This window comes from Plectropomus leopardus, chromosome 19 (assembly GCF_026936395.1).
Source record: "Plectropomus leopardus strain MGB_pleo_1.0 chromosome 19, ASM2693639v1, whole genome shotgun sequence".
Classification (NCBI taxonomy): Eukaryota; Metazoa; Chordata; class Actinopteri; order Perciformes; family Serranidae; genus Plectropomus; species Plectropomus leopardus.
The window spans coordinates 27,855,867-27,962,646 of record NC_142194.1 but is presented as its reverse complement, the minus strand read 5'-3'; the positions used below and the strand labels follow the sequence as shown (position 1 = coordinate 27,962,646).

General features: G+C 38.5%; 2 protein-coding genes across 9 annotated transcripts; both read left to right on the top strand.

Annotated features, from left to right (window-relative positions):
• Nucleotides 1-234: 234 nt before the first annotated feature.
• Nucleotides 235-88,409, top strand: LOC121958979 (rho GTPase-activating protein 23-like). 8 transcript variants are annotated; one of them, XM_042508164.2, is made up of 24 exons: nt 235-723; nt 60,606-60,797; nt 63,955-63,985; nt 65,200-65,292; nt 66,169-66,247; nt 66,339-66,399; nt 67,415-68,864; nt 70,731-70,895; nt 72,401-72,509; nt 73,423-73,462; nt 73,587-73,724; nt 74,853-75,161; nt 75,247-75,308; nt 76,125-76,231; nt 76,916-77,028; nt 78,171-78,323; nt 79,266-79,344; nt 79,469-79,542; nt 80,086-80,175; nt 80,277-80,402; nt 80,511-80,555; nt 80,710-80,803; nt 83,292-83,323; nt 83,430-88,409. In XM_042508164.2, the coding sequence occupies exons 1-24, from the start codon at nt 715-717 to the stop codon at nt 84,438-84,440; spliced, it is 4,662 nt and encodes a 1,553-aa protein (XP_042364098.2). In that variant the 5' UTR covers nt 235-714; the 3' UTR covers nt 84,441-88,409. The 8 variants fall into 8 exon arrangements, with proteins under 8 accessions (XP_042364098.2, XP_087926013.1, XP_087926011.1 ...); XM_088069887.1 differs by lacking the exon at nt 235-723 and adding an exon at nt 30,123-30,414; XM_088069885.1 differs by lacking the exon at nt 235-723 and adding an exon at nt 52,363-53,516 and having other exon boundaries at nt 66,339-66,393.
• Nucleotides 88,410-89,328: 919 nt separating this feature from the next.
• Nucleotides 89,329-104,570, top strand: acbd4 (acyl-CoA binding domain containing 4). The gene is made up of 11 exons (XM_042508509.2): nt 89,329-89,570; nt 89,845-89,976; nt 93,346-93,466; nt 95,468-95,552; nt 95,931-96,051; nt 98,171-98,335; nt 99,514-99,611; nt 99,798-99,999; nt 100,134-100,345; nt 101,919-101,978; nt 103,475-104,570. Exons 2-11 carry the CDS (start codon nt 89,886-89,888, stop codon nt 103,601-103,603), a joined length of 1,284 nt encoding a protein of 427 aa, XP_042364443.2. The 5' UTR covers nt 89,329-89,570; nt 89,845-89,885; the 3' UTR covers nt 103,604-104,570.
• The last annotated feature ends 2,210 nt before the right edge of the window (nt 104,571-106,780 follow it).

The following is a 106,780-nucleotide window of genomic DNA, read 5'->3' as shown; positions in this document are numbered from 1 at the left end:
AAGTGTGTGAAGCTCAGAGTAAAGCACTATGAAGGAATGAGTGCGACAGCTGCTGGGGGAATCCTACTACACCAGCAGGTCACATGGTACACACACACACACACACACACACTCTATCCCTCTGATCCCTCAACCCCTCCCCTCCCCTCTGTCTCTCACTAATGCTGTGTACAGTACAGGGAGGGAAAACGCAGGAGGGTTTTAGAGGAAGGAGGAGGAGGGGGAGCAGCTGAGGGAGAGAAGGAGCGGAGCGAACCAGAGGAGGAGGAAAAGGAGAGGCAGTGTGCGGTGTGAGCCCAGATTACAACCAAACCACACACTGGAAGAAGACAGGAGCGTGGAGGAAAGAAATACAAGGATATAAGCTCCTCTGACATCTTCTCTCCTTCTGTGTCGGGTGAAGAGAAAAACAGTCACACAGGTTGTGGTCAGGAGGAGAGAGAAGAAGGGGCAGAACAAGAGAGAGGAGGAGTGCTGTGTTTCCAAGAGCGAGCCTTTCAGAGGACGGTGCTGTCACACAAGAGGAGGAGGAGGAGGGGATGCGTGTGAGCGACCAGCGACACAAGTGATACAACACCAAGGTGTGTTTGTGTGACGGGAACTCCCCCCCTACACACACAGCCCTTCATCATCAACGTCGTCTGCAGAGAACCAAGCTGAGGTTTCACAAGCCATGCTGAGGACCAGGAGCGAGCCCAAGTCCTGCTGAACACCATGGCCCAGGTGAGAAGACGCTGACACACACACACACACACGCACGCACACACACACACACACACACACAATCACACACACTTTGTCCAAAGCATGTGGGTGCATGTGTATTTGAATGCACAAGCAAACTTCACTAAGACAAGCGTGTTTGAAATGCATCGGAAGAGTTCGCCTTGAGTTTTTTCAACCTGAACAACCTCAATGTCCTTTCTTCTTTCTTTGTCTCTCTCTTTCTGTCTCTCACACTATTGAGAAGCACAGAGGTATTATGCTTAAAATAAGTCTTTTTAGTCCCTTTACTTTGAAATTCCAAGCGTCTCTGCAGCTCTTATGCAGAGCAGCTCAAAGTGAATTGTTATTGTTATGTGAGTTCTGTTTTGGACTGGATTTATAATCTGCACCATCATGATAATTCATCTATGAAGTGCTTGAATGTATATCTTGAATATATATAATTGTCATTTAGCACTCTGACAATCCATGGTGAAAGAGCTGCAGTTACTGCAGACTTTTTTTAAAAAAAAATTTTTTTAAAAAAGAAAGACAATGATCGCCTTCCGCAGCTATTGTGGGACATATTTGTGGAAACGTGTCTAAAGCTCGAGCTCCTGGCTGGGTGTTTTCCATGGCATCGGCTGAGTGACATATTGTTGCTGGGAGATGTGCTGTCAACATCTGTAGTTAACTGCTAACTGGAGAATGTCATACTCTACTAACAACAACCACTGATACACATTTCAAATCAGCATCAGCTATTAACCATTAGTTCCCTTACAACATTTAGCATTTAGACTATTTAAATATGGGGTCTAACATTAGCCTAGCCTGCCAGTGGTAGCACTCAATACATTTCTATGCACAGTTAAGTGCTATATGGTTATAGCTCCATTAGGACATTTAATTGGACTACTGTCCTTGTCCCAGTATGCAAGCACTAGGCAAGAATTCATTTATTTACAGATGTATGTCAGACTCCTCCACGGTAGATGGAGATATGCCTCCTTTAAGCTAGCTGCTGTTGGACCTTCTTCTGGTTGATCACATAACGAACAAGTTAACAAGAGGCAAACAGGTTGCATGTCGATTGGTGAAAATAAGGATAACTTTTTGCAGCTGTAATACTCTTTGTGTTACTTGGTACCTTCATCTTTGTTTTCTTCCCTTGTTACTCTTGTTTTGTTTTTCCTGGTTTTCTTTTTACGAGTTTATGCTGTTCAACTTTTGGGTCAAAGCCCAGTGCGGAGACCAAGGAGTATGTGCAGAACATCTAGGCCAGCTCAGGTCCAACACCTATCAATTAAAGAGTAAATTGACTTCCAACAGAGTTATCTTGGTGTGTTGGTCCGACTTCAAGAACGTCGACTTAGTATGATTTCAGTCAGACTAGCATGTTCCTATGTATTTTTAAATTTCAGTTGGAATGAGAAAATAATTCGACTTACTGATTTACTGATGTATATTATGTCGTAGAACAAAACATGAAGATGTCTTCAGCGTGTGTTAACCACATAGCTTATTTTATTCTCTAACCAAAAATCCATTAAAAAATCCCATTGACTTTGAGACGAGGCAACCAGGAGTGCTGAAATGCTAACTCCTTCCTGGGTTTTAGGACTCTTTCCTGCTCTCTCTACTCCCACTAGAACCTTACTTTTCGGTTTAGGGCCAGCTAACTGAGTCTAGTGTAAGTCAGCTTTCTTTTATAGGTTCACCTTTAATAATAAAAAATGTCCAGATTCTCAAAACTCACCCCTGTCCTGTGGCCTCAGCACTCTGTAAATTATCATTTTGACATATCCACATAGAACTGAATTGGTTATCACTGTTAGATATGTGTTAGCTTATTTACAACATTCAACACTAAAGGGCTACCAAGTTACCCTGCTAATATTAGTACTGATTCACACCAGAAGTTTCTTTTATAGCCAGTGTTTGCTGTTTTTTTCATGGGTGCAGTTGTGTTAATGGCAAATGACCCCATTGTCAAAACTCAGCATCAGTGTTTCTGTGTTGCGTTCATATGCTTCTCACAAGTGATTTAACCCTTTGAAATCTGAGCAAATATGTTAGATTTCTTTCAAAAACATGGGGAAAAAAGGCAATGACCAACTTGGCAAATTTGACCCATAAATTGCAAGACATTAGTAAAGGATGCTGAAGAAAATTACTAGAAAATCAGTTTTAAGTCAAGTCAATTCAAGTCAAGTCCAGTCAAGTCAATTTTATTTATAAAGCCCATTATCACAAATCACAATTTGCATCAGAGGGCTTTACAGTATGCAGCATCCCTCTGTCCTTAGACCCTCCCATCGGCCAAGGAAATGCTCCCCCAAAAAACCCTAAACAAAAGGAAAGAAAGAGGGGAGAATGATCAAAACATTATCATAAAATAGGGAAATATTCAGAAAATACATCTGTATCATTGTAATTATATATTTAGAATTATGTTTCAGAAGAAATAAATACATTTTTAGATATTTTTTTGCACTTTTTTGAGTATTTTTTCATTTTATTTGTTTTTTGGCTTATTTTCAGGTAGTTTTCTTGTAACTTTTTACTAATTTCTTACTATGTTTTGGGCCATGTCTAATTAGGTTGTTCATTGCCTTTTCCCCATGTTTTTGAAAGAAATCAAACCAGTTTGCTCAGGTGTCAAAGGGTTAAAAATGGCATGGTCGCCATGAACAAATAAAGGGGCCCACACCTAATTTATGCCACAGCGCCACCTAAGGTCACTTAATCTGGCCCTGCTTTGAAATAAAGTTTTCCTTTTTAGGAACTAAAACTTGCTGAGAAAATTGCTTGGCAGCTTTTTGAGATTTTGTTTTTGAGTTTAACTTGTTTTGAATGGAGCACTGACTCCTGCTCCCCATTAATAGATTTTATTACGCACTATAGTTTTGATTTGTGATCTCCTTTGTTGAGAGGATCTCCTTTCAGCGACAACATGTGGCACAATCATTTGACTTGGGCCAGTGAGGGAACTCTATGGTGTTTCTGTCGGTGAAATGGGACACTTTTTGCTGTATGTGTAGCCTGTGTGTGGAGTTTGACCCAAAGATTTTTTTTTTTTTTTTAGAAATCTTTCAGTATTGTAGTGTATTTTGGAGGCTTTTAGTAGAGGGACTGCAGTGTGCCAAGTGCAACAAAACCCAGTGAAATGAAGAGGGGAGTATTTCGGGCTTGTCCCTATGAGGGAGAGGGCATCTCTGAGAGAAAGGACGGCTGTGTATTTTTAGCCAAGTGATGCAGTTTATTCTGTCTGTGTTATGCGCATGTCTATGTGAAGACTGTGAGACAGAGTGTGTGGTCTTTTCAGAGTGGCTGACAGAGACAGACAGTCAGAGAAACAAGGCACGGCAGGTCTGGGAGCTCTTTATGTAGTGTAGATAGGGGATAGTGTATAATAACATAGAGCAGGCATTGAGAGAGTTGGGGTGGAACAAGTCATTCTGCCTGGCAGGATAATGGAGAAACTATGTAGTCAGCATGAGTGTGAAAGGTGCATTGTGTTTTTGGAGGTTATGTATTTCTGTGTGTGGAAACGTCAGGATATCCTGTTCTTGCTCTTGTGGACAGACAAACACATTAACTGGAACAAATAGGAGACAAGTTCAAACTGATGAACTTTCCAACAAGATCTAAAAAATATGCATCATTATATTGAATGCCACTTATAGAGCACAATAATATGCTTTTATTGCAATATTATTCATGTAATGCACTTTTGGCTGATTAAATATTTACAGCTGGTTAATAATGGGGAGACTTAAACTTGAATTAAACTTTAATGACATGTATTGATCTGATTCCATCTAAATATACATGACAATATGTAATTACTATCAATAATAGGAGCAGAGGCTGTATTAGGAGTACTTAAACATTTTGGAAAGTGCAGTAATTAGTTCTGAGTTCTGGAGTACTTTTGTATTTCAGTCAGGAAAGACACAAGTTAACCCTTTGAAACCTGGAGCGAGATCCCTTTTCTTGTGCTGCGCTCATACACAATATCCTCCAGATGACAACATCAGCTGGTATATTATATCACTTAAGAAACCTTGATATGATACGTATAAAACGTGCAAATGTCACATATTTGTGGTTTGCAGAAAGTTACAATGCCAACATTTTCTCACAGCGACTGAGCTGCAAATAGTGGTTTGTTGATATATTAATATTTTAAATGTCACATACAGCACTTTTTAACATGGACATGACCTTAAAACCTCCCCAGAATCTATTAATCCATCATTAAGATTGCAATTATCCTTTCACAGCGCGGCATTGATTGTTCTGTTAAAACTGAAAATCTAACAGCATTAACCCTTTAACAAATGCATCCACATCAGTTTTCTTGTGCTGCATTCAGACACCTTTCATTTACGCCGTAAACCCTCTGAAACCTGAGAAAACTGGTTTTATTTCTTTAAAAAACATGGAAAAAACTCATAAAGAGAAAATTTGCAAGAAATGAAAATGCAAAAAAAAAGGAAGAAAATAGTACTCGAAAATGATCTGAAAATTAGTTGGAAGGATAGATATTGCCAAAAATGTGGGAAACAATTCCAGAAAACCAGATGTGCATTCTTAAGGTCATTGTCTTTATATTTATTTATTGCTTATTTTCAGGTAACTTTTTTTTTTTTTTTTTTTTTTACATTTTTAATGCTTTCTTGCTATTTTTTTTGAACATTTCTTGTTGCTTGCTGCCCTCTTCCCATTTTTTTATTTAAAGAAATAAAAAGTTGCTCTGGTTTCAAAGGTTTAATCACTGCTCCAAACATTAATCCAAATTCAATTTTAGGCAATCAGTCTTCACTAACTCAGATGTGTTGAGCTGTAGTGTGAACTGAGGCCCAGCTGAAATTCAGCTCGCGTGCTTCAAAAACCTCTAGAAACAGGTTTAAAAATACACATCCTGTATTGTATGTGAAAGAGCGGAAAGGGCTTTGTGAGGTTTGGTCAACATATATGAGCTTTAGTGTGTGACTCACTGAAGTGACTCAGACTGAACTGACATGTCCTCGGCACTGGGTCCAGTTCAGCAGCGCTGCTGTCTGAAGCCTCGGGGCCTCTCCTGGGACTTTGCTTTTATATCCTCTCTCTATTACACTGCAACGGCCACTTGTGCTCTAATGGCCAGTGTGTGTCCTTACATGTGAATCTCACTCAGTACATTGCCCTCACAGACTCAGCCAGCTGAGGGATGGGCACAACAACACAGGGAACAAAAGTGATAAGAGGGAAGCTGGACAGAGGGAAGTTCTGTGATCTCTGTAAAAAGAATATGTGTATCCAAAGGGGGAGCCCTCTGTAAAAATGCATTTATGCCATCATATAAGTGAATACTCCTTTCACTGCTGTGTGAATTTGGCATCACTCTGAATCTAATACACATGTTACAAGCGCAAAATAGAGGAAAATAGACTTGAAGCCTAAAAAGATAAAGTGGAAAATGAGTAATAATGCAGCGTATGTAGACAGCTTTATTGACTGTAACATAATTACATCAGGCAGTAAAGCTGATTCACAAAAGGAGGGTACGACTTTTGCAGCTGCTAAACCAGCACAGATCAGACAAAAAGAAAAAAAAAGTGAGTAATTCTCAAAGCACCCACAAAAGCTAAAATGAACCCTTTACCGCACAGCCAAGCACATAACATCTCCTGCTCCTGTACTGTTTGCACCACTTATTTAAATTTGGGTTGGATATACATGCATTTGTGCATGTAATTTCTATATTTAGTTCTAATTGGTAACTATGATTAAGACAATTCTGCATGATGTGGAAGCGGAAAGAGAAAGTCTGAAAGTTTACAGTTACCACAAGGACAATGTAAGCAAGTAAAGTTTATTCATACAGTGCCTTTCTTGATCAGAACACACAACGTCTTTCAGGATGAAAGAAAATGATTTCTGAAAATGAAAATGATTTCTGAAAAAAGATTTCTGTTTTCCTAAGAACCGTTTTCTTTTGGTGGAAAGAGTTTCCACAGTTACTTTTGTTGTTCCTCCATCCACCATTTCAGCTACTGGGGACAGAAGTTCAAAAATCTTACGCTGATTCCTTTTTGGTAACTGGGGATAGCTGCGGATAGCTAGCAGAGAAAACAAAAGCGCTATCATCTCCCTGTTGCACAGTGGCTGACACACATTCATTGTGCAGTAAATGGAGCCTTCATTAGAGTGTTATTGTTGCGTTTATCACAAAGTGTTTTTTTCCAGTTCTATTAAAGCCTGTCTGTCCCAGCAGCCAATCCCTCTCTCCACATGCTAAAGGGAAATTCAAGTGTATTTGGCTGTTGTGACTCTATGCATTATGCTGGCTTTGCAGTCACCGCCCCGTTGCACAGATTCTATTGTAGGAACTAGGACTCACACTTGACGGTATATCGAAGCCTCCTAAAGTTTTCCAAATAAATGATTTTTACATAAATCATTTCAAACACTCGCCTCTTATGGTGCACTCACGTGAAGTCGGACAGTTGTTCCAAGTTGGGAAGTTGTTAATCTGACTTTGTTTTGTTCATGAGCTTTGAGATAGTGGAAACAACATGGACGCTACAAAGAAGATGGGTTGCATTTTAATGCTAAGAGCATTTAAACAAGAGGTTGGAAGCTGTTTTCAGTTTGTTTATATATTTCATATATTTTAATATGTAATATTTTTATATATAATCTAGGTCCCTCTACATGGACAGCAGTTAACATTTATAACATATTACACTTTACATGTGATCAAAAATTGATTTTTAATATGTGAATTAATAAAAAAAAAAGTTTCTTACCACTGACCAAACATTGACTTTTGCCAGCAGTGTTTATGCATTTATGACATCAAGTTTACAACTGTTGTTATAAAATAACATCATTATCAATGTTAGTATCCTCAGCTGGCATGCTTTAGAGTTTCTTCTTCTTTTACTCTTATGATAAAACAATTGCATTTTTTCACTCTTGCGTGCTAAAACATAGTGTGACACAAGTAAAACAGAGGAGTCATGAAGTCAGTGAGCTGTCTGCAATATCTAAATAAACTCTGCTGGCCTAGCTAACATTAGCAGCCAAACTACCCGTCCAGTCAAACCCAGTTAGAAGCTAAAACCTAAGTGTGTTACAGCAGTTGTGTGTTTTATTGCTTTGAAAATAACTTTTCTTTCATCATTTTGAGGTTAGCTTTCAAAGAGAGGAAAATTAAAATAAATCTTTGTAGCAGTGGCTGCTGAGGCTCAGGGATCGTTTTCATTTCCCTACCATATTTCTCACTCATTAAATCAGCAGCACACATTTTACTCTATTGTTTGGAGAAGTGTGTCTAAATGCATGAATTCACTGGCAAACAATGAAGAGCAGCTGCTAAGAAACAGACAGAGAGTGTGTGTAGGTGTGTGCGTTTGTGTTTGTGTGTGTGTGTGTGTGTTTGTGCACACGTGTGTGTGCAACAGCCTATAATGTCTTTTGCTATAAGTGATCATTGCAGGGGAGTGTGAATATAACTGCGTGTGTGACCAGAGGAATCACACACACACACACACACACACACACACACACACACACACACACACACACACACACACACACACACACACACACACAGACACACCACAGAAACAGTCTATGTTTGGCCAGTGCTAATGAGAGCCAACTACATTCTACCAGTCAGAGCTTCTATAAAAAGTGTCATATAGTGTTTTTATCAAGAGCCTGACCCTGCCATGCCTATATGTAAAGTCTCTTTTTCTCTCTTTTTCTCGCTTTCCTCCACTGTCCTTTGCTTTTATTTTTGCATGCCCACATTTTTGGATTAAGGCTGCTGATAGTTATGCTGAAATGAAATATCTTGAAACTAAATTTTTCTATAGGAGAACTTTAAGCTCCTGTCTTATGGGTAGCCTACAAGAATATCATATTATTTCCATCACATTAGTAAATCTACTGAAAGAACACTGAAATACTGCTGTTTTGTTTTTCCAAAAGTATTTTAAGTTACTCTAAACCAGTGATACTCATCTTATGACCCGCTGGGCAAAACTGCCCCCAACTGGGTGCTGGGTGCCCCCAACCATTTTCTGATTCAAACTAAATTAATAAAAATAATAAAGTGATTCTCACAGGGAATTGTTTTTGTACTTTTAGTATACCTAAAGTGCCAGAGTATAAAAAAGATTATTTATCAAAAGGGGCCAGTGGAGGACAGGAAAGAGAGGACAGAAGTGAAACCAGGCACTTCTAATTAGAAAGAATGGACTGCAGTCAAGCAGCAATGACATTCAAAGCAGCTGAGCCGAGATGCGCACGCTAGTTTTAAAAATACAAGTCAACAGTGGTCAGTGCTTTAACTTGTGCCTTGCAGGAAATTTTAGACGCAAATGTCTGCATGTGTGTTTCTCTGAGGGAGGGCTGATGTTGTTTTACAGTGTCTCAGTAAAGTTCCAATGGGTGGATCCCAATGACAATTTTTCTGCTTGAATAAAGATACAAGTTTGATGCAGATTGAAGCTCGGTGAAAAATTACCAGAGGTAAGAGGTAGGCTATGTTGAAAGGTTAATATCAATACAGACATCTTATGTTACTATTTATTAGAATATTGCAACTAAACCGTATAGCCTAACTTATACCTCATTCCTACCGCAATTAGAGGGTTTTTAAAGTTTTTTAAACACGGGTAAACTCGCTAAATGGCTTTATTCCCACTGCCAATGAACTTAGCACCTGAGAGCAAGTCGGGCTTCTGCGTTGTCTTGTTTGTGTGTCTATGTGACGTCACGACAGTCAGGAGAAAAGGTAAACAGCAGACAGCGGCAGGAACAGAGGTTTCTTCTCGTTATTTATCTCTTACTTATTCAGTCTTTATTTCAAACTTGGTGCAGATGTATTTGGATGCGTTATTGCATCTCGCTGGTTAAAGAGCTGAAATTACCGTGTTCACCCAGGTGTTGCGTTCCTATACATGCCAATCGGAAGCGATAAAAAACCTGTCTACTGCAGGGTCTATTGTACGTCTTCCCATTGCATTAAAAAGCCAAATGTTAGCAGGTGTTAGCAGGCGCGGTGGGAACGAGGCTTTAAAGTTACTATCAATACTGTTCACTTACAGTAATTTGATAGTTATCAGCACACTGTTTTACTACAGTGGAACTCAGAGGCAGCTCTCCATTCAGAAAATGTGTTAAACTTACTGTTATAATTATGTGTCCTATTCTTCAGTGTGTGCTGTCACACAGCTACACAGAGACTACATACACGGCAGCTGAATTTTTCTCAGATGGGAGCCGAACTATGTGATCAAACAGACCTGTCTGACGTGCAAACATATGAGGCGCAGGCAGTAATGGGAATTTGTCATGATAATTTGTCAGTCTCCCCTCCTGCCCTTCTATCTTTTGTCTCCTCCTCCTCCCCCTTTCACTCGCGCCTCCTCCTCTCCTCCTCCCCTCTCCTCTGCTGAGTGCTGATAACAGTGCTGGGATGTCGATTACACGCCCGGATGTAAGAATAGCCCCCAATGCTTTTGTGTCTCACTTCATCATGATGAAATGAGTGTTTGTGCCACTGTGGTTTCAACTCAATCACATTTAAAAACAAGTATCAATTGACTAGAAAGCAGCATATTATTGTGTGATTACTGTATATTGTGAAAGTGTTGAGTATCTTTCAAAACCAAAACCTGCTATAATGCATGTTGTTTGGCTGTAAATACGCCATTTGCTGGCTTTTTTCTAAAAAAAAAAACAAAAAAATGGTTGTTAGTTGACTGTACACACTATATACACACGTTTTTTACACACTTTTAATTCTTCATCTTTTGATCATAGATTCATCACTTATACCTACAATAAGTCTAAAATACACTGCAGAAACTAAATTGTTACATTCAGACTGTTAAGTGCAAAAAATGCTCTATTGAAACCCATTAAACTGACATTTCTGATTCCACAGTCATCAGAGCATAAAAACATGCCTTGCCTTGTTTCTGGGTGTCATTCTGGGCTTTTCCTTTAATTTGTAATTTTAACTATTTTGTAAATGATGTCATGTTTACCACATTTGGCATACGGAGAAAACACATGCTATTTCCACTAGGTGCACTGTCACAATCAATGTTGCTGTTAGTTGACATATCACAAGCTGTCATCATAAATAAAATAACAAACAAACAAACTTTGCATGAAGTTTATTGAAAATAATTCATTTTTTGTGGGTTTTTTTTCAAAATCAGTGGAAACATGGCAAAAAGCCTTAAAAGGGTTAGAATTCTGAAGGTTATTGAATATTTAATATTTATGATCAGGACTTATGCTGATTAAAAAATTAACTTAAAAAAATAGTAGAAAATCATATTAATGTATGATGTTTTTCATAGCCTGATTTTGAAAAGTGCATTTTGTGTGCAGAGCGGTATGAGTGTGAGTATTTGACACCGCACAAAAAATGATAATGTATAAAAATCAATATTGCTGCTCATCATTGACAGATCCCAGGCTGTGATGATAAAATTATAATAATCTACTTTGCATGTAGTATGTTGAAAATATATTATTATTATTATTATTTTTTTTATTTTATCTAAAACTATAATGGCATCATGACAAAAACCTGGCATTTAAAGCGCTCAAAATCTAAAAGAAAATAATGAATGTTTAACATTTATTATATTTATGTTGTTTGGAAGATCAACTCAATGACAGAAGAAAATAATATTTATGCATCATATTTTTTAAAGCTTGATTTTGATAAAGCTCATTTTATGTGCAGAGTGATACAAGTGTGTGTAATATTAAAGTGGGCCCTAAGGGTTAATGTTGCCCTAATTCTTGTGACTTTCAGAATAATTTCACAAAGGTTTAAGAGATGACAGCATACCAGTCAGTGGTCAGTGGCCTCCTAGTTATGTCAGGACTTAAACAGGAAAAATAATGTGTGGAAACAAATTGCATTTACTATCATGGTTCATGATTCAAGTGATACAACCATAGAAGCACAGGGATATTATAGCATTGGACAAAAACAACCAAATTTCATATAATTAGCTACACAGTATATTTGTATATTTGTGCATTTATCATAAATCACCCTTGCTTTTTTATAGTCAAAAACATGTATTAAACTTTATTTAGAATATAAAATACAAACATTCAGTCATACTGGTTCAAAACCTTAAAATAAAGGGAGGCATGAGGCAATGGCAGAAAGTAAAATAAATAAAAATAAAAATACTTAAATACTTAAATAAATAAGTGGGTGACAAACTTCTTTAACCCTTTGAAACCTGACCAAATTGGCTGAATTTATTTCATTAGAAGGTGGCAAAGGGCAGCTTTCTGATAAATGACAAAAGATTAACACAAAATTAGTTAAACAAAGCTGAAAATTAAAAACAAAACAAAACAAAACAAAAACAAATAAAGGAAGTGACCTGAAAAGTGTGTAAAGATTAAAATAATTTTCTGTAACATTGGCTATTATGGTAATAATTCATATAGGTGGAGTTGTAACAACTTTCCTTAGCCTTATTTTTTCTTTTATTCCTTGACATTTTCCTGAGCGCCGCCCCCTCCCTTGAAAAATCTACTAATTTCTTGCAACTTGTGGAACAATTATTACCAATTCCCTTTTTCCCCACACAAACTAAACATCTATTTCAATGAAAATGAACTTAAATGAGGAGTTCTAGTTAGAGCATTTGGCTTTATTAATATAGAATGTCCCCAATAAAATAAAGAGGTTAACAATGTACCATCATTACTTATCTTTATATTCAAAGTAAGTTATGACATTCCTCCCTTGGATAATGATGCTATGTGTTGTCACCCCTGCTGATGCTGCTTTTACTCCAGGTCTGACATCATCTTTGTGCTGCTGCCCCACAGGGCTCATGTGTGACATCATCAGGGTGCTGCAGTCTTCACGGCTCACACCTGCAGCGGGGTTGATTGTCCCATCTGTGCTGTCAAACACACACTCACAAACACACGCACACACAGAGCTACACGGGGATGGGCTCTGTGTGTGTAATAATGTTTGTGTATTTGCGTAAGTCAGAGTTTGTCAGTGTGTGTGTGTGTGTGCATGTGTGTGTATGTGTTTGTGTGTGTGTGTTTGCCTGTTTTGCTGCTCCGCTGTAGTTCATTCAGCTGTATCAGAGCTTTAAATAGAATGATGAAAGCCTTCGTTCTGTGCTGTGTGTGTGTGTGTGTGTGTGTGTGTGTGTGTGTGTGTGTTTACTCCTGACCTGATAATAGGTTTCCTCCAGAGTGCATCTCCCCGAGGGTCCTCAGAGGAGAACATATGACGTGTGTGTGTTTGTGTGTGTGTGTGTGTGTGTGTGTGTGTGTGTGTGTGTGTGTGTGTGTGTGTGTGTGTGTGTGTGTGTGTGAATGAATGCATCTTGTAACAGATTAGAAGAGGCCATTCTGATCTCTCTCACGTTGGTTGGGATTTTTTTTTCTACGTGTAAATGAAGCAGTTCTTGAAGCCGACACACCTGCTCATCCACAGAGCTTTTCTCTCAGTTTATCATCCTTTGATTGCTAACTAGTTTCTCTGTAGCAACTGAAATAAAATAGAAGGCAAAAATATGAGAAAACACCAGAAGGAAATAAACCAGCTGTTTTGAACTTGGTATAAGTTGAATCTATCAGGATATCTCTGCTGTATTATCTGGATCTACGTAAAAGTGACCTTTTCAATTTTTTTTTTCAATTGTGAATAACAAAATGGCCATTCAGCATACAGATGTTGTGGATTATTGTTTTAATTAGTGTGTTACTTTTATCATAGCAGATGGCTCGGTGTAGGTCTCATCTGTTCTGTGCATGTGTTTCCAGTTGACTGACACTAGTCATTTAGTGCAGTTAACAATGAAACCAGTAACACATGCTCCTCATTCAGTCTCCACTTCCATTTGTGCTTGTTTAGTGTCATTGCTGGCTTTCAAAATGATCATTAAAGGTAGAGAGAGGTAGAGATTAGGTAGAGATTCCAATTTCCAGAGGATCTGATCAGTTTTGGGTCAGTTCAGTTGCAAATATCTGCCTCTAACTCATGCTTTATATGTTTTAACTAACTGCAAACTTGCAGGTTGGAGTTCAACCTTTTTCAGCTTTGAACATTTTGCAGGGTCAGCCAATGAAAACATTTAGTACATTTCCATGCACAGTTAAATGGAGCTACGGTCATGCCCCCTTTCGGCTGGTTGCTACTTGACCTTCTTCCTGTTGACCTTTGACGTCACATACCAAATAAGCGGCAAACAGGTTGCATGTTGCACGGTGACAACATGAATAACTTTTCAGCGTGCATGTATGTATTATTTTAAAGTTTTAGTCAGACCAACACAATAAATCGACTTTTTCTAACATTATGTAAATGTGCTGACTGATGCACTGTGTATGGAAACAAAGAAGTCATCATTGTAGTGGTGTGCAGCCACCATATTCAAGGTCCAGTATGTAGATTTTTAGGGATCTAATGGCAGAGATGGAATATAATATTCATTATGTTCATTAGTTTATAATCAGCTGTGTTTTTGTTAGGTTAGAATGAGCCCTGTATACAGATATATAAAAAGTGGATACGATACGATTCGAAACAATACACTATACAATACGATACACTTTATTTTCCCCGTGAAGTGTATTAGAGCCCACCATAGTGCAACACATTGTTACTTCCAGCTTGGTTTGTCCAGGGGGCTTTACCTTTCATTTACACCTCTGCTATCAGCGTGCCAATTTCTGCTCACCACATGCACATTTTGATCTCAAAAATACATTTTCAGGTCCACAGAAAACTTTTATGACCAATCTACTCACGTTTAGATGACAAAGCTACTTGGTTAGGTTCAGAAGAAAAAGGTTTGGGATAAAATAAATATGTTTGCTGCGTAACTTTAAGTATCTCTCTCTCTTAATGCTCAATACATTCATAGTTTTCCTCCACGCTTGGAATGGGAGGATTCAGGTGCCTTTTTTAATCAAAAGGCACCTGAATGCTATACAAAAGTGATGAGAAAAATTATGTTGATTTAGGTTTCAAAGGGTTAAACTCACCACCACTACTACTACTGACTTTTATAGAAAAAGCTTTCTCCTGAAATTATTATTTGGTGTTACATTTTTAACTTATCGTTGCATTTTATAGTGGTCCTATTTTAGTTTTGCCTTGTGACAGTTTTGAGCCCTTCATATTCTTTGCACTTTCACCTGTCTTAAATTCAAGAGTTTATTCTTTTATTGGCATTCATCCTGTTTTATACAATATTGTTTCTCTTATTAGTATCTTATCTGCATGTGGTTATTTTTTTTATCCTAGTTTTTATCTTATGTCTTTATTTTTTTCAATTTTCTTTAGTTTTTATGTCTTTATTAGGTTAATTCTCTTCTCCATACATAATTTTCATATTAGGGCATTTTTATACATATTGCTATTGTATTATTTGTGTTTTAATGTTCTTAATGTTCTAAATTTTGGTTATGTCATTAGGTGGCAGGAGAGGGGCTGCATGGGTGTCTGACATTTATTTTATTCTGTAAATGTTTTAATTTGGACGCACTTTGTGCTTAAGCTTGAAAAATGGTATATGGATAAAAAAATATTATTGTTATCATTATTATTATTATGGACTAAAATCAGGATATTTTAGCCTTCTTCTGCCTCAATGTTGGCCTTTTTTTAATTCTCTCTCTAACATATTCCCCAATTTGATGTAAGTGCATTACTGTTGGAGATCACTCTGAGATTAAAACAATAACAACCTCTTTAAGTTCATGCCTTCTTAATAATGTTGCCTGAATGTGGCAAATCTCAATGACATATGGAGGAGAGGCTCAGAGGCTCATCATGAACATAATGAAAAAGCGAAATCTGCACGTTTTTAAGAGAATGTGACAGGAAGTAATGGCACCAAGCAGCACAGCATGACTCCTGCAGTGTGTCTTCATTAGCAGCAGGTTGATTTCAGGTGACTAAGCCGAGTTGGCAGCAACAGTCCAAGCAGGAGCCTAGAAGGTAAATGAATCCTAATACCACTCACCATCACAGCACCCTGAGTGCCTGCAGTGTGTTTGCTCTGTGTGCAGGCGATGCACATGCATCGGTGCGCCAATATAAAAATGTGTGGGAGTATCCTAGTTACATTTACAGTGCAGTGGTGTAAATGCAACACCCTTAAACAGTTCCTGTGTTGATTTGAACAAAAACGATGTAATCAGTCAATGTTTTGTTTTTGCGCCGCAATAAAATTAGGAAAGTGCTGTAAACCCTGCCAGAGATTGTATGTGTGACAGGATGCAGAGCAGGCCAGATAAGACCTATTTGTGTGTGTGTGTGTGTGTGTGTGTGTGTGTGTGTGACTGTGTGGTGTGAGGGCGTACGTATGAGCGGGTAAGCGTGGTGAGTAGTGGTGAGGTTTAAATCCAGCAGATTAAGGCTGTTGTGTAATGGTGTGCGGGCCTGTGCTTTGTGAGATTGACATGTGCTCTCTGTAGGGATTAAAGATATTCTTCCTATGGGTGAAATGGGAGGACTCCACTGCTCCTCTGACGGCCAGGTGTCTGTCTGAAAGCACGACTTCATTCATAAAACTTTCTTTTTCCATTGAATTACACTGATTTACCAAAAGAGAGAAATTGCCATGAGCACTTCATTTTCTGTATACAAGAGCTAAGTTTCACACTGGAAATTTGCATAATGAGTATGCGTAATACAAAAAGATACTGTTATTTCAGGATATTTTAGTGCAGTTTTCTTGCACTGGATTGGATTGCATTGGATGATTCCATTTAGGTGAACTGTCGTTCATTTTTTTAGTATAACATCCTAATATGAAGACTAGTGAATACATAATTTATGTAGCTACATAGTGTCTTGTAGCAAAAGTAATACATACAAAACTATTAACAAAAAAATACAGAAAAACTGTGCGACAAAAATATAAGAATGACAGCTGTAAGAGACACGCAAGTTACCCTTTTGTGTCTTTACGAGATGCTTTCACCAAACCCCAGTGTAAACCCATCTGCAGCAATGTAGTTTAAAGAATGACAAAGTTGGATGAGGGGAGAAGGGAGAAGTGGTGGATGGGTGACTTTCACCTAGAACATTGTTGTTTTTTTTAATGTGAAACCAAAAGTAAAACTGGATGTTTTAATTATGTTGCCTAGTTAACTTCATGTGACAAACGTGTTACATAAAATATGTGACATAGGTTACATAACAAAGGTCATATGGCATACTCTGTAACTTTAATTATGAAGTAAATGTTCTTATTTTAACCCAAGCCATGATATTTTTGTTAGACTTAACCTAACTTAAGTAATTTTGTTGCCTACTTAAAGTATTTTTGGTGATAAAGCATACATTTTATGTGAATATGGAAGTTTATTTTAAAGAGACTCCACCCTCAGGAAATCCACTGGGCCTTGCTTATTTTTCTAGTGGCCTCTTACAGTATTGCAGTCCCAAAAAGCATTTCGCCATCAAAAAGACCATGAAAAAGGAGAAGTCTGTAAAGCTGTTGTCAGGACACCTCACACTGAAAACAAGGTCTATAATGACCCTTTTTTATTATAAATCTTTGATCCAAGGAGGGTTATCATTTGTAGATCTTTCCTCGAGCCAAGAAAAGCAATTTAAAAATCCACAACATCATCACAGTGTAAGGTGGGAGCAGAGCATTTTGCAGAAGTAAACTTGAAAGCTAGAAACTTTTTTGGTGTATGTGCCTGAGTGAAGATGCCATTTGGCAAGCTAAGCATAGGAAAGATATAAAGCATGTAACTAAAATCAAATCTGTTTCTACATTTCTGTTTTTTTCAATATTAAATGAGACACAACATGTTAATTCCTGAGCTTTAGAGTTGTTGGTAGAGCATTTTGCCATGTTACTACTTCTAGCCTTTTTTTTTTTTTTGCTAAACTAGGCTAACAACATTCCTGAGTCCAGCTACATATCTGGCTATTTTCTCCTCTGTGTTCACCAGATAGGTAATAGCTGCTAACTTCATCTATGGACCATTTGGTGCTGAGCAGAAACAATACAGAGGAGATTGGAGCAGTAGGCAGGTTTCCATAACAGATTTGCACGAAACTTAAGCAGTATTTTCAGAATGTTGATAAAACGCAGTCGTGAGTTGACTGCGTTTCCATTGAGTGATAACATTTCCAAGAAGCATGGTGATGGATGTTCAACACATTAGCAGCTTTGTTTCTGTAGCCACTGCACTAGCCGTCATTATTTCCAATCCAAGGTTGGGTAGACGTCTTATGGAGTAATAATGGAAAGGCGAGCCCCTTGTACGTGGGAGCGGCCGCGTATAAGGGATTTCTGGGAGGTGATAGTCCACGATTTCACAGAGGAATTGGGGATTCAAAATGTCTGGATGATCCACTCAACTTTTGAAGAGTTATGTGATGAATTATTATGTGATTGAAGTTTTGCGAAATATGACTTTTTGGAATCACCTGAAATACCACCTCATGTGGGTGTAAACACTTTTTTGCAATAAATGGAAGTTTTTCAAAATTGACGTGTTTCCTTTAGGCGTGTTTTTTTATCCGTAATTTCAGTTTGCACAGTTTGAGGGCTAATGGAAACCTGTCTAGAGATCCAGAACCAAAAAACCTAGAGTTGTTGATAATTCACTTCGGGTTTAACACTACAGATGTCACATTACATTTTGCACATTGTTATAATTATCCATGTTAATATAAAAAGATTGTTTATACACACAGAAATCTTGTGACAGGATGTCAAATATGACAAGTCCGCCATTCAGCAGGCAGAATGTTGTTGCTGTTTAGAAGACAGATTTAGTTTCTCTTTCAACATATTATATGTCACATCACAAGAGTAAAAAAGTGATAGTGGTAGTGGATAAGACACTCTGTTTGGGAGTATTTTAACGACATGACTTTTTGGATGTCGATGAAACTTGTGTGGCTATAGAGGACATGAAGTCCAGAGATACAGAAGTGAGAGTGTGGTCATGCTACGGCTGCAGGCGGGTGACATGATGCGAGGTGATAGTTCTGTAAAGTGGAGCCTCACTCTGACGCTACAGAGCTCTAATTCAATCAGCAATTTACATGTGTGATGAAGTCAGGACGTCCCATCCCTGCAGAGATGTCCCTACATCTCTGGACCACTGAGACTAGAAAAGTCATGCGCCATCACACGCATGTGGGGGAGCTGTGTGTGTGTGCCTCTCAAGTGTGTGTATACATAAAATGTAAGCTATCCTTGCGTTGTTGATGTATCCACCACTTGTACTCAAAGTCTCAGCTACAGGTATACTCTAATTCATCCTTCTCTGTAATTGAAAACTTTCATCAGCAGTTAACAGTCAGCTCGCCCTCTAGTGGTCACTGTGCAGTGCTGTTTCTTTCTACAGCCTCAGTGGAAGGATTACATGGATTAGATATTTAGCGAAATCTCCCCATGCCGCTGTAAATAGACAGATGGGTGTTTCCCCCACCATACCACACCACACCACACCAAACCACACCACACCCCAACACACACACACACACACACACACACACACACACACACACACACACACACACACACCAGTCTCTCTGTTGCCATGCCAGACCACAACATAACTATAGAGCAGAGGGAGCTGTTTGTCTATTTAAGACTTTAATTCCAAAAGCAAGATAATTTTTTTAACCTATTTTTTATTTTCTGTTACTCAAACTAAATGTCTGCAGTGTACATTTGTGCAAACCACAGATATGTTTCTTTTGTACGTTTAGGATGAAGCAGATATGTGGAAACTTTGTGATTCTCTACACTGAAGTTTTCGATTTTATGCTGTGACACCACTGGTTAATGTGTGGTAAGGTTTGGGCACAAAAACCACTTTGTAAGGGTTAGGAAAGATCACATTTTTTCTTAAAATACCTGATTTGGTCACTACAATGTTGGCTGGAAATGTCCCAAACTCTTGTTAAAAAATACCTGTTTTGTTAGTCCTCAGCTCACATGTAATCTGAACTATGTCATATGTGTAAAACATGCAAACCATTAACATGTTAATGGTTTGCATAATTCTACAATGCCAGTATTTAATTTTGGCAGCTAGGCTACATTCATAGAAAATAGTTTTTAAATGGCGACATAATGTTGAAGGGTTTTACAGCTGGGATGGTGGATGGATTTTCATCCAGGAGACAACATGTCTTGTCCCGTCGAAAACCAAAAGTCAGTGTTGTTATTACGTAACGTCACCGAACTTTATACGTATTTTTATGTCCCGTGTGAAAACAAAAAGTCACTGTAGTTTGAATATAAGGTTACATATTTAACAGTCATTGTGCCTGACATCACTCAAGTTACATAGTTTTGTCATGTTACGTCACGTGACATAGTAATTAGAACGCAAAACACAATTTGTTTTATTCAAACCAATCTAGTAATTTTAAACCAAACTGCGACAGTTTCACGAAATTAACCATATGTTACAAAGTATTTCATCTGTGCATACGCTAAAGGGTTGCCCAATGCGTCACTATCAGACGCCCAGGGATGTGACAAAGTGTCAGTATTTGACAACCAGATTGGCTTTGATATTCCATATTTGATAGACACATTTCCAGCAAGCATCAAGAGAGTTTATGGCTTTACAAATGACTCATTACAAAAAAAATCCTATTATACTTACTACAGCATATAAACAGTTTATACCATATGTTATTATATGTTGTGTATTACTTTGGCCCTGAACCCTGAGCAGATTCGCTTGATTTCTTTAAAAAAGATATATGGAAAGAAGGCAATGAGAAACATAAAATGATCCAAATATTAGTAAGAAGTTATGGAAAAATGTGAAGCACACAAAAAAGGTAGATAAATGAAAGTAAAAACAAAAACAGAAAATGACCTGGGAAAAAAGTGCATAAAAAGTAAATATATCTATATATTAATGTGTAGCCTAGTTTAAACTTTTTAATTGTAATAATTATACATTTTATTTTCTGGACATTTTGCTAATTTTCTGATAATAATCTAATTTTCATGTAACTTTCTTCATCTTTTAATATAATATAATAATAATATAATATAATAATTTTCCAGGCAGTTTATGCCAAGTTGCTGATTGCCCTTTTGGAAAGAATTCAAACCAGTTTTCTCGTGTTTCAAAGGTTTAAATGCTTGTAAAAGGTGTCTGAATGCAGTATAAAAAAACCCTGATGTCGACCCAAGTTTCAAAGGGTTAAAGGTAAGTTCCCTCGGGCAGTAACAGTTTTATCATTCATTTATGGGGATAGGTAAGAGTTAACACATATTATTTGGTTTTGACAAGATTTATTGCCGTTACATTTTCAATCTTTGAGACCTGAAAACACATAATGTTGTAATGTTCTTGATCTGTGTCTGATTGAGATCATTTCCACTCCGATACATGATGATTTTATGTTTGGATAGTGGATGTTGTAAGCTAGCATATTGTACCATTGTGTGTAATAACTGTAAGACAGGGAGGACAGAGGGTTAAGCGAGGGGGGAGGGGTGTAGTGGAGGTCACAGGATACATGAGGAGAGGCTGGCGGATGATGGGAGGATGTGGATGTTGGGTCTCCTCAGGCCCCCTGCGGTGGGGATGAAACTCTTTTCAGAACAAGGCCAGATTAGTGCCTCCACAGCACCCCCCCCATACACACACACACACACACACACACACACACACACACACACACACACACACACACACACACACACACACACACACACATAGGTCACCCTCCTCCCTCCACATCCTGACAATTATCACTTTCCAACACAATGTCTGGAGTAAATCCTCAGCAGCCTTGTTTTGATTGGAGCACAGTTAGGATAAAGACCTCTGGGCTGCTGCGTCCTGATCGCTGATTCTTGGTGTAAGAACATTTTGGGGAACCCTTTGTTTCGTGATGTTTTGGCATCAACAACCACCGCTAATCTCCTCTGATGGGAGATCAGATACGGTATTTTCCAATTAATCCCCAATCCTTTCGTCTGGGGTAATATCTGAATTAAAAAAAGGACAAACAGGGGAGCGACTCAGCAGGAGCTCCCAAACAAAGGCAGTATGGAATGATTGAGGGAAGCAACTAAACACTCAAAACTCACTGAGCCTTAGGTAAGTTTTCAAGTTGTTCAGGATTTTCACTGAATTCAGGTGACAAACACTAGAAATACATCAAATCTGCTGTCTGTACTTGATGTATGGACAGAAATAAGAAAGAAAACTTCATGATTTCTACTGCAGCTTTGTCAAAAAGTCTGCAAAACAAAATTAAACTTTGAATTGAACTGTTTATATACTGAGTTTCAGTGCACAGTTCACAGATAGGTGTGCTCAGAGCAAGGGGGCCAAAATTAAGCCAGTAAGAAAAGAGCCATTTACCGCCCCTGGCCCACATTCGTTTTAACTCACTGATTTATACATTGCAGCTGGATTGATCCTGTTGCAGGATGCTTTTGAGATTACATGATGAATGATTTCTATTCATCCTAAACTGTATAAATTATTAAGCATTCAATAGAAATAATGGTTCATTTTTGTTATATAGTTTTAGGAATTGCCCACTTCAAAGAATTGCGTTCATTTATGGATCCCATGATGGAGAATATGTTTTTTTTCTTTATTTTTCCAAGATTACAGACCCAACATACTAACTATAGGAAACTGAATTTTAAAAAATATGATTTTTGCCTTAAAAAACTGCATATCAGTCATCCGTAAAACTCACTAAGTGATATTGGCTTCTACCTGTAGCCAATTGTGAGTGAAAGGATTATAAGTCTTCTCCTGCTGTTCTAAAGAATTTAACCAAACTTCAGTACCAAGAAAGCATCCAACAGGAAAAGCATCCAAAATCCCAGTCTGACGTCACAATGTCAGATGATGTAAAAGGGACCAGTGCTTACATAATGCAGTGAACTGTCCTGTTCAATGATGCATGTCAAAGTGATGTAAGAGAGCAGGGAAGAAATTAATTTTTAAAACTAATCAAGCGATCTTTCGGGATGCAGATGTAAATTTTATCAGTGATGCTCATTTATTGCTCTGTGCATCATCATCATCTGTCATCAGGTGACCATGGGATGGTTTGTCCACACCTGGTTACAGAAAGGCTGCATGATAGGATGACGAAGATAAATCAAAATTCCCTGAAAATACTGTGTGCGTGTGTGTGTGTGTATGTGTGAGTGTGTGCATGCTTGCATGTGTCTGTGTGCGTGTGTGTTTGTTTGTCTGTGTGTGTGTGTGTGTGTGTGTGTGTGTGTGTATGTTTGTGTATCTGTGTGTGAGTGTGCGTCTGTGACAGCAGAGCAAGGCCAGTAGAGGGTGTATGAGAGTGTACATCAACACTCTCAGCTTCTTTCTCTCTTCTCTCTTTCCCCTGTGATTCTTTGCCCTGCTATTACATAATGATTCAGTGTGTGTGTGTGTGTGTGTGTGTGTGAATATATGTACATGTTTGCGCATGCTCATCCTGCTGTCCTGAGGGCACTGTCGGCCAGTATCAGTATTGGGGCTGTGTCTCTCGCTCCACTGATCATGAGCGTGCGCTTAAGCGTGCGCTTAAGCGTGCGCACGAACACATACACACACACTCCTTCAGGCATGTCAATTCTCCCATTAAATTCCTGAACACAGCACACAGTCAGAAGGAAAGACAGACTGACAAAATGCGATGAAATACATCCATTTATTTTGATTTATACAGCAAACAGTCACATTGGATATACATGTTTGTATGGATGTATGTACGTGTGCAACACAAGGGCAGTGCAATAAAAAAAAAGGCCAACTGAGAAGCACAGTGAGAGGTTTAATCCATGAACACCTGGATGGACATCAGTTTTCTTAACAAGCAGTTTAATCTCTGCAACCTTAGAAAACTGGTTTGATTTCTTTCAAAACGCAGGAAAAAACTGTCCCGCAAACTGCAAAAAAACAGTAGAAGTTATAAAGGAAATGGTATTAAGATTAGCTGGTGAATGTATTTTACTCTTTTTTTTGGGGGGGGTTATTTTCAGGTCATTTCTTGATATTTTCTTGGGACATTTCTTGTAAGGTTGCTCATATCCCTCCCATGTTTTTGAAAGAAATCAAGCCAATTTGCTGATGTGACCTATCTCAGAAACTGGACAATACAACCCTGTCTTCTAAACACCATTTATTACATTTACTATTATGATTTTCCCTCATCAATTCCCATCTCCTGGTTGAAAGTCCATGTTTGTTTGACCCATTTCCCACCCTCCACCTGCCCTTGGCGGACTTTTTCCACTGTTTATGCTTAATTCATGTCTCCACCATGACAAAGGATCCTCATTGACTTTGCTTTTGGCATTGTTTTTAGGTTATTTTCTTTTTTCCTCTACTTTCACTACATTAAGGCCATGATCTTTACCTTAACCAAGTTGTGAGTTCTTTCCTTGTACGTAAGTATTTAACCCTTTCTCCTTGACATGAAGTGTATATAGGCCTACTACCAATTTACAATAGCAAATATGTTTTCAGAGGAACATAATGCCTGCTATTTTTTTAATGGACATCATTAAGAAACCTTTACAATACACATATCTGCCACGTCAGAAAATGAATTCTATTTCAAATATTTTTATTTGGGCACAATGTTATAGTGTTACATATTTACAGCATACACATCCAGGTGTAAAATGTACCTCCATACAGACATTTGTGCAATTAAGTCAAGGTGCCCCCTTTTTTTTCCAGAACGTATAGACAATAACAGATGAAAGAGCCTATATAAGTGTAAGGCACAAAGTACAAATGAAGAAAAAATAACTGATATGAAAATCACAGTTAACAAATATCCCTTCCCCCCACCGTACCCAGTCTTACCTTTCCATCTATTCGTCACAAAATAAATTCATTCTGAATGTATCTGCAAAACATTCACTCAGTGGGTTTCCTTTATCCCTCAAATTGCACAAATTGAGATTGCGAGTTTAAAATATGCCTAATAGAAACACATCAACTTCGAAAAAACTTTTGCCAAAAAGGTTTTACGTTCGCATGAGGTGGTATTACATTTACATTCTACGAAATATGGTTCAGTATTTGTGGACGGAGGAAGAGACCGAGATCTTCTTCACTCTTACATGAGACAAATAAATTACGGGGATATTACATTGACTTTATTGAGTGGCTACCATAGAAGTAAACCTGCCAATTTTTTGGACATCCATCACCATGGTTCCTGGAATGTTATCGCGAAAGAAAAATCACGTAACATTGTGAAAGAAGTCACATAAGTTTTGCACAAATCTGTCATGAAAACCCAGCTACTGATGTTTTTCTTTTTTTTTTTATAGATTGTGTTCTTGCTGTACAGTAGGGGGTACTAAAGCAGAAATCAGTTTTTTGTGGAGCACTATGGTCTTGTTTAAATACTGAAAAAGTCAACAGTGTCTTGAAGCACTACGTGCATGTGAGAATGGAGCAATGGTGTGCAGGGGCTTTAAATTCAATTTGGAGTTAAGATCCTAATGACTGAAAACAGATGTGGACCATAGTATATGAAGGCTTTCTCCAACAGTCAATGTACACTGTACATATACATTATTGAAAAACTGACAGAGCAAATTAGTACTTTCAATACAGTAGCATGCACGTGTTTGAGTGAGTGTGTGTATGTGTGTGTGTGTGTGTGGGGGGGGGGTTATTAGTGGAGGTATTACAGATAAACAGTGTTGTAATTTATTCTCCCTCTTCAGTAAACCCTCCTCTCCAGTCTTATTAGATCTGGGCAATATATCAATTTTTCTGTAGCTCACAAATACAAAAGTAAATGTTTGTTGTGATCTGTTTGAAAATACATATGCTTAATATGATGACACTTATGGAATATTGTCCAAACTGACATTTCTGCAAACCACAGGCATGTTACATTGTACCTTCCCTATATAGTGGACATTCAGTTTTTAACTTAATTCAAAAACGTTTTGGTTACAGTTCATCCAATATGTCTGTGTTCTTTGAAAAGTCCAGAATAAAGCTGTAGTATTTTGAGGGGGAAAAAAGTCATGTCCTTTAGTCTGCTGTGCACTTAGTTCTCAAATGCACTCAAAGGTGGGGTAGCTTTCCACTTTAACACATACCTGAAGCAGCTGAGCGCACCATTTTAAAATAAACAATGAAAAGCTGTGCCCATGCCATGTTTTTAGGGGGAAAAGACTTGTCAAAAAAAGCTTCAGATGATTGTGGTGAAGGCAGGTTATGAAATAGTGACGATGTAACTGTATGACCAAACTGCTTTTAAGACCTAACTCTTTCAAAAATATTGCCAGGACTGACAATATTCTACAATTATATCATAACACTCTAGAACTGCTACATTCTACCATAATGTCATAATGTCATAATGTCTAGAACAATAAGATTTTATTATAATGTCATGACATTTTAAAACAAATGAAATGTAATATTCTAGGTCAGGAACATCCTGGAACCCTAACATTCCAGGACTAACAACATTAGACAACTGCATCATAAAATTCTAGAACTATAACAAGGTACAAGGTAGATTTATTGTCATAACATTTGGCAGTAAAATATTCTATAACTGTAACATTTTACAATTACATCATAACATGCTAGAACTGTATCATTCTAAAATGATAAAACATTCTAGAACTGTCATTTTACAACTACATCATGACATTCTCCAACAATTATTCAAACAAAACATTCCAGAACCGTAAACATTGAGAACTGTAAAATTCTAGAACTTCAGCACTCTAGATCTGTAACATTCTAGAACTGTCTCATTCTTCAATCACATCATACCATTCTAGAACTGTATCATTCTACATTTACATTATAACATTCTAGAACTGTATCATTCTAAAATTACATCATAACAGTCTAGAACTGTATCATTCTAAAATTACATCATAACATTCTAGAACTGTAACATTCCAGAACCCTGAAAAAACCTCATTACGATTCTAAAACAACATTCCAGAACCCCATAACATAACATTCTAGAACTGTCATTCAACAATCACATCATACCACTGTAGCACTGTAACATTCTACAGTTATATAACATTCTAGAACTGTATCATTCTAAAATTACATCATAACATTCTAGAACTGTAACATTTTACAATAACATCATTACATTCTACAACAAAAACATTCCAGAACCCTGAAAAAACCTCAGTACGATTCTAAAACGTCAACATTCTAGATCAGTATCATTCTAGAACTGTCATTCTACAATTACATCATAACATTTCAGAATTGCTACATTATATCATAATATTTTAACATTCTAATACAATAACATTCCAGAACCTGAAAATTCTAGGGCAGGAACATCCTGGAACCCTAACATTCCAGGACTAACAACATTCGACAACTGCATCATAAAATTCTAGAACTGTATGTTTCTAGGACCCCAAAATTCTAGAAATAACAACATTCTACAATTGCATCATAACATTCTAGAACATTCGACAGTAACATATCCTATGACTGTAACATTTGACAGTAATATATTCTATAACTGTAACATTCTACAATTACATCATAGGATGCTAGAACTGTATCCTTCTAAATTCATAAAACTTCTAGAACTGTCATTTTACAATTACATCATAACATTCTACAACAATAATATTCCAGAACAATAAACATTGAGAACTGTAAAATTCTAGAACTTTACACTAGATCTGTAACATTCTAGAAGTGTATTATTCCAAAATTACATCATAACATTCCAGAACTGTAACATTTTACAATAACATCATTGCAGTCTAAAACAATGACATTCCAGAATCCTGAAATTCTAGAACAGCAGGCTTCTAGAACTTAAACATTATGGTATCATTATAGAACTGTCATTCAACAATCACATCATACCATTCTAGCACTGTAACATTCTACAATCGCATCATAACATTCTAGAACTGTAGTATTCTACAATCACACCATTACATTCTAGAACTGTAACATTCTACAGTTACATCATGACATTCTAGAATTGTAATACTCTACAATTACATCAAAATATTCTAGAACTGTAACATTCTACAATCACATCATAACATTCTAGAAGTGTAACATTCTACAATCACATCATAACATTCTAGAACTGTAACATTCTACAATCACATCATAACATTCTAGAACTGTAGTATTCTACAATCACATCATAACATTCTAGAACTGCAACATTCCACAGTTATATCATAACATTCTAGAACTCTATCATTCTTGAATTACATCATAACATTCTAGAAATGTATCATTCTATAATTACGTTATAGCATTCTAATGTGCTTTTAGTTCTTTCCTTTTAGGAAACATCTACCAGGGACAACAAATGGAAATTTAGTGGATGGCTTTAATCTGGCTTGTTTACTTTACCTGTATGGTGATGTACATGAACTGTATCATTCTACACTTACCTTATAGCATTCTAAAACGGTGTCATTACACAATTACATCAAAACATTCTAGAACTGTATCAATCTGCAAATACATCATAACATTCTAAAACACTAGCTTTCCAGAACCCTACAATTCTAGAACTTTAAAATTCTACAGCTCTCACATTCCAGAACTGACAACATTCTACAACTGCATCATAACATTCTAGAACTGAAACATTCTACAATTACATTGTAACATTCTAAAACAATAATAATACTATAACTCCAAATTGTAGAACTGTAACAATCTAGAATCTTAACATTCTAGACTTAACAGAATTCTACAATTAAATCAGAATGGTTGAGGACTAACAATCCAGATTCTTAACTTTTCAAGCCATAACAATCAAAAACTGTTACATTCTAGAATCTCAACTTTCATGGAGCTCAGAGCATTCTGCAATTTCATCCTAAAATTCTAGAACTGTATTTTTGTAGACCTGGGTAGCACACTTCATTTCCTGCATTCTGGGGAATTTTAAAGCACTAAGTTATGGTGAAAATGTATTTTTTTTATGTGAAGGAAAACAAAAAGTTTAGGTGCCAAGTGACAGTTCAAAATGTAATGGCATATACTGCCGTAAGGCTCTCAGGCATTCTGTCCTGCTTTCAAATATTTATTCTTGTGTAGATCAACTTCTCTTATTTCATGTGATCTCTGCTGAGTCAGCACATAAGCAGGCATGATTTACTCTTTCGTCCTTGTATGTGTCTTTTGTTTGGAAAAAGTAACCTCTTCAAATGTGCATGTGACACTCATTCACATCAGTGACACATTAATTAATCATAATTAATTCATCAACCCCTGGACTTTAGTTTGTATGTGTTTTAGTGAGATGTCTGCTCATGTTCAAAACTTTTGACACATTCAAAATATAATCCACCTATCTGAGATCTCTGGGAAGTTGAGAATAAAGTTTTCTCATATTCTGAGAAAAAAAAGTTGTGTCCTACATTCTGCTGTGCACCATATTCTCAAATGCGCTCATAGGTGGGATACCTTTCCATTTTGGCACCATTCTAGGGTAAACAATGAAAAGCTGCGGGAATGCCGCTTTTTGCTACATTATCAAAAGAGCCATTTTTGCATTTTCAGCATACTACATGTGAATTTTTAAGTTTTTTTATGATGATCACAGTCTAGAATATGTCAGCGGCAACACTGATTTTTATACATTTTTTGGGTGGGGGCGGCAGTGTGTAATACTCACACTCATACCACTCTGCACACAAAGCCACTCCAAAATTGGGCTATTAAAAATATTATACATTAATATGATTTTCTTCTTTTATTGAGTTTATTTTATTGACCAAAATCAGTCCTAATCATAAATATCAAATATTCCTTAATTTTCTGAATTTTTACACTTTAAATGCCAGGTTTTTGACATGATACTGTTATGTCTTTAGATGAAAAAAACCCAAAACACAAAAAATAAATTATTTTTAATATACTACATGCAAAGTAGATTTTTTTGTTTTATTATAACAGCCTGGGATATGTCAGTGATTTGCAACAACATTGATTGTGACAGTGCACCAGTTGAAATAGCGTGTTCTACGTATGCCAAATATGGCAAAAAACGATGTCATCAGGTGGAAAATAGTAAAAATGACAAACTCCAAAACAAAAGCATAGAATGACACCCAGAAATAATACAATGCATGTTTTTATGCTTTGATGGCTGTTGGATCAAAAGTTGCAGTTTGAATGGGTTTTTAATGGCACATTTTTTTTTCACTTAACAGTCAGAATGTAACAATTGTTTTTCCTAAGCGTATTGTAGACTCATTGTAGGACCTGAGCCGGTAATTCCAAGATGAAACAAAAACACACAATCTTACCAAAATGTATGCCATATGCATGAACACAGCCAAAGTGATAAAAAAAATAAATAAAAAAATTAAAGTGGGTAAAATACGCCAAAAAGGGTTGATCCAAAGACGAACTCTTTATGCCTTTATTTTGAAGTCCAATTTGGCTGATTTCCGGTGCTATTGTGTCTGAATGTGCCTCATGACGCCGCTCGTAGCGGGACTGTTTACGTTGTAGAGAGAGAGGACGGTTCAGTGTGTGCAGGAGCCGCTATCACCGACAGGACTGTGCACAATGTTGACAGCAGAGTAGTTGTACACCGTTTCTTTGTTGGCTTTACACACACCAGACGCTGAGAACCCAATGAATGGAGTTACTTTCTGCCTTGTTGGAATTCCACCTCACACAGACACTGAAGTAAGTCCAAACTGAGGATACTCAATATAACATGTTGTGCTTTTTCTTCTCTATCGATTTCAAGTGTTTTATTTCGTTTATTTTTTGCTGCACTTCTGTGTTTTCTATTGTAAATTGTATTTTTAACCCTTCACACGCTGAACGTAGGCTATCTTCAAGGTGCTATTCTTCATTGTAGCTAAAGTGTGTGTTGGGTGATCTGCATAGAGAGCAAACAACGCACAGTCTTTTTACAAAGCCTTGATTGATCTTAAGTAGGACGCTACATGATTTTTCTTGTCATTCAGTCCTCATGGCCCATGTCTGCATCACAGTGAGGTGTCAGTTAGAGCAACTTCTCTCAGTATCCATAGGATTCAGCTTCAGCATGCATCTCCTCCTGCAGAAACACACCCTGTCCTGTCGGTCTCTGTCTTTGGAGATGTTCTCGTGCACTTGTCCATGTCTTATGCAACTTGTCAAATTCCCCAGCTTGAGAACAAAAGTGCAAGCTGCGGGCTGTCCTACCACAAAATGTTAAACCATGAATAAGTGATAACTTCAAGTGTTTTGTTTGAAAGCAAAGGGGGGTGAATGCCACATGCAGAATTTAATAACTTTCAGTTAGTTAACCTTTTGGAATTGTAGCCAATTGGTTTGATTTCTGTCAAAAAACACAGGGAGAAGGTAATAAGCAGCAAAAAGAAAAATGACTCAAAATTTTTCAAGAAATAAGTAAGAAGGCTAAAACAAATTACCTGAAAGACTGTATAAAAACAAAACAAAACAGCAATAACAAAAAACAGTAGGAAGGAAAAAAATAAAGTAGAAACAAACAAGGTAAACAAGGGCTGAAAAAAGGGATTGAAAATTACATTAAATAATATAATATAAAAATGTAATAATAATAATTATAAATTATTACATCATTCTTTTCTATTTCTATTGATTTCTTGATATCTTTCAGAAAGATAGACTGAAGGCAATGAGCATCAAAAGAAATCCCCCCCAAATTTGCAGGAATTAGGTAAAGAATAACAAGAATCTACCTGAAAATTAATTTAAAAGACGGAAAGAAAAAAAATAAAGAAAGTAGAGAAACTTTTACATTTTTTTAAAATATATAATTCTGATAATTATAAATATTATTTTCCCCATCTTTTTTCCCTAGACATTTTGCCTAGTTTTAGGAAAAATATTTTTTTTTAAATCTACTGATTTCTTGATATGTTTTTTTAAATGTTTGAAGAAGGCAATAAGCAACAGAAGAAGAAATGACTTAAAAGATAGCGTGAAATTAGTAAAATAGTGCAAGAAAATAACCCGAAAAAAGGTACATTTTTAAAAAATAAACAAATAAAAGCAACAAGGAAATTACTTGGGGAAAGTGCTAAATATAATAAATATGTTGTTATAATAATAAATAATACGCAATAATAATATGTAGTTTTTACCATAGCTTTTCCCTTGGCATTATTACCTGTTTTAAAAAAAAATAAAAATCTAAATCTACTATTTTCTTGCAGTTTTTGGAACCTGTATTACCAAGCTTGCTAATTGCCTTTTCCCCGCATATTTTGGGGGAATGCACCAATTGGCTTAGGGTTCAAAGGTTTAACTATTTGTGAAAGGCATCTAAAAGCAGCACAAGAAAAGTGGTGTGGCTCCAAGATTCAAAGGGTTAAACAGTTTCATGTCTTCAACACAACCCATTTTTTTTCCCACCAGCGGATCATAAATCATGCGCTGCGTTCTGTAAATAACTGAATAATGTCTCCATGATCTCAGGGAATGCGGCACATATTTGTATTTTTTTTTTTGCAGTGACAGTTTTACAGCCCCCCCAGTGCAGAGATGAGGTACGGCTGGGTGGGCAGAGAGACAATAAGAAATTGGGCTGGAATTCATGTATTTCCATATGCCAACCCACATATGCACAGTCAGTGACAGAAGGCACATTGTAGCCGTTAGTCCTCTCTCAGTGGAGAAATATTCATTCAATTATGACTCAATATTTCAGAAATATCTCCCCAGCCATCAGGACAAGCATGGAAATCGAATTTAACGGTGCATATTAATGAGGGTTGTTACTAATCTTGATTGTGACATTTTTTTCTTGTCGTCTCTCATCACTTTGATCAGTGCCATCACACAGCTCATTGTTGTTTGCCCGGAGCGTACGAGTTTGCCTCTCCGCTCTCTGTGTGGTTTTCATATTGTTCACAGCTTATTACTGTGGGATAATTGTGTCATGGCCCAGCTAGCATCAGAGTCATGGGTCATACACCAGCAAGTACTGCCATCAGTGGGAACATTTTCTTTTTCTTTTTTGAGATTTTTTGTGTGTTTTTTTGCCTTTATTGATGATAGGACAGCAACAGTATGAAAGGGGGAGAGAGAGGAGATGACATGTAGCAAAGAGCCGAGGCTGGAATCGAACCCGTGGTCACTGTGGCAAGAACGTAGCTTCTGTACATGGGGCGTCTGCTCTACCAACTGAGCCACCAGGCGCCCCAGTGGGGCCATTTTCAAATTAAAGGTGCCATTTTCATACAGAATTAAATACTGTTAAGTAACAAATGGAGAAAAAATCAGAATGTGTCCATGCACAGTTAAGTGGAGCTACAGTTATAGCTCAGTTTAATCATTTAATTGGACTACTGTTCTCGTCCCAGTGTACAAGCACAGGGGGAGAATCCATGTATTGACAGAAGTATGTCCGGACTCCGCCACAGTAGGTGGAGATATGCCTCCCTTCAGCTAGTTGCTATTGGACCTTGTTATGGTTAACCCATTACATCACATACCAAACAAGTTAGCAAGCAGCAGGTTGCATGTCGAACAGTGACATGGATAACTTTTCACAATGTACATTTTGTATGTACTTCTTCTTCTTTTGTGTTTCCTGTCTTCAACAAATTTATGCTGTTAGACATCCAGGTCAAAGCCCGGTGTGGGGACTATGGAGCATGTGTCTAGACCAGTTCAGGTCTGGTTGAGGCGTATACACGAAAGAGTAAATCGACCCCCAATGGCATGATCACATGTTCAACATGTACATGTGGTGGTGGGTCAAGTACAGTTTTAGTCGGACTAACAATAATTAGACTTTTTTTTTTTTTTTTAAATCATGTAAACGTACCGACTCATTCATTCATTCAAACTTCTGTTTAAGGCTCAAGGAATCAATGAAGGAGGATCCTCATTTTCAGTGATCCTGAGTATTAGGGCTGGTACCGGTACTTGATATTTGTTAGACCGAAATAGCCCAGTGCCACGTAGTATTGAAACTTCTCCAATCAACTGATACCTACATTTGATCGTTTATGTACCCATGTTTTCCCTGAAATGTCAAGTACTTACTAGTTTCTGTCGTTTATCCAGGGCCAAATCAGGGGGATCCCATGGAGTTCCGAGGCCAGAGGAGATATTTAATTTATCCCATGTGTTCTGTGTCTATCCAGGGGTTTGTTACCACTTGGTCAACCAGAGCTGATGAGCACAGGGTTTGAATAAGGGATGTCATATATGTATGGTATGCAAGTAACAGAATACAGATATATATATATAATCAAGTCAAGTCAAGTCAAGTCAATTTTATTTATAAAGCCCATTATCACAAAACATGGTTTGCCTCAGAGGGCTTTACAGTGTACGACATCCCTCTGCCCTTAGACCCTGTAAAGTTGGCTTAAGTTGCTAAAACTCAGAGACATTGATTTGACCCTGTGAAACCTGAGCAAATTGGCTTGATTTCTTTCAAAAACATGGAAGGAACGCAGTGAGCAACAAACGAAGAAATAACCCAAAAACTTGCAGGAAATTAGTAAAAAGTACAAGACAATTACTGGAAAATTATTTAAAAAAGAAAAAGACATGGAAAGTTAAAAACAAAGAAATAACCTAGAAAAAGTGCTTAAAATTTGAATAAATTTGTAACATGATTTTAAATATGTAGTTATGACAATTATAAATGCATTTTTTGTAAGTTTTTTTTGTTTGTTCCCCTAGACATGTTTCCTTAGCTTAAAAAAAAATCTACTAATTTATTGTGATTTGCATGCAAGATTTTACCTTTTTCCCTAGTTTTTGGAAGAAATCCTTGTGTGAGTTGCTTGAAAGCAGCACAAGGAAAGTGATGTCAATCCTAGTTTCAAAGGGTTAATTAAACATTTTTAAGTCGAAACAACTTCAAAAAATGAAGTAAATTTAATTTCACCTTAAGTAAACTTAACAATCAGAGATTCCGTCAACAAAAATTAAGATTGATGGTTATATTCTCTTGCATTTTTCAATAATGCATAAACTCAACTTGTCATATTTTACAGTGTTGGCAAAATTACAGATATGTATTACCACTTTCTCATCATCTGATAATGACCGTTAGCTGTACTCTTTGTGAATTCACAATTAGTGTAGTCATCCTGCTTTGCCACTAGGCCTATTTCCAAATGTCTGGGTTATCTGAGGCCCCCCCATCAGATTCTGTGTGTTCAGTGGAGCAGGCTCCTCTTGCCTTATATGTCCCGTACCAAGCTGCCAAATGTTGCCCTTAGCTCAGGCAGCAAGGGCTAATTAGTTAGTGCTGGTTTCACTTCATGTGATCATGAGTAAAACTGCGACGTTTCTCTTTCACAGCAGGCTTTCAGACAGGCCTGTTTGTTCTGTAAAGACTTGTTTTAGTAATGCATCAAGTATTAATGCAGCACACGGAGAGGCTGCAGGATGGCTTCATGCTTCTTTTGGCAGAGCTTTGTCTAATGTTCTCATCATGTTTGAATATTGTCAGCCTGCATGCTACTTCTCCTTCACTGATGTTTGATTTATTGTTTTTAGGAAATGTAACTGCCCCCAACAGAGGAGGGTCTAAGTTCATGGTCAGCTACCCAACAGCAACCACAGAGATAATAAAGATGTAGTGAGCACAGTGAGCATCTGTACTAGCACTCAGAAGGCATGGAGCCCAGTCAGCTTGATGACATAGCAGGACTGTATGCTAACTTTTTTTTTTTTGCTTTTTTGCATTGCTTCTACAGAGGTTGGTACTTTTGTAGCGCAGTCCAAAAACTGGTAGCACGAGTAATACTCATCTGTAAAACATCTTAACCCTTGAAATCTGAGCTAATTGGTTTCATTTCTTGCAAAAGGGGCAATAAGCAACTCAACATGGCCAAGAAATGAGCAAGAAACTAGGAAAAACGTAACTAGAAAATGACCGCAAAATAAACCAACAAACAAGAAATCAATGCAAAAAAGTGTATATGTGTGTGTGTGTGTGTGTGTGTGTGTGTGTGTGTGCGTGTGTATGTATATATATATATATATATATGTATATACATATATATATATGTATACACATATATGTGTATGTATATATATATATATATATATATACTTACACTACTTCCAACTTTAGTCCTATTGGTGCATAGGTCACGTAATTGCAGCTTTTACAATTAACGTGGGTTATACACAAATGACTGGCTCATCATTACGTGGGTTATAAACAAAGACCATTGCATTATTTTTATAGATACACGTACAAACAATGCTTGAGAGCAGCATTAGTCACTTGATGCTCTGATAGTAATGCATTAAAAAAAACTATTGAGTCTTAATTTTATTTTGCTTAAAAATGTCTTCAGAACCAAATCTACCAGTGGAATTAAGTTAGGGCTGGGCAGTATGGAGAAAATCAAATATCACAATATTTTTGACCAAATACTTCAATGTTGATGTTGCAACAATTGTAGTGTTGACTGTTGGTCTTGTCGCAAAAAATATTAAAGCTAAATAAATGCTTATCAGTAATGTGCATATGATGGCTAAGAGGTTAGAGATAAATAGTTGAACAGCTAGAACATTCTGGTAAGCTCAGAAAAATACACCCGTTAACTGTTGTGCATCCTCTAAAACTCAGAAAATACAACACTAATGATATTGCAAAATCCCCCCAAAAACAATATTTAGTCTCATATATAATATTGATACACTGCCCAGACCTAAATTAGAGTGTCATTTAAAATACAATAAATGTAGTTCAATGTTTTTTCAGAGGAGGCAATAGTGTCCTAAAGCAACAGTTTGTGGTGCAGGGGGCACTCAGGGCCACATGCAGCAGCTGTGGGGACCACTACATCAGTGAAACAGAAAGGCCTCTGGACAAGAGACTCAATGAGCACCAAAACCAGAAAAAACCTTAGTCTGTGAACACAGCATCCTCTGTATGTTTCAGTTTGTCTGTGTGCTGCATGCAGGCATAAAGATGAAAAAATGAGCCTGTTATGGGCAAATTCCTATAGACAGCATGATGAGCTCTGTGTTTTGAATCTGGTTAGCTGCATTAGCTGCTCTGCCTTACACTGACCTGGCAAGTTTGACAGGCGCTCTGTCTATTTTAGGATCTGTGTTTTGCTCTGAAACATGTGGAAGTGATGAAATCAGTGGATAGCAGACGCAGCGCCTGTCTTTGATGTTGCCCACAGAAGCAAACATCTTCAGCAAGGTTTGGATTCAACAGAGGTGCTGCTTTTCTCATCACAGTTTAATCACAGTGTTTTACACTGGATGGTGTGAAGATTTCAAAAATTCCACATTTGAATATGTACATCAAACTAATTAGACAACATACAGATTTGGTGTGCATCAGATATGTTTAGTTGTTTTATTATGATACTGAAAACAGCATATAAGTTATGAGTTTCAAATACAAAACAATGTACAAAAGGATATGAAAGCGCTATTGGAATATATATACATATATATATTTACTGTTTGGTTATTCATTGCACCACACTCTTGGAGCACAGAGCATACACTGGGCACAAATAGGGGCCGCACTGAAAGTGATACTTAACCGTTCCCTTCAGGGTTGTCAATTTTGGTAAATCTTACTTTGCAAACGCCAATACTCATTAACTGGTTACTAACCTATTAATATTTATGTTGTTTTCAGTATCATAATGAAAGTATGTCCTAAATATATTTAATGCACGCCAAATAATCAGTTTGATCACAAAATGAGCATTCCCCCCACCGACACTGCTTTTTTTTTAGGTGCTAAACAAAAATCTTGTTATATATCTATCTCACTTCTTCTTTTAATGTGAATCTTGCTGAGTATTAGCGGTGACTGTGCTTAGCACTAGGTATGAAGCCAGATGAGCTTCTGGTGCCACTTTGACACTTTTGGCTCAGTTCCACCACAATAAAGCCAATCAGAGCAGTAAACAGCAGATGAGCCTCTGCAGATAAAAGCAGTCAGTGACTGAAAACTAGAAAATACTATATATATCTTTGCTGTATATTGTACCATCCTTGTTCTGCTCTTCACTCATCATACATATATATATATATATATATATATATATATATATATATATATATATATTCTAATAGCGCTACTAATGAACGGCTAAGCTTCAAAACTAGTAAATGTGTTTGTGTTGGCAGATGTTGTAATTGTAACGGGCTGCGGAAGGTGTGTGGAAAACCCTGCCAGCACTTAACAGGAGAAGTTGCCTAACAAAAACAATAGATCCATCATTCATATGTAGTACCATGTTGAGTATGCCAAACCCAACCCAACCCCAAACATAAATATTTACCCCGGCATTTACCCCGGCGGGTCCTATCAGGCTCAGGTCAGGTATCCGCACTCTAGCTCCTATACAAGCAATAGTATTTCATCATATGACCATCCAGGTGAATGGACAAATCATTCAAACCCCACACAGTTATATTTGTGTCTGAATTCTGAGAGTGCACTGAGACAGTTTGAGTTTCCCTACTCCCATAGTAACAAATAATCCCTCGAGCAATCAGATTAGAGACAAAACAGCCAATCACAAATTGCCTTCCCTAATTCTCTGATTGGCTGGAATTGTGGCACACTGTAATGCGCTGTCAGGTTAAGCGGGCGCAGGTAAAGTTCAGAGTGCACAGAGCAGGGATTTTAAAAGAGGTCAGATGAGAAAAACTGAGTGAGAGAGGTTATTGTTGTGCATTTTAATGGATATAGAAAAAAATACATCAATTTACTGAGAGCAGATAGATTTTTGTAAAATCAGATTAATTTATTCTCAGTTTGATGATGTTTTTAATTTATATGTGGGTGAAAAATCATATAATCAAACATATATGCATCAATCATGTCTCATATAGAGACGAGATCATAGTTGAGTATTTGTGTGCTTAATGCAAACACATCTGCAGACTTGGAGCTTATGTGAGACAAACGCCCGTCTGTCTTTTTGTATCTGTATGTATTAATGCATCAGGAGACAGTTAGTGAGGTCTTTGGGAGCGAGTGGTACCTGATACTAACAGCACAGGCCAGCAGCTGGGTGCCCAGATGGGGCCAGACCCTCCCCCAGAGATCCAGCTGGAGCGTTCTGGATTGGCAGGGTAAAAGGGGAGCATGTGTACAATCCACACACACACACACACACACACACACACACACACACACACACACACACACACACACACACACACACACACACACAGACACACACACACACACACACACACACACACACACACACACACACACACAGAGAAACACACACACACACACACACACACACACACACACACACACACACACACACACACAAAGTTAAGAGAGGACAGCAGCAGTAATTGACTGCACCTGATCCCTCCTGAACACTTTCTTTCTGTTCCATTGATCTCTTTGCATTCCACTACAACTGAGTGAACAGAATTTTCTCAGTTGCACTTTTCCCTGATTTCACCTCTTTTTTCTATATCTGAGAGTGTTTTCCTCTTTTGCTAACACACACACACACACACACACACACACACACACACACACACACACACACCATTCCACTGTTGCAGTGTAATCACCAACACTCTTTCATTGACACATTCCTGAGCAGCCCACCTGTTGGAAGAAGAATGGTCCAGTGTGTGCAAAGTAACCCCCTCTCTCTCTCTTACAGACACACAAACACACACACACACACCTTTCCTCCATGGGTTTAGGTGGGAACCATCTGCACCAAACGAGGCTGCACTGGTCCCATGTCCGACCTTTCAACCTTGACCCACACAGGATCTACCCACATCATTCCTCTCTTTCACACACACACACACATACACACAGACAAACATGCAGTACACACAGCTTAACAGAGCTCCATTGTCACACATTTCACAGCAAGTCTCAGCCTGTCCGTCCCCCCAGCCCCCCGCCTTACACACATACACACCCCACCCATTGAACAGCCCCCTCTCTGCTATACAGTACAGAGCCAAGCCGCCGAGTCTGAAAAGAAACACAACACAACAATGACTGTTCCCCATCTGCAGCAGGCAGCGTGCTCCCTGTCACTCATGACCGGCCACCGATGCGTGCGCGCGCACACACACACACACACACACACACACACACCACCTCTGCCTATAATGTGAGGAGGGGAAGTGCTCATTAGTTCAGGGACTCTCCATCATTGTAACTGGGGAAGTCAATTAGCAATATTGCTTTTTTAGAGCAAATTTCCTCATTGCTTATAGTACTGGCTTTCTCCCACTAGCTGATATAGAGAGCCAATGCAATGTGAGATCTCTACCTGATTACACTCCTATTGTACCAAGTGGCAAATTATGGTGCGATATGATAAATGACTGTCTTTCATCTTTTTTCTCAAATTTGGCCTCTGATGGACAAAGGAGGGTAGAGCAAACTTAATTTAAAATATTTTTTTTCTTTTAAATACATGTAGGTCCCTTTCTATCATTCTGCTTCAGGCTGTGATATCCTGAATTATAGTCCTGATTATGAGTCAATTTTGAAAAATTCTGGATCCAATTATACCCTTTTCCCACCTAAATTATGGCATGCACGCAGGTTTATTAATCGCGAGTAAACCCACTTAAAAAAGGCTATAGACTACTTTCCCTTTGCCAGGAGAGCAGAGCTGTCCACACGGCTCTGCAGCAGACAAGTGTGCCTTTCTGTGTGTGTGTCATAACTTGGTCCAAACACAACCCAGGAGCAGTTTGTGACTCGCAGGGTGAATAATTGATCTGTCTATCTGTTCAGAGCTGATCAGATCTGATTGATAGATAACTGGAGCAGCTGCTGTGAGTGAATGCAAACTTTCAGACCCAGCAGACTGAACAGTTAAGTTTCACTTTCAATGTGCCTGAAGTTCTGCTGCTCCATCTGTGCTCAGAGTACACTCTTTGCTCCTATAGGTGGAATGCATAACTGAAGGTATATATATTTCAATAGCGCTCCTAATGAACGGCCCAGCTCCAATAATAGAAAATCTATTTGTGGTAGCAGGTGTTTTAGTTGTGGCAAGCTGCCACACATTCCTTAGACAGACAAAATATTAACACTGTAATTCAAGTTTCCAAGTGGCCCAACCTGCATGTCTTTGGACTGTGGGAGAAAAGTAAAAAACAGCATGAATACACCACACAGACACTGTCCTACAACTGTATTTCAATGTATTATTGACATAATATTAGGGCTAGGCAATATATCCCTGTTGTATTGATAATGTGATATGAGAATAGATATCGTCTTCGATTTTGTTTTTGTTGCAATATAATGTAGGCTATTTGTGGTCCCTGCTTGGGAACCAGCAGTTCACAGGATGTTGACAGACAAAGACAGAGATCCAGAGAAAGTGTTGTGAAAACTGAAGTTCAGAGTGGCTATTTACTGCTTTTGATTTAGTTGCTTAGTACACTGGACTTGTAAAACAAAAGCTTAAATCAGAGCCCTTATTTAGAACAAAGATGTGATGTTTGTATGTGATGCAGCAGCCTGTGTTGTCTTCAAGCCAGAAAAAAACAGAACCATCGCAGTGTTTAACCCAAAATGAATCACTGACGGGTGTCAGTAGGCTACACCTGAGGCCAGCATATGCATCACACACACCAAATGTATTCCACAATCCCAAAGACCACAAAACAAGCTCTGTTTTTCAGTCTGAGCGTATTTGTGAGAGACAAAGAGAGACAGTGGACAAGCTAATTTAATGATACTGACAAGCTGTTTAGTATTACACATGAACCCACCACGACAGCTATAGCAGTAAAAACATGAGTAGATACCAAATATATGAGAAAAGATTAGACTTCACAGGTGTCCGTGCAGCACAGAGGAGGCCAGTCGCCAGGGGAAAGTGTTGGCATTGTACATTCTTGCCGACCATGAATATGTTTGCATGTTCTGTATGTGTCATCAACTTTTCATGAGTTGACTGTATCATCAGGAGGTGGATGGGATTGTGGATGTTGGGGTCACCTTGTAGGATGTTTCTAGCATTTTAGCACATTTCTCAGATTTTAGGACATTTCTAGGACTTAGGGCATTTTGGGGATTTTAGCAGATTTGTATGATTTTATGATATTTCTAGGACTTTAGAATGTTTCTAGGAATTTAGAACAATTGTAGGATTGGGATTGGGAAAATCCTAAAAATATCGTAAATTTTTAGGATTTTAGGGGCTTAGCTAGGACTTCTGTCAGGGGGTGGCGAGGGATCATCCACTGGCACTTTCTTTGATGAACAAGCTCCATTTTGATGCTTTTTTTATGCGCTCTGGCATCTTCTGTATATTAAAAGTGCAAAAACCATTCCCAGTGTGATCACTTTATTTTTATGCTGAATTAGAAAATGGTTGATGGACCACCCCTCATTCCTATCGAGGAGCCAGATTTGGTCCATGGCCTATAGGTTGAGTATCAAAGTGTTTGAACTTTTCTGAGTGGCCACGCAGGGGTTAAAAGTCTGCTGTCATGGAGAAGGGTGAAAAAACAATAATCATGATAATGCTGTACAATCTGTCTTTGAAAGCATTTGCTGTAACATCATCTACTTGCTGCTAGATGCTTTATGCACAAACTTGCTTGTGGAGAACGTATTACCTTACATTGTGTCAGAGTAGTTTATGATACAGAACAATAATGCTTGTGAGACCTTGGTATCAGTGTGTCTGTCAGTGTAGTATCCTCTGCTCTCGCTTCCTTCCTATCCTCTATGCTGCGTTCTTTGAAACACAAACACCAAAACTGTTAGTCCCACTGCCTCCTCAAACACACAGAGCCACTGTGTCATGGAGAACAATGGTGTTATACAGCTGCCTGGGCTGCTCTGTGGTCAGTACTAGTCCACAGTGAAGGTACAGTCTGCTGAGGGCTAACTGGACCTTGCTGGTCTCAGAGCAGGTCTGTTCTCAGGGCACAACAATAAAGAATCTTTGGAAGTCTGTGATCATAGAACGTCACAAGCTAGTATGTCACTGACTGCTCTTCTGTGTAGGCTTGGGCAGTATGTAATATTTTCCTTCATACCTTCCTGAAATTTCTCTGAGGTATGCAGTATGTGAAGATATAAGGGCACAATGTACTTTCAGTTTTTCAGACTTATAAATACACAATAAATACTCACAAAATATTAAGAAAAGTAATATTATCACATGTATTTTCCTTAATAAACATAGAAATACAACTGTACACCTTTTGAATTCAACTTTCACTCAGTCACGGAAGGCTGACAAGGCTTAATTCCCTTGTTAACTCATCATTAAAGACACTAACAGAAACAAAATAAAACTTACCCAAACTGTCTTGGTTACTATTATTAGTTATCTAGTTAGTAAGCCCACAGTTCCAAAAATCACCAGCTCTGGTTTGTTTGAAATAAATCCTTAATTCACCAAGTCAAATTTAAAAACACCTAACTCTCTCTGCCTGCTGGCCACTGGCTGTTTACATCTCTGTAACTTCTCCCTCCGCCACTAGCTCAGCTGCCTGTTCCACCCAAACCCACAGGAAGTGCAGCACGCTCTGAGGTAAATTTTAGATAGTGGCCAAAAGTGGAATTAGACTGTCTGGGCCTGTCCTGTGATGCCCATGGGGCCATTGACTTTTATTGGGAAAAAGATGCCTGTAAATCACTGGATATTTTTTTGAGGGTGTCAAAACACCCGCAAAATGATTCATTTCACTATCGAGATTTAAACCATCCAGTTTGATATCATTTGGAAAGTCTGAAAGACCCGCAAGCTAGCGAAGTGCTAAAGCTGCTGTGAGCTCTGGTGGTGCGTGCTGTGCACTACATACAATGAATTTAATGGAAAGAGGAGTGCCTGTATTTACGAGGGTACTGAAAAAGACACCTCTGTATTTCTAAATACATGGACATAGCATAATACCTTGCAGTTTCTGAAGTTATGGTCAGTTGGTCAAATGGCTGAAATATCACAGTTACAGTTACAGTTTTGCTGCCTTTTTCCATTTTAAATTTGATGCAATTATGACATGTCCCTCTGTGAATTGAAAAAATAGTCAGACCTCCTTAAAGTCACTGGACAACCATTAGAATGTCTTGTCACAGTGAGAGCAGGTCCACTGGTTTGTCAGTTCCTGAAAAGAGACATTACTTTATGTATGCATGCGTATTTGCTTAGATGGTGGTTGTTCAGACCAGCCTAGTAACAGAAACTGGGTCTCAAATGAAAACCATTCAAAGAAATGCATTAAAATGAATTTGTAGTTATTTTTAGCTACGAACGATTTTCACAGCTGACTAAAAATAGGTCAATTAGAGACGTTTCCCCGCCTTCTCCAGTGACATATTAGGAGTGCATGTGTTCTGATTTTAGACTCATTTATGCCTCCAGTCGAAGCTCACCCTGCTCATGTTTCCATATTTCGGTCAGTGCACTGTATACATTTTTCATCGACAGGTCAGGTCAGCCATATGTGATGTGACACACTTCCGGGAGCTGGGCTTTATTATTGGATCAATATTGCAAAGACTTTTCTTCAATGATCTTGTGGTTACGTGGTGATTTAGAAATTATTTGTAGGTTTCATTTAATGAAATGAGCAAGCTGCCTAAAATTAAACAGTAAATTGTAAAGCTGTTAAGAGACCTCTACAACTAACATGGCAGAACAGGCTTGTATACAACACTACATGTTTTATCATGAGTTCAAATGTAAGTTTTGTATGTGAGAAAAAGCAGCATAAGTTAAAAAGTGTAAAGGATGATAGTTTTTAAATGTGCTGTATAGCTTGACTGTGTGAGGAGGACTACAGTATATTGGATGCAGATTATTTCTGTGAGGGTTCGGTGCTTTGTGTGACAGTGCTGCCCACTTGTGGCTGTTAAGTGGAATCAATGAAACTCAGTAACATCTCTTTTTTTCTCTGCCTCGGCTGTCGGTGTGAAGGAAATAATCATCTGCAGCATCATAGTTTAGAATCTGTGTTGATTTAGGGCTGGTAAATAACTGTCGAATTATGCATTTTAAAATTAGTGTCCTAGCATAGATGGAAAATGACATGATAAATCTCCCACTAGGAAGTCTGATTACATGAGTAAACTTTGATGGTTAAGTTACAAGCAGGCCTATGGATCGTTATTAACTCCTTAAAACCGAAAAGAAATGCTCAATATTTTTTCAAAAACATGGAAAGAAGTTGCAAGTTATGTGTTAAAAGAAAGAAGACAAAGAGAAGACAAAATGCTGAAAAACAAAAAACGTTAAACTAAAAAAATTTAAAATAATTTTTTTAAGTTATAAGAAAATCACTCTAATTTTGCAACAACAAAAAATAAAATAAAATGAAAATTCGAAAATAAAAATAATTGTAAAATATTTAGAAATACATATAAAAAATCATTTTTTTCTATAGCATGATTGTAAACAAATAAATAAATTAAGACTTCTTGATATTTTTTGCTAGTTATTTGATAATTTTCTATTAATTTCCCCACTCTCTGTCTCTCTCATTCCCCCTCTCTCTCTCTCTCTCTCTTTTTAAAACTAAGGTTATTTTTTGTCACCTTTTACAAATTTGTGCAGTTTGTGGGACATTTCATGTCTAGTTGCTGATTGCCCCATGTTTTTGAAAGAAATCACACCAATGTGCTCACATTTAAAGGTTTAAGTGCTTGTAAAAAATGTCTGAATGCTACACAAGAAAAAATGATGTCAGTGTAGGTTTCAAAGGGTTAATACAACTCTCTTTTTGTTGATCTCTGTAGACTTTCCCCTGTTATAGTTCTTAAATGACATTTTGCTGTTTCCACACTTTGCTGTGGCATAAGTGACATGATTTTGTCTTTCATCTCTGTCCCACAGGGATTACTCCTTCTCTCTTAGTTCCTCTCTGTCATCTTCCTTGCTGTCCAAACTGTCTGACCTAGACAAATTGTTCAAAAAATGCCCTACAATATGAGTTAGAAATTAAGATAAAGGAGAAAATTTTGATTTTCAAGAAAATTTTCAAGTTATAATTAAGATTCAGTTGTGTACTAACCAAAAGCCGGACATGGAAGAAATCTGAAGGTTTTGCATAAAAAAAAATTAAAAAAAATGATAAAACTGTTAAAAAAAGAGATCATGTGCATGTGATCATGCGTTCATAATTTTTCATTCATGTTATCTGAAAATATTCCAAGAAATAATGGAAGTTATGGTTGTTGTTGTTTATTTGAGAAAACTAAAAGTTAAAACTATTTCAAAGTTATCCAAATCAGAAATATTCTTTTGATCCCATATTTTTCTGTATTAAAATAGAAATACAGTAATAGTAAACAGTTAACACTAGTATGCAAATTTTTGTATGGCATGGCATGTTGTAAAGTATGTATAATATGCTGAGCATTAAAAGTGTGTAAAGATCTAAAAGTAAAGAAATACACCAATGTGTCTTGAGTGTGAAAAATATAAAAATGTGCCTTTGCAATGCAATGTATAAAACTAGTATGTAAGTTTAATATAAAGAAATATGAATATGTGTGCAAAGCTACAACTATGAACAAGGGAAATATGCATCAGCAAGAATAATGATAAGAACAGTATGTGTCACATGTTAAATATAGGTTACATTCAAGAGTTGGAAGAATATTGCGCATTTAAATAACTGCACAGATGATTGCTGTCGGTAAAATATTGCAGTTAAGACAGTCATATAACAAATTTTTGCATAATTAAATTTCTATTTCAGTATAATACATAAAAAAAATAGTTCCTGACCTTTCTCAGGAGAGGAAACACATGATTTGGGAAGGAAGAGAGTAGGGCTGGGAAGTATGGCCTTGAAATAATATCACAATATTTTTAGGCCATTTCATAGTACACGGTATATAACAACAAAATCAAATGTCACGATATGAAGAAATACGTAGATATTGATACTGTGATATATTTTAGAGATGACTGTTTGTACTTGGACAAAATATTAACGCAATGAGATTTTTGATTGTCATCAGTAAAGTGGGTTTAATGACTTAAGAGGGTGAACACAAGTATTAGAACGAGTAGCGCAGTCTGATAAGTTTAGAAAATGACATCACTTTACTGCAGCCTTTAAAATCAGGAAAAGACAACACTTGTTTCATATCATGATATGACGATATCCAAAATCTCAGGTGGTATGTGGTCTCATATTGCGGTAACGGTATGTATCGTGTATACTGCCCAACCATAGGAGAGAGGAGAGAGGCACAGTTTTAGCAGGGAAGTAACATCATAGTTTGTGTAGTCAGTACTGTGAAGCAGTAATACTCACAAAAAACACTCCAATTATAGTTAGTATTTTTCTATGTGCGACTTAAACTGTGTTTAGAGTGTGTGTGTGTGTGTGTGTGTGTGTGTGTGTGTGTGTGTGTGTGTGTGTGTGTGTGTGTGTATGTGAGTGAGCGTGCGTTCGTGTGTGTAGGCGCGCGTGTGTGTGTGGTATTATGGAGTGGCTCCCATGTCTCGTCAGTGCTGCTGTATTAGTGAGTTCAGTCCTGTCATCAGCTGCAGCCTCCTCTTTGTCCCTCTGTCCACACTGTCTCTGTCTCTCCATCTCTCTCTCTCCTAAACCACTGTCACTTGAAATTCATGGGAGGTTCCTTGGATTGCATGAGAGACAACATCAGTAAATGTGGTGATATTATACCCAAATTATTTTTAAAAAATGTGGTATTTTTCCAATGTTGTTTTAGAAAACAGCCCCAGCATTTAGTCTGACATGGCTTCCTGAAAGCTGCTTTAAACAATTTTTTATACAAGCATTTAGAGACTGTTTGGCACAGCACATTTTATGTGCTTTTTGTTCTTAATTTTTTGATAATTTGTGTTCATGCATATGGCAGACTGTGCATTTTTGTTTAGTCTTGGAATTTCCAGCTCAGCTCCTACAATAAGGAAATCAAATATTTTAAAATAAATAGATATAATAAAATATATTTAATTATATAACATATAACCTATATTAAAATATGTTTTTTTCTGTAGTCTGCACAAGAAAAATTATGTCAATCCAGGTTTGAAAGGGTTAACTCTCTTTGTGTTTATCTCAGTGGACTTTTCCCTGTAATAGTTGTTGAATGACATTTTGCTGTTTTCACACTTCACTGTGGCCTAAGTGACATGATTTTGTCCTCCGTCTCTGTCCTGCAGGGATTACTCTTTCTCTATGAATTCCTCTCTCTCTCTCTCTCTCTCCCTCCCCTCTCTCCCTCTGTCTGCCTCTTCTCCTCTCACACTGAGATCCCGGCTGACAGCTCTTTATTTACCTTGCTCTCTGCTTTATTCTTCTTCCCACTCGTTGTGTTGCTCTCTTCCTCGCTCCTCATTCCCCTTAAACTGAAGGACTTACTTGACCCCAAAGTTTACAACTTCCTTAACTAAATTGGGTGATTTTCATTCAGATATCAGCAGGATATTGAGTATTTATTTTGCATATTGATTTCCTCCTTACTTGGAGAACACAGTATGGAATGAGTATGGTTTTCCGTTTTCACTGGGGAATGCTCTGATGCAGAATTTGATGTTTCATGATGCCGTTTGAAGAACATATCCCCACTGACATAGAATTGCTTCAATTTGTGATTTGTAAATGTGAAGAGTTTCAGTATTTCTTTGACAGATTTTGCAGTATTGCTGTAAAAAATATTGATTGGTTGAGACATATTGATACTAAATATTTGAAGCCGTTTCAATACTAATTTTCCACATCAGCACCAGCTGTTCTTTCTGGCTTGTATTGTTATGTCTATTACATTCTAATGTTCTCTGTTACTGACCAAGAAAAGAAAAGGTGTCCTTGTCATGTTTTAACTGTGTACGTTTTATCTTTTCACAAAAAACTTTAAATGGCATTTTTTATGTGTGATGTGAATATTTTTCATTGTATGTATCAAAGTCAGAAATTCCAGTATTGTGACAGACCTGATCAACAGTCATGCTTAAAGAACCAAAATCTCCTAAATAAAGACCTGATGTGAAATGAGAAGTTCTGTTGGAGAATCAAAAACATTATCATTTATATACTGCAAGTTACTAAAAATCCACCTTTGGAACATTAATCAGCAGTGTTGTGTTGTTCACTCCATTTGTCTAGTTATTTATTCATGAGCTATCCATGGATGTTTTCTATTTAGCGTTTTTGTTTTTTGCAGACTGGAACAAACATCATTTCCCACAAGCCCAAGCCTTTCACAGACCACTTCGCATAGACGTTTATTAGACAGCATGGCTAAAAAGTTGCAAAAATGACTTTTGTAGAGAGTCTGAGTGGATATCTTTTATATACTGCCGTGCTGTAAAAACTCGCTTTAGTGTGTGTGCTAACTGATGATTAATTTCGCTTTATTAAAGTCTGGAAGAGTTTGAGATCTGATGGCCTAGATAGGCCTGAGATAATCTTTTCTTTGAGCTCTTTTTATGCGGGAGTGCATAAAACAGTGTTCCGCCTCACTGATCTACGTAAAAGGGACATCGTTATTCTGCCGTTAAGTTGGCAGTGGAGGTAGTCACAGAGCTAAATCAACGTTTTTTTTAAAAATGACACTAGACACGGCCAAGTTCAGACTGGAGATTTGCAACACGATGAGTTGAAACTTTTGTGAACCTGCCAGTTAACAACAATTTGACTTTTTTTGTGTAGCTTAATATATTTTGTAGCATCTTAAAATATGATGGACAGTGGTCGTGGGATACTTGCTACAATGATGAAATGACAAAAACATGAAAAAAAGACTGCTTAATCAGCTGTATTTGCCAGAAGCTGATTGGCTGTTGAAGCATGTGACATGCCTTATGTTCTTTAACCCTTTGACACCTGGGGTGACATCACTTCTCTTTTGCTGCTTTCAGATGCCTTTCACATGTATTTAACCCTGATAGATTTTATCACTGTATATGATTAGATGTGTTTTTGCTTTTGGTAGTAGGTGCTTTGTATTTGTTCACTATGAAGTGAAGTGAACAGAGAGTCAGGCAGCCAGAGATAAGCATTTCTCCTCACAGCCATCATGTGGTTTGTCACCCTCGTACCGGCGGTGCTCGCCTTGAGCTCTGGAGCCGAGGCACAAAGCATCAGGGCAGAACAGACGCATATTCTCCTCTGACTCACACATCACATTATGTTATTTTTGTTCTGGCTTGACTCCTCCATGATTATGAGTCCTCAGAGTCCGAAAAACGCTGTCATAAGTGCACACTTTGGTCACAATGCCTTTCTGAAACCTAAAGTCTTAAAATTGAGGGGCATGTACTGTATCGCTCGAATAATGTTGACATTTTGGTCAGTTTCAGGCAGCAAAACTTTGGCTCTATTGGTTTTGTCTTACATTTAAGATGAGTAATGTCCTTGAAAATTTTAGTTTTGTCGTGTTTGGCGTACTGTTTCTTCTGGTCTCTGTTAGCATTGGGAGCAGCTACGATGGCCGAACAAATAAATAAGAGAGATTATTGCAGACGAAAAACATACTTGCAATTACTGCTTGTTGCTGCAGGTGTCGCCAAAGAGAACCAAACAAAGATCTTTGAGATTCTTACTAAGAAAATGTAAAGGAAACATAAAAAAGAAAAGTGGAACAAGTGGAAAATAAAGTGCTGAAGAGGAGAAATAAGAGAGGAAAGAGGAGGAAAGGAAAGAAATGGCCGGAGGAAGAGAGGAGCTGAGAGATGCAGAGGCTGCTGGATGATGTTTGCATGGACGTCAGTCTCTTTCAGCGTCTCGACATCCCACTTCTCCCTCTTTATCTTCATTCTCTCTTTCTCTGGCTGCCTGTCGTTGTAGCTGCTCTCAGGTGTCAATGAGAAGAGGACTGAGGGGCTGACAGCACTGCTGGAGCTGTTAGTGAGGGCTAGAGGAGGACACACACACACACACACACACACACACACACACATAGTCGTTCACATTTAGAGTTATTCAAGAAGCACAAACATTTATACAAGCTGACAGTTTGGTTGTATTAATTTTTTTACTGTCTCAGACACACTTTGAATCATACACACAAATACACAGAGACATGCCATTTACACTTGGTCGCAGTTTTGCTGTAATAGAAGCATAGGACTGCTACTAACTACTAACTTTTTTTTTTTTACATTATAGGTTAACCCTTTAAAACCTGAGCAAATTTGTATGTCTAAAAAACACAGGAAGAAGTTACAAGGTATGAGTTACAAGAAAATGACCATTTCCAAAAAAAGGGGAAGAAAAAAGTTAGAAAGTAAAAACAAAACAAATAAGGTTAAAAAAAAGAAAACGTATGAATATGAATACATAGATAAAATACTTTACAATAATTACAACATTAGTGTTATAAAAATAGTTTTATAAACATTTTCTGTATTGTTATTATTAGTATTAGTAGTATTATTTACTGCTAATTTTTGTTACTCTTTCCAATAACAATTTATAAAGGGACCTCCAGTGGGAAGCTGTGGGAGATTGTTGTTTGCATTATCCTATTATCATATTTATATATATACATCTAAAGAAAAAATGATACAATAGCTAGAAGTTCTAGTTCTGTCTTCCGTTCCACCACATTGTACGTTTATAATGGCGTTATTAAATTATAGTGCCTTGCACTCTGCTCATAACAATGAGTATATTTGAATATACTGCAAAAACTGACATCACAATAAGCAACAATACCAATATAGAGACAGGTGAACCCTGTCTATGGCAGAGTTCAGAGGGCTGAAGAGGACAAAGAGCTGCAGCTTGTAGTTTAAAGGACAACTTTATTAGACCACAGCGTTTCGGCTTGTGGCCTTCATCAAGCCATCTGATGAAGGCCACAAGCCAAAACTTGTCGGTGTCTGGAGTTTTTTAACTCTTTTTTCATTCTCCATGCACCTTGGAAGTTGGTGAGGTTGTTCCAGAAACCCCCACTCTGCCTCTAGAGTTCAAAGGGTTAAAACTACTTTTAGGTCTTTTTTTCATCTCCTTTTTGTAAGTTGCTCATTGCTTTTTAGCCAGTTTTGCGCACATTTCAAAGGTGTCATTGTATGTAAATGGTGTCTGAATGCAGCACAAAAAATCTGAGGTCGTTCCAGGTTTCAGAGCGTTAAGCATTGAACTGACCTCTTATTTTTGTAAACCTCATGTGTAATGGGAAGCAGTTTCACAGTCCTGCACCAGTGTACTGCGCCTCCAGCTACATTATTAACTTGAGGCAGTGAACATGAATGCACACTGGCCTCCCAGACACCAAGACAACATCCTCAAAGTGCTTGTAGTGCCCAGCCAAACATGTCGCTTTAATATGAAATAGAGAAAAGTATTTTTGCATCTTCTGTTGATTAATGTCTTGTCAATTTACTGATCGATTAATCAAATAATTGGTGAAACACACAATGCATAGCATACCCGATACCAACAGCATCATCAGCCAGCAGGTTGTGAGACTAAAAGGAGGAGACAGGGAGACCCAGCACACGCAGAGAGAGAGAGAGAAACATTACTCACTGCTCTACTAATGGGCTGGACTGTGAAGCAAAGGGATGAGAGGAATGTAACCGAGAGAGAGAAAGAGAGAGAGAGAGAGAGCGCAGGGATGTCAGCAAATATACCCACGGGAGTGAGAGAGAGAATGAAAGAGAGAGAGAGAGAGAGAGAGAGGCATGTTGGGGTTGAGAGCAGGGAGGACTATACTTAGACAGCAATAAAGATAGTCAGACACAGCCAATGCTGTACTACAGAGCATGAAAGGGGATACTCTGGATCTCTCAGCAGCAGCTTGGGATTATATCCAATTATAAAATCTTTTCTGACAACAAACTGCCTTCTCAGCTCAACTGGTACAGCAACAGAATCCAACTGGTCTGGGATGGATTCAAAATCCAGAGGCGGACACCAAATTAAAGCCAAATGGCACAGCAGCAGCTAAGCACTACTTCAGTGAAATGAGTGGTTTTTCTGACATCGGGAAGATTCTCCTGTGGGAGCTTCGAAGAGGACTAGTTGGCAATTGCCACTGCAGTCACCCTGGGACTAGTGCTGTGTCTCATGGCCATTGGAAAAGCCAGGATGCTACTGAACTCCTCATCTAGAACTGTCAACTGGACTAAATGAAAGGTGCAAGAGGCCAAGAAGTGGTTGAGAGTTGTACGGCTGTTTTGAAAATCGCAGAAAATTGCCTCAATTTTTCAAAGACAAGGACCAAGTGGAACCCAGATTTGTAAAAGATGAGGACTAGCTGGAGACAACATGGTAGAAAACTGGACAAAATGTGACAAATCAAATCTATTCCAGGAACGTCATGACTTGACCACCAAAGATTGAGACCCAAAAAACATGAGCTGATGAGTTTGCCAAAAGGAAGATGTACACAAATAATGAAGCTCAAGACAAATCCAACTCAAGGATTACAGATTCACAAATGTATGGTGCTCTCCATCCACGGTGCTAATTCTGACACTTGAGTAGTTGATTTCTCATGTTTTCATTGATTTACCCTCGATTGTCGCTTCTGGCCGTGATGCATCGGGCAGAAATCGTGCCAAGGTGACCGAATTCTTTTTAGTTGTGGGGTCTGAACGCTTTTCGACCCCTGGCGTGTGTTAGTGTGTGTTTGCTGCACAGACAGTGTGTGTGCGTGTGCATGTGGAGGTGCTATGCTGAGGGTGTCAGGTGTCGCACCAGCTCCATCAGGCCACGAGTGGCGATTTCAGTGCTCTGTCGGGGTGGACTGTAGCGACGCCGAACCTCGTTGTATCTGGCTGGCAGTGTTAAGGGGGGTTTCACCTCGCACCTCACCCCGCCCGACCCCCATCACATCGCCAAGAAGACGGGGCTCCCGGAGAGTCATACAGCGCCATCGCTTATCCTGGGTAAGAGGGGAAACTGTAGTTTTGCTAATACACAATTTATTTTTTTGCCATTATTCAATACTATTGCAATGTTTGATTTTATGGTAAAGGGTCATTTTTATTAAGGATCATACTCTGCCAAATAAATTGTCTTCATCACATCTGATACTTAATTGTGAGGTTCTCTGGATGCTGCATCTATTTACCTTTACTATGATAAATGACTAGATTAAAGGAGCCCTTGTTGTGCCCAACATTGATAATTAAAGAGAAATTCGGTCATATTAGATCATAGCTGACTGGTTTGGTTCTAAGTCTATCTCATGGTCTTCACTTCAAGGCTTTCCAAGTGCAGGGAAGATTAATGAGTGCATTTCTTCTGATTTCTAGTTAATGTTGGGCTGTTCACTTTTGTAATAAGCAGTATAATGTAGCCTGCAGCTAGCAGATTATTTTTGCAACCAAAAATATTTAATGTGTCTTAAAATGTCATATCCCGCCAAGCCACCAGGTGGTGCATGGTTTTGGCTGAGACAGGCTAGTGGAGATTTCATGCTGGTAATTACAGGTTTTGGTGATTAGTAAGAGGCAAATAGGTTCAGGTTACTTTAGGTAGATTTGGTTTGTAGTATAACATGCAAGGCATCCATGAACACAGTTTACAGACAGCACAGATAACATACAGGATCAAACATGACAAGAAAATAAAAGATAAATCGTTTTTTGACTGTACTTGTACAACATTGTATGGCTGATTTTGCTTTTAACTTTGTGTTTAAAATTTACTGAAAGTAATGGACACTAATAACGCTAATAAAAGTGATGAGACACAAAGCAAAGCTGTGGGCACGAAAACAAAAACAATGAGCTAAAAGATGTTAAAACGCTCTGTGAGCTGACAGGAAGTGCAGAGTTAGTAATACTGGGTACGTCAGCACGGGAAACTCCCCTAACAGTACACAGTCATTTGACCCATTGTGTATATACTACACTGTGAAATATGACAAGTTGATTTTACTTTGAAAAAATCTAATAAACCAACTGACTTGAAAAATTTATGAGCATGGTTTTTTTAGACTTAATTTATGTTTACTTTATATTTAATTGTTACGTTTACTTCAGTTTGAATTACATTTACTTAATTTTGTGCCACTAAAAATGACAGGTTTCATTAAATCAGTCTTTCAAAGATTTAGCAACTTCAGTAAGCCAAGTTTACTTTGCTATGTATCTGCATTCTGCTGGCTACAAACTGATAGATCTCCTAATTCATCATTTACACAATCCTCTTAGTCGTGAGGGTTTTGTAAATGTGAACTTAAGTCAGATTAACTTAACTTAGAAAGAACAAGGTTATTTCACTTGTTATTTTTAAGTTGCAACAGCTGTATACAGAATTCTGTATACAGCTAAATATTAAGGAAACTGAACAATTAGATGTAAAGCAAATCTAAATTAAGATTAATCATTATATTTAGTTACCTTTTTCAAGGCAGTAGGTTTCCAAGATTTATATTTGAAGTAAGATCAACTTGTGAGATATTACAGTGATAAACTAATAGATGTACTGAAACCCTCTGTAATGTTGGCAGTTGTCCTGTCATGACTGCAGTGCTGCTCTTTGGACTCAGTCCAGTAAACTGGACTAGCTTTTGTATTTCTCTGTGGTCACTCCTTGTACGTAATAGTTTGACCGCAGCTCTAAAAACAGCCGTGGCTGTCATCATTCTGAGGGGTCCTCATCTCCTCTCTGATCTAATGACTGTGGACAGGTGTATTTCCTCAGGGATGCTTCTTCCGCCATCTTGCTTTAACCTTTTCCTGTCTGCTCTGATCACTGTAAGAAATTATTGACCATCCCCCTCTTTTTCCACTACATGAGTGTCATTGTTTAATCACAGAGAGCCAAAGTTGATGTCAAAGCTATCAATATCAGGGGTGACTTTAACCCATTTGAAACATGGAGCGACATCACTTTTCTTGTGTATTTAAACCTATGGATCCTGAGCACATTGGTGTGTGATTTCTTTCAAACACATGGAGAAAAAAACAATGAGCAACTTGGTATGAAATGTTCCACAAATTGCAATAAATCAGTAGATTTAGAAAGTTGTTGTATTTAAAAAAGCAATGTAAATTAAAAAAAACTATATTGATAATCATTATAATTACATATTTAAAATTAAAATTAAAAGTACGTTTTGCTTACTTGCCTCTCTGTTAACTATCTTTTTGTTTTTTCTTTTATTTTTTAAAATTGTTATTAGTATTTTATTTATTTATTTTTTATATGAATTTATTTTTCAGGTTGATTTTCATGTACTTTTTTCTAATTTCTTGCTGATTTTTCGGTCATTTCACTATCATTGCTCATTATCTTCCTCCCATGTTTTTGAATGAAATCAAGCCAATTTGCTCAGATTTCAAAGGGTTAACCTGTGTTAGGACAGGGGCTGCACAGCTGAGTCAAAAAGATTTGCTTTTAGCAGGCTGTCATCATCAACAGTTTGGAGAAAGATTCAGCACGTGGGGTTTGATACATTCGAGGGTGTGTGTTATGCCATATCTGCAGCTCCTTTAGGTGTTATGTAACGCAGCACTGAGGGGGCCTGTTGACTAGCAGAGGGGAAGGGAGATGACGCTGATGTCCTCACTACGCACTAAGAGATCCATGTACTTTATATAAAATCTTGTGTGTGTGTGTGTGTGTGTGTGTGCTTTTACATCATCTGTTCAAGTATGCATCAGGGATCATACAGTGTCCAATACACACTGTTTGTATGTTTGCATGCTGGGAGAGTGAGTAATTTAGCTTCTAGTATACGCTGTGAGTGTGTTTATGTGTGTTTGTTAGCATCTGTCAGTTTGTATTATCTGATGTGTGTATGCAGGGTGGATGTGTGTCTTTTTGCATTGTCTCCGTTGAGCTCATTGTGTGGCGGTCTGAATGTCAGATGAACTACATCGCTTCAATAGCCAACAATAAAAGCACTGCCATTCAAATGTTAAACCCAAGTAAGCAAAATGAAGTGCAGCAGACAGAACACAGAGTAAATTGAGTAAGTGGCCCATGGTAATGATGAGCTATATTTGAGTCAGCACAACAAGCCCCCGTTGTTCTGAAAGAGCCCCGCAATCAGGCTGTGTGTTCAGGATCATGTAAGGACTGATATCTAGGGTAAGAAGGAGAAACACATTTAGCATTACTATGCTTCAGTTATTTTTAAGTTCCTTTTATAAATAGAACAATACAGTTTTATCGTTTATTTATTTAACCTTTATTTAAGCAGAAAAACCTTCTTGAGGTAAAAAAAGTGTCCTGGCCAAGACAGGCATCAACAAAAGTTACAGACAGACAACATGGAACAAAAAGACAAAATAATACAAAATATACAACTACAAAACAAACAATATAAAACACAAAAAGAACACAAAATAAATGTACCTCAAAGAAGGACTAAAAAGTATGTTAATACTTGCTGTGAGAACAAGACAATTAAAAGACCAACTAAGATACACCCTGACACTGACATGTAGAAGACAACATACAAAAGTCCTGCAGCAGAGCTTTGAAGTGGCCTTGAGGAACCGATGAGTGCGGCTTTAAGTCTTCTTGCAGAACATTCCATATATATATGGTGCTGCATACCTAAAGGCTCTTTTGCCAAACTTCATACAAACCCAAGGTATAAACAACAATAAAATATTTCATGACTCTCAAATTCTGTTAACCAAGTCAAGATATCCTTCACTTAGGCAATTTCCCCTCTGGGATCAATAAAGTATTTCTGATTCTGATTTTGACTTGCTGCTGTGAAAGTTTAATGCTTGGTTGAAGAATTTATTTTAAAAAAAGGTGTTGCCTTTTGCTCCTGAAACACAGACAAAAATGTAACATGTGCTTGCTCCTCTTGTCACATGCTAGTATTATATGCTCTGAGCTTAGCACAAGAAAAATCGTGTGCTATAATTGCCTGTAGTGTGCTGTGTTTATAGGTGAATGTAAACTCCATTCATCTTACATTACACAGTGAAAGCAGTGACAACAGTGTCAGCAGCGGTGGCAGTGTTTGCAACTGGAATCGGGCTGGATTGCACTTGATTCTGGGGCATCATTCGTCCTTAATCTCAACCAAGTCCAGCAACCAGATGTGGCCTGACTCATTTCTTTCAGCATGCCAAGTCTGAGCTGATGCTGGGCCAGGCCATTTTTGATAACGGCCCAGTGATGGCAGTTACATTGGCTGGAATTGGGCTGATTTATTTGGCCTGATTCTGTAGCGTTATTCATCTTGAGTCAGCCAAGTCTGGCAGCTAGATGCAGCTCGACTTATTTCATTTAAATTGCTTAGTTTGGGACAACACTGGGCCTAATTATGGTATAAACGGCAACCAGAATTGGGCCAGTGTATTTGGCCCAAATCTGTGGTGTCATCCATCCCGAGTCTCAGCAGAGTCCAACAACTGGATGCAGTCCAACTTATTTCTTCCAGTGTGTTGACTTTGGGCTGGTGCTGGGCTTGATCATTTTTGATAAGGGCTCGGTGATGGCAGTGTGGGCAGCCAGAATCTGGCCAGTTCATTTGGCCCGATTATGGGGCATCATTCATCCCGAGTCTCAGCAGAGTCTGGCAGCCAGATGCGGCCCAACTCATTTCTTCAAGACTGCTGAGTTCAGGCCAATGCTGGGCCTGGTCATTTTTGCTACCTGAGTACGTACAAATTGAAAAATCAAGATTGGAATGACATTTATACTACCTTTATTTTGACAGAGGGGTCATACTGAGACCAATACCTATCTACCTTTTTCTTGAAAGAAGGGATGTCAACAGTTAACCATTAATTGATTAACCACCAAGAACATCTATGACAGGACACGCAGGTGGATGTATTGGTTAATTTTGCTACTCATCAATTTACTGCACTGCACACCTCAGCTCTGTTAGCACTGTTAGCAGTGTCAGCACAGCTAGGGGTGATAACATAGTGTTATATATTCATCCAATTTAAAATATATCCAATATATATATTTTGGAGATTCCTCTTCATACCACTACAGGGAGCTGGTGTACCACCAGTGGCAGACATAATATAGTTTGAGAACCAGTGGCGTAAACAAATTAATGTTCAATGTAATGAACCATATTCCACTGTTATCCATTACATCAGACAATATTTCTTACACAACAAACAAGAACTCTAATAGATTAGTATGTTAGTTTGTAATTGGCTTGCAAGATAATGTTTGTGTAGTGTTGTAAAAGAGCTGTGTGTTACAGAGAGAGAAAAGTCACGATGTTTAATAAAACACACTGGCATGTCGGCATTTCACACTGCGACTGGGTGGGCGAGTGAGTGTGTGTGAGTGAGAGAGACAGGCAGAGGGAGGTTAAGCAATGTGCAGCATCTCAGGTTTATGTTTACACGCACTCGTGTGAAATGTCACCTGCAGAGATGTTGGATGATGAGGAATCTAACACAACAATATACCCAACCATCGCACACACACGCACACACACACACACACACACACACGCACACACACACACACACACACACACACACACACACACACACACACACACACAGATATGATGACTTCATGCTCTAGGGCTTCGCACAACTCAACTCTCCAACACAGCCACACACACAGCCACACACAGAAACCTCAGTGGGCAGGAGTTATTTTATTCTGTATGCATCATATACAGCAGGTTATGTAATGCTGTAAGAGTGGGTCCTTGAAAAGTTTGAAAAAGTCAGTAAGAAGTGTAAACCTAGAAGAAGTTTTAATCAGATGACTGAATATGTTTTAGCTTATTATGAAGGTTTATATTCAGCCACAAATCAACAGATTATGTCCTTTTACCCACATTAAGTCAAGGTGCGGTTCATATAGATGAATGTTACCGGCATACTGAGCATGTCATGAAATATCTAAATTGATTGGCCTTCCTCTGTGGAAAGTGTGTGTCTTTACCCTGCTACCCTTTAAAGCATTCTTTGAGCTGAAAGATTCCCCATCCACTTCCTGTCTTAAGAAACAGGCTTCCTGTTGTTTTTGGCTGAGGTTAGGGTTCAGCATTAATGTGTTTAAAAAAAAAAATTAAATAATGCTCGGTCAGGCAAGTTGGTGTAGAAATCTACTTGGTCAAGTTTCACTTGCCCCTAAGGAGAAATGTCCCCAAACACAGGCTGTAAGAAGATAAACTTTTACTGCTTTTTTAAAGCACTTTAACTACTTTTTTTTTTAAAAAAAAAAACAAAAAAAACTGAAGTAGTAAAATAGACACATTTTTAATAAACTTAATGTAAATGTGATTTTCAGAGTGTCAGTACTGGTGTTACAGCAAAACCAAAAATCCAACAATTGTGAGTGTATTGATTTAATGTGGATCGGTGCCCAACACAATTCGGTATATACCCTTGAAAGTACTGAGTTTGGTACCCAACCCTAATGGTTGAGCTACGGTACATTCCTTTATTGAGGGTAAATATCATGTGAATTAGCAGCTACACTGTGCTCAGTGTTGTTGCTGTGTGATTGTGTACTGGAAACACTGGCTCCAGTCTCACCTCCTGTACCTATAGAAATACCAGTGGATGTTTTGAATCACTCTCACACTCTTGTAAAGGTTTGTGCTCCCTTTGTTTACTGGTCATGTGATCTCTGCCTCCCGATCTGTGTTTATGAGCCCAAATCATTTCCTGTTGTTCCACAGCTGTTATTTATAGATGGTATATATTTTTAACTCTTCCATTGTTGGCTGGAGGTAATAAATGTGATTATAGGTGGAGTTGTTGTTGAAAATAGAGCTTCCTCTTTAGAGAAAGGAAGTCTCTGAGAAATTCCTGGCACTGGTGTAATACTGCCCTGGCCAGATCTGGGCAGAGTCTTCGATGAATGGACCACAGACGCCCACATCCACCCACTCACTCTTCCCTTAAATGCATTGGGCTATGGATTAGTAGACAGTCACAGTCACTTTACTTTACCCACATGTACTTTAAGATTCACATGGTAAAGTTTTGACTGCGTTCATTTCCTACCAAAAGGATAGCTAGGCGTTATTGATCAAAACATTTTCTCCATCTTCCTCTTCTCAATAGGCTAAAGGACGAAGAGATGGCATGGTGTCGTCCAATGAGAACAGGCGCCGGCCGCTGTCGTCGGGTGAGGTGGAGGGTGTGTCATGGCAGGGCCCACGCACCATTTTTGTTCCCAAGAACTCACAGGGATTTGGCTTCACTCTGCGCCACTTCATCGTCTACCCACCCGAGTCCTCCCTCCACAGCCTCAAGGTCAGTGCTCTGCTCCTTGATGTTGTCTGGACACAAAGTGTAGATTTTAGTTGTATTTGACTAATTTCAATCATTTGATAGCATGTAATGTTTTGGACAACTGACAGCCTTTATGAAATCTTGACCACAAAAACAGAAGATATGACAGTGGCTTAAGCACCAGCAGCAAGTATGTGGCTGATGAAGTCTTATTGAAAATTCTCTTACCATGGAAGTTGGTTCAAACTGGTCCTGGTCATGGTTTGCTTTTAAAAATAAATTATGTGCAGTCAGTCAGATCAGCTGCAGTATGACTGTAGCTTTGACAGGACCGGATCAGACTTAGACCTTTTGTTTTTAGCCACACTAGCAGCATGACTCTTGTGTATGGCTGTGTAAAATTGAAAAATTGTCCATGTTGGTTAATTTAGAAAAATCTTGTCAAATATTGAACTGTTTAGCTGTCAAACTAAAAACCAAGCACCACCCATCAGCCAGAGCAAGCTTCCTTATTTAACAACTTAACATGCTCTGTAATATGTTTCTGAAAACCTTTGATATGACAAATACAGTAACACATTCTTGATACATATTTAATCAGCACTGCCTAATTTGACAGTTTGACCACAGTGATTGGCATGATTGACAACTGTGTCAGAGACTCAATTGAGTTCAGTTCAGTTCAATCCAACTCAGTTTAATTAAGTGTAAATGTATTATTAGTCCCAGAGGGCAATTTGTCTTGCAGCAAGCGTTTAAACATAACAAAAACACATAAAGCCCAAGCAATATGACACAGAAAATTACAGGAGTTGACATAAATCTGCACACAGGGTGACTTGCATCTATGCACATTCAAGCTCCAGAGGTGCAAGTCGGCTCTGACTGATTGTTTTCGGGATTTTTGCAAATGCTATTAGGAACACAAGGAGGAGGCAGATGCACAGTTTTGACTTGACTTCTGCTCCAGGACTTAAGTAGAGGCATTTTATTCATGTCATAAAAATCATAGAAATGTCTAAAATTTCTAGAAATGTCCTAAACTCCTAGGAACATCCTGTTTACAAACTCACACAACTAATGCAAATTAATCCAAGTTTCATTTTGACAGTCATGCGAAGCTCAGGACTTTTCAAAGAGACAGTTTCTCCTGATGGGGAGCTGAACTGAACATGAAACTCATGTCTGCTCTCTCCGGGCTCTGTTTACTAAAATAGTCATTTTACCTTGCTGAATATGGCAGCTGCAGCACTACTACTGCCTCAATAGTATTTTGTGATTTTGAATTTCGTTTGTGTTATTGTGCGACTTTGATGGATCTAAACCAGTGATATTCAACTTACGGCCCAAGGGTCAAATCTGCCCCCCTGTAGGGTGCCAGGTGGCCCCCAACCATTTTCTACTTCACAAGATAATTGTTGATTCACAGTAGGAATTGTTTTTGCACTTTTAGTATATAAAAGTTGCCAGAGTGCACCAAAAAGCATCAAAATAAGAGTTTGTTAATCAAAAAAAGTGCCTAAAATCCTAGAAATGTCCAAAAAATTGAGAAACATCCTAAAATCCTTGAAATGCTCCCAAGTCCTAGAAATGTCCTAAATCCAAGAAATTTCTGAAAATCCTAGAAATGTCCTAAAGTCACACAAATGTTTTTAAATCCTAGAAATGTCCTTTAATTAAGGTGTTCTTAAGTCCTAGAAATGTCCTAAAATCTGAGAAACGTCCTAAAATTCTTAAAATGTTCTTAAGTCCTAGAAATGTCCTAAAATCCGAGAAACATCCTGAAATCCTCCAAATTTTCTTTTGTCCTAGAAAGGTCCTAAAATCTTGGAAACCTCCTTAAATGCTAGAAACGTCCTAAAATCCTTAAAATGTTCTTCAGTCCTAGAAATGTCCTAAATTCAGAGAAACGTTCTAAAATCCATAAAATGTTCTTTTGTCCGAAAATGGCCTAAAATCCTTAATATGTCCCAAATCCCTGAACTTCCTAAAATCCAAGAAAAGTCCTAAAATCCTAGAAATGTCCTTAAATCCTGGAATGTCCTAAAACCCTATAAATGTCCTAAAATCTTAGAAACATGCTAAAAGACTAACTATTGTAAAGTTCTGTGGTCTGTGTGTAACCCAAATATGGAAAAATATTTCTGTGCTGCTGCTGCCAAAAAGCTGCTCATGAGAACTATCGTCTACATCAGACAGACTTGACTGTTTGCCTGTTTCTGCTGTCAAAGGTGCATTTAACCATTTGTCTAATGTGATCCAGACCCTACAGCTACACACTCATGGGTATTGTAGTACTGTAGACAGGATGGCAGTGTCCCCCTGGCCTGCAGAGAGGTTGGTGTTATGTACTGTAGTAGCATACCTCTGTCCCTGCAGAGCCCTTTGTGTGTCCAGGTCAGGAATGAGCTTACTCAGCGAAGCATCAAAGCCCCCAGATAGACCCACCCACAGGCCTGCCAGTCACACAGACAGAGAGACAGTCACACAGACAGACACAGAGACAGACACACAGACACACAGACAGACACAGAGACAGTCACACAGGAGACAGACACAGAGACAGACACAGAGGCAGACACAGACACAGACAGACACACAGACTGACAGACAGACACAGACACATACAGACAGAGAGACAGACACACAGGAGAGAGACAGACAGACAGACAGACAGACAGACAGACACAGACACATACAGACAGACAGACACACAGAGAGACAGTCACACAGACAGACAGAGAGACAGACACAGAGAGACACACAGACACAGACAGACACAGACACAGACACAGACAGACAGACAGACAAACACACAGACAGACACAGAGACAAACAGAGAGACAGAGACAGACACACACAAACACACAGAAAGACAGACAGAGAGACAGTCACACAGACACACAGAGACAGACTGACAGACAGACATAGAGACAAACAGAGAGACAGGCACAGACAGACACAGAGGAACAGACACAGACAGACACACAGATGGACAGAAACAGACTGACAGGAGCAGAGACAGAGAGAGTGTCTTTATGTCAGTCAGTGAGACAGTTGGACACTGTCAGCTGGAGTCTTCAGAGCTGTGGATGGAGGTTTGGGTTGAATGTGAGCGGAGCAGTGCCTCCCTGTGGTGCTCCTCTCCTCTAACTACTGCTCTGTGTTTCTTCCAAAGGATGAAGAGAACGGAAATGCAACTGGAAAAGGTGAGTGCGTCTGCAGACCTGCCACACACAATATTTAGGCATTCAGCTCGGATCAATCAGTATGCAGCTATCACGCTCCAAAGAATGAATATAATGACCTTGCTTCGTGTTGATGTTTCCTGGAGATTTATTTGCTCTCGTCTTTGTTTTCCTCAGACACTTCAAACACAGTTCAACGCTGTGAAAACTGCAACAGAATTAAAAGACATACAAGTTTGAAAAACATACATTTTTCCACTCACTCTCACTCCAGTGCCCATCATTAAGCAGTCCAATTATTTATTTATAAAGTTTTTTACTTGGGACACTGTGAATTAACATAGTACAACTTTAGCCTGTGGTGTACCCCACCTTCTGCCCGATGACAGCTGGGATTGGCTCCAGCCCCCCCGCGACCCTTGTGAGAACAAGTGGTTATGGAAAATGAATGAATGAATGAACTATAGCCTGTGATAGCGATTGTAGCCATTGCTAGTTTCCAGCTCCTGTCCCTAGTTTGAGTAAAGAAAAAGACAAAAAGAAGATATCATACAATAATGTGCAGACAATGACAGCTATGGTAAAAAGGAGACTAAAAGGTAAATATTTACATCAAGATTACATTACATTACAATTAGCACAGCAAACATTTGCTAAAAAACAAAACAAAAAGACGAAAAAATGCAGCACCATTGTCCATGTAAGGCACATTAACAACATAATATCTAAATGAAGGAATAATTACCGTGCACCTCTGGGACCGCGTGCAGAATACCAATACTCTGGAGTCGTACGTTTGTCATCTGCAGCCATGTTGCTCTTTCACACAATGCTACTAACATATGACCTCAACTCATGACATCACATCTCCCATGATGCCGTCAGCAACACTGGGGTGGTGTTATTCTCTACATAAAGTAACAACCTTACATTAGAGGCAATACATTTTTTAACCAACATTTGTCAGGTACCTTTGAGACACATGTTTATCATACTTTTTACGCTTTTTGGCACCTTTTTATCACATTTTTAATAACTCATTAAGATCTAGTCTGTTATGTTTTATAATGCAGGAATATTTCGGATGTGTGGGGCGAGCTCTGTGTTTCCATATGTGGGTGGAGCTGATTCAGCTTTGTGGGTTTTGCTAATATTTTCAGGAAAGGGAATGTATGTGGATGCACATAATCTGTATGTGTGTTTGTGTGTCTGTCTGTCGGTGTGTGTTTGAGCAGGTTGTCAGCGTTCTCGTTTGGAGCCGATGGACACCATCTTTGTGAAGAGCGTCAAAGAAAATGGACCTGCGCAACAAGCTGGACTGTGTACAGGTAGAAGATACACACACACACACACACACACACACACACACACACACACACACACACACACACAAACACTTATAGAGTCAGTAAACATGAAAGACATGCGACAGGCATAAGATACAGTAAGGCTTTAAAAAGTCTCTAATCAGTGTCCTCTGACTGTCAGCAGTATGGAAGAAGCTTTATACAGGCTGCACTCTTATGGCTTAAAGGCATAGTTCTGATTATTTGAAGTGGGGTTGTATGGGTCAGTGTATAGACAGTAAATTAGAAACAGTAGATTTACGTCAGCACGCCCCCAGTTTGAAAAAGCAGGCAGGAGTTTGACATAGCAGCTAAACAATGCCCTGCAGTGAAGGGGTCATCGACAAAAAGTGCCACCTAAAAACCACATTACCAGTTTAAGTGTACACTACATTTACCTGTCTGTCAGACAACCTGTTCAAAGGGGAAGCTGTTAACAGCTTCAGTTCCCAATCTATGCTATCATAAAAACTACCAGACTCCATTGGCAGAAACAGTCATTTTAGCTCATTGAACAAAGGAGCTGCTGCCTACTGCTGCTTTAATCAGTTAGTAGTTTGTGTCGTTGTGTAACTCTGGTGTTTAAAAGGGTCAACTCAGATTCCACAAAGTCACACAATAAAACAAACAAACTGAGTGATGGAGGCAGCGGCAGAACAGCAGCTCCTGTGTTCACTAATGTTAAATCACTGTTTTTCTCAATGGAGCCAGGCTTTGAAGAGAGCAATATAACAGCTTCATTTTCCTGTTGGAAATCACTGTCTGACACTAGTGTGTGTGTGTGTGTGTGTGTGTGTGTGTGTGTGTGTGTGTGTGTGTGTGTGTGTGTGTGTGTGTGTGTGTGCGCGCGCTCTCCAGGGGACAGGCTGGTGAAGGTGAATGGGGAAAGCATTCTGGGGAAAACCTACTCCCAGGTGATCGCACTCATCCAAAACAGGTGGGAGATGAGTGTTTATGAAACTTATTTTATCTTTCCTCAGGGCTAATGTTTATTTTGTTCACCTATTTTCATCTTTTTTTTTTTGTAGTGAAAACATTCTGGAGCTCTCTATTATGCCCAAAGATGAGGATGTGTTGCAGTTGGTAAGTGTGAGTATTATCTTTCTTTCTATTTTCTCTTCTTTCCTTCTTTTCACCTCGTTACTTTGTATGGTCACAGCAGGTAGCCAGGCTGTTTGCATTATAGCACGGATTGTGTATTTCTATTTTAATTCACGTAGCATCTTATTTAAGTTCAGAAATTTGGAATTGTGCATGGGCAGAAAGGATTGTATTGTTGTAAATCTGCAGACGACAAAATTAGTTTGTACAGATTGCAGATCGGTGTAACACAATGCATGAACGGAGGTGGGGAAACAAAAATGTTGCAAAAAAATAAAAACATTAGGTTTTCTTCATGAGTTATTGTTTTTATTATTATTATTAGTATCAGTAGTAGTAGTAGCAGAAGTATAAGTTAAGTTAAGTTTATTTATCACACTAATATTTGGAATTACAATGAAGTGAAAGATAAAATAAATTAAAGTAGAGCAGAATAAAAATAAATAACATCTATTGAAATTGACAAGAAATCATAGACAAGGAATACAGTTACAATTCTGTGTAAAAAAAAAAAGAGGGGGGGGGACTCCTGTAAGTTACTATATGATGTTTGTAGGATTTTAGGACATTTGTATGATTTTAGAACCTCTATCAGGGGTTGTGGGGGATCAGATCCTCCACTGGCTCTTTTTATGATAAACAAGCTCTATTTTGATGCTGTTTTATGCACTCTGGCACTTCATGTATACTAAAAGTACAGAAACAGTGAATCCAGTGTGAATCACTTCATTTTTATTGTGAATTAGAAAATGGTTGGGAGGCCACCCAGCACCCTATGGGGAGCCAAATTTGGCCCACGGGCCCCAAACTGCCCCAAATTTACAAAAAGAAAAAAGGTGTTGGCTGCATGTTCAAGATTTAGCTTCTGTAGCAGAAAAGAAAGATACTGTTGCATGGTGCACGTTGCATCTGCCTCACTCTGCCCTCTGGCTCTTCCCTTCATCTCTCTTCTGTTCTCTGTTCTCTCATGTTGACTTTGTGTCCTAACCGGTCTTGTCCTCAGGCGTACTCCCAGGATGCCTACCTGAAAGGCAATGAGCCATATTCAGGCGAGGCTCAGAACCTCCCTGTGCCGCCGCCTCTCTGTTACCCCTCCACCAAGCCCAGCGCCACAGCCCCGCAGCCCAGCCACAACCTCCACAGTCCCTTGGACAACTGGCAGTGCCGACCGGGCCCCGCAACCTCTCCACTAGACAACCGCCCCCCTGCTGCTTCCACCCCCACCTCCGGCTGGCCCGGGGGTCCTGAGGATTCAAGCGGTCACTTTGCCCCATCAGGGCGGCACCGGGGCCGCTCCTCTTCAGCCATAAGTGTGCTGGACTTTCACTTTGCTAACCACAATGCTGCCATCGCCTCTGCCACTCTGCCTCCACCAAGGAAGAGCAGCCTGCCGGCCTCCACCCGCACCCACCCCGATGCTCTGTGCCAGCAGGCTCTGTCAGACTGGTACTACAGCCAGGCTGAGGCTGCAGAGCACATGTCCCCCCGCCACCGCAGTATATCTCAGGACTGTTTAGCAGAGCTGGGGCTGGGGTTGGCCCTCGGCCCTGGCCCTACATCCGCTTCCACAACATCTGCAGAGCAACGCAGAAGAGAAACCCTCCTGTCCCACCACCGGGCAGCTGCTGCTTCCCATGATTCCTATTGGCTAGGGGGCTGGGGTGGTGTGTCAGGGCCAGGAAGCAGGTCATGCTCAGAGAGCCTCCTGGCAGCGTACGCTGAGTACGAGCATAACTACGGGCGCTCTGTGGAAACACTGGCACAAGCCTCTGCGCTGGTGTCACCACGCTACGATCACTCCTCACAAGGTGCCCAGATGTCAAAATTCAGAGAGCAGAAAGCTTCAGCAGGCCATCAGCACAAAGTGACATCCCCCATCAGCACCTCCTCCACAGTGCCTCCCAGTGGCAGGCAGTCAGGTCAGCAGGTGGCTGAACCACAGACAAGGCGAGTCAAAGAAGAGGAGCTGGTAGGCTACAAAAGCTACAGTCCGTCTTTCTCCCGGAAAGCCAGCCACCTCCTCCAGCAGGCACACTCCTTCAGAGAGCCCGGCTACAGCGGCCTTCACCTCAACTGGAGCCCCAGCAGTAGCGGCAGCCCTGCAGACAGTGATGGAGGGGTGGTACCCAGGCCACAGTCCACCCCTGCCCTGTCTGCATCAGAGGAGGAGAGAGCACGGCTGGGGGAGGACAGGGAGCTCCTCTCCCCCGTCACACTGCACCAGGAGGTGGTCCTCAGGCAGAAGCCGCCTTCCGGCCGCCGAACCCCCGTTCAGTCTGTTCGACATCCCCACTATACCACCCCTACGCCTGTGGAGTCACCGGAGCCTCCTGGTTTGGAACCCACACAAGGGACCCACTCTCCCGTCTCCGGGGGCCCTGGCCCCAACCGCAGGGCTAATGGTAGCCTGGCACAGCATGCATACAACTCCCTGTCCTCTATTCCCTTCATAGGTTAGTGACCTTTTCTCTGTAGCAACAGCTGTCAGGAGATGACACACCGTGTCAGCACTGTAAGTGTCCCTCAAAAATGTCCTGCTAATGCAGAGGAGTGTCACTTTACAGTCACTGGTTATTCTGTTACAAATGGAGTCAAATTCAGAAATTGCAGAATTGTGTTCAATTCATTACCAGGCACATTTTTGCATATTTGGAGCAGTTACCATGTTGCCTGTTGCTACAGAGCTCTTCAGTATTTTTCACTGAATGTGTTTGAGGCTTCAGTTGTGGTCCTTTTCTTTCTGTGCATTTGTCCTTATCAGCATTTGTGTGTGTTTATACCTGTCATATACTTGTAAACATTCTTATGCCCTCAGTACATTGAGTTTCTTGTGTGGTGTGGTTGTGAATGTTCTGGTATGTTTTGGAATCGTTACATATTTGTATACTGGAGATAAGCAACAATAGATGGAGTTTAAGTTGTGGAGACATTTCTTCGAAACAGAGCTGCTCTGGGGTCAGAAATAATCCTACAGGTTATATCATCAAGCTAAAGAACAAAACTGTAGACTGAAGTCTAGTGACAAAGGTATTAGAGGAGAACTGTTGAGGCTGATAAACTAAAAATATGAAGTCTTGCTTATACTCGGGATGTACAATATGGAATTATTTTTTTGCCAATGCTGATAACCAATAATTATGTGTTCACATGGCCAATACCAAGTTCATAATCTGCAGTTAATCAGGGTTCCCACAGTCATGGAAAATCTGGTAAAGTAATTTTACAATCGTGTTTTACAGGCCTGGAAAAGTCATGACATTGATGAAAAGTACTAAAAGTTTTGGAAAAGTCATGAAATTGATGAAAAGTAATGGAAGTTTTGGGAAAGTCATGGAATTTTGATGAAATTGTGACAGTAATCTTCCATGAATAACCTTCCAGAACATAACAGATATTTTTCTGTAGCTGTCAATGTAGCATTGCTTTAACATGCATCTTTATTTTCTCCTTGCATGCCATCTCTCCCATCATGTATGCCAACTACCTGAAATTATGTTTGACTTAAGTATGAATCTGACATGTCAATGAGATGGCAGACAAGTTGGGCAAGAAAAAAAAATATTATTTTGAAATAGTTTTGAAATTTTGACTATAGAAATGTATGGTCCTTGATTTATCAGCACAATATACTGTATATATATCATGCATTCCCACTTGGTCTGGTATGACTTATGGTTAATGTTAGCAAGCACTGCAGTGTAACTGACATTACTGACAGAATTAACTGACGGTATGACTCTTCCTTCTTTGTGCTACTTTTGCCATGTTGGCACAATGGGGGAAAAACTTGAATTATTCTCATTTTTAGAATGCTGTTATCATTCCAAATCTGTTAGCCCTAGAGTCATATCAGACGACCCCAAATTTTGCTGATATTAGCTATCTAAAAAATTGCATTACATATTTGTATTGATTGCTAACAAGTGAAACAAGATAGATAAACACTATAGCTAGCTCATTTTTAATCATCACAGTTGTCTGTTTTAATGCTAATATTGGATTTGTCAGGTCTAACTATTTTCAGCCACCTGGCCTGCTAACTGCCATCCACATCGTAAGCGGTGGCCTCTTCTTTCTGACTAAACAAGAAACTTTTTTGTGCCAGCAGTGTAAACAAAAGTTACAGAAAAAAACTTGTAGCTAAAGCCTCAACATGCTAAAGTTCTCCATCAGAGGTTGTTTCTGCCTCCAGAGTCAGTCCACTTCAGAGAAATGTTTCAATAACCTAAAATCCGGCTGAGGAGCTGGTCCTGTCTGTCCTGTCACTGTGTGCAATCATGTCTCATTCCTTGTTGCTCACCTGTGATGCTGACTTGCAGATGACCCCACCAGTCCTAGCACTGACCTGCTGGCCTGCTATGTACCAGCCCGCTCTGTCGTGTCCAGCTCCCAGGCCTCCACTGTGGCCACCCTCACCTCCACCTGTGTCTCCCCCACCCTGTCCTCCGTCTCCCCCTTTGTCAGACTGCGTTCTCAGGACTGCAGTGAGTCTCACTCACCCACTCTAAACACTGAGCGGCTTCACGAGGCTAGACCAATTTACAGTATGTCCTCCAGTATGTTGGACGTGACATTGCCAGATATCACGGCCAATGTTTTTCAATCCAAACGACAAGCAGTTATGTAATGCCTTCGTTTTGGCACGCTGATGTATTTGTCTAGCCGCAGCCTCAGACTCATCTGAAAGGAGTACAGTGACATTTGCAAATGAATTCCTTTCCATATTTGGGAAAAACAATTGAACTATAGAATTCTAAAAACCACTGTGACCCACTGTGTGAAATATAGATGTAGTGTTTGTTGTTTTGTTTTTTTTTTACCAGAAAATAAGGAAAAGCATAATAGCTATCCTTTAAATATTTGAAACCTGTGTGGCTTATTTCTTTAATGAACATGGCTAGAAGCATTACAAGAAAAATACCTAAAAATTGGAGAAAAAATAGTCCAAAACAAAGAAACAAAAAACACAGGAAATTTAAGTAAATACTACAACAACAAAAACAAGGAAATGGCCCAGCAAAAGGTACTTAAAAATATGATAATTCATTAAAAACAACTTGACATATTCAGTTATATTAATTATAAATATAGTTCTCTGGACATTTTCCCTGAGCTTTTTAAAAAATAATTTTCTAAATCAACCAATTTCTTGCACTTTGCAGCAAAGGTTTCCTTAAACTCTTTGAAACCTGTGAAAATTGGTTTATTTCTTTAATGAACATGGCAGGAAGACAATAAGCAACTTAAAAAGAAATTAGCAATAAATTCCAAAAAATATTACAAGAAAAATACCTAAAAATTGGAGAAAAGGATTATCCAAAACTAAAAATACAGGAAATTTAAATAAATACTACAACATCAAAAACAAGGAAATGACCCAACAAAAGGTGCTTAAAAATATAATAATTCATTAAAAAACAGCTTGACATAAAAAAGTATATGAATGCAGCGTAAGAAAAGTGATGTGGATCCACATTTCAAAGTGAATGTTTTATTACATATCCACAAGTTGTAATGAGTATGCTGTTTGTTGTGTATGCAACAGAATTTTTAGATTTTTATTTTATGGTTGGACTCTCCAAAACACTTTTTGGGTCATAGCTGACTTATCTTGTTTATATGGTGTCAAAACGATTCGAAAAATGCTAAGTTCATAAAAAAAAACAAAAAAAAACCCCACAAAAGTTAGGATTCTGTCCACATGTTTCTTATACTGGACGTGACATTTCTCCATATTTTCTGAAAAACTTTAATAACAAAGGAAGTGGTTAAAATCCAAATGTCACGCTACTCCTTCATTATGCAGTACGTACGTGTTTAACCCCTTAATCCATCCACCTGCATAATACTCACAATCAAAATAACATAGCATTTCATTCACTCATCTTCTTGTCAATTCACACATCACTGCCACACAGCGCATATTTTTAATCCCCTCTTTGTCGGCCTTCCTCGTCTCCTCGCTCTGACTGGTCTTCTCTCTCCTCAGGCAGTATTAAAGGTCGCCGCTCCTCATACCTGCTGGCCATCACCACAGAGAGATCCAAGTCCTGTGACGAGGGTCTCAACACCTTCAGGGAAGAAGGCCGAGTCTTCTCGTAAGAACCCACAGGACACTTTAAAGCTGAATTCTTTACTAAAACTGGTCCATATAGTTACAGAAATGAACTGTTCCAGTAGCCTCTGCAGTAGCAGTAGTAGTAGTAGTAGTAGTAGTAGTGTACCCAAAACTGACCAGCATCATTTAACCGTTTGCAAACTGGTTTAATTTCTTTCAAAAATACGATCACCAGCATGGCGAGAAATGTCCCACTAATTGCAAGAAATTATTTAAAGATGATGAAAGAAGCAAAAATAATGACATGAAAATGACCCAAAAATTGGTTTTCAAAAAGGGCGAGAATTATTAGAAAATTATCAAAAAAAACTGCGGATGGTGTCCAGAAAAATATTTTATGTTCATACTAATTATTGGTTTATAAAATTACACACACACACACATATATATATGTACTCTTTTTTTGCATTTTTGGGTGGTAATTTTCTTGTTTATTTTTGCTTACTTTCTGGAAATGTTCTCGTAACTTTTTACTCATTACGTTCTGTGTTTTTAGACAATGTGTTGCTAAATTTCTCATTTCCTATTTGCTCTGATTTTAAAGGGTTAAGGGACGCTTGAACAATGACAAATGTTCATTGATAGACACTTAAACATCTGTGATTTGTAATGAAATATATATATATATATATATATATATATATATATATATATATATAAAAAAAAAATATATATATATATATATATATATATATATATATATATAGGTATATTATAAGTTATTATAAGTTATTTGTATAATCTGTGTTCTACTTTTTGGAATTTCAGCTTTTTGATGTATTTTGTTTGATTTATATTTTTACTGGTTCTGATTTATATTTACTATGTAGTGTGCATATTTCTGTTCTTAAGTCATGTAGTCAGCCACCTGCCTTCTGCTTCCTGTTTCACAGCAAACTACCAAAAAGGGTCAAGAGCTTTTTCACTGATGGGGTGAGTGTTCAGCGCAGTGATGATCATTACATTCAGAGATACATGTATGTTTCTGTTGTAATCATTTTCCAGTGCAAACATGGTCTACTGTGCAATCCATAATAGTCCTACATTCTGTTTTTAGTCTCTGGAGAGCCTGCGAGCCCAGGAGGAGGCCCGGTCCAAACGCCACTCCACCTCTGAACTGGGAACCATCACCTTCAGTGATGTTCGCAAAGAGGGCTGGCTGCACTACAAACAAATCCTCACAGAGAAAGGAAAGGTGCGACATACTGCTGGCACACACTCCAAGATAATTAACCCTTATTTTACCCCAGACCCCTTTACTACTTTTCTGTTACTGCACCTATCTAGCTCTTCATATGCATTTTACTCTCAAAACGATGGCAGATTTAACACATGGAGATTTTAGAGGGGTTCTTAAATGCCTCCGTGCCAGCCAGGAGGGATTACTTTTTTGGGTTGTCTGTCCATCCATGCATACAGATAAAGGATATGAGCTGGTAGAACAGAGAGGGAAACAGGCAGTAAGATATGATACAAGACAGGTAGGCTGCTTTTCAAGGATTCAAGGATACTTTATTGTCACCCTGATGATGAAAAACATGAAAAGAACAAAATGCAGTACTCAGGTCTTGAATAGCATCAAACATCAGTTCTGTGTAAAATAAATAAATAAATAGAAACCTAAAAAAACACATAATGAACAATATAAAACCAATTAAAATGCATTAAAATCAAAGCAATAAACGAGCAACATAGCAGCCAAAAGCAGCATTAAAAAAGTGCAGCAGCTTGATAAAGTGCAGTATGTGACAATAGTCAGTTGTCCATAGTTCTGAGGCTTAGCATGACACTTTATGTTTTCTGTAACTTTGTTTTCTGTGTTAATGTGATTCTTTGTGCTGTGATTTGTTTTTAGTTTATTCAGATTGACGTGTTCTTGTTTTTGTCTTAATCCTTATTTGATTAGATCAAGGTGTATATGGTGAATATTGGGGATGAAATGGGGAATATTCATGTTTTAACTTTTTATAATGTTAAAAAAAGGAGGTAGGATTTGATTAAATAATATCTTACCTTATCTCATATCTTAATTTGCTCTTGTTATTTTTTATTATTTGGCACGTCTGTCAGTCCGTCCATCCATCCATTCTTGTGAATTTTTTTTTTCTTTCAAATTTGGCACAAACGTTCACCTGGACTCAAGGATGAACTAATAAGATTTTGGTGGTCAAAGGTCAAGGTCACTGTGACATTGTATCCGTCTGTTTCTTGTAAACGCGTTATCTCATGAGCATCTCTCAACTGCCAGTTTTTGGTTTATATGACATCACAGTATTCTGTTTATTGAGGGTTGTGTTCTTGTGTGTATATTTCCTCCTTGTAGAAAGTCGGCGGTGGCATGCGACCATGGAAACGCGTCTTCTCAGTGCTCCGCTCCCATTCGCTCTTCCTGTACAAGGACAAGCGAGAGGCCGTCCTTCACGGCGCAGGGGCGGGGCCCAGTCAGGACGAACACCCTCCAATCAGCATCCGTGGCTGCCTGATCGATATCGCCTACAGCGAGACCAAACGCAAGCACACCCTGCGGCTGACCACGCAGGACTTCTGCGAGTACCTGCTGCAGGCCGAGGACAGGGACGACATGCTGGCCTGGATCAGGGTCATAAGGGAGAACAGCAAGACTGACAATGAGGTCAGATCTCTGGACCTGGTTAATCTTGTGGAATTTACACAAACTCACACATACTCAACAAATTTTTCCCCTCTGTGTGCTGCAGGAGATTGGTTTCTCCAGACAAGCTCTCATCAACAAGAAGCTGAACGACTACAGAAAGCACAGGTCAGCACGCAGGAGTATATTTAGCAAAAAGCCTCTGCTTGGTCACAACTGTCCCTTATCCTTTGTGTAATTAGGAGTCACTGTGGCTCCAGGCTGGGAGCCTGTCACACACAATAACTCTGAATGCAGCTTCCAAAAACCAACAATGAAAGGGCTTCCATCTTGTTTTTAACATAAAACTGAGGTCATCATGAGATTTTTAAGAAAGGTATTAACCCTCTGAAACCTGGATCACTTTTTTGTGCTGCATTCAGATGGCTTTCTCAACTATTCAAACCTTTGGACCCTGAGCAAATTGGTTTGATTTCTTTGAAAAACATGGGAAAAGGCAATGAGCAACTTGGCAAAAAATGTCTTGTAAACTTAAAGAAATTAGTAGATATGTGAAAATGATTTTTTTAACAAGCTAGGGAATAATTCAGAGAGAACTAAATCTAAGATTATCATAATTATATCTTTTAAAATTATTTTTATAGAAATATTATTTTTTTAGGCTTTTTACATCCTTCTCTTTGTTTGTTCTATTTGCTTTTTTACTTTTACTTATTTTTTTTCACTTTGGTAAATAGTTTTCTGGTGTTTTTGTTATGCAAACTCATCGCTAATTTCTGGGTCATTTCTTCTTGAGTTGCTCATTGCCCTCTTCCCCATTATTTGAGAGAAATCAAGCCAATATGGCCAAGTTTCAAAGGGTTAAGACCTGAAAGACCCTCATATTTATGGAAATCCTTACTAAACCTTGTCTTTAAAAAAAAACTAACTCTAACTGCGCTTTATTTTCTCCTCTCCTGTGTCTGTTTCTCTCACTCTGTGCAGCCTGACAGGTAGTAAGCCTGACACGTCTCCCAGAGCCCATCGCATGATGCCTCCCTTTCTGCTGGCCAAGACTGACAACATTTCAGTGAACCGAGCCTCCAAAACCGGTGGGTACAAACACGACTCTGCTCTGTATTCCGTAACTGCTGATCAAACATAGGATGTGAGACTTTAACATTTGGTTCTTAAGCCATGCTAGCAGTGTTGCTCTAAGAAGGGAGGTCCTGATCAAGTTTGTTTGCTCTCCATCCCGGTCCAAGTCATTTGATACTGAGTGTTTGCCAGTATTGAGTTCTGATCTGATACTTGTATTCATTATACATGAAGGCCTATGTGAAGTTGCTTGTATCATGTGGAAATTAGACTACTTATGGAAGTACTTTTTGAGATAAGCATCACATTGTTTAATGAATCCATGTAAAAATGTCCTGGAACAGTACAGACCAGAGACTGAGCTCTGGTGGTGCGTGCTGTGCACTACATACAATGACTTTAATAGAAAGAGGAGCACCTGTATTTATGACGGTATTGAAAAACATACCTTTGGGATTTTTAAACACTCTGATATACTGTAATACTGTGATCCCACCAAAGCTGAGTTGCAATATGCAACCAAGACACATGCTGTTCTCAAAACCAATGTTCCCAACACCTGTGTGTGATCACCTGTGTGTGAATTATGTGAGCTGCAAGTTATTTTTCTATGTTTATGTTTAGTAAATACCAAGTTTTTATGTGTGACCGTGTGTGTGTGTGTGTGTGTGTGTGTGTGTGTGTGTGTGCACGCACAGATGACAACAAGGCGTTGTGGGGCATTAACATCATGAAGAAGGCCAAGAAGACTGGCAGTCCAAAGGCTTTTGGTGTGCGACTGGAGGACTGTCAGCCTGCTGTTAACCACAAAGTAAGCCCTCAGTGCTTTATGATTCAAGACAAACAAATACACCAACATCAGCATCACAGCAGAATAATAATGTGAATGCTACTTGTCTAAAAGACCCATGTCATGTGTGGACAAAATGAAAGCTCTAAGTACACAGTTGATACTTCACATGTTAGAAATACTGAATGATGAACTTTGATAAGTGTAACAGAGGTTATAATTGACCCTTTATTCATTTTCACTTTGCATTAGTCTGCAGTTTATATTGTGTTTATTAACACTAGATAAAGTCTTTGTTTTCCTCACTTTTTTGGCTTTTCACCAATAACATAATATATATAAAGGAAGACTGGAATAATTTTGTAAGTAATAAAAAACAAGCATTGTTATCTGGGTCCTCTCTCACTTTCCACGTGGTCAGGCCACAGCAGTTAACCCTTTGAAACCTGAGCAAATTGGCTTGACTTCTTTCAAAAGCATGATAAGAGGGAGATGCGTAACTTAAAATAAAATGCCAAAAGTTAAAATAACCTGAAAATAAGGAAAAAAGTAAAAGAAATTCAAAAAAAAAATTGTTTGCTTTTTTCTGTAACTTTACACAGAACACAAACAATTACAATTATAGTTTTCTGGACATTTTCCCTAGTTTTTGGGTTATATCTAATAATTGTCCCCAAGTTAATTTTCAGATAATTTCCTTCATCCTTCGTCATCTTTTACACTTTTTTGCAGTTTGCTTGACATTTCTTGCCAAGTTGCTGTTTTTATAAGACATAAAACCAATTTTCAGTTTTAAATGCTAGTAAAAGACAACTGAACGCAGCACAAGAAATCCGATGTTGATCCAGGTGTTAAAGGGTTAAAGTATAATTTACAATGACACAAAGTGATATTAATCTAAAATGAGATTTTTTTTTTATAAAAGTAGTAAAAAGTTACTCTAAGTGACTGTGTTTCTTTTCTTTTTGTTCCCTTTCAAACACTGCCCTTTTGCTGCCTCTTCTCTTCTATTCTTATCTTCATCCCTCTGTTCTTTCTCCATCTCCCCCGTCTCTTCTTCCTTCTCTTTCACCAAATTTAATTTCTCCTCCTGTTTTTCCACCAATTTCCCCTTACTTATCCTCTGTGCCTCCCCCTCTCCATCTCCCTCCATCTCTGCCCAGTTTGTCCCTCTGATTGTGGAGATGTGCTGTGGCGTGGTGGAGGAGACAGGTTTGGATTACACCGGCATCTACCGGGTCCCAGGGAACAACGCCATGGTGTCCAACCTGCAGGAGCATCTTAACAAGGGCCTGGACATCAACACAGCTGAGGAGGTGTGCAGGACACATGGGAAAATACCTGCATACTTTATATGTCACAGAATTTTTAATTTATTTAGATTTTTAAACCTGTTTTGTACGACAAATGAAAATAAAACGTAGATATTTAAGAATAAAGTCATGATATTATGAGAATAAAGTCGCATTTCCAAGAAAAAAGTTGTAATATTACGAGATTAAACTCTTAAATTTACGAGACAAAGAGTTGCAATATTACGAGATGAAACTCGTAAATTTATGAGAAAAAGAGAAGAAAAAAAAGAGAACAAAATTATGATAATAAACTCATAAATTTACAAGAAAAAACAGTTTCAATATTACAAGATTAAACTCGTAAAGTTAATCGGGAAAAAAATCAAAAATTTATAGGATTAAACTCATAAAATTACGAGAAAAAAAGTTGCAAAATTATAGGATTATACTTGTAGATTTGAGGAGGAAAAAAGTCAGAATAAAAAGAAATTAAACTCTGGTATAAAAAGCAACAAAGTATGAATAAACGATCAGAGGTGATGGATGAATGGTCAAAATTGTGAGATAAAATGTTAAAAATATTACATAAAAAGTGGAAATTATGGCCCAGGGATTTTAACACATTACTCAACTCTCCAGTCTTAATTTGTGACTTTATTTTTAAAAAAAATCTCAAATTTAATCTCATGATATTACAACTTTTTTCTTGTGACTTTACAATTTTAATTTTGTAATATTACTTTTCTTTCTAGCAAATTATGAGTTTAATCTTGTGACATTTTGACTTTTTTTTCTCCTAACATCTCCCAAAGGAAAGGAGATTTTTCTTGAGATTTAACTTGTTTTTTTTACATGGCCTTAACCTGTTTGCTTGAGATGTTTTGAACCAAGAATCATTTTGTTTAAGTTTTTTTTTAATGCTGCATTAGAAATATTAAACCCTCACTCTTTCTGTGTCTGCAGAGATGGCAGGACCTAAATGTAATCAGCAGCCTGCTCAAATCCTTCTTCCGAAAACTGCCTGAGCCACTGTTTACTGACGGTATGTCCACACATTTGTTTATTGTAAAGTGTAACATAAATCATAATCAACATGTATAGTGCACAATATGTAAGTAGGACGGTCACTGGATTATTTTCCCATATTTTGCCTCCTTCATCTACAGACAAATACAATGATTTCATTGATGCCAATCGAATAGAAGACGCAGAGGACAGACTGAAGACCATGAAGAAGCTGGTATGTGTCAAAGGACAGCAGAATATAGAGCAATAAATATGTTTGTCATAGATTTTCTCCGTTTCACTTTAACCCTTTGGAACATGAGCAAATGTGCTTGATTTCTTTCAAAAATAAGGGAAAAAGACAACAGAAGAAATTACCCGAAAATTAACAAAAAAAACTATTAAAGGTACAGGAAAACTACCTGAAAATTAGTTTTTAAAAAAGTAAAAGAAAGTTAAAAAAACAAACACATAAATGACCTGGAAAATATACTTAAGCAATTATAATGATTTTGTAAAATAATTTTAATTTTGCCCGACATTTTTCCCTAGCTTTTTTTAAAAATAATTTTCTAATTCTATGAATTTGTGAAACATTTTTCACACACACATTGTCTTTTTTTCCCTTTATTTTGAAAGAAAACAAACCAATTTGCTCAGTTTGTTCAAAGGTTCAAATCCATTTGAAAGGCACCTGAAAGCAGCAAGGAAAGTGACGTCACTCCAGGTTTCTAAGGGTTAAAATCTAATCAACCCTTTGAACTTCCTCCTTATCCAGATCCACGACCTCCCAGATCACTATTATCACACCCTTAAGTTCCTGGTGGGTCACCTGAAGAAGGTGGCCGATCACTCTGAAAAGAATAAGGTAAACTAACCCCCGATGATAAGCAGTTGTGTTATTGTTTTTTATGAAAAAAATTTAATTCATTGAGCCCGACACGAACATAACTTTGATACATTTTCCAGATGGAGCCTAGAAACCTGGCTCTGGTGTTTGGTCCCACTCTGGTCAGGACATCAGAGGACAATATGACCGACATGGTCACCCACATGCCTGACCGCTACAAGATAGTAGAGACACTGATCCTCCACGTAAGAACCAATACTTGCTTTCTTTAATGCAACAAGTAGTCAACCATTCTCCACTCATTCTATGTTTTGTCTAACCATTAATTATTCTGTGTTTTATTCCTTCAACAGCACGACTGGTTCTTCACTAATGGAGAGCTTGATAAGGAAGAGAAGGTACGTGAGACCACAGTAGAGGCTTTATATGTGCAAAGAGCTGAGTGTGCCATGAATACAAAGAGTGTTTATACTCAGATGTCCTCATTTGTACTTTCCGCTTTAATTTGGGGTGTGGTTGTGCATTTCTGGATGTGCGTGTGTGTTTGTGTAGGCCCCAGAGGATAAGCGGGACATGCAGCCTGTGCCCAACATCGACCATCTGTTGTCAAACATCGGCAGGCCAGGCATGCCAGGAGAGGCATCAGGTGAGGAAGTGTCCAAATCCTATCACTGAGATTGTCATAAGCCCTGTTCGCACGCGACTAATATTACGTGAGGACCTCTGGTAATTTCTAATAATTACAGAGGACATCTGTCATCTTCATCCCATGCAAATTGGACATGTCTGCAATTTGTAAAGTAAAAATTCCAGGGCGAACTACCTACCATATTTCTGCGAATACAGAGGTCATGGGATAATATTAGTCCTGTGTGAATCAGCATCTCTGTGATTTGCTGGTGATTTGGGGTTGTTTTGGGTTTTTTATTCTGCTCTTGGAAATAATGTCAGTAAATTTGAATAAAATACAGACATCACTTAACCCCTACAAATGCATGAAACACAGGCATGGGGGGATAATTTAAAGTACATGAGGTCCCCAGGTAATACTAGTCCCATGTGAACCAGGCTTTAGAGAAACATGTTCACCATGAGAGGATCCAATTTATCACATTAACTGATAGTTTGTCCATCATAAGGATGAGGGCACAATAATATTATATACTGCCAAAATATTTTTAAAAATGGCACTTTCATCCTAGCCAGCACTTTATTGACCCCATTTTAAAAATAAAATAAAATAAAATAGTTTGTTGTTTACCTTTCTTCTTGTTTTCAGGTGATATTTCTGTAATTTTTTTTTTAAATATTTTTTTGCTAATTTTGGGGCCATGTCTTCTTAAATTGCTCTCCATGTTTTTGGAAAAATCTGTCCAATTTGCTCAGGTTTCAAAGGGTTAATATGCTGATTATTTTCTCAATCAAGCAACTGTTGTTTTTTAATCAATATTTCACAGTCTCCTTCACCAGCACACTTTTGGGAAATCTTTTGACAAATGCCCTCATGGTATTGCAATTATTTGTACACATGTAAACTTATGGAAGTAGTTGTGTGAAGAATAAAAAAAAATAGAAGTTTGAACCCCTGCCTACACTCTCATCTCTGCACACCTGGCCAATTGCTGCATTAAATGGGCATTATTGTTTGTTTCAAAAAGTTTTGGAAGTTGTCAGCCTCTAAAATTCAGCTGTTGCAAAGGTATGGGGGATTTCGGATGCTGTTCAGTTTTCCAGGAAGAACTCTGTTTAATGTATGATGACCCCTTTAACATTCAAAAGAAAGCTAGATTCCTACAAGAATGCCCAAACCTTTTATCTGGGTCTCCTGCTAACCTGCTTGTGTAACTCCAGTGTAGTTCAGTATGTTCTGACTGGAAGCATAGTTTTGCTAATTTGGATTCACCCAGAAGGAGCACAGAGAAAAGACTTTAACAGAAAACAGCTTTTCATGAGGATGACTAATGCCAATGAAATCCTTAATATTTAATGCATTCAAATCTAACCCACCATCCACTCGCTGCACTATTAATAATGCAAGATGGTGGCCTCTAGCCTTGTTTCCACCAAACACTTTCAGTCTGCAACTTGTTGATTGTCCAAAGAAAAGTATTGCATGACTATTTTCGAACAAAATGAGCAAGTTGGAAAAACAAAAGAAGACGGGAGGAAAACAAATCAAGACAAAGGTACCAAGTAAAGCATAGAGTGCATACGAAATGTACATCGCTGAAAAGTTATCCATGTTTTCACCGTTCGAGAAGCAACCCGTTTGACGCTTGCTAACTTGTTTGATATGTGACATAATAGGTCAACCGGAAGATGGTCCAATAGCAACTAGCTTAAAGTGGGCATACCGCCACCTAAAGTATACGTAACGTATACTTCTGTCAATAAATGGATGCTCCCCTGGTGCTTGTATACTGGGACAAGGACAGTAGTTCAATTAAATGGCCTAATCAAGCTATAACTGTAGCTCCACTTAACTGTGGATGGAAACGTACTGACTGTCAAGCAAGAGACAATTCTCTCTTGACCTGTCAGTTCTAATGTGTAAAAAACTGAACTGACCTGAACCAGACTGCTTGGTGGAAACAAGGCGTTAGACACAGTGTAGACTTTGAGTTCAGTGTCTTTCCTACCTCATAGATCTCTGTACTTCTCCGGCTGTATTTTTTCTGCCTGTGAATACTCATGATGTTTCCTACTTTCTCAATTTCTCCTTTTTCCGGACCTCTCTGCACTCTTTGTCTCTAGCTGAGACAATGGATCAGCCTCTTCGGTAGGACCAGGTCTTCCTCCTTGTGTGTTTATGTTTGGTGTTTCCATTGCCCTTGGATTCATTTACCCATTCATTTTCTTTCTGTCACTCGTGGTTTCCAACCAGTGTACCATCATTGCTCTGTCTTGATAATGTTAAAGGAGAACTCTAGCCATTTTTGCTGCTTAAAGTAAATACAACTATAGTTGATTCTTAAGACACACCTCCAATAATGGCTAGAGTTCTGCTGAAAGGTTGCAGTTTTGGTTGTGTTTGCTGTGAGTAGGCAGATATCACACCTTTGTACCACTCCTAACACTACCAACACTTGTCCAGTGATGACATGGTTCTAATCTACATCTTTTCCTTCTAATAGATTCCACCACCAGCGATTCACTTAAGTCTAAGGTAAGAAAGAAAACTTTACTCTGCTTAATTCTGGGAAAGCTATAATTGAATCTGAAGTGACCAAGTGTGGAGTGACCATCATTTAATCCAAATTTGAACCTTTCAGCTTTCTTCGCTCTCCAAGAAGGACCTGAATGCCAAGGACTTCCTGCCCATGTCCATCATCTCCGCTGTGACCCGCAAACGTAAAAAATGCCTCAGTGCCCACCTGCAGGGCAGCAGCGCTGAAGAGGACTCCGACCATGAGCCAGTCAAAGCCAGCAACTACGGGGGAGGAGAAGAACAAGGAGGGGAAGAGGAAGTGGATGGAAGAGAGGAAGAGCCAGTCAAGGGAGAACATACCATTCCTAAAAAAGAAAAAAGGGATGAAAAGGAAAATGGGGTGAAAGCAAGAGAGGTCACAGAGGGAAAAAATTCACTGGCTCGAAATGAAGAGGCTGAAAAGGATGTGGTGAATGGAAAAGGCAATGGTGCAAAAAAATTTGAAAGGGAGAGCAGGCGCAGAACGACCTTGCCGGGAAATGCACCCCAACGTCCGAGAAGTTTCCTCTGCTCACACCATCAGATCCATGCCACATACCCAAGACCCCCAAATGTAACTAATCCTTCCCATTTGAGACCTCACCATCTATCCAAAGGACACCCCACACTCCCTGTCTGGATCAGCCCCACCAGACCTCCAAACCTCTACCAGGCCTCCAGCTTTTACGGGACCCAGCAGCCAGACTGGAACCAGTCAGTGCCAGTCCGCTACAGGAAGACTAGAGGTGGGAGGACAAGGGCTGTTTCCATGAATCTGGACCTTGAGCTGGGCAGGAGTGAGGACAGAGTCAGAGGGTGGAGAGCAGAGAAGGTGGAGGTGATCAGAGTCATTGAGGGAGCACCAGGTCAGCATAGATGTGTTGGGGTTCCTCAGGGATCAATTGTAGGTCCCGGGTCAATTCAGGAAATAGATCCCCTCCCTCATCTTGCCAAGGAGTCTCTCCCTCTCTCATCCTCATCCTCTGGACTGAGAGATCAAACATCTCCAGAATCTCACACTGTGGTCCTTAGGAGATCAGCCCTGGACCCGCGCGACAAGACCAGAGCATGGCGTCGTCACACGGTGGTAGTTTAACCTGACTGTTTCATCTACTAATGCAGTACCAAGGGCTTGCCCTTTACTCACAAACACTGGATCACCTGCTTCTAAAGCTAAGTGTCCGTCATGTTGCTTTAGGGATCTCTTCTCTCTTGGCTTTTTATTGGCACTGAAGTTGGAGATGTAATCTCATGGTTAAGTAATACTTTGACATTATGTGCAGTTGTAGAGTTTCATTCCAAAATGAAATAACCTCCACTTAAAAAAAATGTGAAAGTCCTCCTGAAATTAACATACAGATGCTATTATTGAACTACTTATGAACTATTTGTCTTTAACCCTTTATTTACAAAATAACTGCCAATGTAATTATCCAGATCATTATATATTTGGAAAGATCATTAGGGCTGAACATGGAAAATTGTGATCCTGGTATTTACAGGAATTTCTTGCCAAAGGTGATCAAGTTTCTCAGGGAAAATACCTGTGGGATCCTGTGACTTTTAGCCTTTCACATACTACTCATCCACATATTAATTGTCCAACCTGAAGGCACAGTAACACCAGAAGGTGGCACAGTGAAGTTCATTCATGAATCCTTGTGATAAAGGTGGTGCCAGAAGCTTGGTGAGGTTTGGTTTGCACTCACAAGGGCTAACTAGTGAACTACTTTCGCTGAAAAAACTAACATGCTAAGATGCTTACCAGCCAGGGACATGCTAGTGTTAGTCAAGGCTCATTCTCACTACATGAAAAACCTGCCCACACCCACTAACATCTTGCTTTTTAATGCAATGGGAATGTCTACAATTGGCATTCACAGCCTGGCCAAATGACTCTGCATTGTTTATGGGTATTTATCACCTCTAGCTGCAATCAGCATTGATAGAAACACAACACCCGGATAATCACGCTATTTTAGCTCCTTATCTGACGAGATGTAATGGTGTGCCACCACTAATTAGCACGTCTCTACCTAAGCTGCTCTAAAACACCGATTCAAATTAGTTTGCAGCAAGTTTGAAAGAGAGACTGAATAAGTAAGAGAACTATGAAGAGACGTAACCACTGTAAAGTTTTCACAGACCTCTGTCCCTGCCGCTTTTTACTGTTTACTTGTCCTCCAGTCTGTCAGTGACATCGCACGAACACACCAAAACAGCTTACAAGCACAGAAAGACATACTGTATTGGCAATAGGAAAGCAGTCCATAGCCTATTTTTTTCTTATTTTTTTATAGCCTGGGAATCAGACGAATGCTGAAATGTCTGCATGTGAGAGTTTTTTCTTTTCATATTGATGGAGAGAAACCCAGGGCTCTATATATTCACAAGAAGAAATCCATGTAATTATTCCATCTTTTTCAAAAACACCTAGAGGAGTTTCAGACAATCCCAGTGAAAATTGGTGCAGTTGATGTTTTACAGTGTGATTCTTGATACAAACACTAGAGGGTGCTAAAGCAAGAAGTCTTTAGATCCCACACATGCAGGCTTTTACCCTTTGGAGCAACATCACTCTTCTACTTTAAAAAAAATCTAAATTTTTCAATCTTTGAACATGAAAGAAAGGGTTCAATTTCTCTCAAAAATTTGGAGAAAAATTAGTAGATTTAGAAAATTATTTTTAAAAACCTGGTGAAAGATGTCTAGGGAAAAAATAAACTAGGGGAAACTTTATTATAACTGATTTAAAATTATTTGACAAAATTATGATAACTTTTTGGTGCCTTTCCCATTTTGTTTTTTTGTTTTTTTTTCTGTTAACATAAAGACAGCACATACAACATATAACACAGGAGATGTTCACAATAAATTCACATACTTATCATATTTTTGGTCTTCTCATGTCAATTTTCAACATTACAGTAATACCATTTCCTGAAAAGCATTCAGTAATTCAGCATTTTTCTCCCATCTAAGGACTAAGAGCACAAAAAATAGATAAGTATGATAGATCAGTAATAAAAATGACAATTAAGTATAAACCAAGGTCAAAAACCATAACAAAACAGAAAAAGAACAAGCAATTAAAAACAAAAAAACAAAGCAAAAGAAAGAAAAAAATGAGGCATCTTTCTTTCTTTTTTTCAAAACTAATTTTCAGGTAATTTTCTTGTACTTTTTACTCATTTCTTGCAACTTTTGGGGTCATTTCTTCTTTTATTGCACCTTGCCTTCTTATGCTTTTGAAAAAAAACATTTTGCCCAGGTTTCAAAGGGTTAACATATATTTCTGAAATAATGTTTTGGAATGAAACCCTTCAATTGTCAATTTAAAACATGAGAAAAAATTGAGACAAAGCCATATCAGACATTTGAAATTGAACTCCAGAGCCCAGCTGCTGCTGTTCCAGCTAACCGCCACCAGCAAAGACTCCAGCAGTCACTGCAAAGCGACTGTGATGCACACGCTGATGTCTTCCCCCACTGACTCTCACTAATGATGTCTTTGACCACATCCACATGGGCAAATATCACTGATGCATGCTGAGCTGCAGCACAGAACACTTCAGAGGAAACCGCACTTCAGTTTACCTGTCAGCCCTTTACGAGCTCCTCCAAAGCCTCCTGTGGATCTGCAGGGACGTCAAGCATCTGTGGGAGCCAAACAGCTTGCTCTCTCTGGATGATTGGACGCGGGCATTATGCCAAAGCTTCCATGGACTAAAAAAAATGCATGCATGGGGTCAGTGACATATAAAAATATGCAAACCCGAAGTGTTCAACACAAGCCTATCGTGCTTCCCTGTGTGTGTCCAGTATTTTGGGGGACGAGGGCCAGAGCTTTGGAACACCTGTTTCAGAGGAGCAAAGTGTTAAAGGCAGCTATGTGAAGTCATGCCAAAACTCTTCTCTTTTCTATTGGCTTATTTCAATTGAGAAATAGGGCCATGTTAATTGTTAATGTTAATCTTTCATGATAATTTTTAGATTTAATGAATAAAGTCATAATGTTACGAAAAAAAGACACAATTTCTAGAAAAAAGTCATAATAAAATGAGGAAAAAAACTCCTGAATTAAGTCCTAATATTACGGGATTATACTTGTAAATTTACGAAAAGAAAAGGTATTGTATTACAATTAAAATTGTACATGTACAAGAAAAAAAAAGTTGTAATATTATGAGATCGAATTGTAATTTTATGAGAAATTAAGTCACCGATTAAGACCAGAGAGTTAGGTAATATGGTAAAATCCATGATTTCCACATTTTTTTATCTAATATTTTCAATATTTTATCTCATAATTTTGACCATTCATCCATCATTTCTGATCATTTATTCAAACGTTTTTGCCTTTTATACCACATTACCTGACACTAAGGTCTTAATCTGTGATTTTAATTGTCATTATATTACAAGATTAATCTCACTGTATTTTGACCTTTGTTTTTTGCTGGCAAATTTACGAGTTTAATCTCATAATGTTACAAATTTTTTCTCGTAAATTTCCAAGATTTTTTTCTCAAAATATTAAGTTTTACTTGGAATTGCAACTTTATTCTCGTAATATTATGACTTAATTTTCTACGATTTTTTTTCTTTTCCTTTTTGTTAACATGGCCCTAATCCTCTGCCATAGGTTATTGTACAATATCAGCAGCATGGAGCCCGGAGAGAAGCATCATATCAGTGTTACTAAGAGTATCGTCATGGGAACAGTTGAAAGTCAGTGAATAACCTCCTTAAATCCAAAACCACAGAGTCTTACCTGAGTGATGTTTTTGCATTTTTCCTTTTCACATTTTCAGTATTTTTGCTCCCATTAACAAACGGAGCTGAACCAAACAATGCCAACCACTGTCATCCGAGCAGACTCCATGTTTGTCTTAATCATATCTAGACTCAGTCTGTCCTTCTCTCTATCTGTGCCCTGTGCATGTACTTTATGTACGTGGGTGACTGTGTGTGGACCAATTTTGTAACAGTTGTACAAAGCCTTGTTAAGTTAACCTGTGTATATAATTATTATACATAATATATTAAATTATTTGTTTTGGAAGTGGGGTTGTGTTTCTTTTTTGACCATTTTTACCATATTTGGCATATGGAGAAAATAAATGCTATTCCCATTAGGTGCACTGTCACAATCGATGTTGCTGCTAATCACTGACATATGATAATAGTATGATAACAATATAATATGTGTGATGATTAAAATAATTATCTACTTAGCATATAGTATAATGAAAATTATTCCATTTTTTTGGTGGGGTTTTTTCACGTAAAAACATAGTAACATCATGACAAAAACCTGGTATTTAAAGGGTTAAAATTCTGAAAATGAATGAATATTTGATTTTTATGATTAGGACTGATGTTGGTTTAAAAACATTAATCACTGAAAGTAGTAAATTATATTAATGTATTATATTTTTTAAAAGTCTAGTTTTGAAAGGTACATTTTTAGCCCTTAACAGCATAAATAGGAGTATTTGACACTGCACAAAAAATAATAATGTATTAAAATCAATGTTGCTGCAAATCCCTGACATATCCAAGCATGTGATAAAAAAAAAAACAATTATCTGCAAATCACTGACATATCCTAGTGTGTGATAATAAAAATAATAATTATCTATTTAGAATTTAGTAATGTAATGAAAATGATTCTCTTTTTTTCACCTAAAAACACTGACATCATGACAAAAACCTTGTGTTTATAGGGTTAAAATTATGGAAAGTAATGAACATTTAATATTTGTGATTACGGCTGATGTTTTTTTTAAATAATCATTGAAAGCAGAGAATCATGTTAATATATAATATTTTTTAAAACCTAATTTTGAATGTTAGGCTTTTTTAGCCGTTAACAGTAAAATGGTGCATAAAATCAAAAAGAAAGTTAATGTTATTTAGGGCATGGATCTGTCACTTTAAATGTCCAAGTGGGCGTGGTGACATGTGTGTCATGTGATTTAATACGGAAGTGGCTTGTACAAACCAGTGTCCGGAGCTGTTAGGTCTGTCCTGGATAGGTTAGCCCTGTGGACAGCCTCGCACCTCAACTTTACCGTCAAAGTAAACCAGTAAATAGCCGAAGCCGTCATTCCCAACCGGCTCGGTGAGCGTTTTGGTATCTGTGTGGTCTCTCTGACACACACCGAACCACCTGCGAACACCGTGCCGGTGATGGCACGCGACAGGACACACAGCAAGTGAGGTAAGACAAGTTACCGAGCTAACTGCTGCTAGGCTGCACCGGGCTCACAACACGGTTAGCTGTTAGTTAGCTTGCGCGGCTAAGTGCCACACACTGCAGCTGGCTGTTGATGTCGTGTCTGGTGGAAACTTGCTTATGTTAGAAGCAGAGTAACGTGTTTATGATGCAGGTGAAGCAGGAAATGGTGCTCCGTGCTGCCTGAGACACAGATGAAAATGTGTGCCATGTAAAGTTTTGATAAGCATCTCCACACTGACTTTTCCTGCTCTCGCAGCTGCAGGTGGACGTGTTCCTCCAGCTCCTCTCAGCAGTGACATGCCAGTCCCGGCCATGGCGGAACCTGTGGTCGATCACCAGAAACGCTTCCAGGCTGCTGTGGATGTCATCCACAACCTCCCCAAAAATGGTATAAAGCTTTCTACAGCCGTCACATCATCTCTGACTCCGTGTTTCACACAGATGACTGCTGCCTTCACTGTAGAAACTACCGGGGTCTTATCACTGAACTCAACAGGCGCAGATCTTGGACAGGCGTTTATATAAGACAGACTTTTAATTCTTTTCGCACAAAACTTGCTTAGCAAAGATGGAAATGCAATCAGATTATATACTTAATTTAACCTTTTGAGACCTGGGAAAATTGGCTTTAATTTATTCATAAACATGGTAAGAAGACGTTGAGCAATAAAAGAAGAAATGACCCAGAGGTTTGCAACACATCTGTGAAAAATACCAAAAATTACGTGAACATTTGCTTTAAAACAAAAACAAAAAGTAAAAGAAACAAACAAAAAAATATATAGAACAAGAAAAGACTGTGATGAAAAGCTTGAAAATTGTAATAATTCTGTAAAATAATTTTGAATATGCTATGACTGTACTTCACTGGACATTTTCCCCAGCTTTTTAAAAAGATAGTCTTTTACATCTACTCATCTCTTTTCGCTTTATTCTTGTTACTGTGCCGATAATATCGTTTTCTTTGGTGCTCATGGTGTCAGTGAAATTAGCTGAATGATTGAATTGTGGAGAATTTTACCAAGTTAACATTGTCCATATTAACAAATGTTTAAACATAAATACATATTTGTATGCGTTATTTAAGCAGCTAACTAACATTATCTCCAGCAGGTAGCCAACAACCCAGTTTAATACAGCTAAAGAATTTTTATAAAAATGAACTGCATGGTAACCAGACCAGGCCTCTATAGAGACAGGCCTTTATTTGTCAAAATGTAGTGCCATAACGGGCTGGTTTAAGGGCCTAGGTGTTTAATTTGGACTGTAGGCTTTAATTTAAAGTTTTACATCATTCATGACATTCAATTGTAGAACTGAACAAAGTGCATTTATTCAAGTACTGTACTTTGGAGTTACTTGTCTTCATAAAACAACATAAAAAGTCTTTGTGAAATATGATGTTTTGTCATCAATTAAATTACCAGATTATACAAGTAGCATATGGCTGGTGCAGTTAGTTGACTAATCAGTTCCCCAGTTGACAGAAAATTAATTGCCAGTTATTTTGATAAACATTTAAGTAATTTTCTTTTTTTCAGTTTGGGGTATGGTTTTTTCAATTTTGTTAATAATTTTGAGGGTTCCCTTTTTTTTTTTTTTTTTTTTTTTTTTTAATAAACACTATATGGACAAAAGTATTGGGCCACCGACACATTACACCTACAGGAGCTTTTATGACATCCCATTCTAAATCCACAGGCATTAATACGGAATTGGTCCCCCCTTTTCAGCTATAACAGCTTCTACTCTTCTGGGAAGGCTCTCTACAAGATTTTGTGTGTCTGTGGGAACTTTTTCCCATTCATCCAGTTGATCATTTGTGAGGTCAGACGCTGATGTTGGACGAGAGGGCCTGGCTCGCAATTTTCGTTCTAGTTCATCCAAAGGTGTTGGATAGGATTGAGGTCAGGGCTCTGTGTGGCCAGTCAAGTTCTTCCACACCAAACTCATCCATCCATGCCTTTATGGACTTTGCTTGGTGCACCTTGGCACATTCATGCTGGAACAGAAAAGGGCCTTCTCCATACTGTTCCCACAAAGTTGGAAGCATAGAATTGTCCAAAATGTCTGGGTAAGCTGGAGCATTAAGATTTCCCTTTAGTGGAACTAAGGGGCCGAGGCCAACCCCAGAAAAACAACCCCATAGCATTATCCCCCTTCCACCATCTTTACAGTTGGCACAGTGCAGTCAGGCAGGTAACGTTCTCGTGGCATTTGCCAAACCTAGACTCGTCCATCAGACTGCCGGATAGAGAAGCATGATTCGTCACTCCACAGAACACGTTTCCACTGCTCCAGAGTCTCGTTGCGGCATGCTTTAAACCACACCATCCGACGCTTGGCATTGTGCGTGGTGATGTAAGGCTTGCATGCAGCTGCTCTGCCATGCAAACTCTAACCATGAAGCTCCCGGTGCACAGTTTTTGTGCTGAGGTCAATGCCACGGGAGGTTTGGAACTCTGCAGATATTGAGTCAGCAGAGCGTTAGCAGCTTTTACGCACTATCCACCTAAGCACTCGGCGACCTCACTCTGTAACTTTACTTTGGCCTGCAACTTCGTGGCTCGGATGCTGTGATTCCTAAACGCTTCCACTTTGCAATCTTACCGTTTACAGTTGATCGTGGAATATCTAGGAGGGACGAAATTTCACAAACTGACTTGTTGCAATGGTGGCATCCTATTACAGTACCACACTTGAATTCAGTGAGCTCTTTAGAATGACCCTTTCTTTCTTAAATGTTGAATTCAATGATTTAGAGGTGTTGCCCAATACTTTTGTCCATATGGTGTATGTTTTCTTTTTAAAATAATTTTGAGTTTTGTCATTTTTGTAATGATTTAGAATTTTTCTTTTCTTTTCTTTCATCATTCTGAGGCTGTTAAACATTCCATCCAGCAAGTACTATTTTCAGTGAGATTGTCACACTAAATTGCCAATTTTCAAAATGGAGTTTGGTTTAATTCCTATTTTCTAAATAGAAAAGCCTGCACATTTTATTGAAACGGCTACCTCAGCTGATAGTGTGCCTTTCATACATCCTCACTAAATACCACCAATAAATCTGATGACAAAATGTTATGGCATTAATTGATTTCTACTTTCAGTTCTTATTGCTTTTATGAAACCTGAGTGAATAGTCTTGATTTCTTTTAGAAACATGGGAGGAATGCAACAAGCAACTTAACAGGAAACAACCCCAAAATAAGCAACAAAGTTATAAAAAGCTACAAGAAAATTACCTGAAAATGAGCCAAGAAGAAGAGTTAAACACAAAAAACAAAGAAATGTAGTGAAAATAGTGCTAAAAATTAATTATCATATATTTTGTAACATATATTAAAATTCTGATATAATTGTAATAATAATAAATATAGTTTGTTCTTGTTGTTTTTTTTCCAATTTCTTTTTCTCGCTCAGTTTTTAAACATTATTTTCCAGGTTGTTTTCCTCTTCATTTTATTTGCTCATTGACATTTTTCCATGTTTTTGAAGACAACAAAACCTTTTTTTTCAGGTATAAATGTTTCAATACTGCTTGTGAAAGGTGTCTGAATGCAGCACAAGAAAACCTGATGTCCATCCAGGTTTCAGGTTAATATGTGGACAAGAAATATCAGTTTTCAAATATCTGACCACAGCTTGGAGTTTCCTCTGACCGAAAATGAAAATGAGCTTCTGTTTTTCGAGTAGAGGATTTCCCTACAAACCAACAGTGAGACAAAGCTGGTTAACATCTGTGTTGTGGTTGCAGGTTCCTACCGGCCGTCCTACGAGGTCATGCTGCAATTCTACAGTCTGTACAAGCAGGCGGTGTGTGGACCCTGTACAGTGGCTCGACCCGGCTTCTGGGATCCTGTTGGTCGCTACAAATGGTGTGTATGTGTGTGTGGGCTTTAAGTCATTGTGATCATAGTCAGGTTAGTTTTCAGGAGCGGGCACAGCGGCTACTCAGCTGCTTTTTTATGTGATCTTTCCTCGACCAGCGCAACACCATGCAGGTTATGGTGGTCTGATGCCGCCGCACCAGTGATAGCTGAGGCAGGAGGTGTTGACTGTCACTTCACCAGTCCCATTCTCATGAACACAATACCAGACGGACTCAATTGTGAACTTATTATTTTTGGTGGTCATGAGTCAAAGGTCAAGGTCACTTTGACCCCTTCTGTCTCACTGTTGTGAATCTGATATTTCAAGAACACCTTGAGGGAATTTCTTCAGATGTGGCACAAACGTCCACTTGGATTCAAGAATGAACTGACAATAATTTTGTGGTCACAGGTCAGTGTCACAATGACCTCACAAAAACACAAAACTCAATTTCAAATCCATTCACTGATTATGATGAAATTTCACACAAAGATTGTGACATCAAATTGTCCTGCAAAAATGCTTTTTTAACCTCAGGAACAGAATCAGAAATACTATATTGATCCCAGGGGGGGGATAGTGGTTTGTTACAGTCGCTCCAAGTATATAATATTGAAATGTAAAAATAGAAATACAGTAATGGTTAACAATTACCACTAGTATGTCAATATTTAAAAATAAAATTTTGTATAATAATGAGTGTGTAAAAAATATACATGTAAAGAGACACAGTAATGGACAATTACCACATGTATGTGAGTATTTAAATTATGATATGGGTAATGTGCTAAGTGAGTTAAGTTTGTAAAAATATGACTGTCCCTTATGCCACAATTCAATGTTTAGAAGTATTACATAAGTTCAAAATATAAAAATAGAAATATTGTTCAATCCTACAATGGACTTAGATATTCATAAGTAAGAATTACATTAAAAATATATACAATGTGTCATATGTTAAATATAGCCTACAAGATAGAAGAAGGGGAGACATTCGGTCAGACACTGAATCGGTGACACTAATCTTGGGTGTCCACCTTGAAACAGTGCTGATTGTAGAGATCTTCAGTGCTGCTGGGAGGAAGATGTGTGTGAAGCATCCATGTTTTCACACACATGGATGTAAACTGTAAGTGTAACTCTGGTAGTTTGTGGAGGCATATAACAGCAAGGGGATAATTCTAGCTTTTATTCATTTTACTAGTGGACATTATAAAACAAGCTTGCTCCATACTTTGCTGGGAGTGTCATGTGATGTTTTCTCTGTGGGTTAGTTAGTTTGTCTTTAGGTTTAAGTCTCAGGTCATTCAGTTAATCTCCTCACCTTGTTAACCCCCTGGGTCTGTGTTGGAAAGTGCTTTTGTAAATGGTTTGCAGCTAAAGACTGTTGAGGATCAGTGGAATGTGTTTTTATTATACACACTGAAGTTCACAGGTTGTGTTGAACAGTATATCGATGCAGGGAGGATAAGTGTCTTGCTTAAGGACATCTTGACTGGTCACACAGTGTGACGCTGAAGTTTAATGAGGGCTTTGAACTTGATGGACAGTCACTAACATCCTGTCAGTTCACTTCACTTCTAACAGATCAACAAGGCGCAAGCAAATCCTTACAGACACAGGCTGCTTCAAAGCAAGCATCTCATGGTGTGTGTTTCTTGAATTTGGCCTCCTATAGAGCATATTACTTTTTTACTAATAAAACATCCTACAATTTTAATCAAGAGTAGATTGATCAAATTAGAGTCAATTAAAATGGCAAGTTATGACTAAAGTCTCAGAATTGAAAGTAGTACTGAAACCATGTGATTTATCCTCTGAGAGGTGTTAAAAGCACACTTTATATTGTTTTCCCTTCACTGTCAGACTTTTCTTTTTCTTTTCTTTTCTTGTTTTCTTTTCTTGTACTTTTTTTACTGATTTCTTGATAATTTGGGGTCATTTATAAACCAGATGTTGTGTATGGATTGATGTGTTTTGAGTTATTATTATCATATATGTGTTAGGGATGCCTGGAGCCGCCTGGGAGAGATGAGCAGTGAGAGCGCCATGGAAGCCTACGTGGACGAGATGAAGAAAGTGGCGCAGGAGGTACATGACAGATGAATTTCATTATAACATGAGAGGCTCATGGAAAATATATAACATTATTGCACCTGCATACTATAGATTTAAAATCTCTGTTTACTTTTTAATTAATGTCCCTAAAAAAGAATAAATAGTTTTGATGTGAAGATTAATGCCAACACCCTGACTGAGTGTGTGAGCACATCAAGTGTTTTACTATTAACAAAGCTACTGATACTGTTAATATAGTTCAGTCCACAGTCTTACTTGTGTCTTTGCTCTGAGATCAAATCAGCTCACAGGGACATTGTGAGCATGAAGTGAGCATTAAAAAAAGAATAAATAGAAATCTGGTTAGATAAGCACTCCAGTGATCAATAAAGGTTTCCACTGACTCTGCAGGTCATCAACACCATGCCCATGAATGAGAAAACAGCCTCGCTCTTTCACCACTTTGAGCCACTCTACCTGGTGATAGATGACATGCCGCGGCCTCCGCAGTCTCTGCTCACGCTCAGAGATGGTGAGTGACCTCGAGGGTCAGCCAACAACCAGCATCTGCATGTCTGAACAATTGGCTGATACTATTAAACGGAGTGTCTGTGCAGAGCCTCAACTGCCTCTAACAGACTGCACATACATCAGTATTTAACCCTTGGGGCACAAAATGCACTTTTCAAAATCAAGATGTAATGCAATAATGTATAAAATATTCTACATTGCTATAATTTTCTACTTTAAGTTTTTTAGCCAACATCAGCCCTAATCATAAATATCAAATATTCGTATAATTTTAAGAATTGTAACCCTTAAATTGTCAGGTTTTTGTCATGATGCCACAGTGTTTATAGATGAAACAAAAACACAAAAAATGAATTATTTTCAATACACTTCATGCAAAGTAGTTGTTTTTTTAATATCACAACCTGGGATATGTCAGTGGTTTGCAGCAACATTGATTGTGACAGTGCATCTAGTGGAAATAGCATGTATTTTCTCCATGCGTCAAATATGGAAAAAAAAGATATCATCAGGTGGAAAATAGTCAAAAGGACAAATTCCAAGACAAAAGGCCAGAATGACACCCAGAGATAATACAGTGCATGTTTTATGCTTTAATGGCTGTGGGATCAAAAATTGCAGTTTGAATGAGTTTAAATCGAGCATTTTTTTTTTACCTTAACAGTCTGAATGTAACAATTTAATTTCCACAGTGTATTTTGGACTTATTGTAGGAGCTGAGCTGAAAGTTCACAAATTGAACAATAATACACAAACTTGCCAAAATGTATGCCATATTCATGAACACAGCCAAAGTGATATAAAAATGAAGAATGAAAAGCATGTAAAATGCACCAAATGGGTTAATTGTATTAGTATTAGTGTGACAAATATCTTTTAAACACTCATCCCATGAAAATGTGAAAATAAAAGATCAGCCCTACATTGATTAAGACAAATATTGTTGAACATTTGAGATAAATATGTTTTTAAAAAACTTACAGGATAGGGGATTTACTTTCATCATGTAGACACAAAAGAGTGACTAGGATGCTGTTTTTAAGCATGGCAGCTATATCATCTTTATACAGTGATAATATGTTGTGTATTCAGCTTGCTGTGCTGCCCCAAAGTGGCCAAAAAAAAACAATGAATGCAGCTTTTAGGATAATGGTACATACAAACTACTATGACAAGATAGTAAAATGCAGTTTAAAGATTGTGTCTCAAAAGGTTTAAGCAACAGTTGGGGTTGATCTCTTATCCATGAGTGGATGTTTATTACCCTGTACAGCTCTGTTAGCCTGCGTTCACACTGCGGGTCCAAGTGGCCCAAATCAGGATTTTTCTTCCCCCTTCTATGTGACCCAGATACTATTGTTTGATGACAATGTGAACAGCACAAATCACATGGAATCTGATCTTTTTTTAAATCAGATGTGGGCCACTTTTATATTTAGTACTAAATCAGATACAGATCAGATTTTTTGAAATGCAAGTCAGTCTGAACATCCATGCTAGCTGTACCTGAACTCAGCAACTTTCGCTCCAGATTGACATCCTTGTATAAAATGAAGAAAACTGTTTCTGTCTGCATACATTTGTTTGTGATGGGTTGCCCAATCAATCTGAAATTACACATGGGCTTTAAGAATTGCATTAGGTAGTGAATGATGTAGCTCTTTGTCTCCTTCACCTCTTCCTGTGCCTTTAGTGTAAAAATACATCATACATTTCTAAGTCTCATCATCTTCTTCCACAGTCACCTGCTTCCACCGCACAATAACTAAAAAATCAAACTGTAAGCAGTCACTTCAGTGGCCTCCATGTTTATTATGGACTTCCTCTCTTTGTTTACCTACGTTTCCACAGCGTGTTATATGTGACACCTGGTTAACCAGTTCACAACGAAGTCTGATATTGACCCCATTTTAAACTATAATGCAAACAGCTGTATAAAAATATCAGATCTGGAAAAAAAATCTGAATTCAGCACTAAAGCTTGCAGTGTGAAGGTGGTGTTAGTATGAGTTTCTGTGATCTCAGTTCTGTAGGAAATGATCTGACCTGTGCACCATGTGAACTTTGATCATGATTCTCACAATGTGGACATCTGTTAAAATCTTTGTCCAATCCTGTAGGTCTTAAAGGCAGCGAGCATGCCGACAGGCCGACAGAGATGAAGGGTGAGGATGAGGTGCAGGGCAGTCCTGAAGAAGATCCTTCTGGTCTACAGGGTGCTGATCCAGATCAGGAGTTCAACCTGTCTGAGGTCATTGACCTCTCTGCCAACACCATCCCTAACGGTAAAAGGAGCCTGACTCCCAGCTTCTTGTCTTCCTGTCTAGAACTAACAGGCTACAACTACTCTACATCTACCTTTTAAAGCAACAGCCTTTCCAGCTCAGTTTAACCCTTTGTAACCTGGATCAACACCAGTTTTTAGGTGCTGCATTCAGAGGCCTTTCACAAGTATTTAAACTTTTGAAACCTGAGCAAAAGGCATTGACCAACTTGGCGATAAATGACCCACAAATTTTATATTTAAAAATATGTTACTGAAAAAATACAATAAAATACCTTTTTTTTAAAAAAAAAATCATCACTTTTTAAAGTGTGTTTTGTTTTTGTTCCTTTTTTTTCTTATTTTCATGTCATTTTCTTATAACTTTATGTTTTTTACTAACGTTTTGCTAATTTCTGGGCCATATCTCGGTAAGTTGCTCATTGCCTTCTGACTTTTGAGGTACATTTTGGAAAAGTTTAGTTTTTGGATGACAACACCACTTTAATATAGATGGGGGGGCTGAGAAGAATTGAACATTTTTTGCTGTCTTTTTAATGATATATTTGTTTTATTAGAGTGTGAACATGCAAGTGTGTGTGTGTGTGTGTGTGTGTGTGTGTGTGTGTGTGTGTGTGTGTGTGTGTGTGGTTTTAGGTACTACACAGCAAATTTCATTGCACAGTTATGTTTAATGACAATAAATTTATTCAATGCAATGTTATTCTATATATTCTATTGTATTCTATTCTATTTGAAGAAGCTTATGTTGGACATACTGTAGAGCACACTAAGGGTAGCTTAAGTGTCGTAGTTATAGTCCAGTTTATCTGTAGCAGAGTAACCCTTCCACCTTTATTCAATGTGGCTGGGAATTTTTGCAGCCTATTCATTAAACTAATGTGGCTTGTTTCAGAAGCATTCTCTTCATTTATTTTCAGCTGAGATAGAAAAAAAGATTGTAAATCTTAAAAGCCTTCCGCGCTGTTATTCAGTGTTGTCCTGTGTGCAGCGTAAAGTCTCTGCACCAGTGTTAGATGCTCAGAGCAACAGACGCAGTTTAAGAATCACAGGACTTTCACTGAGGAGACTGCTGTCTGTGTCCTGAGTGAAATTAAGACTCAGCGTCATTTTAACACAAGCCATGACCCTTTTTTTTAAACCTAAGCCAGAAGTTTGGTTGTGCTTGTTTCTGTGCAGACTCTGGTGTGTGTGAGGGTTTGGTGTTGACCAGTGACTCAGAGAGCGAGGTCTTCTGTGATTCTGTGGATTCAGTGGAGCAACTCCGCAACGTCAAGGTATGACTCCCTCACTTCCTCCTAGTCGATGAGACAGGTGTAGCAATGCACACGGCAAGCTAACATAGACATGGTACAGCTAACCACTCTTGAGAACAGGAATATGAAATGAAATGAAAGGATGAAATGTACAAAGTTTCACTACATGCAAATAAGACGATATTGAAGATTGATTTCTGTTCACAGATTCCAGTCATCAAGACCAACGGTTTTCACAGCGACCAGGAGTCTTCTCCTGGTCTGAGCCATGAGCTGGAGGGCCCTCTGGGGGTCAGACAGGTCGGAGCAGGTCAAGGTGGAGAGGGGGCAGATGACGGGAAGGGTCAAGGTCCCAACAGGAGTCGTCGAGACACCGGGAGAGATGGTTCTCAACACAACTGGAGAGAACGTAAGCTCCTATTAAACTGATGTGTTCAGTATTAGGAAAATATAAATAAATATAAAAGAGGAGCTTTTGTTGATGTCACTGTATGTATAGTTAGTCTGACGGGTGAGAATTAAATAACCTGTTGTGGTGTGTAGGTGGTGTTCCACAGGGCAGTCCGAGATGGGGGGGCCCGGGCGGTGGTGGAGGGGCTGGGCGAGGAGGAGGGGACGGTTCAGAGGGCGGTGTTGAGAGACTGCATGATGCCCAGCTGCAGCAGCAGATCATCCTGGCCCTGCGGAGGCTCCGAGAGGACATGAGGAGTGTGATGGAGCGGCTGGAGGTGGTGGAGAGGCTCGCTGCCACACATGTAAGCACCAAGATGACTGCTGGTGTTTGTTGATAGATGAAATGTTGGATTCTTATTGGAAGAAAACAGTAGATGTAACGTTAAATTGATGGTCAGTTGTTATGCTTCTGCGGCCACAATAGCCGAGGCCAGAGGCATTATGTTTTGGGGTTGTCCATCCATCCGTCCGGCCCATTCTTGTGACCGTGATATCACAAAAATGCCTTGAGGGAAATTCTTCCAGTTTAGCACAAAAATTAACTTGAACTCAATGTTTAATATTGTTATATTTATTGGAAATAACATACAGTATAGCCTACAGCAAGTTAAGTTAGCCTAGCTTGTTGTTAGCGATGGTCATTTACCTCAGCAGAAACTTTCAGCTTCCCAGTGATCTCCCTCCTGTCAGCTGTGTCTAGGTTTTTGTTGTGAAAAAAGGAGCTTTAGTAAAAAAAAAAAAAAAATCCTCATTTTAACTTCATGAATCAGCTGTTTCTTTCCCACTGAGGTGCTTTCAAATCGAGCGACAGGAATAAGTAGAAACACAGCATCCGGCAAAAGTTCAACTCATTAAAGCACCTGCAGCCAATAAGGACAGCGCTTTAATCGGCTTCAAATCCAAAATTTTGCCATATTGGTGCAGTTTTAGTCTTTTTATTGCTCAGTCACATATCTGGGTAGCCCTGGTTCAGCCCCTTCAGGTGTCGTTAGGAACAAACAAGGGAATAATAATTCCTAACTAAAGCAAATAGCTGTTAATGTGTTGTAAATGTTCTAAATAAAAAATTAAAAAGTTCAAAACACATCTTTGTTGTTGCATCCAACGATGTTGTTTCCACATTGCATCTTTAAAGTTCATGAGCACCGAAGTCCCAATTCGGATATTCAAATTTTGGACTTTCTGAGGAGCACTTGAATTCACCATTCATTGTTGCGCACATCAGCTTTGCCCATTGTGTGTAGAAAATGAAAATCTAGACTCAGATCCACCTCCTGAGGTGGCTGATAAGACAGATGATGACTCATTCTCATTAGAGATGGACAAGTTGGACCACCCGGTGTTGACAGCTGCAGCACATCTAGAGAGAGATGGGCTCGCCTTTTTTTTTTAACGTGTGGCGTGGGCAGTTGTCAGCAAAAATAGACAGTGAGCACGATTTTTTAATGGCCATATTGACTTTAGACCTCATTTTACTGCAGTTTCAGTTTCTCTTTCACAGACACAAGGAATACAAACATATCTTCAGCTATTAATGCAAGGCATTTTATTTTATGGCACTTTATGAGGTTGCTCACGCGCTGCTCAAGCATGCAGTGTGTTCTGGACGTGAGAAAGAACTGGAGCTGGTTGTTAGCTCCTCCTGAAACTATTGTCTAAGGACCCCCACAAATTTGTCTTTTCCCTCCTTTGCAGCGGTAGAGAGAAATCCTGGCACCATGCCTGGATATCTTCAGCAATCTGCAACTCACACCAAAACAGTCTTGCATAATAAATAGCACAACAGGTAATAGGAAAAGAACGTATTTTTAGGTAAACTGTGTCTTGAAGCTGCTCTGAGTGCTGTGAAGCTCACTGCTGTTCTGTGTGTGACAGGCACAGAGTTCAGAGTGGAGAACATGTCTACAGTGTGCAGCCGCAGCCTCCAAACAGCAGGTAAGAGAGAGCAGCATCTCTGCTCACAGCTGCTAGATATCCTGAACAGTGGTTCAAGTTACGAAGGTCTTTAGTTCTACAGTCTGTCACCACACTGCTGACTTAGTTTCTCAACATACTAGACAAGAGGTCTCCAAACTAACTGCTGAATGTGAGCTTTCTTTTAATCACCTTTAGAGGCTGCAGTAGCCACTGACCAGCTTAAGTCACACACACTGAATATATATTTAAAGCCAGTCATCAGATAAAAAATGTCTGAATTACAGTAAAGTAACTGCAGTGAAGGTTTAAACTGGGCCGTTAGAGTCATGTGAAAGCTGCTCACTGTGTATCCCAAGTGAAAATAATGACTTTAATGCCTCAACGCCAGCACTAGCATAGGCCGGAGACATTAAGTGTTGTCCGTCCGTCCATCCAGCACATTCTTGTGAGGGCGATATCTCAAAAAACACCTCAAAGGAGTACCTACAAATTTGACACAAACAATCGCTTGGACTCAACAATAAGCTGATTATATTTTGGTGGTCACGCAATATCTCAAGAAAGCCTTGAGGGAATTTTTCAGACTGAGCAAAAATGTTCCCTTGGACTCAAGGATGAAGTGAGGATGAAGTTCACTGTGGCCTTGTATTAGTCTCATTCTTGTGAACGCAATATCTTAACAGCGCCTTGAGGGAATTTCTTCTTTTTGGCACAAACATTTCAGTGGACTAACTAATTACATTTTGGTATGTAAAGGTCAAGGTCAATGTGACCTTGTATCTGTAGTATTTTCATGAACGTAATATCTAAAGATGGCCTTAAGGGAGTTTCCTCAAATATGGCGCAAATGTCCACTTGGACTCAAGAATGAACTGATTAGTTTTTGGTGGTCATAGGTCAAGCTCACTGTGACCTCTTATGTCTCATTCTTGGAAACAACGCCTTGTGAAATTTTTTTTAAATATGGCACAAACGTTCGATTGGACTCCAAGACAAACTAGTTAGATTTTGCATTCATGTCATTTTTGTTAACACGATGACTCAAGAACATCTTGATTGAATTTGCTCAAATCTGACACAAACATTCACTTGAACTCAACGATGAGCTGATAAGAATTCAGTGTTCAAAGGTCAAGGTAACTGTGACCATGCATTGGTCTCATTTTCATAAACCCCATATCATAAGAAGACCTTCAGGGGGTTTCCTCAAATTTGGCACAAATGTCCACTTGGACTCGAGTGAACTGATTAGAATCTGGTTGTCAAAGGTTATAGGTCAGGGTCACAATGACTTCATAAAACATGTTTTTGGCCATAATTTAAGACCCTCGGGTGTCGCCCTTGAAACTGTGCTGATAATAGAGATCTTCTGTGCTGCTGGGTGTAATATGTGTGTGAAGCATGTATGTTTTTACAGACATGGATGTACACTCTAAGTGCATGTTGTGGTGCGTGGAGGCGTACAACTGCAAGGCGATATTCCTTCTTGCTGACTGGTTTGATTTTTGTCTCAGGAGGACAGGTGGTGGCTGTTTGACATGTCCAGTCAGACTGTCCTCCTCCTCCTGTTGTGGCCGTTTGTCACTCAGGGTCTGGTCTACCTGCTGAGGAGAGCCCAGAAGAGGAGTCGCATTTCTTCATGAAGCAAACCGACAACGACGACATTCAACCAATCACCTATAGAAATCCATCGGTGCAAGAAGTTTAATCTGTACAGCAGGAAGGATCAAATATGATGAGGAGGCTCAGCCCTGCCTCACTCTGTGCACTGAGCAAAGGGAGAGAAGTTTGTGGACTTGCCGCCTGCTTGAAGAGAGATGTATCTGGTTGTGTTGTACACCTCAGGATGCAGAAATCCTCTCACTCACTACAGCACCTAAATCTGTTTTTGTGGAATCAGCTGGCTTGAGTTGGGCAGCGGGAAGCAGATCATCAACATTCTACCAAAGCTGGATGAGTGCTTACACTGATCATGAGCCTGAGATGCTGATTAAGCCAGAATTTAAGACGTGGATTATATTATTCTATTACTCAAGTTAGTAAGACTTGGTGCACAATTACTTTATTCTGTTTACTTTTGGGGTTTGCTGCCATAAAATCTTTGAATATACATAATATTGTTTCCTCTCAAATGGAAAAAGTCAATGTACACATGTCTTGCTAATAAGTTATGTAGGTGTAATAATGTCACTGTGTCTCTGGTGTGGGGAGGAAGCAGTCTGCGGCTACACTTGTCATTTCACTGTAATCTTTCAGATCTGATTGTTGACCTCTGATTGTTTGTCTCTTTAAATGTATATTTAAGTCTTATAATGAAAAAATGCTTTCAGTGCTCTGGTGCTGCATCACATCAATCACATCCAGGTCACAGCGACACTAATAATGTATCTGATTTTGTAGATTCAACATTAACAGATTGTTTTGTAACCACCGGAGACATCTATTATGACTCCGGCTGTAATCGGATGATAAAGCACTGAAATGACAAGTGTAATTAAGACTGTCGTCATCAAATGATGGGAGAGCTGTTTTCCAAACTGCCCTGTAATGAACAGTTACTGTACAATACTAATGCATGAGCTCAAATTAAACATCTATATTGAATAGAAAGTAGTGTTGTGTCATGTCTCAGTGCCAGGGGTGGGGTGAAACTATGCAACTTTACTCAAGTACCGTACTTAAGTATGACTTTACAGATTAAGATTTCTGCATAAAAGTATAAGGTTTTATAAAATATGATGTGATGATGTGTGCCATAAATTAAATTAACAGTGTATACTATCTATATATATATATATATATATATATATATATATATATATACTACACACATATAGGGGGTGGGGGGGTTCTTCTTTTTCAAATCATCTTGAGTTTTGTGGTTTTTTCTATTTTCATTTAATGATTTTGATATTTTTGAGGTGAGTTTTTTTTTTTTTTTTAAATTTTGGGGCATTTTGAAATGATTTGGGGGTTTGCAGGGTTTTGTCTATTATCATTTTTTTTATTATTATTTTAGGTTTCTTTGGGATGGGGGTGTTTTTAAATTTTTCTGCATTGGGTACTTTTACTTTTCATATATTAAGTACATTTTCTGATTATACTTCATTACTTAAGTTATATTTTCAATGCAGAACTTTTACTTGTAACTATTTTCACATGGTAGTATTAGTAGTTTTACTTAAGTAAAAGATCTGAATACTTCTTCCACCACTGCTCAGGACATATTAAGAATGTTAACATAAGGCCTGTCGTTTCCTCTGCTGCCAGTATATGCTGCCAGTAACAGCTGCTGATACTGTTGATGGCGTGTGTTAAATGATGAGTAATTACAACATGTTAGTATATGATATATGATGACGAGTAAACCTCAACCCAATACATCAGATCAGCTGAGCTCTTTACTTACTGCAGGGACACTCACATTACTTTGCTTAGGGGCCACACAGGAGGCCAGGGGCCAGTCACAGCAGCCTTATACATGTGGCAAGCGTTCTAGGACACCTGTAGGATAGTAGGACATTTAAGGAGTTTGTGACATCTATTATTTGTAGATGTTTCTAGGATATCAGGACGATTTTTGAAATTAGGATGTTTGTAGGATTTTAGAATATTCTAGGTTTTTGAGACTTTTCCAGGATTTTGGGACATTTATAGGATTTAAGGACATTTATAGGATTTTGGATGTTTTTAGGATTTTAGGCGATTTTATATGATTTTGGATATTTTTAAGATTTTAGGCGATTTATATAGGATTTTGGATGTTTTTAGGATTTTAGAACATTTTATAGGATTTAAGGACGTTAAGGACTTTACTAGGACCTCTGTTGTGGGCTGTGGGGGATCCTCCACTGGCACTTTCTTTGATCAACAAGCTCTATTTTGATGCTGTTTTATGCACACCCACACTTTATGTATACTAAAAGTACAAAGACAGCTCCCAGTGTGAATCATTTTATTTTTTATTAATTAGAAAATGGTTGGGGGGCCACAGGCTTTAGGCTGACTATCACACACTTAGGGCCAACGGAGCGAGTACTTCTTATCAGCGAACTTATCACATTTTGAACAAGGTAACTAGTAATCTGTACCCTATAGCATTTGAAAGCAACCTTAGCAACACTGTAGGCTACTGCCAGTTAGGCTGAGGAAGCAGTTTATCAGATGAGACAACAGATGAGACCAGCAGGCCATCAGGTCAGTGTGGAGACTCTGCAGGTCATGTTCAGACCGACCCGGGAAACACAGGCCCATCCGTGCAGAAATCATTGTTCTTCACCTTTTGCCCCAAATCCAGCAGACAGTGTGAGCGGATCATCTCTTCACAGATCAGTCAGTCCATCACTCAGACTGACATTTGGATCAAATTAGAGCTTAATGGACCGACGTGACGGTCGCTGTTTCACGGTGAACACATGAGCGTCTCCTCGCTCTATAATCCGTTTAAATTCTGTTGGACGTCAAGTTACCAGAGACACGAAATACAGAAAAGCCGGAAATGTTGAAATTTTGCCTTCAAAGCCAAAGCATGATAATTGATAGTTCAATTGACTGCTAAGTTTTTGACCAAACAAAACAGATGTGATCAAAACCATGGTGATAAAGGCTAGCGAAAACATACTCAGGAAAATATTCTGTCATAATAACCCTTTCATACTTAAGCATTTGAGTAATACTCAATTTATGGTCCGTGGGCCAAATCTGGACACCGACACAGGGTGCCAGGTGGTCCCCCAAACGTTTTCTAATTAACAATAATAATAACGTGATTTTCAACTAGAATTATTTCTCTGCTTTTAGTATTCATAAGCTGCCAGAGT

Excerpts from the sequence above, each read along its gene's own strand:
- acbd4 (XM_042508509.2), top strand. The coding sequence starts at position 89,886 with ATGCCAGTCCCGGCCATGGCGGAACCTGTGGTCGATCACCAGAAACGC. Across the intron at positions 96,052-98,170 it reads TCTGCTCACGCTCAGAGATG|GTCTTAAAGGCAGCGAGCAT; the intron begins GTGAGTGACCTC and ends CCAATCCTGTAG. Across the intron at positions 100,000-100,133 it reads TCAACACAACTGGAGAGAAC|GTGGTGTTCCACAGGGCAGT; the intron begins GTAAGCTCCTAT and ends TGTGGTGTGTAG.
- LOC121958979 (XM_088069884.1), top strand. The coding sequence starts at position 53,301 with ATGCTGAGGGTGTCAGGTGTCGCACCAGCTCCATCAGGCCACGAGTGG. Across the intron at positions 66,400-67,414 it reads ATGTGTTGCAGTTGGTAAGT|GCGTACTCCCAGGATGCCTA; the intron begins GTGAGTATTATC and ends TCTTGTCCTCAG. Across the intron at positions 77,029-78,170 it reads AGCCTGCTGTTAACCACAAA|TTTGTCCCTCTGATTGTGGA; the intron begins GTAAGCCCTCAG and ends ATCTCTGCCCAG.